At 49.7% G+C, this 116856-nt stretch overlaps 5 protein-coding genes across 6 annotated transcripts; 2 read left to right on the forward strand and 3 right to left on the reverse strand.

Annotated features, from left to right (window-relative positions):
- Positions 1-6254: 6254 nt before the first annotated feature.
- LOC122736058 (SEC14-like protein 3) lies at positions 6255-26369 on the forward strand. The gene is made up of 12 exons (XM_043978056.1): positions 6255-6354; positions 11311-11386; positions 13727-13770; positions 13909-13968; positions 15078-15266; positions 15834-15929; positions 17429-17489; positions 19424-19507; positions 22265-22371; positions 22471-22610; positions 22697-22866; positions 24566-26369. Exons 1-12 carry the CDS (start codon positions 6301-6303, stop codon positions 24685-24687), a joined length of 1203 nt encoding a protein of 400 aa, XP_043833991.1. The 5' UTR covers positions 6255-6300; the 3' UTR covers positions 24688-26369.
- A 10911-nt stretch (positions 26370-37280) lies between these two features.
- LOC122744332 (zona pellucida sperm-binding protein 3-like) lies at positions 37281-49322 on the reverse strand. Its single transcript, XM_043989787.1, has 10 exons — positions 49302-49322; positions 48026-48418; positions 45874-45989; positions 45269-45360; positions 44305-44500; positions 42082-42190; positions 39416-39507; positions 38342-38439; positions 38053-38166; positions 37281-37459 (listed from the first exon to the last, which is right to left on the reverse strand). The coding sequence occupies exons 1-10, from the start codon at positions 49320-49322 to the stop codon at positions 37281-37283; spliced, it is 1410 nt and encodes a 469-aa protein (XP_043845722.1).
- Positions 49323-56217: 6895 nt separating this feature from the next.
- Positions 56218-61549, reverse strand: MTFP1 (mitochondrial fission process 1). The gene is made up of 4 exons (XM_043979382.1): positions 61310-61549; positions 59345-59472; positions 58785-59017; positions 56218-56985 (listed from the first exon to the last, which is right to left on the reverse strand). Exons 1-4 carry the CDS (start codon positions 61371-61373, stop codon positions 56913-56915), a joined length of 498 nt encoding a protein of 165 aa, XP_043835317.1. The 5' UTR covers positions 61374-61549; the 3' UTR covers positions 56218-56912.
- Positions 61550-63685: 2136 nt separating this feature from the next.
- On the reverse strand, positions 63686-89946 carry SEC14L2 (SEC14 like lipid binding 2). 2 transcript variants are annotated; one of them, XM_043980129.1, is made up of 12 exons: positions 89770-89946; positions 85244-85319; positions 81104-81147; positions 79392-79451; positions 78953-79141; positions 77853-77948; positions 77145-77205; positions 75394-75477; positions 73197-73303; positions 72954-73093; positions 71254-71423; positions 63686-65699 (listed from the first exon to the last, which is right to left on the reverse strand). In XM_043980129.1, the coding sequence occupies exons 1-12, from the start codon at positions 89821-89823 to the stop codon at positions 65557-65559; spliced, it is 1224 nt and encodes a 407-aa protein (XP_043836064.1). In that variant the 5' UTR covers positions 89824-89946; the 3' UTR covers positions 63686-65556. The 2 variants fall into 2 exon arrangements, with proteins under 2 accessions (XP_043836064.1, XP_043836072.1); XM_043980137.1 differs by lacking the exon at positions 81104-81147 and having other exon boundaries at positions 89770-89926.
- An 18860-nt stretch (positions 89947-108806) lies between these two features.
- RNF215 (ring finger protein 215) lies at positions 108807-116242 on the forward strand. Its single transcript, XM_043979622.1, has 9 exons — positions 108807-109206; positions 111492-111620; positions 111824-111895; positions 112008-112093; positions 112394-112553; positions 114308-114424; positions 114513-114647; positions 115329-115431; positions 115704-116242. The coding sequence occupies exons 1-9, from the start codon at positions 108955-108957 to the stop codon at positions 115724-115726; spliced, it is 1077 nt and encodes a 358-aa protein (XP_043835557.1). The 5' UTR covers positions 108807-108954; the 3' UTR covers positions 115727-116242.
- Positions 116243-116856: the final 614 nt, after the last annotated feature.

Raw genomic sequence — 116856 nt, forward strand, 5'->3', positions numbered from 1 at the left:
TTGTGTAACTAATATTTGGCGGAAAACAGTCAAGCCTCTAGATAGAAGCGTGGGGCTCTCTTTTGCCATTAAGGGAGAGTGACAACCCAAAAATCACGTCTCCCAGGCTAATGATATTTAAGGGGCTCATAGGCGTCATTCTAGTCTGGTGCCCCATCCCTGAGAAGAGAAGCATCCAGCTCTAGCATCTCGCCCTAATTTCCTATCCCCCTCCAAGCAGGAATCAAGGTCTCCCTTTGTGAGAGGAGGGCAAGTTTCAGAGATATTCATGCCTCCCCTGGAACCTCATTTGGACAACCCATGTAGACATAAACATAATCGACGTGAGCAGCACACACCTTGCATGTGTTTAACATGAGCCCTTATTGTGTCTTTTTAAATTCACACAAGGGAAGGCTTAAGGTCTAATATGAGACACCTGGGAGCGAGGGTGGGGGATGGGAGCATAGGGGGGAGGTCATGGAGGAGGGGAGGATACAATCTGGGTGGGGGAGGAGCAAAATCTGAGGTACAATCTAACTTCAGGCCATGACTAGGGATAGGAAGGAACCCAGTAATGGTTCTATGGAGAGGCTGCCCTTGACCTAGGCACACCAGTTTCACCAGCTCTCCATCAGTCCCCACCAACTGCCAACTACCTGCCACCTACAGAGCAGGCAAAGCAGCCTAGTTGAAATAAAGCACCCTGATGGAGAGACAGGAGATGTGCACGCCAGGGGGTCAAACCACTGCCATCATCTTGACCACCATCTCCCCTCAGATGCCAGTGGAGACAGCCTGGGTTTAGACCTTAGAATCTTGGGGGGAGCCATGTTTCCAACCCAGAGCCTAATGCCCCTGGGAAGTACCTGCCCCTGTGCAGACACAACCTGGCAATGACTCCTACAGCCAGTCATCGTATTTTAGCAGTAGAAATGGGCATGAAAGAAGAAGCAGGACCATCTGCTTTGCCCCTGCCCCACCGAGGACCAGGGGACCTCCCCCTCTGATTTGCAGCTGTCTCCCCCATTCAAATGTGAGCTCCTGAAAGGCAGAAGGGCCTGTCTTAATTTCCTACATGTATTCCCAGCACTTACCACAATGCTTTCCCTATAGTAAAACGCTTAATAAATGTTTATTAATTTCTTCTCCTAGTAGGCTGGGGTCCCATCACCTTCCCAAGGCTCCATTACACTGGTGCCTGTCATGGGTTCTAGAGGGAGGGGGCAGGTTTTCGCTCATGTCAGATGGGCCTCCCATCTCTACTGGCAAAGGTAGGAAGATACCAGGGATTGGCCAGTGAGGCCCTAGAACATGGCATGGAAATTTCCAGAAAAGGACAAGGGCATGGAACCCTAACAATACCAAGAAAACAGAAGAAGCAATCTGCCACCAGGGAGCTTGATGGGCCTCAGGAAGACCCAAGAAATCAGATGGCTGGTAAGGAGGGCCAGCTGGAGCCCCCCACACACCTCTCTTGCTCTGGGGACCCCTAAGCTTCTCCTAAAACAGCTGGGATTATGTAAGCATCGTTGGTTGCTACATCCCACTGTTGACTTATGCTGACCTGGGCGGGAGTAAGGCCCAGTCACGGTAAGCTGGTGGCCAAGGTAGAGGAGGATTTTGTCAAGGACTTTGGTCTAGTCTTTGCCAACTCTCTTAGTAACAGCCCCAAAACAAGGCCACACAGTTTGGGCCAGATGAGGGCCGCCCCATCCCCTGTTGGTAATATGTAGCCATAGTGCCTAAGTGCTGAATCAACAAAAAGTGAACAAACACTTCAAGCAGGGCGGGGACTGATTGGATTGTGAGGGCTGGGGCTCGTGAATGTACAGGGATTCCGTGTCTTTATAAAACTCGATTGGAGAAAATGGAATTTCAAGAGGGACCCAGTTCTTTCAACTCGGCGCCTGTGGCATTTTCAGCTTTCTGTGCTAGGATACAAGGGGAGGAGGAGGCAGGGAGCAAGGAGCCAGGAGTGATGGCCATGTGCCAGGCAACATGCTAACACTTTGCAAAGAAAGGGAAATTTAATAGGATGGAGATAGAGCCAAGTTCAAGGGTCTAGTGGGGTTCTGGGTCTAGCTCTGCTTCAAACTTGCTGTGTGCCCTGGAGCAAGTCATTGGCCCTGCTTGTTGGTCCTTTGTTTTTTCATCTGCAAATTGAGGACTGGACTAGGAGGTATCTACAATTCCTTCTGGCAGGGGCAGTCCAAGTTCTAGGTTCTAAGCCTCCTCCCAACTCTGCCACCCCCTGTTCTAAGGGTCCTCCCAATTCTAACATTTCCTGTTTTAGGGTCCTCCCAGCTCTGACATTCCCTGTTCTAAGCCCCATCCCAGCCCTGACACCCCCTGTTCTAAGGCCCATTCCATCCCTGACATTCCCTGTTCTAAGTCCCATCCCAGCCCTGACATTCCCTGTTCTAACCCCCATCCCAGCCCTGATGTTCCATGTACTCTCATAATCCTGTTTACACTAATGCCTCAGTTTCCTAATTTTGAGGCTTGTCCCAGAGAATGCTGACACTGTCCCTGCTCTGGTCCTTGTCTACCCTTCTAGCTTTATTACCCTCAGTTCCCCATTAGGAGCCCTTCGAACTGGTCAGTGTAGTCTCTTCACAATCCCCCAGACATACCTTGTGCTTTCCTGCCTCCACATCTTTGTTCTCATTGGTTCACACCAACCCCCCACATGGATGCCCTCCCTGCTGCCTCCCCATTACACCTACATCTCCTCCTGTTAAAATTGAGCCCATCCTGCAGGGCTCAGGTAAAGAAGTCACTTCCTCTGAGAAGCCTTCCCTGTCCACTCCAGCCAAATGTGAGCTTTCCATCCTCAGAACTCCCTTTTTTATACTATTTATGAGCTCTTATCCCATCTGCCTTAATGTAACTGTTTGTGTCCCTCTGTTATCTCTTCTATCAGATTCAGCTTCTGGACACCTCCTGGTGTCCTTCATGATGCCTTGTACAAAGGGGGTGGGGGAGGGCAGCAGTGTGTGGTAGTGGAAAGAATGCTGGAATTAGAGTGTCTGGGTTTAGGGGCAGCTAGGTGGAATGGTGCATAGAGCACCCGCCCTGGAATCAGGAGGACCTAAATTCAAATCTCACCTCAGTCATTTACTAGCTGTATGACCCTGGGCAAGTCACTTGACCCTGATTGCTTATTTTTTTAAAAGAGTAACTAGGTTTAATCCTGACTTTGCCATTTACTTCTTGCGTGACTGTAGGCAAATCACATAACCTCTCCAAAGCCTCAATTTTCTCATTTGTGAAATAAGGCAGGTGGACTAAATGACTTTCTAAAGTCTCTCTTGGATCTAAATCTACGAACCTCATGATCCCAGAGGGTGCTTAGGAATTAGTCTCTGAGTCATTAGAATCACCTCCACAGGGGGCTGTGGAGCTTCTCCTGGGAGCCCACCCCATCCTGGGGCAGCCCCTTCAGCTTTGCCGCAGCTCTCCTTGTTAGGAAGCTTTTCCTGCCCCAAACTTTCACCCATGGCTCCTGGGTCTGTCCTCTGATGACAAGGAGCCTCTGGCTAGTGAAAAAGGCTCCTTCTGATTCTTCTTCATGCCAAATATCCCCAGTTCTTTCTATCTTTATGTGACACGGTTTCCAGTTTCCCAACCAAAGGGGGTAATTCTTCTGTGGAACCTGTCTGACTGAAAGAGAGAGATGGAAGAAATCTTGGCTCTTGATTCCTGAGTGCTCTTGTGGGATTGAAAAAAAATGCACTTGGGTGGGGTTGAGGATCATTCAAGAAGAGATGGGGCACATAGTAAGCATTTAACAAGCAAGGTATAGCTCATGTTAGTATCCCCACTGCCTCCCAATAGAATGTAAGCTCCTTGAGTGCTGGGCAGCTTTGCATTTGTCTTTGTAGCCTAATGCCATGCTTCAGACAAAGTAGCTGGATGACCTCTTATTGGAGATGTTATAGGGAGGATTCTTGATCAGATGTGAGTTGGACTAGGTGCCCTCCCAGGTCTCTTCTAAGTCTGAGATCCTTTGATTCTAGAATCATTTAGTACAACCCTCCCTGCTGCCCCCACTCCATTTTACCCAGAAGTTATTTACCCAAGGTCATACAATTAGTAGGAGGGAAAACTAGGACTCAAACCCAAGTGTTTTGATTCCCTTCACCCCAACTTCTTATCCCCAACCCAAAGTATTTTGCCTCTTCCCCGCTCAGAGAAGTCCCCCTCACTTCTCCTAGTCCTGGGAGGCCCCGATGACCCCAGCTACCTCACCTTTCTCACCCTGCCCCCACCCAACAACCACCCCTGGCTTCTTGGCTTCTCCCCAGGTAACTTGGGGCCTTTAATTAAAGGGATTAGGGAGAGGAAAAGAGACTGGTGAGAAAACAGTTGGGGATTAGAGGAGGGTTGGAGGGGGAAAGAAGGAACCCAATATATTGGCTAAGCTCCGGCTTCACAAGGAAGTGAGTGGGAAGGAGGAAGGATGGAATGTGACTTGGGGGAGGGGTGCCAAGGGGCTTGGAGGAGACCAGGCCAGCGAGCCAGGGACCCTGAAGCCTTTGAGAGCAGCAAGCCACGGTGCTAGAATTAAGGCTGTTTGTGGGCCAGGGCAGGTTGGGGCCCAGAATACAGTAGTATAAGACAGGAAAGGACAGGGAAGGAGAAGAGAGGACAGGATAGGATGCTATCCAATAGCATATAATACACGATATGATACAGGGAGATACAATATAACCCAATATGACTCGCTCACCAAGCATCTGCTGTTTGCTATGTGTCAGACATTGTGCTGAGAGCTGGCAGTCTATGGCGCCTCCTTCATGCCTTTATTAAGCTTGGTGGTGGCCTCTGTTCTCAGGGAGCTTTCACAGTCTAGGAAGGGGATCGTCACCTGCCCAGGCAGCTCGCATTCACGCTCACACTGAGCACGGGCTCAGAGGGACAAAACAAAGTGCTCTGGGAATCCTTCTGAGGCAGTCACCGCATCTCCTCTGTCTGGGGAATAGAGGGACTTTGGGGGGGGGTCTGGTATCTGGACAAGTCTATCATTTCATCCATAAAGGGACTTCCCAAGTATGGAAATTACCATCACAGAATTCACCTGCTCTAGTTAATTGTCTTGAGAGTTACCTAAGGCACTGAGAGGTTACATGACATACCCAGGATCACCTGCCAGCAGGTGTCTGAAGTGGGACTTGAACCCAAGGCTGGTTGATCCAGTACACCATGCACTGCTCTAAAGGATAGCATAGGGAAGTGGAATGGGAGAGCTGGGAGGGGCCTAAGGATAGGGGATTTCAGGGCTGGGAGGGCCCTTAGAACTGGAGATGTCAGAGCTGGGAGGGCCCTTAGAACTGGGGATGTCAGAGCCGGGAGGAGCCTTAGAACTGGGGATGTCAGAGCTGGGAGGACCCTTAGGACAGGAGATGTCAGAACTGAGGGAGGGAGGAGCCTTAGAAGATCACGTTTCATGTGGGATGTTACAATAAGAAGGGGCCATATGTATAACTCAGAATATAGAAAATCTGAGCTTGAAGCCCAGGGTCCTGAGAAGATAGTACACAGCATGTTAGAACCAACACAAACCTTAGAAACAACTTACTGGAACCCTGCCATATAGATAAGAGGTCACTGAGGCCCACGGATGGGGAGGGACTTGTCCAAGGTCACACTGAGCCAGAGCCAGGCCTGGGCACCAGGCAGGTCTCCAGATAACCAGGGCCAGTGGGTAGGAGTAGCAATCACTGAGGTCCCTGACCCCTGGGTGAGGCTATTTTCCCCTAAAAAGCTGGCCAGGGTCTCTCTGAACCTCAGCCCGGCTGTCTCCTTTCCAAACTATTCCGTAAATCAGTAAATCTCCTTTTGTTAAGTGGCAGTGTCTCGTTTCACTTCAGCCCTGCACCTAAATGATTTCAAGGGCCCTAAGTCAGACCTGGCCCAGAACGGGCCCAGCACTGTTCCCCTTGGGCTCAGAAGACAAACTTCAGCCAGCCCAGCCTCATTGGGATTCCCTGTTCCCAGTGCAACATTCCACCCTGAAGATGGACATCCTCAGCCCTCCTGTCCCATCCAGCTGGGCCAGGGCCTTGAACCCAAGATCCCTGACTCACATTTGTCTGAGGGCCCAGCCAGGGGGGTGGCAGGGAGCTGGGGGAGAGGGGAGGAGGATGCACACTTAATCTCAATTATGTAAGATGTGGCGGGGGCGCTGAGCCAAGGAGGGGGCCGGGCTTGGAGGCCGGCCCAGAAGAGCTGGCAAAAAGCTGGGCTGCCCTGAGTTGGCCCACGTCGGGCCTGGGATCCTCCTGGAAGGCTCAGGAGAAGAGACAGCCAGTCACCATGAGCGGGCGAGTTGGGGACCTGAGCCCCAAGCAGGCAGAGGCTCTGGCTAAGGTGAGAGAGATCCTTCTCCCTACTCAGGGGCCCTGGTCACGTCCCCAGGACAGCTGCCTGAGTGGGGTTATGGGAGATCCCAGGTAACCCTGGGGGAGAGGGGTGAGGGGAATAGCCCAGGCCTATGGAGAGAAGACCAGGCTTTGAGTCCCTATGGCTCTGTGACCCCTCTTAGGGCCTCAGGTTTCTCATCTATGAGATGGGGATAATAACCCCTGATGCCTACTACAATTCAGAACTGGAATGGACGCCTAACCCATTTGCCCAGCCAGGGGATTCTGCCTAAGGTCTGCTATGACTAGGATTCAGCATCTTTCCTTTGTGAATGTGAAGGGGTCCATCCATAGTCAGTCAGTAAGCATTTATTGAGCACCTGCTGTGTTCCAGGGACTCTGCTAGGTACAAAGAGGCAAAAGACAGTCCCTGCCCTCAAGGAGCTGATGCTCTAATGGGAGAGAAGGTGGAAGCACCAGGCTCTGGGCAGGATGAAAAGGGAATAATGAACAGAGGGGAGACACCAGAATTAGGAGGGGTTCGGAAAGGCTTCCTGTAGACGGTGAGATTTCAGCTTCACCATACAGCTGCCAAAGAGGTCCGGAACACAAAAAAGGTGAAGAACCCCTGATCTGGTCCAGCTCCCTCATTGGACAGGTCAGGAAACCGAGGCCCAGAGAGAGGAAGGGGCTTTGCCAAAGGTAGAGAGCTCAGGAGAAACAGAAAAGGGTTTGAGCCAGCTCATTCAGACTCCCTACCCAGACCCCCAAGCCAGTGTTCTTTCCACACACACACCCAGGGGTCTTTCTGCCAAGGAAGAGGACAGGATTTCCCAGCGCCACATTCCAAGTCAACTGAGAGAGTCTGAAATGGGTCCTTGGTGAATGCATCCAGACCCATAACTAGGAGGGGCCAACAGAGCTTTGACAAGGCTGGAAACTACAAGGGTGCCAGCAACAGTATCCTGGGGTGTGCTTCCTCCCCATCCTCTCCTGCCCTGGCATGGGCTAGTGGCCATGCTTCACTCCAATCAGAAGCCATCCTTCCTCCTCCAATGTCCCCTAGTCCCTCACTGGCACCCTCTAGCTGCCATCCCTAGCCACAGTCCTTCAGGAGAATAGAACTGTACCACCCCCCTCCCCTGGATGAGCCCCTCTCTGATGCCTACCCTACACACACACACACACACACACACACACACACACACACACACACACACACGCACACACCGCTGCTTGGTGGTCCCAGGATTAAAAATCAATTTTGATGGCTCTGGAAGACAAAAAAACAAACCGAAGGAATGGTTTATGACAGCAGTAGTGTAGCAGAGGGGGTGGAAGGACCGGCCTTGGAGTCAGGAAGATCTGGGTTCAAATCCTTCCTCTTCCTGGCAGATACCTGTTGTGGAACCATGGACAAATTATGAGTCTCCTCAATGCCCTAAACTAGTCCAAGGCCTTGGAACCATTGCTTCATTTCCCTGGATCCCTCTCTTTGTCCATCACATGAGGAGGTTGGACTCCATAGTCTTTGAGGTCACTACCCGCTTTCAATCCAGGACCCTAACTTCCTTAGTGGAAGGACTCCCCACACTGGGAGCTCCCCACACCAGTAAAATCACACGCCCAGAACAACAATAGAAATGTCTATGGTACTTTACAGGTCTTGCAGATGGTGTCTCATTTGGCTTTCGTAATCTTCCTAAGAGGCAAGGGGTTCAAGCATTCCTGCATTCCAAGGCAGTTAGAATGTGTTGGGACCTCAAAGACCATTGACTTAATAATCATCCTAGGTTGTGCCTAAAGAAACTGAAGCCTAGAAAGAACTGCCCCATTTTCCAGATTAGTCAACTGGTGCTCAGAGAGATTAAATAATTTACCTGGGAAGTGTCAGAAGTGGGACTTGATCCCAGGCCTTCCAGATGTGAAGCCATTACTCCCTCCACTATACCAGTGGTCTCCAAGCTTTTTTTGATAGCTCACTTCTAGTAATATATATATCCCTCAATATATGTATGTATACTTCTTCCAAAGTTGTACTTATGTACTCCATTTTCTTTTCTTTTTTTTGCTATTGGGGATTTTTGGGATTTTTTGCAGGGCAATGAGGGTTAAATGACTTGCCCAAGTGTCAAGTGTCTGAGGCCAGATTTGAATTCAGGTCCTCCTGAATCCAGAAGAAGTGCTTTATCCACTATAGCGCCACCTAGCTGCCCCTCGTGTACTCCTAAAATAATAATTAGTAACATAATAAGTTACAAAAATAGAAATGAAGAAGAATGAGATAAAGATGGAATAATATTTTGGAAATATTTTACTCATTAATGGTACAAAACTCCTTTTTGTTCTCCTCCAAAACATTGTCATTAGTAACAATGTTTTTAGCTATGGCACTGTAATTGAATATGGCTTTGATATTGTAAAATATTGGTTTAATACTTTTATTAAATGAGAGAATACTTGTAAAGCATTTAGCTTAGTGACTGGCACACAGTAGGCACTTAATGAATACTTGTTCCCTTCCCTCACTTTGGAATCAGTGATTCCAAGGTCATTTGGTTCTAAATTCAGTTTCTTCCAATATCTGGGGGGAGGGGGTTTGTTTTGTTTTTTTGTTTTGTTGTTTTTTAGTGAGGCAATTGGGATTAAGTGACTTGCCCAGGGTCACACAGCTAGTGAGTGTTAAGTGTCTGAGGCCGGATTTGAACTCAGGTACTCCTGACTCCAGGGCCGGTGCTCTATCCACTGCACCACCTAGCTGCTCCCCAATATCTGGTTTTAATGATTGTCATGGTTGATAAGGATATTTCTCAAAGCTATGTCAGTCAATTAATAAACATTTATTAAGCAACTACTATGTGCCAGGTAAGTGGTCCAAATGGAAGAATCGTATCATTGGCCAGGCTTGCTAAACCATGATACTCATTTTTTCAGTTCCTATCTACCAATCATGTAAAGGTTTTTGATGAAATTTACCAAGTCCATTTCCTTCTTTCCTGATGTCAATCGGCTGATGCTTACAAATTAATGGGAAGAGGTGGGTACAGGGCTCTAGTCTCAGCACCTGGCAAGGTTGAAGTATGGGGATTAAAACTGTCTAACCTACAATAAAAGAGACTGAGGCAGAGCTCTGAACCAATAGCACTTTTCGGGGGTGGGGGGCAGGGCAATGAGGGTTAAGTGACTTGCCCAAGGTCACACAGCTAGTAAGTATCAAGTGTCTGAGGCCAGACTTGAACTCAGGTCTTCCTGAATCCAGGGCCGGTGCTTTGTCCTCTGCACCACCTAGCTGCCCCCTCAATAACTTTATTAAAGGGATCATTGTCCCCTCTAATGAAGTGGTGCTCAGATCTTCCTCACCATCTTGGATACCCCCTTCTCCCAGGGCCTTATCTTTATAACGTTTGATACCAGATGTAACACCTTATCATTCTAAAGAGGTTTCACAAAGTATAGAATCCTATTGGTTGGTAGATCTTGCTTGAAAGGCAAAAAAAATGATGCTTCAGCTAGAAATGGTATGTCAGTGGGGGAGGGGGAACATAGAGGCATCTCCACCAACTACGTGGTCACAAGATGGTCACTTGCTCGTGTGGGACAAGAGAGAGTGGTCTGCAGGTACCAAAATAAGTTGGAAGACTCTCTATGTAATTGAATTACCTCCGCCACACTGGGCTTGGGCCACCAGGACAAGGAGAAACAAGGTGGAGGGCCTCTAGTTAGCTTCCTATGATGAAGCAAGTGATCTTACAACCCTGTAGTTCAATGGGAGTCACAGCTCTGGATCCTAATATACAGAATGTATTATCACTACCCCTATGGAACCTTATCAAACTGATCAATACTGATTGGAATAGAGGAGGGGTCCAAAGGAATTCTTTCTCACAGAGGCTGAGGGGTCTCTTGGACTCCAGAGTTCTAAGTTGAAGCAAGTTGAGCTGATTGGGTGTCCCCACTAAATCCATTCTCAGTATGGTGACCCCCCCAGCACCAAGGGTCACCAGGCTGCCTAAAGCGGGGTAGAAAGCCCAAAGTCAGAAATGGGCCAGGTCCAGGTTCCCATACGAACAGCTCAATACTGGGCTAGACCTATGGATATCCCATGCACTTCCAGCTTGGGCCAGAGAGAGACCTAGTCTTTTTCTTTCTTTCTTTCTTTCTTTTTTTTTGGAGACCTAGTCTTTAAAATAAAAATCATCACTTAATTGGAAAGCGTTGCTTTTTTCATATTTCCAACAAATTCAGTGGGTTTGAAACCCACTGAAATTCCTCATCTGAGAGATTTTTTAACAGGTTAGAAAATTCTGTTTCCAAGTTGTTTACACATGCTGATGTGACACAGTTTGTAGGAGACTCACCTGCACAGCTTTCAGTAACCCAGAAAGGAAAGGGAGGTAAGTCTACTGGAGAAGAGTGTGATCGACAGAGCAGCAACAGCTGCAGAGAGGTCAAGAAGGATTATGAATGAGAAATGCCCATTGGATTTGGCAATTAAGAGACCACTGGTCCCTTTGGAGAAGGCAGTTTCAGTTGGGTTAGGAGGCAGAAAAACTGGGAACTTGGGACATATGTCATCCACTCCATCGTGCCTGACCTTCCAACGCTACTCACTGTTTCCCACTGGGGAAGAGGACACAGATTGGATGGGGATCAGGAGGTGGGGGTGGTAGTGTTTGCCAGAAGAAACTGAGACTTCAAAGCCATGTCTATTAACCCTGTACTTGCAGCCAAGACCCTTCGGCCTCTGCCTTTGCAGAATGAAGTCCAGGAGTCGGGTCAGGGGTCCATCCAGAACCCCTGCCTCACCTCTTGTGACTGTCACTTCTCAGCCCCGGGGGTCCAGCATATGGGACTCTGAGTCCATCCCAGCCAATGGAAGTGACATGGAAGGGCTGATGCCTCAGGATTGGATGTGACTGGCCCCAAGTGGGGCCACGCCTGACCCACCTATCTCTCTCCACAGTTCCGGGAGAACATTCAGGACATACTGCCTAATGTCCCCAACCCTGACGAGTATTTCTTCCTGCGCTGGCTCCGAGGTGAGGAGGGAAGTTAAGGGAGCAGCAGGATCATAATATGTCCACCAGGGGGTGCTGTGGTGTCAGGTTAGCAACACGGACATTTGGGCAGCATTAAAGTATCTCCCCACGTGACCCCAGACCCATCTTATTGACGATGACAACAATCATGTGGATGAGGATGGCGATGAAAGGGGCCAAGGCAGACATGTTAATTGTAAATGTGAATGATCCTTCCCTCATCACCCCAGACATTTTTCTAGCTTATTCCAAACAACAGGATCATAGATTTAGAGACAGAAGAGGCCTTAGAGATCATGTCAATCAATCCTCTCATTTTTCAGATGGGGAAACTTTGGCACAACTCAGAGAAAGTGTCTTGCCCCAGATCACATAGGCAGAATTCGAACACAGGGCTTCTGATTATGTATATCCACTGCCTTTAGAACTGCACCCTCTTTTCAGGGAGTTTTTCAGGGTGAAGACATGAAGAAAGACATCCGGGTGGAAGCAAACTCTATGGCCCCTACTGTCCATTCATGCATATCTAGGGGGTGGGAGGGAGAGGTGATGTCTTGCCCTTATAGATGCCCTGGAAAGAAGTCCTTGATGTGGAGTCAGAGGACCTGAGTTCAAAAACTGGCATTTGCTGATCTGACAGGCTAGATAATAATCTACATAAAGCATGTCCAGGGACAATTTAGGGGAGCAGAAATCCCAGTGCTGAAATTGGAGTCAAGAGAGCCCTGGGTTTGAATCCCAACTTACCAGCCATGTGGCCCTGGGTAAGTCACTGTACTTCTCTGATACTTAATTTTCCCATCTGTCAAAGGGGGGGAGCAAATTCTTGCACCCCGATTTCAGAGTTATGAAGAGGATTCTTACCCTTAAAATGGCCTAGAAATGCCTGCTGTAATGGCCAAAATGCTTTGTAAATTGTAAAGTACTCCATGATGCTAGTCTTTTAGGATAGGAAAACAAGAATGAGGAATTGGGGATTTCATTAGCACACAGGACTTCCTGGTGGAGATATTCCCTCTCTCAGTGGATCTTCTCTGTATCTCCTAGTCTTAGAGGAATGTCTAAGAGGCTGTGACTTGTCCAGGGTCACACAGCCTGTATAGAATCAAGTCTGCCCAGGCCTGAGACTGGCTCTCTACCCACTGCACAACACCATCTCTGCTCCCTACCGCGATGACGACTGTTTTCTTCTCTTTCCCTAATCATTCTTTTTTTTCCACATAAAAGTATTTTATTATTTTCTAGTTACATGTAGAGACAGTTTGCAACATTTGTTTTTATAAGATTTCTAGTTTCAACTTTTCTCCCTCCCTCTCCTCCCTCCCCCCTCCTCAAGACAGCTAGCAATCTGATATAGGTTATATATGTACAATCACATTAAATATATTTCTGCATTAGTCATGCTGTGCAAGAAGAATCAGAGCGGGGCAGCTAGGTGATGCAGTGGATAAACCACCGGCCCTGGAGTCAGGAGGACCTGAGTTCAAACCCGACCTCAGACACTTAACACTTACTAGCTGTGTGACCCTGGGCAAGTCACTTAACCCCAATTGCCTCACCAAAAAAAAAAAAAAAAGAAGAATCAGAGCAAAAAGGAAAAACTTCAAAATAGAAAAACAAAAAAAAATAGAGATAGTATATTTCAATTTACATCTAGATTCCATAGTTCTTTTTTTTCTGGATTTGGAGAGTATTTTCCATCATGAGTCCTTTGGAACTATCTTGGACCATTGTATTGCTGAGAAGGGTCAAGTCTGTCACAGTTGATCAACACACAATGTTGTTGATACCGTGTACGATGTCCTCCTGGTTTTGCTCATCTCACTCAGCATCAATTCATGTAAGTCCTTCCAGGTTTCTCTGAAATCTGCCTGCTCATCGTTTCTTACAGCACAATAGTATTCCATTACATTCACATACCACAACTTGTTCGGCCATTTCCAAATTGATGGGCATCCCCTCAATTTCCAATTCCTTGCCACCACAAAAAGAACAGCTATAAATATTTTTGTACATGTGGGTCCTTTTCCCTTTTTTATGATCTCTTTGGGAAAAATACCTAATAGTGGTATTACTGGGTCAAAGGGTATACACAGCTTTATAGTCCTTTGGGCATAGTTCCAAATTGCTCTCCAGAATGGTTGGATCCGTTCACAGTTCCACCAACAATGCACTAGTGTTCCAATTTTTCCACTTCTCCAACATTTATTATTTTCCTTTTTTGTCATATTAGTCAATCTGATAGGTGTGAGGTGGTACCTCAGAGTAATTTTAACTTGCATTTCTCTAATCAATAGTGATTCCTTAATCATTCTTGTCTTTACATATTCACCCCATCAGCTCGAAACTTTGACTTGCAGAAGTCAGAAGCCATGGTCCGCAAGGTGAGTCTCCCCATCTCCACCAGTTGGCTCATGCCCCTACTCCTGCCCATGCCCATACAATTCTTGGCATCTTAGTCTTTCCCAAGCTCCTCTAAACCTGGCCTGGCCTCACAGACCCTGCCTGTTGTCTCTGTCTAGTATATGGAGTTCCGGAAGAACATGGACATTGATCACATCCTCGATTGGCAACCCCCAGAGGTAAGCATCAAGCAATACCGCCCAAGCAGCCCTTGAATCCCAGGGTGCCTACTGAAGGAGGGGGCAGAGCCATGGAAGCAGGCAAAATGTATTCATGCATTCACTCATTCACTCCACAAATATTTGTTAATCAATTAAAAATAATGATATGCTTTATGTTATTGCACATATATGAACTATATCAGACTGCTTTCTGTCTCAGGGCAGGAGAGGGAGGGAGGGTTAGAATTGGGAACTCAAAACTTTTTATGTCAAAAAATTATTTTAATATATAATTGGGGGGGCGGCTAGGTGGTGCAGTGGATAAAGCACCGGCCCTGGATTCAGGAGTACCTGAGTTCAAATCCGGCCTCAGACACTTGACACTTACTAGCTGTGTGATCCTGGGCAAGTCACTTAACCCCCATTGCCCCGCAAATATATATATATATATATATATATATATATATATATATATATATATATATATATATAATTGGGGAATATGTATACACATGAATATACATATACATACATATACACATAGACATATATATGAGTTAAAAGCATGCTGGGCTCAAAGGCAGAAGACCCGGGTTCAAATTCTAACACTCTTATCATAGGCAAGGTTCTGCATCTCTCTGGGTCTCTGTCCCCAGCTGTGAAATGGGGATGGTGGTGTTGGCACTAGTTACACTGTCGAGCAAATCCCTTTGGGCCCTGTAGGAGGCTGGAGAAATGTGAGCTGCTATTATGGAGCACCCTCTGTATACATGGCTGAGTTGTGTGATCTGTATCCTTGGGGAGAACACCTGCATGGAGGAGAACACAGACCACCAGACACCCTACGGCCCCTAATCTGTACCACACACCACGGGGCCCTTAGAGATTGTTGAGTCCAGCCCCCTCGTTTTACAGAGGAGGAAACTGAGGCCCAGAGAAGTATCATAGCTTTAGAGTCAGAAGGGACTCTGGAGATCGATTCCCATCCTCTCCTTTTACTGAAACACAGAGAAGGGGAGTGATTTGGCCAGGGTCACAAATCGAGGCCAAGATTAGGTGCTCCAAGGCCCAGGTGCTGAGCTCCACCACCTCTGATCTGGGGCCCTGCCCACCCGGTATCTACCCAGGTGATCCAGCAGTACATGCCAGGGGGCCTCTGCGGCTACGATCGGGATGGCTGCCCCATCTGGTACGACATCATTGGTCCCCTTGACCCCAAGGGGCTCCTCTTCTCAGTGACCAAGCAGGACTTTCTCAAGGCCAAGATGCGGGACTGTGAGCGCATCCTACGTGAGTGTGACCTGCAGACTGAGAAGGTGAGGCCAGAGGCTAGGGGTGGGACCCAGAAGGAGCAGCAACTTCATTGGGAAATGAGAGGGAATGTGAGGGCCAGAAGTCATATGTGTGTGTGTGTGTATGTATACTTATATATATATATATATATATATATATATATACACACACACACATGTACACACACACACACACATATATATATATTTCTTCATCCTATTTCTTCATCCATAAAGTGAAGGGTTAAATGGTCTTTAAAGTTCCTCCCAGCCCTGACATTCCCTGTTCTGAGGCCCCTCCCAGCTCTGACATCCCCTGTTCTAAGGCCCCTCCCAGCTCTGACATCCCCTGTTCTGAGGCCCCTCCCAGCTCTGACATCCCCTGTTCTAAGGTCCTTCCTTGCTCTGACATTTCCTGTTCTAAGGCTCCTCCCAGCTCTGACATTCTCCATTCTAAAGGCCCTCCCAACAGCTGCCCCTCTCCTGTGCCTCCGAGGGCTGCTACCTCTCTGCCTCCCCTCCCCACCCGACCCCGCCGGGTGCAAAGCCTCCTAGGAGCTGCTCAGCAGATCCTCCCTCCTCTCCCCGCAGCTTGGGAAGAAAATCGAGACCATCGTGATGATCTTTGATTGTGAGGGGCTGGGGCTGAAGCACTTTTGGAAGCCCTTGGTGGAAACCTACCAGGAGGTGGGTAAGGCTGCCCAGGCAGTGCCAGGGTGTCCCGCTAAGTCAGCAGCCATCCCCAACAACTATGTGGTCCCTGGGAGCTATGCCGTTTCAAGAGCAGAGTATGATCCATGGTAGAGTCAAAAATCTCTTGTTTTTTTTTTTTTTAATGGAGAGATAATTTGGTCAGGTAGGAGAGCTGGGCTTGGATTGAGAATCTGGGGTCAAATCCTGCCTCTGACACCTTCTGCCTTGTAACTTTGGAGAAGCTGCTTCATCTTCCTGGGCTTGTGTTCTCATCTATAAAATGGGATTAAGAGAATGAATAGGGCAGCTAGGTGGCACGGTGGATAAAGCACCAGCCCTGGATTCAGAGAGAGAGAGAGAGAGAGAGAGAGAGAGAATGGATAGAGATGACCTCATAGCTAGAAAGACCTGAGTTCAAGTCCTGATTTGTACCCACCTAATACTGTGACCTTGAATAACTCATTTCACTTTTCAGTGTAAATTCCCAAAGATTATCTGTTACTGAGAAAGTGAGCCTGAGATCAGAAGGAAGCATAAAAGTCATGGAGTCAGTCCAAACCCACCCTTTTTTGCACAGGAGGAAACTGAGGTTAAGTGAATTGCCCACAGCCACACAATTACAAGTATCTGAGGAACCATGGAAGTTTAACTCCAATCTAGTGTGCCCTGTCCACTGCATCATGGTGCTGACCTACCAGTAAAATCACAAGACCAATCCTTATCTTTATCCATAAAATGAGGTTGAAAGACAGAATCACCATAGATGGGAAATTGGCCTTGAGTCAGGAAGACCTGGACTAAAATCAAGTCACTTAACCTCTAATTATCATTGCATTCCTACCCCTCTCTCCCCTCCAGACTTAAACATTGCCTGTCATAGAAATTTTGTTTGGTAACACAGCTAGGGGGCACCATAGTGCAAAGTCTTGGACCTGGAGTTGGGAAGATTTGAATTCAAATCTTGCCTCAGACACTTACTAGCTGTGTGACCCTGAACAAGTCATTTAACCTATATCTGCCTCAGTTTCCTCGTCTGTAAAGTGGGAATAATAACGATAGCACCTACTACCTCCCAGGGTTGTTGTGAGAATTAAATGAGATAATAAATTGTAAAGTACTTACCACAATGCCTGGCACATAGTAGGTACTATAGAAATGCTAGCTATTATTCTTAGTAGGAACAGAATTTGAGTCTAGGTCCCCTGATCTTAAATCTAGCACTCTTTGCCTTTTATCGGTGTCTCACAAGGCTGAGAGATTTCACCCACATAGTCTGGGACAGAGAGCTGTCCCTGGGCTGTACCCAAGGAGGGCTGGGTATGGGGAAAGGGAAGCCTCCAAGATATGGAAGGATTTGCCTTCCAAGATGCCCTGATTCTGGCTTTCAGGAACTTCTGAGCTGGGAGGGATGGAGTGAAAGGGACCAGGTATGACCAGGAGCCCAGGGAAGGGGGCTGTACAGAGTCTAAGGGGCACCTACCTTGACTCCACAGTTTTTCAGTCTTCTGGAAGAAAACTACCCGGAGAGGCTGAAGTTCATGCTCATTATAAAGGGTAAGTCTGACCACACCCTACCTTCAGAAGCCAAGAGCCATTCCATGTGCCTGTGGCACAGGACTGGGGCTGCCACCAGCCATTCCCACGTATCTGTCCTGAGCTGAGGACCACTACTACTGCCCCTGGAGACATTGGCAAGAATCATTTCAGTTTTGTCTTTCTAGCCCCAGTGCCTAGCCCAAGCCATGGTATATAATAGATACTTAATAATACTTGTGGATTGATATGGTTCATGGACCTCAGGCAAGCCAGTTACCAACTTTCTCCATGGCTGACCTGGGAGCTACAGGATCTGGGTTCAAGTCTAAGTCCCATCCCTTCCTAGCCAGGTGACTTTGGGTAAGTCACTTTTGCCACAGAGCCTCTGTTTCCTCCTCTGAAAAACACTAAAAGCCAAGCCTGCCCTGCCTTGATTCCGTTATTCAGAGTGGTCCAAGAGAACAGAACTGGGAACAAGGAGTGGGAGATACAAAGAGGCAGACCCAGGCTCTATGTCAGGGGAAAGTTGCAGACAGTGAGAGCTGTGACAAAGTAGGAGGGGATGCCCTGAGAGTGGTGAGCTCCTCATCCTCAGAGGTCTTCAAGCCAAGGATGGCTGACCACTTGTCACTGGGAATGTTAATAGTCAGGCATTCCTTTCATTGATCGATTGGATCCAAAAAAATGAACCCTTCCATCTCTCAAATTCTGTGCTTCTGTTATTCATTTCAATTAAGCACCCACTTTGTGCCAGGCATTGGAGTAACTTTGACAAAAATCAGCCAGTTCCTGCCCTCAAGACACTTAAAATTTATTGAGGGAAACACCAATAAAAGCAGCAACAAAATAGAAACAAAGTGATTTCATCGGGGGAGGTACCAGGACCTGGGGAAATGGGTGTGTGTGTGGTGGGGTGGGGATCAGGAAGGACCTCAGGGGTTGTAAGATATTAAAGAAGGGAAAAGTCACTCAGGTATCTTAGGGAGGGCTTCATGGCAAACGTGGCACTTGAACTAGGCCTTGAAAGAAGGGGTCTATATCAACAAATAGAAATATGGGAAGAGTCTATTACAGAATGGCTTGGACAAAGGTCCAGACAGATGAAAGAGATCAGGACCAGAACAGTGGGGACAGAGAAGTCCAGTACCTGAAGGTGGCTAGTATAGCAGCAGCAGTAGCAGCAACAGCATAGTAGAAGTAGCATTTATATAGGACTTTCAAATTTGCAAAGTCCTTTACAAATATCATCTCATTTAGGATGCAGCTAGGTGGCTCAGTGGATAAAGCACAGACCCTGGATTCAGGAGGAGCTGAGTTCAAATTTGGCCTCAAATACTTGACACTTACTAGCTGTGTGACCCTGGGCAAGTCACTTAATCCTCATTGCCCACCCCCAAAAATGTCATCTCATTTTTATCCCCACAACAACCCTGAGGCATAATCAGGTGCTATTATTGTCAACATTTTAAAGATAAAGAAATTGAGGCAGACAGTGGTTAAGTGTCTTGCCCAGAGTCACACAGCTAGCAGGTGTCAGAGGTGGAGTATGAACCCATGTCTTTGTGACTCCCCATCCAGTGCTTGCCACACCATGTCAGTCTACCTAAGAATCAATATCATTCTGTTTAGCACTACCCTGTATATTTCTCCTATTGCTTTCCATTTGTTAGTTCCATCGCACACAACCACAACACCTAGTCCAAGACTGGCTTCAGTAAAGACCACTCACTATTCTTCTACTAAACTGTAAACTCCATGAGGGCAGGGATGGTGTCTTACTCAAACTCTATCTCCTCCAAGGTTCAACCCAGGGTTCCAAAACACAATTGGTTTTTAATTGCTTTTGATTGACAGGAGCTGTCCAGGCTTGCCATTGTCCTACCAGCATAGAGCTCTGTTCAGGCTGTAGATGCAGAACTTCTCACCCAGTCTCTTCACATTTCTCTTTCTAGCCACCAAACTGTTCCCTGTGGGCTACAATCTCATGAAACCCTTCCTGAGTGAAGACACTCGCAGGAAGATTGTTGTACTAGGAAGTAAGTAGCTCAACCTTCCACCAGGCTGGACCCTCTTCCTCCTCCTTCTCCTCCATTTCCTTTTTTCTTCATTCTCTTCCTTTCTCTCTTTATTCTCCTCCTTCTCTTCCTTCTCCTCCTCCTCCAAGTTCTGTTACTACTGGGCCTGCCCAAGAACTGAACTCAGAATTACTTTCTCCAAAGCTTTGGGCACCATGAGGGGCAGGCATGTCTCAAAGCAAATCTCCAGAAGGGACTTCTGGGGGCAGAGCCAAGATGGCGAAGAGAAGCTAGGAACTTGTCTGAGCTTTCCTGTATTTCCCTCAAAAACAACATTAAATCAAGCTTCTAAACAGAATCTGGAACTACAGAACCTACAAAGAGAGACACAATCCTGCTACTTGAGATAATTTAGAAGACTTCAGGAAAGGTCTGTCTCACCTGGGTGAAAGGGGAGGGCGGCTCAGCACTACTCGTCTCAGCTGGCAGCTCCCCTCAGCAAAGCTTGGCTCAGTGGGCACCTGGACACTGCTGCAACTCGGCAGCTGAGAGCAGTAGGAAGCTTGCAACAGTGAACCCTGTGGCCCAGGAGTAGACTTCAACTTTATAAGTTCAAAGCAAATCTCCATCATCTTGGGCCCTTTGTAAGCCCACAAGCCAAGCTGGAGATGCCGAATTCCCTTAAAAAATTAGGTTATAGTTAACCTATAAAGAACCAACCAAGGGGCAGCTAGATGGTGCAGTGGATAGAGCACTGGTCCTGGAGTCAGGAGTACCTGAGTTCAAATCCAGCCTCAGACACTTAACTAGCTGTGTGACCCTGGGCAAGTCACTTAACCCCAATTGCCTCACTTTAAAAAAAAAAAAAAGAACCAACCAAGGGGAATCGAGGTGGTTCAGTAGATAAAGCACCAGCCCTGGATTCAGGAGGACCTGAGTTCAAATCCAGCCTCAGATACTTGACACTTACTAGCTGTGTGACCCTGGGCAAGTCACTTAACCCTCATTTCCCTGCCCTCCCCCCAAAAAAAGAACCAGCCAAGAGTTAGACCGAAGCAGCACCAGACAGGTCAAAATGAACCTTCAGAAATACCCTATGAAGTATAGTAACCCTAGAGAAAGACCCAACGGAGTATGGTGACTGAGCTTGCTGAGTGGAGTGAATGACCCTGCAGAAAAACCCAGCAAAGCATCCTAAACCCAAAGTAGTCCCTGTCCTAGCATCCCAGAATTTCAGATGGCAAGGGGCCCCAGAGACAATTGAGTCCAAACTATATATAGAAAAGAATCCCTTCCAATGGTACTTGAGCCTTTGTTGAAAGACCCCTCCCCCTCCATGAGGGGGAATATCACGCAAGGAAGCCTGATCCGATTCTGGATAGCTCTCATTGTTAGGAAGTTTGTCCTGACAGCAGGTCTAAATTTCTCCCAGGGTAACTTCCACCCATGGCTCCTTGTCTCCTGGGGCCAAGAAGGACAAAGTTCATGTTCCTCCACCTGACAACCCGTCACTGACCTGAAGTTGGCTCTCACATTCCTTGAGGTTGTCTTTTGTACAAGCATTCCCAGTTCTTTCAGCCCACCCTCATACGCCATGGCCTCAAGGCCCTCCCCCATCCTGGCTGTCTGGCTTGATCCTATCCAGTTTGTCAATGACACTCCTAAATTTTGGAACCCAAAACTGAACCTAGCACTACAGATGGGCTCTGCCCAGCATAGAGTACAGAAGGACCATCCCTTTCCTAGTCTTAGACTCTGAACCTTTCTTCATGAAGCCTAAGACATCCTTAGCTTTTGTGGCTGTCATGTTGTGCTGTTAATTCATGTGGAGCCTGTGGTCCTCTGAAACCCCCAGATCTTTTTCATCTGTCTAGCCATTCGTCTCTCCTCTTGTTCTTGCAAAAATGATTTTTGGAACCCCTTTATCGCTTTTAAATTTCACTTTAGTAGCCAAAGCAGACATAAAGTCAACGGATAGAGTGTAGTTAATAATATCCAACAGGACAAAGTTAATCCCATGGAACTAATGGACAAAGTATAGTGAACCTAGAGAGACTGTCAACTCTTCATTCTTTACCTTTGACTTTCCCCTATTGTAACTAAGTGCCTGTCTCTTCCTCCCACCCCTCTAGTGATCTGACCTGGTTTCTTTTGGTTGCTAAGCAGCTACACAATGCGTCTGGGCTCAAATAGTCTCCAACTGCTTCCAAAAACAAACTGGGCTGAGGATGAAGGGGGGAGGAGAAATATTCACAGGATCCTATGATCCAGACCTTGGAGCTTCTCTAATCCACCCTTCTCATTCCAAAAAGGTTAAGTAACACACAGCTGGTCACACAGCTGGCAAGGGATGGATCCACTTATCCAGGGATGAGTTTTCTAAAAGTTAAATAACTTGGCTGCTCCTGGCTGGGATGTTTGCTTGTGAACATGTCACAGGATATTGGGAGCCTGCTTCTTCCTCCATCCATCACAAGGTTGCTATGCAGAGAATGCCATACAAATGTGATATACCCTGATTGCTACTTCTGCAGATATGGCCCAATCCCTCCCTGGTAGGAGAGAGGGACAGAGATATACAGCAGAGCATAGAAAGCCACCTGACCTAGCATAGTGAACTTCTGAGCTGACCAACAGGGCGGTCAGCTTGTGGAGTGATCAGACAGGATGGAAAACCTACTCAGATACTCCACAGAGTGGGTAACCTACAGAGCTAACAGAATACAGCTTCTCACTCACACCTGCTAACCCACTGTCCCTCTCCTCCCCCTCCCTCAGCTAACTGGAAGGAAGGTTTGCTGAAACTCATCAGCCCTGAGGAATTGCCTGTACAATTTGGGGGAACGTTGACAGATCCTGATGGGAACCCCAAGTGTGTAACCAAGGTATAACGCCTGGGCCAGACTGGGGCAGGAAGGAAGAGAGAAGGGGAGGGGAAAATGGAGGAGGGTAGCACCCTTGCTCACCCTGGCCTCTGCTTCCAGATCAACTACGGAGGTGAGATTCCTAAATCTATGTATGTGCGGGACCAGGTAAAGACCCAGTATGAGCACTCAGTACAGATCAGCAGGGGCTCCTCTCATCAGGTGGAGTATGAGATCCTCTTCCCCGGCTGCGTTCTCAGGTAAGGGACCTGCCTCTCCCAGCCCAGGGCTCTTGGCACACTGACACAGACTTGGGAGTCTAACGAAGCCCTTGCCTCCATGACAGGTGGCAGTTCATGTCAGATGGGGCAGATGTGGGCTTTGGGGTCTTCCTAAAGACCAAGATGGGGGAGCGGCAGAGAGCTGGAGAGATGACAGAAGTGCTTGCCAGCCAAAGATACAATGCACACATGGTCCCCGAAGATGGGAGCCTCACCTGCACTGAGCCTGGCGTCTGTAAGTCTGTTTTTCTACCTCCTTCCTCCACCTTCTCAGGATCTGTGTGTGTCTGTGTGTCTGTCTCTGTCTCTCTGTTCCTGTCTCTCTCTCTCTGTCTCTATTTCTCTGACTCTGTCTCTGTGTCTCTGTCTCTCTGTTCCTGTCTCTGTCTCTGTTTCTCTGACTCTGTCTCTGTGTCTCTGTCTTTGTCTCTTTGTCCCTATCTCTGTCTCTCTCTCTCTGTCTCTGTTTCTCTGACTCTGTGTCTGTGTCTGTGTCTGTGTCTGTCTCTGTCTCTCTGTTCCTGTCTCTCTCTCTCTGTCTGTTTCTCTGACTCTGTGTCTGTGTCTGTCTCTGTCTCTGTCTCTCTGTTCCTGTCTCTCTCTCTGTGTTTCTCTGACTGTCTCTGTGTCTCTGTGTCTGTCTCTGTCTCTCTGTTCCTGTCTCTCTCTCTCTGTCTCTGTTTCTCTGACTCTGTCTCTGTGTCTCTGTCTTTGTCTCTTTGTCCCTATCTCTGTCTCTCTCTGTCTGTCTCTGTCTCTCTGTTCCTGTCTCTCTGTCTCTGTTTCTCTGACTCTGTCCCTATCTCTGTCTCTGTCTGTCTCTGTCTCTCTGTTTCTGTCTCTCTCTCTCTGTCTCTGTTTCTCTGACTCTGTCTCTGTGTCTCTGTCTGTCTTTGTCTCTTTGTCCCTATCTCTGTCTCTCTCTGTGTCTCTGTCTCTCTCTCTCCCTCATACATACACACACCCTTACTCCAAAGCTCCATTTATCCACCTCCCCATACAGATCACTATGGCAGCAGAAGGTTTGTCCATCACCATTCTCTAAGGGGACAGAATCCCTGCACTCAACAGGGCAGTCTGGTGTAGTGATTTGGAATCAGAGAAATTGGGTTCAAATCCTAGCTCTGTTATTTACTCCCTGTGTGGCCTTGAGAAGTCATTGACTTCTCTGGGACTCAGTTTTCTCCTCTACATTTTGAGGGGAGTTGAACAAGGTGACCCATAGCATCTCCAATTCTAAGTGCCATGATCCTCTGACCCTGCTCTTTGCCTTTGAGTTAACAGTATCAGTTAATGTTTTTTGTGTTCTAAAGTTTACACGGTCATTATCTCATTCCACCCTTCCAATAACTCTGTGAAGGGAGTCTTTTCCATTTTACAGAGAAGGAAACAGGCTCAGAGAGGAGAGATGACTTACCACAGTCACAAAGCTAAGAAGTGAGAGGCACGGGGGCAGCTAGGTGGCACAGTGGCTAAAGCGTCAGCCCTGGATTCAGGAGGACCTGAGTTCAAATTTGACCTCAGACACTTGACACTTACTAGCTGTGTGACCCTGGGCAAGTCACTTAACCCTCATTGCCCTGAAAAAAAAAGAAGTGAGAGGCAGGACGCCAACTAAATGTCCTTTCCGATACATCTCCTTTGTAGGTGTTCATACTACCACACAGGCTGCCAAGTGCCAAGACAATGACACAGGCTCAGGCACTGTGGTCTCTCCCCAGTGGGGCAGCTTAAGGAGGTGCCAGGTGGGAATCAGTGTTGGGTGACAGACTCAGGAAGGAGGGAAGTTCCCAAGGAGAAGACAACACAGGTAGGAAGAAGTTAGTCCAGTTGAGACCAAGAAACTTAGTCACAAGGAAAACCCAACTCTCTAAGCTCAGGAGAATGTAACTGCCTTTACCGGCCCACTTATCTCTCTATCTCTGTCCCCATAGATGTCCTGAGGTTTGACAATACCTACAGCTTTGTTCATACCAAGAAGGTCAGCTTCACCGTGGAGGTGCTGCTCCCAGACGAGGGAATGCAGAAATATGACAAGGAGTACACACCGATCTAGCCATCGGAATATAACGGGTTGGGGGGCAGGAGGGTCAGTCAAGACAAGGGAAATGAGTGGATAGGAATGGATGATTCACAGTTCCCCCCTATTATTCACCTCTATAAGTTAACTAAACTCTGTTGGGGTCAGGGGGGCGGTCTATCAGTTAATTATACTCTCAATTACCTTTTGGTTAATTATAAACAGTCACTGCCCATGTAGGTTCACTGGGTAGCCATGTGGGTTCACTAGTCTGGGAAGTGGAGTGCTCCCTCAGTATTCAGTAAACTATGCTCTCAGTTTCCCCATAGACTCTCAGTTATCTCTAGAGGTTAATAACACCATTGGGTAGCTTACTAGGTAAACCATAATCTGTCAATTATCTCTATAGACTTTCTTAGCTGGGTCTACAAGGTAACTATATCCTTTGTGATACATTCAATCAATTTTCTCTTTGGACTCTATTCATTAGTTCTGTAGATTAATATCCCTTTGTTGGGCAGCTCTAGAATTAATTATACTTAGTTTCGGGGAAAGGGGGAGGTGGGCTCTATAAGTTAACCTGGCAAGGTCAGTTTCCCTCAGTGAGTTGTCCTCTGCCAATTTCCCTTGGTCAATTCCTCTCTGTGATTCCCTTGGACAATTCTCTTTTGTCAGTTCCCCCTCAGTTTTATTGGATATCTCTAGAGGTTAATAACAGTTGTCAGTTACCTCTGTAGGTTAACGACTAACTTGGCAACTTGGTTGGTTAACTACATTCCTGGGTTGCCACAATGTGGGTTATCTCTATTATGCTGGGTGTATCTACTCTGTGGGATGGTCTCTGTAGGTTAATGGCACTAGACAGACCAAATGCCCACTCTCCAGGATTCTTCTCCACCTTTGAAAGTCCTCTCCACCAGACCTTAATTTTTCAGGTTTCCTTTGGACTTAAATGGCTTCCCCTATACTTAGTATACTCTGTCCTTCCCTCCACCGAAGCCTTCCCTGAGTGGGTGGAGGGAGTTCTCTGTAGGGAAAGGGAGTAGAGAGGAGGGGGATCTTGTGATGAAAGTTAATGCTCGTGACAGCCCCATGGAAAACCATCCTGGATAGCTTAGCACACTAGCCCAGCATAAATTAAACTGATGAAATAATGTTGTGAATTGCTTATACAGTGGTGGGGAAAAAAAATTCCTGGGCAGCCCAGTCTTAATTATCCCCCCTCCCCTTGCCTGCCAGTCTCTACCCCCACCCTCTAGTGACTTAGCAATACTAAGAGAGGTCAATGGCAGGGGGCTGTAGAAACATCAGGTTCATAGATCATTTGAGCTGGTAGGAACTTTAGACAGAGTATGTGGAGGGAGGGGCAGAGGTAGAACATGGAATGTCAGAGGTGGGAGGAGTCCTTAGAAAATAGATTTGGAGCTTAGAGAACTCTCGTCCAACTCCCCTATTTTATAGAGGAGGCCAGGAGAGAGGAAGGGATTTGCTCAAGGTCCCAAGACCCCTTTCTCTAGATACAAACAGTGAGGGTTAGCTGCACAGGGAAGCAGCAGAGGGGGGCTATAGATGTATTTAAAGGATTTTGGCAATAAAGTGAAGCAAGTGTAAGAAGGAAGGGGGTGAAAGAAGAGGGGAGGAGGGAAGGAAAATGAGGGGAGGAAGCCTGAGCCCATGGGCTGATGAGCCCTTCCAGCAGGGGTGTGGACCAATAAAGTACCCTGTGTATGAGAAAAGATCTGTGGCTAGTTCCTTTCGGGGGCCCCTCCTCGATTTCACACTTTCCTCTGAGCCATTTGGGAGATGGCTTTCCCCAAATTCTGTGGGGAACAAAGGCCCTATCACTTCCCTCAGTAACCCACTCCAAAAGTGAGGAGGATGGGGTGGGATATGTCTATTTTTCTGACTCTCCTAGGCCAAGAAGTCACAAAACTCTGTATATAGAGCTGGAAGGACCCTTGGTTGGAGGACATCTCATCCAACCCTCTCATTTCATAGATAAGAAAAATGGGGCCACAGAGAGAAAGGGAAACACAAGGAATGAGCGACAGGATTCAAACCCAGATCCTTTGACTCCACACTCAGTGCTCCTTCCAATATGACCCATTGTTTCCCCAAGTCACAGAATCTTAGGGCCAAGAGGAATTTGAGCTTCCATTGGCTGATTGCAAAGGAAGAAACCAAGGCCCATTATAACCATCATAACAGCTCACACTTGTCTAGTGTTTCACATGGATCGTTTCATTTGAACTTCACAACCAGCCTCGGAAGCTGGTGCTGTTCCCATCGCTGTTTTACAGATGAGCAAACTGAGGCTCAGGGGGAGGCTATTTTGTAGATGAGAAAGTTGAAGCTCAGAGAGGTCAAGTGATTTGCCCAGAGTCACCCAGCTAGTGAGTGTTAGAGGTGGAATTTGAACCCAGGTCTCCGCAGCATCAAGTCTAATGCTCTATCCTCTGGTGTGAAGATGGTCTGTACAAAGGTAAGAGAGGGCAGAATGTAAGGGGACAACTAGTAGTGCAGCGGGAACGGAATGGAGAGCAGAGGAAGGGGAGCCCCCAGGAAGATGGGGCACCAGGTGAAGGAGCCGCAGGGAGCTGGCTTGCACTCTCTCTCGGCTTCAGCTGCTTCTCTGGGCACAGCAGCAGAGCAGCCTGCCCAAGGTCACCAGCATGCCTGGTGCGATGATCAGCACCATGGCAAAGCTGCCCGGGATTGAGTCAGGGATGTATGGCATCCGGAGGAGGGAGGAGCGAGAGTACAACTGGCTGATCGAGGCCCAGAGAGAGAGCCAGCCACCTGGGCTTGGCTGCTTGCTCCTGCTAGCCCCTCCCCACCCATCCCCAGCATGCTTAACCTTCTGCACCACCCAGGGTCTAGCTAGGAGCACCTGTGCTCCCCTTTCACCTAGGAACTCCAGTGGAGAAGGAAGGGACAGTCACTTTGATGACTCATGTGTTCTTAAGTCATGCCCACTTAACAGATGAGAAAGCTGAGGTTCAGAGAGGAAATTCAGAGAATTTCCAGCTAGTCAGCCACCGAATAGAGATTGATTTCATACAAGGGTGGGCAACAGAGCAGAACCAAGAGAACATTATGCACAGAGACAGTTATATTGTTTGATGAAGAACTTTGAAAGACTTAACTGTTCTCAACAATACAATGATCCAAGACAATCCTAAAGGACTATTGATGAAACATACTATCCATCTCCAAAGAAAGAACTGATATTGATGGAACACAGACTGAAGCAGGCTATTTTTCACTTTTATTTTTTTTTATTCAAGCTTTCTTGTACAAAATGACTACTATGGTAATGTTTTACATAATCATACATGTATAACCCATATCTGCTTACCAACTCAGGGAGGGGCAAAGGGAGGGAGGGAAGAAGGGATAAAAATTGGAACTCAAAACTATAAATAAAAATGTTTATTATTTTAAAAAATAGAGGGGCAGCTAGGTGGCACAGTGGATAGAACACTGGACCTTGAATCAGGAAGACTCATTTCCAAGTGCCTCAGGCACTTACTACCTATGTGACCCTGGGCAAGTCACTTAACCATGTTTACCTCAGTTTTCTCATCTGTAAAATGAGCTGGAGAAGGAAATGGCAAGTCACTCCAGTATCTTTACCAAGAAAATCCCAAACGAGATCATGGAGAGTTGGACGCTACCAAAATGAATTAATAGAGTATTCACGGGGGCAGCTAGATAGCACAGTGGTTAAAGCACTGGCCCTGGATTCAGGAGTACCTGAGTTCAAATCCAGCCTCAGACACTTGACACTTACTAGCTGTGTGACCCTGGGCAAGTCACTTAACCCCCATTGCCCCACAAAAATAAACAAAAAAAAAATAGAGTATTCACATACAACCTCTCACTTGAGATTTATAGGCTTCCTTTAGGGTAGATAGTACAAGTCATTTTATCCCCATTTTTACAGATGAGTACCTGAATATTCAGAGGGGTTATGGTTTATTCAACAGGCTGTATCTTGTAAGTTAGCAAGACAAGATTTGAACACAGGTCCCCTGCTTTAGTCCGCCAACCCCCTTCTTTTACAGAGGAGGAAAATATAAAGGCCCAAGAGGAAAAGTCACTGAGCTGGGATTCAATCTCAGGTCATCCAACCCCAAGATGATTCCCAGTGTCCCATGCTTCTCCATTCGTCTCTCTGGAATCTCTCTGATGAGAGACAGATGGTCTCACAGCAATGACACAGAGTTTCCAAGACCATCCTGGAGGGACCAGCTAAGTCTGAGACATATGGGAGACAGAAGGGACCACATCTGAGCTGGAATAAATTTCAGACTGTAGACTGTCAGAGTGGAGAAGGACATCACCCATCCTCCAGTCCAGCCCCCTCATCTGACCAAAACGGAAAATGAAGGCCACAAAGTAGTGACTTGCCTAGGATAACAAGTGTCCAGCTAAAATCAAACTGGGGGTGGGATGGGGGGGGCAGCTAGGTGGCACAGTGGATAAAGCACTGGCCCTGGATTCAGGAGGACCTGAGTTTAAATTCGGACTCAGACACTTGACACTTGCTAGCTGTGTGACCCTGGGCAAGTCACTTAACCCTCATTGCCCCGCAAAACAACAAAACAAACAAATAAAAAAATCAAACCCAGGGAAACAATTTTTATAGCCAGTGTTGCTGATAAAGGCCTCATTTATAAAATATATAGGGAACTAAATCAAATTTGTAAGAATGCAAGTCTTTCCCCAATTGAGAAATGGTAGAAGAATATTAACAGGCAGTTTTCAGATGAGGAAATCAAAGCTATTGCCATATGAAAAATGCTCTAAATTATTATTGATTAGAGAAATGCAAATTAAAACAACTCTGATCGACTAATATGACAAAAAAGGAAAATAATAAATGTTGGAGAAGCTGTGGAAAAATTGGAACACTAATGCGGGACCAGGAGCAAAAGCGTCAGAAGACAGGCTGAACAGGAGGCAGCAGAGAGCACAGAATCGGTCAGCACAGGTTGGAGAAAGTGAAGATTAAGAGGAGTTAGAAGAAAGTGGCTGAGTGCCCTGAGGCGAGAGGCTGCTAAGGCCCTTATTGTATTAAAAAAAGTTCGAGGGGGCAGCTAGGTGGCGCAATGGATAGAGCACCGGACCAGGAGTCAGGAGTACCTGAGTTCAAATCCGGCCTCAGACACTCAACACTTACTAGCTGAGTGACCCTGGGCAAGTCACTTAACCCCAATTGCCTCACTAAAAAAAAAAAAAAAGTTCAAGGCCCAGCAGGTGGGAAAGAGAAGCAGTGGAAAGAGACCGCAGGAAAGCAGTCAGGTTGTACATTTTATTTCCCTGTATTCTTAATTTTTAATAGTATCTCATAAATAAACTCTGCTTTGATTATTTGGTTAAGAGGCTTCTTAATATTTTGCTTATCAATTTGGGAGTGGAGCAGTGTGGTGAAACTTTATAAACGGCCCATATTAAATTAAACTCAGATAGCCAAACAGTCAGAGGTCCCCAGATTAGTCCTCCAGTCAGATTAGCACCCAAATTTAGGCCCAGTCAATTCAAAATATTTTGACATTTGAATGGTGACTGCGGCGGGACATACCGCCCAATTATAATTTTTCATATACTTAGCATTTTTCATGAGTCCAATTATATAATTTTTCAAGGTTAGATATAGTTATTAATAATTATTTTTTTTACAGGGTGTAGGTTAAAATCTGGGTTCTGCCAGTGACTTCCCATTGTCTATCCTCCCTGGGGTGACCAGTTTACTCATTTGGAAAATTAGAGGGTTGGACGAAGTGACCACCCAGCTCTAAGTGCATGGTACCTGCAAGGGCCTGGTTGTAGGAAAGTCTCAGACTAGATGGCTCTTGAGGTCCCTTTCCGCTCTGATATTTTATCACTCAATGTCTTCCAGCACTTGCAGGGTGCCTGGCAAACAGTTGTTACTTAATAAGTGCATACTTTCTCACCCTCTCATAACAATGGCTGGCATTTCTTAAAGCTCTCGATTTAACATCTATATGTATTATCTCATTTGAGCCTCACAACATAGCCCTTACCTTGTAAAGGGCAGGCAAGCTTCATTTCGTAGGTGGGAAACTGAGGCAGAAGGGTATGATGGAAAGAGCAATACAAGATCTATGTCTGAGTCCCAACTCAGCCACATGCTGTTTATTCAACGTTGGGCAAATCATTTCCCCAAACTGAGCCTCAGTTTCCTCATCTGTAAAATGAGAAGATTGCATTAGGCAGTCTCTGAAGTGCCTTCCAGTTCTAGACCTTTGAGGCTCCAAAGATGAAGTGACTTGCCCAGGGTCACCAAGCTAATAAGGCTCCGAGGCAGGATTCAAACTTGGGTCTTCCTGATTAAACTTCTAGCCATCTCAAGCAGGGCAGAACCCAAGTCAGACAGGCTGGGGCATTTACAAGGCATAATATGTAGAATGTTGGGCTCTGTAGTCAGAAAGACTCAAACATTTTCTAGCTGGGTGATGTTGGGCCAAGTGACTTGACCTTGCTGGGCCTCAATATCTTCTTTTTTTTGTGGGGCAATGGGGGTTAAGTGACTTGCCCAGTGTCACGCAGCTAGTAAGTGTCAAGTTTCTGAGGCCAGATTTGAACTCAGGTACTCCTGAATCCAGGGCCGGTGCTTTTTTTTGCCTTTTTTTTTTGCCTCAATATCTTCATCTGTGAAATGACCATAGTAATGCTAGCGTCTACTTCACAGGGAGGTAGAATTTGGTAAGCATTGCTGCACTATACAAGTATTAGCTAATATTGTGATGAGGTGAATAAGGAAGATCCTTGAGCCACTCAGTGATGTCTTCAGAGTTCTTCCTCTCTATAACTGCTTCTCAAAGAGCCGGCAAGTCTGCCTGGGTGATGCAGCAAAGCATCCTGAGGGAAGAGGCAGCATGTGCCAAACTATTAGCACCCTTTTGACCAGCATCTCCCTTCAGAACTGGATGGAGAGTCCAGGATCCTGAGCCCAAGAGCCTTGGGAATGGCCTCAAGCCTGCTTCCAGCCCAGTCCCCACCCCCCACTCAGCCCAGCAATCACTGAGGGAAGAGATAAATGTAGAGAGGGAGCTGCCACCCACAGGCAGAGAAGTGCAGGAGCCTGGGAGTGGCAACAGCTCCCAGACTATGCATCTTACTTCCAGCCCAGCCCTCATTGTTTCCATCTAGGAAAACAGCTCCTGTGGAAGGGGGCCTTCACCAACTGCCTCTCAGAGGCCAGTCAAGGCAGCCTGGCTGCACCAGCAGGGCACCCTGCACGAGATAAGGCGAACTGAACCATCATCGCCATCTCTCCTCAGACTGTGATGGAAGCAGCCCAGGCCCCCAAACCCAAGAGCCTTGGGAATAGACAGGCTTCCAGCCCAGTGCCCTCAGCCACCATCCTGGGAAACAATTCCTGGGGAGAGATAGCCTGGACCTGCTCCCGCAGGGGCTGCAACCATAGCTGCTGAAGACCCAGGACAGAAATGTTTTGCAACAAGAGTCATTGGTGCAGGGGCAGCTAGGTGGCGCAGTAGATAAAGCACCAGCCCTGGATTCAGGAGGACCTGAGTTCAAATTCGACCTCAGACACTTGACACTTACTAGCTGTGTGACCACTTAACCCCCATTGCCCCTCAAAAAAAAAAAAAAGTCTTCGAAGCTGTCAAGCAGCTCAGCATCAGAATTGCTATGATTTTATCAGTACAGATGACAGCAAGGAGGAGGCATCACCATCTGCTTTGCTGCTGCCCCCTCAGGACCACGGGCCCTTCCCCATCTACTTGTGGCTGAAACCTTCCATAGTATTGTCTCCCCCATTAGAAGGTGAGTGCATGGAGAGGAAGGACCATTTGTCTTTTCTGTTTGCATCCCTAACCCTCAGCACAATGCTTTGCGCATAGCAAAGCACTTAATAAAGGCTTCACTCATCCACTCTACCTGTCCAGAGTGTAACCCTTCCACATCCTCTAATCCCATGTGATTCTTAGTTCTTACTTCTAATGAAGCCTCCATTGGGGATCTGACCAAGGTCCTGAAAGCTTTCCTCTCTGGTTTTCCATGGGTGCCATAGCCAACACTTGGGCTAGTCATCATTTATCCACTTACTATGTATCAGACACTATGTATCAAAGACAATGATTAAACTATCCCTGCCCTAAATCAGGTAACATTTTCCCCCTGGGGAAAAAAAAGAGTATGCAAAATATTTTTTGGGAGGGAGGGAACAAGATGAAGGACTGAAATCAGAAAAGACTTCATGTAGAATGTGATGCTTGACCTGAGCCTTGAAGGAAGTTATGGATTCTAAGAGGGGGAGATGGAAAGGAAAGGAATTCTGGGTATTGGGGGAGGAGAAAGTCAAGAGGAGAGGAGAGTATGAGCCATGCAAAGGTACAGAGATGAGAGAATGTCACGTGTGGGGAACAGTAAGGCCAGTTTGTTTAGTCTATGGAATACAAAAAGGGGAGCAATAGATCTCAAGTCTGGAACAAAAATTAGGTTGGCCTCAGGCTTTAGGGGCATCTGAAACCTTAGCAGAAAATTTTACATTTGATCCTACAAACAAGAGGGAGACACTGGAGTTTAATGACTATAATGAGGGTTTAATGAGTTTAATGAGGGTTGACCTGGTCAGGTGTGTGCTCCAGGAAGAAATCACTTTGACAACTGAGTAGAGGATGGACTGAAGAGAGGAGGGAGAGAGATCTGAGGCAAGGATACCACTAATGAGCCTGCTTCAATAGTCAAGATGAGAAGGGATGAGGACCTGACCCAAGACTGTTGCTGTGGGAACAGAGAGGAAGGCATGGATATGAGAAATATTGGCAAGAGGGAAATGGCAAGAGTTGAGAGCAGATTGGATACATGGGTCGAGAGAGTGAAAAATGGAAGAGAACACGGAGCTGGTGATCCTAGGAGGTTGGGCAGAACACTGATGCCCTTGATGATAGTAGAGAAGTTGGAAAGATGGGGAGGTTGGTGACTTCTGTTTTAGTCACAGTGAATTTGAGATGGCATCTGATCAGCCAGTCAAAATGTCTGATGTAGGCTTAGAGACTGGGACTGGATAGAAGGGGTGCCCCAAAAGTCTTAGTGTAGTTTGAAGCTATTAAAGCTGTATTTGTGGTTAGGGGCGGGATATAGGTGAAGATCCAGCAAAGGAGGCTGAGAAGGGAGGGTCAGATGTGGAGGAGGAGATTCTAGAGAACAGGGTTTCAAAAATACCGAGAAGGGGCAGCTAGGTGGTGCAGTGGATAGAGAACCAGCCCTGGAGTCAGGAGGACCAGAGTTCAAATCCGGCCTCAGATACTTGACACTTACTAGCTGTGTGACCCTGGGCAAGTCACTTAACCCCAATTGCCTCACCCCCCCCCAAAAAAAAAAACCACTGAGAAAAGAGTATCCAGGAGCTCAGAAGGCAGGTTTGGAAAAGGGTTTTTTTGTTGTGGTTTTTTTTTTTTTGTGAGGCAGTTGGGGTTAAGTGACTTGCCCAGGGTCATACAGCTAGTAAGTGTTAAGTGTCTGAGGTCAGATTTGAACTCAGGTCCTCCTGAATCCAGGGCCAGTGCTCTATCCACTCCGCCACCTAGCTGCCCCCGGAAAAGGTTTAAAAACTAAAAAGAAAAGACACAGAACAGGCAGATTTTTCTAGGCTTGAGGGATGGTAGTGTTGAGCCGCTAGGGGACACCATAGTACATAGAGTGCCAGACCTAGAGTCAGGAAGATCTGAGTTCAAATCCAGTCTCAGACATTTACTAGCTGTGTGACCCTGGGCAGGCCACTTGACCCCCGTGTACCTCAGTTTCCTCATCTGTAAAATTAGCTGGAGAAGGAAATGGCAAACCACTCTAGTATCTTTGCCAAGGAAAACCCAAATGAGATCACAGAGAATCAGACAAAACTGAAAACAACTGAAGAACAATAAAGTGTCTAGTGAAAATTCTGGGGATCAGGTAGACATGGGTCCTATTATCTCCAGGATCAAATAAAATCCCCTATTTTGTTTTTTTCCCCTTCTTTTTTTTAAGTTTTGAGTTCCAAATTCTATCCCTCCCTCCTTCCTTCCCTCCCCTCCCTGAGGCAGAAAGCAATCAGATATAGGTTGTACGTGTGCAATTATGAAAAGCATTACCATATTAGTCATTTTGTATAAGAAAACTGGAATAAAAGGGAAAAATGAAAGAAAGTGACAAATAGCACACTTCAGTCTATGTTCAATCAATATCAGTTCTTTCTTTGGAGGTGGATAGATAGTATGTTTCATCAATAGTCCTTTGGGATTCTCTTGGATTATTGTATTGCTGAGAATAGTCAAGTCATTAACAGTTCTCCATCAAACAATATTGCTCTCTCTGTGCACAACATTTTCTTGGTTCTGCTCACTTCACTATACATCAGTTCATACAAGTCTTTCCAGGCCTTTCTGAAATCATCCTGCTTGTCATTTCCTATAGCGCAATAATATTCCATCACCATCATATAGCACAGTTTGTTTAGCCATTCCCCAATTGATGGGCATTCCTTTGATTTCCAATTCTTAGTCACCACAAAAATAACTGCTATAATATTTTTGCACAAATAGGTCTTTCTCTTCTTGGGGATGTCTTTGGGATATCAACCTAGCAGTGGTATTGTTGGATCAAGAGGTAAGCACAGTTCCCTAGCCCTTTGGGCATCGTTCCAAGTTGTTCTCCAGAATGGTTGGATCTTTTCACAACTCCACCAACAATGGATTAGTGTCCCAGCTTTCCCACATCCCTCCAACATCCAATATTTTCCTTGGTATATTTGCCACTCTGATAGGTGTGAGGTGATACCTCAGAATTGTTTTAATTGGTATTTCTCTGATCAGTAGTGATCTAAAGCATTTTTATATGACTATAGATAGCTGTGATTTCTTTGTCTGAAAACTGCCTGTTCATATCCTTTGACCATTTCTCCATTGGAGAATCTATTTGGCTTTTAAAGCCCTTTACAGTCTCACCCCTTGCTATCCTTCCAGTCATCTTATATACAACTCTCAATACATTTTATGACCCAGTGACACTGGCCTCCTGGCTCCTCCTCTGGGAATTTTCCACTCTGTCCTCCAGGCCTGGAATTCTCTCCCTCCTCATCTCCACCTCCTGGCTCCCCTGGCTTCCTACCTTCTTCAAGAAGTCTTTCCTTAATGCTAGTGCCTTTCCTGTGCTGATTACCTCCCAATTATGTTAATAACCTGTTTATAGGAAGTTGTTTGTGTGTCATCTCCCCCATGAGCTCCTCGAGGACAGCGACTGACTTTTGCCTTTCTTTGTATCCCCAGAGCTTAGCACAGTACCTAGCACATAGTAGCACCGTAATGAGTGTTTGTTGACTGACAATGAATGTTGCATAGATTGGTCACAGGCCCCTAGACCTGAAGCTGGAAGGAACCTCAGAGGCATTCTAGTCCCAATCTCTCATTCTGTAGATGAGGAAACTGAGGCCCAGAGAGGTTAAAAAATGGCTTGTAAAACATTGCACCGATAGGAAGTAGCAGAGCAAGGATTTGAACTCAGGTCTTCTGGCTTGAGAGTCGCCATTATTTCTCCTGTACCATTGACCAGCTCAATTCCCTTTCTATTCATAGGCATCCAGGGTTATCTGTTAAGTGCCTGGAGAGGAAGGACTCATGTTTCTCATATGAGTAGCCTGCTTTTAACCCACCATGAACAGAGGAAGAGAATGGTATAGGGACCGCAGTGTTTTCTGTCATAACAATAGGAATAATAATATTTGTGTATGAAGAGTGCATTGAGCAAGACATCTAAGTCTGCTTCTGAAGGGCCTTCTAGAGTCCTGGGCACAAAACCTGGGTTAAGGCATCAGGTACCCTGGGGACCACGTTCAGGGGGCAGTAGTAGAGCTTCGAGGGGCCTTAAAAGGCCACCTGAATCAGTCCTCTCCTCAGATGGGACCCCAGATTTAAAGCCAGAAAGGACCTGAGGATCTCGAGTTACAGGTGAGGAAAGAGAGGCACATCTAAGGGTGAAGCATTGATCCAGCATCATCCAATGAGCTAAAAGTCAGTGATGATCCTGAGCCCTGGTAAGACTGGGGAAGATGATGCCTTAACCTACATCCCAGTAGAGATTTTGATGAGGGGCCACCTGCCATGTAGCTGCTTTTCCTGTTCCGAGCACAACAGGGTGAGCCAATGTGGTAGAGAGACCCGAGGTCAAAAAGCCCCAGGGACCAATCCTACCTCGGAGCCTCAGATACTTCCCATCTGTGTCATCTTGGACAGCTTACTCCCGCCTCCCCCGACCCTGGACCTCAGTTTCCTTGTCTCTAAAATGGACGCAATGGGGCAGCTAGGTGGAGTGGTGGATAAAGCACCGGCCCTGGATTCAGGAGTTCCTGAGTTCAAATCCGGCCTCAGACACTTGACACTTACTAGCTGTGTGACCCTGGGCAAGTCACTTAACCCCCATTGCCCCGCAAAAAAAATTACTTAATTACTTAATTAATTAATTAAAATGGACGCAATGACCTCCAAGGTCCCTCCTGGGTCTAGAGCTATGATCCTAGAAAGTCCCTGTCCCCCATCCCAGGCATGGAGAAGACAGGGAGCTGGGCATACCATTCTAAGTCTTTATTAAGAAGTTCCCCATTAGGCATTCTGGGGGATAGAGGATACAGAGCTCCCTGTGGGGGAGACAGAGCGGGCCCAGGTCTGAGACCCCGGCTGAATGCTGGTGTGGACGCAGAAGGCTGTGGCCAGGATGGTGAGCAGCATTACCTCCAGAAGCAGAGAGCCCAGGATCAGGGGCAGGAGGTCCAGGGGACCTCCTGCAAGGAGGAAGGTAGGGAGAAAAAGCAGAAATGAGACACAGGCCGACCCCCAAGGGTCAGAAATGGGGCTAGGGAAACTTATGCCTCTTTGTTTAATTATAACTCCAGGGAGGGGGGCATTTTACAGATAGGAAAGTGAGGCCCAAGGGAAGGTCATGCAGGCTGTCACTTTCTACTCTAGACATACAGACAGCCACAGTTAGGGTTTTAACTGAAGCAGGAGCCCCGAGCAGAGCAGGGGGCACCTCTGCACTTAGAGCATAACTCATCAGACACTGGACTGGGAAACAAGAAAACCTTGGTTCAAATCCTGTGTCAGACAACTATATAGGGGCAAGTCACTGCCCCTCTCTATAACTCGGTCTCCTCGTCTATAAAATGAGGACTGGATGCCATGATGCCTCAGGTCCCTTCTAACCCCAGGTCTGGTAACCTATGACCCCCTCTAGTCCTCCGGTTCTTTTAAAATGAGGGGGTTGGACTCTGTGGCCTCTGGGGTCCCTTCCGGCTCATCTTAGAGCCAGGATTCTAAGCAGATAGATGGCCCAGATTTTCCACAAGGGTTCACAACCATCACCCCAATCATTTACCTTTGTTATGCTTGTCTTTGAGGGGCAGAAGAGGAGCTGAGACTGGGGAGGAGTCTTCCTTTATAACCAAGGGATTGACTTGTACACCAGAAACTTCAGGTGGCTCCCCAGACCCTGAAAGGCAGAGGTCATGCCCCCTTCCCATCATTCTCAGCTCCCAATGGGCAGCCCCTCCCCCACCTCAGTGCATCTGCCCCCTCCCCTCCCAGCTGGTTGCTACCTCCCTCCTCCCTTCCCTCTAACCCCCAGCTTTCCCTGCCCACAAGGCCAAGGGGTGGCCAGCTCCTACCTGCCAGATCCCTCCTATGTAGGTGCTGGTTGGGCAGGCAGCGGCTCTCACAGCAATGGCATACACTGCTCATCAAGGGATCATCCAGAAGTACCCACCTGTGGACATTGGAAGTGAGGGACAGAAGAGGCGGCCTGGGCTGGGCATCAGGATACCCAGATTCTGCTCCCTGCCCTGCCGCTACCATTGTGTTCTGCCTTCCATGGCCATCCCCCACCCCCTGAAACCCACCCAACTGAAATAGACCAGGCAGTGATTGACATCAAAGACTCCACACTCTTGTCACCCCCAAAGAGCAAGGCTATGATTCACCTACAGCACACATCTGACTAGGTCACTCCCCTGCTCATGAAACTTTCATAGCTCCCTATTGCCTCAAAGACACAGCTTGCCCCTTGGGAATATCACTCCTCTTCCTGAGCAATCGCTGGGCAGAAGTCACCTGGCAGATACCTGCACAGGTGCCATCAGAGTCCCTTCCTCCACCATGAGCTCTCCAGAGCCCCTGGAACCGCCAAATGACTCAACAGCCAAAACAGGCCTGGTTTTACCCATGCAGATGACACTTCTCTAGGAACCCTAAGCACCCTAAGAATCATGGGTGCCTCTCTCAGGATCACAGAGCTGGAAAGGAACTCAGAGACCATGAAGTCCAACCCCCCTCATTTGATAGCTGAGGAGGGGCAGCTAGGTGGCGAAGTGGATAAAGCACTGGCCCTGGATTCAGGAGTACCTGAGTTCAAATCTGGCCTCAGACACTTGACACTTACTAGCTGTGTGACCCTGAGCAAGTCACTTAACCCCCATGGCCCCGCCCAAAAAAAAAAAAGTGATTTGAGACAGCTAAGGAAACAGAGGCCCAGAATTTGTCCAGGGTCACATGACTGCCAACTGTCTGAGGCAGGATTTGAACCCAAGTCTTCCCACAACCAAGACCAGAGCCCTATCTGCTAAGTCACCTGACTTGCAGCTGAGAATCCCATCTCTCCAGTAAGGCTGTATTTGCCCAAAGCAGGGGCCACTTGGCCCCATGGTATCTAATCTGGGGCCCACCCCACCCCCAGTGACACTTACTCATTTGTTTCTCTGTGGAAGGAACAGGCTTTCTTCATGTTGTCAGAGGGGACTTTGGGGTCCCACACTAGCAAGTGGCAATGAAGGTAGACCTACAGGGCAGGAGGCAGGCTTGAGGTGGGAGGAGGGATGGGCACAGCAGGGCCCTGACAGCTCAGAGAGTCCTCAGTTCCAGCTGTGCCTGGCACCACATACTGCAAAAAGCCCAAGTCTGCAAGTTCAGTCCTGTTACCAGTGGGGAGGGGGCTCCTTAAGGCATCCATAGAGAGACTTGTGGAGGGGAAAGTTTTGTGAACTCGGGTTGGGGAAAAGATCACATCTTTATTGTCACTTAGCTCCAAGTATAATTTTTTTTTTTTGCGGGGCAATGGGGGTTAAGTGACTTGCCTAGGGTCACACAGCTAGTAAGTGTCAAGTGTCTGAGGCCGGATTTGAACTCAGGTACTCCTGAATCCAGGGCCGGTGCTTTAATCCACTGCGCCACCTAGCCGTCCCCTCCAAGTATAATTTAACATTGCCTTCAAATATTTAAAAACCTCATTCTTGAGACACTGGGTCAAAGATTGGGTAAAAGCCAGGGCTTCAGACTGAATTCAGGCCTCTAAATTTGGATGAAATGATCCAGAAGGAAAGAAGAGAAACTGAGAGAATAATATACAACTACAACAAGGTCAATGAAAGGATTCTTAAAAGGGAGCCAATTCTGAGTAACTGGAAAAAATAACAAGTATGGGCCATGATGACAAAAAAAATAAAGCACGTTTTCTTCTCAGAAGAGAGGTGGGGAACAACTAGAATAGAATGGTGCATACAGCATTTTTATGCTTTTTTGTCTCCTCCCTACCCCCACCTAAGTTCAGTGCCTGGCATATAGTAGGTATTTAATGAATGATTGTGTAGAGGTAAATAGCTAGTTGGCACAGTAGATAGATTCTGGGTCTGGAGTTAGGAAGACAGTTAAAATCCATCCTTGGCCACTTACTTAGCTACATGAACCTGGGCAAGTCACTTAACCTCTGTTTGTCTCCTCAGTGGTAAAAGAGGATAATGGGGATGTAAAAATAAAAAAGGCAAAAATAAAACAATTTATCATGGTCAGATTATAGACTCATTGTATGAAAAAAATCAGTGAGTCCTGAGCAACAGTTTCAGGAATTTTATATATGTTCTGGTTACATAAGCAGTTATGGTACAATGGAATTTCTTTTTTTTTAATTGAATAGAATTTTATTTTTCAAAATATATATAAAAACAGATTTTAACATCAATTTTTTAATAAAACTGTGTTCCAACTTCTCTTCCTCCTCCATTCCCACCACCCACCCACTAGAATTCAAGCATTTCAAAATAAGTTATACATGAGTAGTCATGAAAAACATTCCCACATTAGCTAGGTTGTGAGAGAAAACAGTCAAAAAAACCCCAAAACTTCAGATTGAGGAATTGTCAAAGAGGAGGAAAAAAAATGTGTTTCCATCTGTTTTCAGATACTATCAGTTCTTTCTCTGTAGATGGGTTGCCATTTTCATAAGTCCTTCAAGGTTATATTGGATCATTGCCTTGCTGAAAATAACCACATGCTTCCCAGCAGATCATCTTACACTATTGCTGTTATTTTGTATACAGTACATTTCACTCTGCTTCAGTTCATGTAGGTCTTTCCAGGTTTTTCTGATAGTATCCTGTTAATCATAACCTGTATATAGTACCTTAAACTTGACAGAGAATTTTCTTCATAATAGCCCAGCAAGGTAGGTACCATATGTTTTGCCATTATAATCAATCATCATAACTATTTCCCTCCATCCTATTCCCTTCCCATGATATTTACTCTATTTTCTCTCTTCTTCTAACCTATTCCTCCTCAAAAGTGTTTTACTTCTAACTGTCCCTTACCCAGCTCAGCACTCCCTTTTTTTCACCCTTCCTTCCTTATCCTCTTCCCCTCCTACTTTCCTATAGGGTTAAATAGATTACTCCTCCAATTGGGTATGAATGTTATTCCCTCCATGAGCCCAATCTGAAGAGATTAAGGTCTTTGAGCTAATTCTGTGTTCTAAATTTTCTTCCTCCCTCCCTCCCTCCCTTTCTCCCTCCTCAACTCTCCCTATGAAATCAAGCAATTCAATACGTCATACCTGTGCAGTAATGTAGAACATCTTCACCTTCCTCAAAAGTGTTTTGCTTTTTACTGCTCTCTCCCCCAATCTGCCCTTCCCTCCTTCCCCTCTCCCCGACCCCCCTTATCTCCTTCCCCTCCCTCAGGGCAGAAATATATTACTATACCTACTTGAGTATGTATGTTAGTCCTTCTTTTGAGCCAATCCTGATGATATTAAGGTTCACTCTCTCCTCAATTCCTTCTCCCTCTTCCCTTCCCCTCCATAAGCTTTTTTCTTGTTTTCTTCATGTGAACTACCTCTCCCCAGACCATCTTTTAAGAAAAAGACTATTCAGGTTCCTTGCATACCTAGGGAAGGAAAGCTCAAGAAAGTATCCAATTCCAGACCAAGAAGAATACTCATGGGCAGCTAGGTGGCACAGTGGATAAAGCACCAGCCCTGGATTCAGGAGGACCCGAGTTCAAATTTGACCTCAGACACTTGACACTCTGGGCAAGTCACTTAACCCTCATTATCCTGAAAAAAAAAAAAAAGAATACTTACATCAGAGTCTAGTTCAGTGAATTGGAAAGCCTGCAAGGAGAGCAGCAGAGTTTCTGGGGCAGATCGGGGCAGGAATCGGGAGCTAGCTTCCCAGCCATCCACAAAACACCTAAGTGAAAGAAGCCAGAGAAAAAAGGGCATCTTGTCAGTGATGAGCCCATCGAGTCCTTTACAGAGAAGGCAGCAAGCCCCAGGAGAGGCAGGGAGAACAAGAATCATCCCATTTTAAAGGTGAGGAAAAGAAAAACAGAGTGGGTAAGTGACTTTCCTAAGGTCACACAGCAGAGTTGGACCTGAACCCAAGTCTGAACCAAGGCTGACGGCACCATTAGGATTCATGGGAGGGAGGGGGGCAGCTAGGTGGCACAGTGGATAAAGCACTGGCCCTGGATTCAGCTGGGAAAGAGCCCAAAGTTCAAATCAGACCTCAGACACTTGACACTGTGTGACCCTGGGCAAGTCATTTAACCCTCATTGTCCCACAAAAACAAACAAACAAATACAGAGGATTCATGGAGGGAAGACCACCTACTTCAGTCACACAATGCTGCCCCAGACACATATACTGTCTCCTAGTTGTAGAAAAGGCCAAGGCTCCCTCCAGATAGGAGGGTTATTCAAAAGTACCAGACCTCCCTTCCCTCCCCTGCCCACCCAAGCTGTCACATAAGACCCTCTGGCCACAAGAATATATGGACATGGGCAGCTAGGGGGCACAGTGGATAAAGCACCGGCCCTGGATTCAGGAGGACTTGAATTCAATCCAGCCTTAGACAATTGACACTTACTAGCTATGTGACCCTAGGCAAGTCACTTAACCATCATTGCCCTGTCCTAAATAAATAAATAAATACACACACACACACACACACACACACACACACACACACACACACACACACATAAAACAAGCTCTCCTGCTACCAGCCCAACACCAGGTTCTCTATCACTGGCCTGTCTAGGAAGAAATAGATCTGATCAGGAATCAGGAGAAACTGGTCTAAATTCAGACTCTGCTACCAACTGGCTGTGTGACTTTGCCCAAGTTAAATCCCTTCTGAGTCTCAGTTTCCCCTGGTGTAAAATAAGGGGGTGAGGATAAGTGATCTCTAAGGTCCCTCCCATCTTTGACATTCTAGGGAAATCAATCTTTAGGGTGCAGATGCTCCTAGACCCTCTAACCAACCTTTCTACCCAGGTTGATCAGACCTAGACATGTCCCACTAGAGTTTTTAGGGCATCTGTACCTTTGATCCCAAACTATAGATAGCCCACTCAAGTATGTCTCCCTACATGTCAATAGCCTCCCTGGGGCCACTCTCTTGGTTGGTATTATGGGCAATAGCCCCTCCCCCAAATTTCTACCTCATGTTCCAGGAAGTTAGGCTTGGTACTATGGTAGGAGACTTTCTGTGTTGGCTTTGTGACTGACATTTTCTTAGAACAGTGAGTCACATCAGCTTGTAAAAACTACAAAATCCAGCTAAGACATCAATTATGACCCTGGGACTACCTGGTTAGTTCCTACTCTGTCCGCAAAATTCCAGCTTGAGATAATCAGCTTTATCCCTGGTGTTTGCTGATCATCTTATTATTCTACCTTGTGGTAAAAACTGAAAGCTTCTAACAGAGGACGGCAGTTTTTAAAGGACCACCCTTTCCAGGAGGAAACCATGAAGAACGGCTGTGTATCTGCTAAGCACTCCATCTCCGTCTGCTAAGCACTTCACTTCTGGGGTGTGAGTTTAAAAGGCAAGGAGAGAATAGAAATAGGATCTTTTCTGCCTCTTTCGCTCACTTGAAACACACACACTGACAAGTTCGTTAGCATGGTCCTTGATGATCTGCCCGGTTTTCTGTAACAGCACTTGCTTGACGGGGTTCTCAGCCTCAGAGGTGGCCTTGGGTTTTTGGTGAGTTCTATACGGAATATAGACTAAGCTTAGATCTAAGACTGTTTGTATTTCTACTTTCCTATCTCTCTAATCAACATCACCTTGTAATTCCCAAACAATAAAAGCTCTAACTAAAGATCAGAGGCTTCTTTCACTTACTGGTCTAGGAGATAAATAAGGGAAAGGTTAAAGGGGAGTTTAATGCTCTTGTATCCCATTTTAAATCTCACAACCTGATGTAGATCTTCATCTTCTATCAACAAATCTTTGAATATTTTTATATCAGTACTTTCCTCCCATGCCCAAATATAGCCCACCCTGACAGTACCCATGGTTGTCAATAATGTTGTAATGCAGGCTGGGCTGGCTCAGAGCTGGTCCAGGGTAGGCCACACAGGTATCCACATATAGCTGCAGGGGCTGCTGGGAGTCACTGGCTACTGAGAACTCTACCTGGAGCCCAGAGCCCAGGGAGACAGTGGTGGAGTTAGCAGTGACCTTGGCAGTGGGTGTGCCCAAGTCTCCTGAGAGAGAGAGAGAGAGAGAGAGAGAGAGAGAGAGAGAGAGAGAGAGAGAGAGAGAGAGATTTATCTATTACTTCAATTGGTGATAAACTACCTCAATTGTATTCAGAGGCAGGTTGAAGGAAAGCAGAAGTAACTCTGACTCTCCCCCTCATTTGCTGGATGACCTTGGACACAGGAAATTTCTCTGGGCCTCTGATTCCCCTATCTGCATAATGAGAGTCCTGATGCCCCTTTCCTTTCTGACCTTCCTCTGTTCTAAGGCCCTTTCTAACTCTCACTTTGGCTGCTAGATGACTTAGCAGACAGAGTGTTGGACTTGAAATCCAGAAGGCCTAAGTTAAAATCTTTCCATAGACAATGTCAAGCTATATGACTCTAGGAAAGTCAGTTCTTCTCTCTCAACATCAGTTTCCTCAGTTGTAAAATGGGAATAATAATAGGACCTACCTCCCAGAATTCTTGTGAGAATCATGTGAGTTAATATGCAAAGTGCTTTATATAAGGCTTAAAGGGCTATATGGATGTTAACTATTAATATAATTGTGATCAGCACTTTCTTCTACCAACATACTCTGTTCTAAGGTCCCTTCTCTTGTGTGACATACACACAAGCCTGGGGAAGCAGTAGGAACTCAACCACCTGCCTATTCCCCACCTCCCTCCAGGGCAACTTTGAAAAGGATAGAAAAGGAAGCCTAACTCTGCATGCTACCTCCAGATTTGGACCAGGGTAACCCTTCCCTTCCACTCCCAGTTAGGACTCACCAGGCCAGAGCCTCACTGAGAAGTCCAGGTGCCCTATGCCAGACAAGGATCCAGTCACAGAAGAGACCTGGGAAGGAGCTGGGGCCTCTAGCCTTGTAAGGTAAGCAGAGAGTTAAAGCTAGAAAAAGGGAAGTAGAGGTTGTTAAAGTAACTGGACTTTATTCCTCCTTACAAACTAAAGTCAGTTATAGAGATCATAGCTGAGGGTTAGGATTCCCTTAGGTCACTATGATTGTGTTAAAAACAGCCTGGGTTTGGGCAAATCTATTCTTCTCTCTAAATCTATTTCCTATTCTATGGACTTTAATATATTTCTTTCAGACCTAGACAAATCTAACTAAAATAAAATAAAATAAGGGGTAAAAGGTTGGACCAGGAGCTCTCAATCCCCAAATTCTTAAATCTGTAGTTCCAGAAGGGTTCAGTGCTGGGATGTAACAGGAAAACAGAAGCAGTATCTGAAGCTCAGACTCTGCTCCCCATCCCCAGGCTCCTAACTAGCCACCTCCCAGAAGGGGCTTGAAGGGTATATGTATCTAATCTACTTCTTGTACTCTAGCTCAGCTTACCCTGCCCGACCACCCCTGGAAGTCATAATGACCTACCCAGCGTAGGTACAATTCACTTGATGACTGAAGGCTCCAAGGTAGGGCTGTGCTGAGAGTTGGGGTGGGGGGCTGTAAACCAGGTCAGCAAAGAACTCTACCATTGCCCCAGCAGTCTGGAAGAGACAGGCAGGTCTCATACTCCACAATTCCTTCAGTCCTGGAGCCTACCCAAGAACCTCCTAGAAAATTCTTTAGTTGTGGAGCCTCCATCAGAGCTTTTCCCCAATGCCGCATTCCTCTGCCTAGAATAGCTACCTATTCTTCCAGCTCTCAAAATCCTCCCAATCTTTCAAGGTCCACTTGAAGTCCTGATTCTTCCATTACAGGATGGTAAAAATTATATCACTTGGGGGTCAGGAGAGTCGAATACTCATTCTAACTCCAATGCGACATCACCATGTGACCCTTTGGACCTCCACCACATCCCTCCTCTCATTCCTCATCATCTAGAGGTTCTCAAACACCAGGTCTAGCAGGCCTGGTGGGCCCCTCCCACCCCCAGCTGGGAAAGAGCCCAGAGTTCAATGTCCAGCCAGAGGACCACCTTAGACAGGCACCAGAAAGGTCACCAGGCGCAGGACATCCTGCATGCATCTTACACTCAGTGGGTCCGGAACATTTCTCATCTATCACCACAAGCCTTCCCACCAGGGTCCTCCATTTCCATCGAGGACGCCTCCACCCTCCTAGTCATCCAGGCTCTCTTGCCTCAACATAGTCTTCGACTCCCCCTCATTATGACTCACTCCCATTTCCGACCAATCGGCAAATTGTCCATTTCCGTCTCTACAACTTCTCCTCTCTCTGTGCTCGCAAAGCCTCCATCCTACTCCAGGCCACTCATCACCCCCTGCACCCCACCTGGACCACTGTCACTGCCTCCTAATTGGTCTCCCTCCCTGCAGGCTCTTTCTTCTCCAATCGCTCTTTCATAAAAATGAATAACCCCAAGTCCCAAGTCTAATCAAGATACTCCTCAAAAAAAAAAAAGTGTGTGTGTGTGTGTGTGTGTGTATATAAACTATTTTTATACATAGACATATAATACATAATAATAAATATATAAAATATAGTATATTCTACATAATTATATATATATATAAAATAAAATAATGTATTCAGTGGTTTCCTGTTGCCTCTAGAATAAAATACCCATTTTTCAGCCTGGCATTTAGAGTCTTTCACCCTCTGGCCCTCACCTGGACACATTTTATATTACACCCCAAACAGCACTTATCACAGTGCTTAGAACACAGTAGGCCCTTAATAACTGCTTGTTTCTTTCCTTCATACCTAACATGCCTCCTTGCTGTCTCCTACATGCAACATTCCATTTCTCACCTCTATGAATGGTACATCCTCTCTTTACCACCATGCCTTGGAAGCTTTACTTTCACTCATTCAAGGCTCAACCTAAAAGCTACCTCCTCCATAAAGTTTCCCTGATCTTCCTAGATAATATTCTCTCTTCTTGATCTATATACATACTGTTGGGGCGGCTAGGTGGCGCAGTGGATAAAGCACCAGCCCTAGATTCAGGAGGACCTGAGTTCAAATCAGACCTCAGACACTTGACACTTACTAGCTGTGTGACCCTGGGCAAGTCACTTAACCCCCATTGCCCCACCAAAAAATAAAAAATAAAAAAATAATAAAGTTATATACATACTGTTTTTCCTCCTACTAGCTGTGTGACCCTGGATAAGTCACTTCATCCTGTTTGTCTCAGTTTCCTCATCTGTAAGATGAGCTGGAGAAGGACATGGCAAACCACTCCAGTATCTCTGTCCCCATTAGGGGTTTTCTTGGCAGAGAGATGGACACGACAAACGACTTCAAGGTTGAACTCAGGTCTTGCTGATGCCCCGGATCCAAGGAAACCAAAGTAATTTCCAGCTATCTAGGACATTCTGAGTGTCTACTGTAGCCCATATTGGTTTCACCTTTCTCTGGAATCCTGTCGCCCTCAACTATATTGGTACCAAACCACTAAGATTTGGGGAGTCTGTAGACCCAGTGGATGAGGTTCTGGGTAGGGGAGGGTCACCAGCAAGGCCCATTTTGGGGTAGAGTGCAGGTTGTTTGGCTGCCTCGATGCCCCCTAAACCCTACCACCCAACAGGTCATCTGTCAATCAGCCCCCGCTCACCAGCTGGGAGAAACCACAGGCTTTCAGGGGGCCAGCAAAGACAACATAGCCAGGCACGGTGATGCCTCGGGAAGGGCCACAGCTGCCCAGACGCAGGTACCGGCCATCCGTCGAGGGCGACTCCTTCACCGCCAAGAGGATGTCTGTGCTATTACACTCCTGCAGGAGGGCATCATCCACCAGGAGGCTGGCACTGACTTGGGAAAAACAAAGACCAGCCTTTGGAATCTCTGCTGCCCTGGAAGGTCTCCCAGAGTTCAAGCAGTAGGATGGGAAGACAATGACCCTTGGAGCAGTGAATGAGGAGGCAAAGTGACATCTTCTGTCTGACCCAGCCCAAGAAGGGTCAGTCCTTCCCACAAGTCCAAAGGTGCCACCCCCACAGGCCTGGTGCTTGTTTCATCACAGATGGGACTCATAGGGTGCAATGGAACCTTGCCCACCTGCTCTAAAGATGAAATTCCTGCCTCCTCCCAAAGAGAGGGGACACTAGTTTCTTCCTCTTGCCCCTTTTCTGTATGGTAGCCCCTTTTGGAGGTCTGGGGAAGCCTTTGGATTCCTGCTCAGAATCACATTTTTAAATAATTCAGTTAGAGATTAGTGGAGAAAAAAAAAGATTCCAATTTTCTCCCATCCAAATTCACAAACTCCCTGAAATCCATGGAGCCTGGTCTGGAGAGCCCATCTGTTCCCCAGTGATTGGGTTGGGCCATGTGACCTCTATGTTATTCTATGGTGTCCCATCTGTGTTTTCTTAAAATTAATTAAGCTACTACTGTGTTTCTGAAGTAATTGCTATCGCACCAGTTTGGGCAGTGAACATATTTTAATTTATTAATATTATATATACCAGTAAAGGACTGACAGCATATCTCCCTAACTTCTGATGGTCTCAGGCCATGAGAATGGGGGGTGGGGAGTGGGTGAAGCCAGGAGCCCATGCCAAGAGTGAGTTCCTGGCGTGGCCAAGGGTTTTATCCTCTTTTGATAGAGGCAGGTCATTATACATTGATCAAAGCTAATTGGTTAGCATCATTCAATTCCATTGGTTGACATGACTTGAGGGTGGTCTACATTAAAATGAACTCTACAGGGGCAGCTAGGTGGCTCAGTGGATAAAGCACTGTCCCTGGATTCAGGAGAACCCGAGTTCAAATCCAGCCTTAGACACTTGACACTTACTATCCTGGGCAAGTCACTTAACTACCCCCAAAAAATAGTAAAAAAAAAAAAAAATGAACTCTACAGATTATATCAGGGAAAGACCCTCACTCACATTGCTCAAGGCAAAGTCCATTATCTAGGTGTGGTCTGATCTCATCAGTCCTTCAATGAGCTTAAAAAAAAAAGTCTATCTCCATTTCTGTTGTTCCCTTGGGTTTGTCCTGGACTCTCTGGACTGGGGGAAGAAAGCACTGAGAAACTGATCCCTGGGTCCCCTAAGGAATCTATTATTTTTTGTTTTGTTTTGCAGGGCAATGAGGGTTAAGTGACTTGCCCAAGGCTACAGACCTAGTAAGTGTCAAGTGTCTGAGGCTGGATTTGAACTCAGGTCCTCCTGAATCCAGGGCTGGTGCTTTATCCACTGCACCACCTAGCTGCCCCCTGGAATCTATTATTAATCATTATTTTCTCACACATCTTTCCAAGAATCCCACCCCTGCCCCCAACAAGCAAGAATGCCTCTGTCTCTGCACTCCAAGCTCTCCAAGGCAGGGGGACCCTCCTCAGGCACACCAGCACCCCAGATCCACATTACTGAATGACTTTGGGCCGAGCTGCAGAGACTTTCAGCTGAACCTGCAAGGTTCAGTTAGGCCCTTTACCCTCCCAGCTCCAGCATCCTTCCTTCCAAGTTCTAAGGGCTCTCTCATATGAGAGACTCTCTGTTGTATGTTTTAAGTTAGTTCCCTTCCAACTTAAGAACTCCCTTATGGCATAAAGGTCCCCCCAGTCTTGACAGTTTATCGTGTGACAGGCTGCATCCCGAGGCTTGGATTCTAAGGGCCTGGCAGCTCAGAAAGTCTCCACCTCACCACTGTTTGCTGAGCTTTTCTCCGGGTAAAGGAAGGGGGAAATAAGGAAGAGACTGAGAAGAGAAGAGCTTCCCCTCCCCTCCTTCATCATTAGGGCCTGGGCCAGCCCCTCCTCAGTACAGAGAAGCACCCCTCCCCCCAAGCCCAAATGAAGACCCTCAGTGCCCATGGGCTGCTCTTGGGCTTCCCCAGTCACCTGGAGGGTGAAGAAGAGACAAACGCAGGCCATTTGGGGGAGAACCAAGGAGATCCACTCACCCTCCAACCTAAGGCACCAGCAAAAAGCCATCAGGAGGTGCCCCTAGGCCTTGCTTTCAGCCCCAGAGACAAACATGGTAGCATTATAGCTCCCTAGCCCCAGCCAGACTTTATAGCCTGCTGACCCTCCCCGCCCCCAACAAGGCCCAGGTGTGGGTCATTCCCACCCGTGAGGAAGGGCCGCTTCCAATCTCCCCACACCTGCTACTACCCCTGCCAGAAGTGAGGCCGGGGAAGGGCAGGAAGCAAAAGTGGAAGGAGCTAGGATTCAATTACTGGGTTCCTTCCAGTTCCATTTCATCCAATAATTCATGGCGTGACCTTGGGTGAGTGATTTCCCTTAGTGTAGGGCTCAGTTTTCTCATCTGTAAAATAGGAATTAACCCCTGCTTGTCTCCTTATCAAGGCAGTCCTAAGGGTCAGAGGACATAGAGAATCTGAAAGGGTTTGTCAGGCATAATGGATAACATAAATCTAAGTAATTAATATAGAACACCCCTTTTGTGAGAGCCCTTAGAAGAGGGAATGTCAGGGCTGGGAGGGTTCTTAGAGCAAGGAATGTCAGAACTAGGAAAGGCCTCAAAACAGGGCATGTCAGGGCCGGCATGATGATAATGTTCAGTTATATCTGACTCTATGACCCCATTGGGGGTTTTCTTGGCAAAGTGACTTTCTTCTCCAACTTGTTTTACAGATGAGGACAATGAGGCAAACAAGGTGAAGTGACTTATTCAGGGTCACACAACTAGGAAGTGTCTGAAGTCAGATTTGAACTCAGGGAGATGCATCTTCCTGATTCTAAGCCCAGTGCTCTATCCATTGCACCACCCAGCCACCCTTGTGATCTGCTATTTTGTAACTTTAAAGTAGTTTTGGCAAGTGTCACTCCTCTTTTCCCCACCCTTCAAAATGATGGGGTTGGATTATCCAATCGAACTCTTAAAATCTCTTTGAGCTCTGCCTGTCTATATTCTCTCCCTATAACATGTGAGGGGCCGAGGGCCCAGCAGCTGAAAGGTAACCAGTAGCCCTCCCTGGCTCCCGGCCAGCCATGGGTCACGGTCCCCTCTCTAGAAGTTTCTGGGCTCCTCAAAGCTCTTAACAGGAGAAACTTTCTTGGGTTTTGGGGGGGGGGGGCTTGTTTGGTTGGGTTTTTTTGGTTTTTGGTTTTGTGGGGCAATGGGGGTTAAGTGACTTGCCCAGGGTCACACAGCTAGTAAGTGTCAAGTGTCTGAGGTCTGATTTGAACTCAGGTCCTCCTGAATCCAGGGCTGGTGCTTTATCCACTGCGCCACCTAGCTGCCCCCATAGGAGAACCTTTCTTAAATTGTCCTCATGGGAAGGCAGAACCAACATGGCAGAGAAAAGTCAGTGAGCTCTCCCCAAAACCCCTCTAAGCCGCTTTAAAAAATACCATCAGGGGGCAGCTAGGTGGCGCAGTGGATAAAGCACCGGCCTTGGATTCAGGAGGACCTGAGTTCAAATCAGACCTCAGACACTTGACACTTAACTAGCTGTGTGACCCTGGGTAAGTCACTTAACCCTCATTGCCCTACAAAAAAACAACAACAACAACAAAATACCATCAGACAATTCCTGGAGCGGCAGAACCCACAAAAGGACAGGGTGAAATAATTTTCCAGTCAAAAACAATTGAGGAGGTCATGGGGAACAGTCTGTCATAATGGGGTGAGAGTAGAATGGAGGCCCCAGCAAACCAGGAGCAGACCTTGGGAACCACTGAATCTACAGCAGCAGGGGCTGCTTCCGGAGCTCTCAGTCCGGGAAGGGGATCGAACAACTCGTCAGAAAGAGATTTGAGGGGTCTCTGTGCTGGCCCTGGGGCAGGACTCTGTGGCTTTGCCCATACTCAGATCCAGCTTGCAGTACTGGAAGGCAGTCTCAGGACAAGGAGGAGCACTAGCACATCAGAGCTTGCAGCTGTAGTGAAGTGGGGACCCACCTCACAGTTCCAGGGCAGAGAAGAGTGCTTGTGGTTGCTCACAGACCAGAGAAGAGGCCAGAAGAGTAGTATAACACACCTCTCCTTAAATCATACTCCCTTGGAAGAACCAAAAATTTACAGGTCCCTAGAAGTATCTCTGAAAATAGCTGCGCAAAACCCGGGTCAGTATGCCCTCCAGAGTCCTACTTTAACAGAGTTAAAAGTCAAGAAATAGGCTGGGGAGATGAGCAAACAACACAAAAAAAAATTCTGGGGCAGCTAAGTGGTGCAGTGGATAAAACACCAGCCCTGGATTCAGGAGGTCCTGAGTTCAAATTCAGCCTCAGACACTTGACACTAGCTGTGTGACCTTGGGCAAGTCACTTAACCCTCATTGCCCCACAAAAAAAAAAAAATTCTAACCATAGAAATTTACTATAGTGACAAGACCAAACCACACCCTCGGAAGAAGATAACAAAGTCAAAGCTCCTACATGAAAAATATGAATTGGGGGCAGCTAGGTGGCGCAGTAGATAGAGCACCGGCCCTGGAGTCAGGAGGATCTGAGTTCAAATCCGGTCTCAGACACTTAACACTTACTAGCTGTGTGACCCTGGGCAAGTCACTTAACCCCAATTGCCTCACTAAAAAAAAAAAAAAATATGAATTGGTTTCAGGCCATGGAAGGGCTCTAAAAAGGACTTTGAAAATCAAGTATGAGAGGCAAAGGAAAAATTTGGAAGAGAAAGAGTGATGCAAGAAAATCATGAAAAAAGAGTCAACAGTTTGGTAAAGGAGACACCAAAAAATACAGAACAAAATAATACCTTAAAAAACAGACTAGGCCAAATGGTAAAAGAGGTAGAAAAAGTCAATGAGAAGAATGCTTTGAAAAACAGAATTGGTCACATAGGAAAAGAGGCACAAAAAAGTCACTGAAGAAAAAACTCCTTTAAAAAATAGAATTGCTGAGGCAGCTAGGTGGCACAGTGGATAAAGCACCGGCCCTGGAGTCAGGAGTACCTGAGTTCAAATCTGATCTCAGACACTTAACACTTACTAGCTGTGTGACCCTGGGCAAGTCACTTAACCCCAATTGCCTCACTAAAAAAAAAAAAATCGAATTGCCAAAAAAAAAAAAAATGGTAGACTTGCTGGGGCTGCTAGGTAGCGCAATGGATAGAGCACTGGCTTTGGAGTCAGGAGGACCTGAGTTCAAATTTGACCTCAGACACTTGACACTTACTAGCTGTATGACCCTGGCCAAGTCAATTAACCCCAATTGCCTCATTTTTAAAAAAAAAATAGAATTGCCCAAATGGAAAAGGAGATACAAAAGCACACTGAGGAAAATAATTCCTTAAAAATTAGAATTGAGCAAATGGAAGCTAATGATTTTATGAGAGACCAAGAAACAATAAAACAAAACCAAAAGAATGAGAAAATATATAATATGAAATATATCACTGGAAAAACAACTGACCCGGAAAATAGATCTAGGAGATAGTTTTTAAATTATTAGACTATCATGATCAAAAAAGGTATCATTTTTCAAGAAATTATCAGAATTTAGTACCAAAGATACAAATCATTACAAAATATAAAATAGATACTTTTGATTATTACAATGTAACCAAGATTATAAAGAAAACAGGAAACTGTGCATAGTGTGCTTCATCATTAGTCCTTTGGGATTGTCTTGGATCATCATATTGCTGAGAATAGTTAAGTCATTCATAGTTCATCAAACAATATTGCTGTCACTATTCACAATGTTCTGGTTCTGCTCACTTCACTATCCATCAGTTCATATAAGTCTTTCCAGGCCTTTCTGAAATCATTCTACTTGTTATTTCTTTTCTTTTCTTTTTTTTTGCAGGGCAATGGGGGTTAAGTGACTTGCCCAGGGTCACACAGCTAGTAAGTGTCAAGTGTCTGAGGTCGGATTTGAACTCAAGTACTCCTGAATCCAGGGCAGGTGCTTTATCCACTGTGCCACCTAGCTGCCCCCTGCTTGTTATTTCTTATAACACAATAATATTCCATTATAATCATATACCACAGCTTGTTCAACCATTCCCCAATTGGTGAGCATTCCTTTGATTTCCAATTCTTAGCCACCACAAAAAGAGCTGCTATAAATAGGTCTTTTTCTCTTTTTCTGGATGTCCTTGGGGTATAAACCTAACAGTGGTATTGCTGGATCAAATGGTATACACAAAGGGTTTGATAGCCCTTTGGGCATAGTTCCAAATTGTTCTCCAGAATGGTTGGATCTGTTCACAACTCCAACAGTGGATTAACATTCCAGTTTTTCCACATTCCCTCCAAAATCCAACATTTTCCATTTTTGCTACTCTGATAGAGTGAGTTGATACCTCAGAGTTACTTTAATTTGCATTTTTCTGATCAATAGTGATTTATAGCATTTTTTTCATATGACTATAGATAGCTTTGATTTCTTTGTCTGAAAACTTCCTGTTCATATCCTTTGACCATTTATCAATTGGGGAATGACTTGTATTTTTATTAATTTGACTCCATTGTCCATATATTTGAAAAATGAGACCTTTATCAGTGATAATTGTTACAAAAATTCTTTCCCAGTTTTCTGCTTTCTTTATAATTTTGGTTGCATTGGTTTTATGTGTGCAAAAGCCTTTTAATTTTATATAATCAAAATGATCTATTTTATATTTTGTAATGTTCTCTATATCTTCTTTGGTCTTAAATTCTTCCCCTGTCCATAAATCTGACAAATAAACTATTCCATGCTCTATTAATATGTATAAATCATGTACCCATTTTGACCTTATTTTAGTATACAATGTGAGGTTTTAGTCTATACCTAGTTTCTTCCATACTGTTTTCCAGTTTTCCCAGCAGTTTTTGTCAAATGAGTTTTTGTTCCAAAAGCTTAGATCTTTGGGTTTATCATATACTAGATTACTATATTCATTTACTATAGTGTAATTTGTATTTATTCTATTCCACTTATCCACCTCTCTATTTCTTAGCCAGTACCATATTGTTTTGGTAATTACTACTTTATAATACAGTTTGAGATATGGTACTTCTAGAGCACCTTCTTTCTCATTTTTATTGATTCCTTGACATTCTCAAGCTTTTTATTCTTCCAGATGGATTGTTATTTTTTTCTAGCTCTATATAATATTTTGAGTTTGATTTAGGTAGGATTGTCATTTTTATTATATTGGCTCTGCCTACTCATGAGCAATTAATATTTTTCCAAGTGTTTAGATCTGACTGTGTAAAAAGTGTTTTATAGTTGTGTTCATATAGTTCCTGGGCCAAACTCATCTTTAGTCAGAAGCCCCTGCAGTCAGAGGATACCCCACAACATCTGGGGTGTCCCACCCAAACCATGGCACTTCCCTGGCTGGCCTTGGCTGAGCCTGCAGGGCTTCATCCCCACTGGGTTTGGACCCAGATCCATTTGGTGTTCAGGTGAAGCCAGTGGATCCCTTCTCAGAACAATGGTCTTAATTTACAATAAAATTTAAAAAAATATTTATAATAAAATTTTAAAACTTGCAAGATTACAAAAAAAGCAATTGTCCTGAAATTGTCAAAATAGTAAAAAAAAAAGTTCATGAATGGCAAGTTAAGAATCTGTGTCTAGTCAGATTCTAAGCTCCCTCTCCTCTGAGACATTCCACATTTTAACATTTCTGTCTCTGACATTCCTTGTTCCAAAGGCCTTCCCAGCTGGCATTCCATATTCAAATATCTTGCCCAGCACATATAATGGTGAACTTTCAGGCATCCATGGGTGGGGTATTTCTGGGAAGGACTTCTCCAATGGCCCTCAGATATCTGTTCTGTCCTCATACACACAGGCCCAGTCCTTAGTGGGGTGGGTAAGAAGGGAGAGGGCTGGAGAAAGCTGCTGCACCCGCCCACTCTCCAGAACAGAAAAAACAAATTGTGCTGGACTCAATTTGTATTTATTGAGCACCTAGAGAAGTCCCAGCCACCCAGAGTCCAGTGGGGCCACTTGGCAGGCCCACCTCTGGGCAGCCTTCACCAGGACAGAGACAGGGTAGGAAGGAGTCTTCTTGGCTCTGCACAATTGGGTCACAGTATCCTGGGATTCCCTCCCTCCCAGCTTCCATTGAGACCTCCAACCACTCTGGCTGGTATTGCACTCTCCCATAATTCTCCCTGAGCACTTCAGACACATCGTTTTCCCTCTCTGAGCCTGTTTCATCATCCATCAAACAGACTCAAAGTACTGGCACCAAGTCCCTCTCAGAGGCATTGGGAGGGAAGCACTTTGTAAAAGTCACAATGGGCAGGGTGAGGGTAGGGGGTGGGATGCTTCCTACACAGTGTTGGTTGGGGGTGGGAGTGAGGGAAACCATAACCCAGCAGCCCCAGGAGCTGGCTCCTCCACTAACTTCACAGTATAACCCAGGGGAACGGTCCTTCCTCCACTATGACCATCAGCTTCCTCCTCTATCAAATAAGGGGTGGACAGGATGATCTCTGGGGTCCACTGAGATCGAATGTTCTATGATTTCAGGTACACAGGTCCCCACTTTGGAGATTTCCAGGAAGCATCCTTTGGGCAGATGGGATGTCAGTTGGCATGCAGGAAGAGCTGGCCCAAGACAGGGCTCTGCATCAAGCAGAGCTGGGCTTCTCCTGAGAAGGGTAGATTTTACGGAGGCTGGAGTCCATCAAGAAATCCACAGACCTGTGAAGAGACACAGAGGCAGTGGTTAGAACAGTCAGGAAGAGGCTCCAGAGGCCCTCCAGGACAGGGAGAATGGCATTTGAGAGTTGGAAGGGACCTCAGTGGTTGTCTGGCCAGCCTCCTTAGAGGTTACTTTTGGCAGAGGAAAAAATCCAATCCATTTTACAGAGGAGAAAACTGAGGCTCAGAGAGGTTAGATGACTTGCCCAGAGTCACACAGCCAGTATCTGAAGCAGAATTTGGACCTGAACTTGGGTCCTCTTGATAGTGTACAGAATATCTGGACCTGAGTTCAAATCTCACCTCAGACAGTTAACTAGCTACGTGACCCTGGGCAAGCCACTTCACTCTACTTGCCTCAATTTCCTCCTCTGTAAAATGAGCTGGAGAAGGAAATGGCAAACGGCTCCAGTATCCTTGCCAAGAAAATCCCAAATGGTGTCACACAAAGAGTTGGACGTGATTGAAAAATGACCGAACATACCACCTAGCCACCTCCTTCCAAGAGGTAGCCTGTTCCACTTGAGGGCAGCACAAATCGTTAGGAAATGTTTTCCCGAAGCCAAGCCTAAATTGGCTTCTTTACAACATGTACTCACGGTTCCTCGTTCTGCCCTTTGGGGCCAAGCAGAGTAAGGCTAATCCTTCTTGCATGTGACAGTCCCTCCCATCTCCTCGTTGTCTTCTCCAGGTTAACAGGACCAACTCCTTCAGCCAAGCCTCTTTATCACTCCTGCCCCTCTCCAGACTTTTTATCTTGAGCCACAGTGCCCAGAAATAAACCCAACTCTCCCTGGCCAAGGCACCAGACTACTGCCTTCCTCTTCCAGGAAGCTCTGCCCCTCTCAATAAGCCAAAAAACCAACCACTTGGCTCAGTTAGAGAGCTTGAAATGGACCAAGAAAAGAACCCAACCTTCTTCAGAACTGTCATTTATGAATCTTCAACCCCCCTATCTGCTGGTTTCTTCCGGAGTGCCTTCAAACATGCCCGGGTCTCCCTCAGCCCTAATCAGCACCAGACTTCCAACCCCTCTCACCATCAACCCCTATCTCTCCTCCCTTTCTCAGACAGATACCCAGCCTCCACTGCCTCTCCCCTTTACTTCTCAACCTTTGCAGTCTGGCTTACAAAGCTCACGACTCGTGGGAAATTGTCCTCTCCAAATAGATCTCTTCATTGGCAAATCTGAGGGTCTTTCCTCAGTTGTTATCCTCAGCCTCTCTGCTGCAGCTGACACCGATGACCACCCACACCCTTCCTTCTTCCAAACATGCCTATTTCTGTCTTAAAGGTACCACCCTCCCTCTGGATCCCCAGGCTTGTGGCCTCAGTATCATCCTGGACTCTGCTTTCCCTTATCCCACTTACCCAGCCAGTCTGCAAAATCCCACCTCCAGAACATCTCTCACACCCATGCCTCCTCTCCACTCATGCCCTTGCCTACATTATTGCAACAGCCTCCTGGTCTCCCTGCCTCCTCTGCCTCTACTCTGGTCCATCAGCTGCACTGCTCCCAATTTTCCTTAGTCAGAGATCTATCTGTCCATGTGACTCCCCTGTTCAATCAACTTCAGCGGCTCCCTAGAACCCTCCTCCTCCAATTGCCTCCTCCCAGGAGCCTCCTTCTGCCAGGGCAGCCCCTGCTCTCACTGGGGAGGTCCATCCACTGGGGGACCGGCCACTCTCTTCTTAGCCGTGGTTCTGACGCTCAGCACTCAATACATGGCAAGCAAATCCCCAAAGGTGGTGGATGGAAGCCCAGAAGTGCCACCCTCTGGTGAGGGACCCGGGAGCACCTGTCGATGGGGTGAATGATGACGGGAATGGCCATCAGCCCCAGTGCCGTGGTCGTCCACTTGCGGGCGGCCAGGGGCCAGCTGGTGGCCCTGCTGAGGACGTAGAGAGAAGCGGCGCACAGACGGTTGATGGTGAAGCCCGGGATGGCCACAGAGGCCAGCGCTTGCCAGACGAATGTGTCCACCACGGCCACCGCCATCTTGGTGGTCCTGCCCGACTCTGGACTCAGGGACTGTAGGAAGAACCGAACAGGAGAGACCAAGCTGCCGACGCATCTCGAGGAGCGACACGTCTACTAAGGGGGGGTAGGGGGCGCGCCTTTAAAGGGGAGGAGCAGAATCACTTTAAGAGGGATGCTCCCAGGGGAGGGAGCGGGAGCCTGGGGTGCAGGACAATCCAAGCTTTCTCTACATCCTTAGGGAAAAGGTAGAGAGGCCATACCATTGAGGACGGCGGGGGGGGGGGGGGAGGGGGGGAAGAGTATCCACAGGACTGTACCACATCTGAGGACGGGGGTGGGATGGGTTGTACCACAATCGAGAAAACTCCCAATACGCACAGCTCCAGCCTTCTTGCCCTTGTCCACAGCATCCGCTACCACGTAGGAGCTGGCCACCCCGTAACTCAGCCACACCGCGGAAGTGGGCACAATAGCTCTGAAGGCCTCTCCCACTTCATTGGCATAACCTGGAAGGAAGGAGGGGCTTCGTTCACTCTTTTCAATCATGTCCGACTCTCAATGACCCCATTTGGGGTTTTTCTTGGCAGAGATCCTGAAGTGGTTTGCCATTTCCTTCTCCAGCTTATTTTGCAGATGGGGAAACTGAGGCCAACAGGGTGAAGTGACTTTTCCTGGGCCACAGAGCTAGTAACTGAGGCAGGATTTGAACTCCGGAAGAGGAGTCTTTCTGACTCCAGGATCTGTGCTCTATCCATTGCCCTCAGAGCAGGGGCAGAAATGGGCAAAAGACCGAGGAGAGAAGGGAGAAAGGATTAAGGACAGAATGAGGCCAAAAGTCATAGAGGGATCCTGGCATGGCAAGAAGTGGTAAAAAGGGGCAGCTAGATGGTGCAGTGGAGAAAGCACCCGCCCCGGATTCAGGAGGACCAGAGTTCAAATCCCACCTCAGATACTTGACACTAGCTGTGTGACCCTGGGCAAGTCACTTAACCCTCACTGCCCTTCCAAAAAAGTGGCGAAAAGATTGGGAGAGACATCTGTCTGTCCTTTGGCCTCTGGGGTACAAAGACTCCCCCCTCCCTTCCATCTGTAGTTTGGGGCTCCCAGGTGCTCTGGGCAAACCTCTTTTTGTATCATGGACCCCTTAGATGGACTGCGGAAGCTTATGGACCCCTTCTCAGAATGTTTTTAAATGCATAAAATAAAATACATAGGATTACAAAGGAAGCCAGTTATTTTGAAATACAGTTGTTAAAAAAAAATTCAAAACCCAAACCCCAAACAAACTCATAACCCCAAGTTAAGAACCCCCTGCTCTAGCCTGTGCCTAGCATGTGGGGGGTGGGGGGGAAGGAAGAGAAAGTCCCTTCTCTCTTTCCTCCCTCCTGCCCTAAGGCCCTCCCAAAGAGACAGGTCTTTGGGGCCAAACCCAGACCCCCATATTCTACCACTAACTCAGGTTGAGACACAGGACAAGTGGAGAAAGTGATGGGGATGGTCATTTTGTTTCTATGATGGGGAGGGGGGGGCAGAGATATCTCGGTTACCCAGCCAAGCCTGTGCCTGACCCAGACCTTGAGCCTATATTCCCTGCAATAGGAAGGCCCTGACCAGTCCCCCCCCCCCTCACCTCCCCTAGGCAGGGCCCCTGAGCTTGAGTTCCCTGCCCAACTGTGCCAAGCTGGGAGTGGGATGGAGGGGGCATTTAGGAAGGAAAGGGCCGGTGAACTTAGTCCCCACCGCATCCCAGCTTGGACTCAGAGGGTTGTCTCCGGAGGGACCCCACAATTTAGAAATGAGCGAGGCATAAGGAAGTACACAGAAATGTAAGAACTGGAAAGGATTACAGACCCTGGAATGTCAGAGCTGGGAGAGACCTTGGAACACGGGATGTCAGACCCAAGAGGACAACGTCAGAACTGTTAAGACCTTAGGACACACAACCTTAGAACTGAAGAGACCTTAGGACACAGAGCGTTAGAACTGCAGAGACCTTAAGACTCAGAACAGCAGAACTAGAAGGGACTTTAGAACAGGGAATGTCTGCGGGGAGGCAGACCTCCGGCTGTCCAAGAGCAAATGCCAGCGGTGGAGGAATGTCAGCCTTTAGAGGTCATCTAGAAGCAGAGTGAAGGATAGTGACTAGCCCAAGGTCACTCGGAATCGAGGCTGGTCCCAGTCCCGTGTTCCCTGCGCTCCTGGGGCCCCAGGCCCGACACCCAGGCTCAGCGCCCTGCCCACCCCGTGGGCGCGATCGCCAGGGGGCCGGCAGGCGGAGCGCCCCTTCGATCCCTCCCACGACCCCCGCCTGGCCCCGGGCTGGCCCCGGCGGCGCGCGCTCACCCAGGTAGCGCACCCACGTGTCGCGGTAGAGGTCGGGCTGGGCATCTTGGCAAGAGTCTGGCATGGTGCGCGCCGGGATCGGGCGGCCACTGTACCCGGCACTGCCACCGGCCCTGAAGGACGTTCTCTCCGGCCTGGCCGGGGAGCGTCTGCAAATTAAGCGCCAGCCGCACGCGCGCGCAAACACATACACACAGATGCACACACTTGGGAGTCCAGACGCGTGGAAGGAGGAGGAGGAGGAGGATGGGGAGCCGAGGCCCCGCCCCGCCCCGCCCCCGGGACTGTCTGAACGCAGAGCCTGCCGCCACTCCCCCTGCTCTTTCTGGTCTTCTGGCCTTGAGCCTTGGACTTTGGAGTCCCTCTCCTTTTTTTTTTTTTTTTTTTTTTTTTAGTGAGGCAATTGGGGTTGAGTGACTTGCCCAGGGTCACACAGCTAGTAAGTGTTAAGTGTCTGAGGCCGGATTTGAACTCAGGTACTCCTGACTCCAGGGCCAGTGCTCTATCCACTGCGCCACCTAGCCGCCCCTGTCCCTCTCCTTATGTACAACTCAGGAAACTTGGGCCCAGAGAGGAATCATGGTGGGCTGGAGAGGATAAAAGATTTAAAGATGGAAGCGACGGACTACAAGCCATGGCGGCCAAACCCCTTGTTTTACAGATGAGGAAACTGAGGCCCACGAAGGTAAAGGGACTGTGCCCAAGGCAACATCTGAACCCTGACTCCACATCCAGCCTTCCATCTATTATTGTTCCATGCTGGTAAAGGGACTTGCCCAAGGGCACACGGCTAGGAAATTGTGAAGTCAGCAGAGCCAGAAGGGACCCTAGAGATGCTCATTCTAAAGATTGGGAAACCGAGGCCCGGGAAAGTGAGCGGAATTTGGAGTCAGGAAAACTAGCTTCAAATCCTGGCTCAGGTAATGTGACCCTTGGACAAGTCACTGAATTTCTCTGAGCCTCAGTTTCCCAAAATGGAAGGGAGTGGGTGGATCGAGGACCAACCAAGGTCCCTTCCAGCTCTAAATATGGGGGTATTATGCATGACTTGCCCAAAGTTACCCAGGTTGCCACAGAGGCCGGATTTGAACTCAAGTCCTGTGATTCCGCGCCCTCTGTATCCCTTTAGCTCAGCATAGCGCCCTGCCCTGTCCGTAGTGAGAGCTTATTGTCTTATTTTGATTTCCACTCGTCTACACCGCCTTTACCTCCTGGACGTTGGGGAACTGGGGGCGGAGGTAGGGCAGCCTCGGACACCGGAGAACAGGGAGACTACCAAAGCCAGGTGTGAGGGCCTCAAGGGGGCAGGGACCCTGGGGGGCTAGATCACTGTAAAATGGCGTGGTGGCCCATTGGAAATGAAAGGGCTTAGAGATGGGGCGGGAGAAGGATTCCCAGGCGGGGTTGGGGGTGGGGTGCTGAGGGGGGAACCCAGCCCGGAGGAATTCTAGGAAACCGCAAGCCTTGGGGTACCTGGATGGTACCTGAGGCCTTTCCTGACCTCCCCCGCCCTATTTAGATGTGTGCACACTGCCTGCCCCGCCCCCTCCCCCCCCCCACACCCTCCGCCTCCTCCTGGGCACGCACGGGTTTCATTTTTCAGCCTCTGTAGCCCCAGTGCCTGGGACCGTGCCTAGCACACAGTAGGCACTTAATAAAAGGCTGTCGATTGACACAAAGCCTGGGAGAGAACCGGGATTATGGTGGGGTTTGGAAGGCTTGGGGCTCGGACTAAACCCGTCCCATGAGGCTGGGGGTGGGGGCAAACCAGGGGAGAAACATAAAAAACAACCCGGTTCGTGGGAGGGTCCTTGGGACCTGGAGGATTCAAAGGAACTTCGTGGGAGAGGGGCTCAGGAGGACTCTGAGCTAGGGGGCCAAAGGCTTCCCCTGAGAGCTCAAGGGCTGCGGGCGGGGGGCCTCGGCGAAACTTCGGGACGTCAGTAGGAGGGGGTTCCCGCACCCCCAAAATGGAATTCGGAGACAGTCCCTAGAGCCACGTGGCTTCCTCCAGCTTGATCCCCCCTCTCCCCACCCTCGCCCCCAGCTTCCCGAAGAGCCGGCACTGGGACCGCACGTCCCTAGACCCTCCCAGACCACGTGGGGCCGCCTCCGTGACACAGCCGGGCTCACGTGTTCCGGGGACAGAACTTCCGCCCGCACCTGGAAGCCTACATTTTATGCCCTCGGTAAAGATGGTGGGAGCACACGCCCACCAGCCCATCCAATGGCAGGAGCCCCAGTGCGCAGGCGCCTCTGTTCATTTGGCGCAGAACCAGAGATTTTGGTCGGAGAATCTGTTTGGAGCTCTCTGGCGCCCCCCAGAGATAGATAGTGAGGACAACACGGCAGAGAAAAAAAGCTGGAGAGCCAGAATCACATAGATTTCTTTATTCGTTGGTTAATTTTCCTAACAGAGCATTTGTAAACCGAGACACCCTCCGACCCAGGGTCCCCCAATTCTGAGGGCAGCCAGCTCTGGGAGCATCTAGTTCACCCCATACCTGAGCAAGAGTCCCCTCTACAACATCCCTGACCAAGTGGGTATCCTGCCTGCACTTGAACATTTCCAGTGACGGGGAGCTCACTACACAAGCAGCCCCGTTCTCCAGAGAATAACGCAATCTCCACAGCTGGAAACGTTCCAAGGGCACCTAGGTATCCTCTCTAAGAAATCCCTGACGAGCGGCCATTCAGCCTCCTTTTGAACATTTCCACTGATGGGGAGCTCACTACCTACCCAGGTCACCCATTCCACTTCTGAACAACTCATATTTTTAGAAAGTTGTTTGCTTTTTGCCCTTAAACCAACTGAGTAAGTCTGCCTCCCTCCCACTTCCTACCCACTACTCCTGGTTCTGCCCACTAGAGCCAAGTGCTCAGAGTATGGAGGGTAACACAGGATGTCATCTCTGGACCCCCCCTCTCCCATGAAAGACATACAGTGGGCCCTGTTCCCCACTCCCGAGCTCCTAAGGCTCTTGGTCATGCTGGTTGACCCTCCTGGTACCCCCATCAGCAGTTTGGACCTGACTAAAGGAAAATGGATTTCTTTGAAGTGAGGGGACAATCCTTGCTGCATTCTCAGGGGGCTCAGCCTGGCCCAGGATACTTCAGCATCAAGTGACCAATGGCTACATTTGCCAGGGCTTTCCCCAGCCCCAAGCCATGCACCTGCCAGCCACTATGTCCCTCCATTAGTCAAGAACCAACAGGAGGGTGGAAAGAGTCCCGAACAGAGGTTGGAAGTCTAGTCTTGGCTTTGCTGCTGACTTAGTAGGATGCGACCCTGATCTAGTTCCTCCACCTTTCCGGGTCTGTTTCCTGCTCCTTAAAGTGGAAGGGTTGATGGAGTGGCTTTTTATGGCCTCCATACTCTGAGCTTTCCTTTTCTTTGTGCCAATCTTGGGGCTGGGTTAGAGTTGGCCAGTTTATCTTACTTGGACCTTACTAGACTATAAACTCCCCGAGGGCAGGGACAATGTTTTATCTGAGCTTTGCATCTCCTTTACCTCCCACAGAATGGAGGAGGCAGTGCTGGGCAGGGGCCCAAGCCTTGGATATAGGTAGTTCTCAGTATTAATTATCAGTATTCATTAGAGATTAAGCCACCCCGGCCACAGGAGCCCCTGAAATCTCTTAAAGTCAGGAATAGCCTGGGGGCCCCTGTGCCTGGCCTCTTGTGTCTAGGAGGACCCCTCCCCCTTCTGACCTAAACTGGGGCCAAAGCAGCCCCATGCCTGGCCCAGCTACGCCTCTGAGCCCCCCTGATATCAGCTACCTCTATTCTCTCTCTAGAAGTGTGTTTCTTGGGGCCCAGGCTCACAGCCCAGAGCCAGAGTCCTGACGTCTAATGCCAGCCATCTCCCCCCACCCTTTCCCCTCAGCAGTATCTGGCTCCCTCTCCCCCAGGCTGGGGCAGCTGGCCCAGGACAGAAACTAAGGTTGGCACAAGTCAGAGGATGGTCAGATCCCACCAGCGCCCAGCACCCATGGGACCCCGAGTTAAGTTGGAGGGTGGAGAGAGAAAAGGGACTTCTCCTGGGCTGCCCTGCCTCTATCCACCTCCCAAGTTAACCCCCTCTCACCCCATCTTCAGGCTGATCCAACTGTACCCCAGAAGTGAGGCAGGGGTGCACACTGTCCCAGCCTCTGACCCAGATCCCTAATAGCGAGCTGCAGGGGGTGGGGTCGTGTGGCGGGGTAAGCAGGCCTGGGCAGGGGCTGGGCCAGGGTGGCGGCGGCCCTCACTGCTGAGAAGGTGCCAGCCCCTTCTCTCCCAGCTGCTGTAGCGTCTCCTCGGAGGCCTTGTCTGGGAGCAGCACCTCCACTGTGAAGCTGACCTTCTTGGCATGGATGAAACTGTAGGTATTGTCAAACCTCAAGACATCTGCAAGGAGACAGACACAGAGAGGAAGGCTGTCAGGGGCAGTCTGCCCAAGATACAGGCACAGGTCAGATTAGAGGCCTGTGGAAGGTGGGGGCCGTTTTGTCTTCTTTGGAGCTCAAGAGTCCAAGAAGGCATGTCACCAACAAGGGCGAGAGCCCCTGCTCTGGGACACCCCTTACCATGGGGTTTAATGCTCCATAAGTGATTAATACGTGCTTTTTCATTCATCCCCAAGCAGTGATTCCCCAGCCTCCACCTCCATCCCTTCAGCCCCATTGTCCCCCTTGGTCCCTAGGGCACAGAATCAAAGGAGCTGGGGATCCTGGAGTTAGGGCTGGATGGGACCCTGAAGGTCATAGAATCTGACAGATGAGGAAAATGAGTCTGCGAGGCCCTAAGTGACACAGCTAAATGCCAGTGGCAGGATTTGCATTCAGGTCTTCCTGCCTCCCAGCTCATCCCTCTATCCACTTCACAAAGACCACAGAATATCTGGGCAGGCAGGGAATTCCAGGGCACCTGGTCTAGCTCCTACCTGAACAATAACTGCTTTATAGCATGCCCAATGAGGGGGGCTTCCTCCTGACTGGACTTAAAGAATTCGTGTAAGGGGGAGCTGACCACCTCCTGAAATAGACCATTTCTTCTTGGTTTTTTGGTGTGGTTTTTTTGGTGAGGCAATTGGGGTTAAGTGACTTGCCCAGGGTCACACAGCTAGTAAGTAAGTGTTAAATGTCTGAGGCTGGATTTGAACTCAGGTCCTCCTGAATCCAGGGCCGGTGCTCTATCCACTGCGCCACCCAGCTGCCCCAATAGACCATTTCTAAGGGAAGGAGGGAGGCAGGGAGGGAGGGAGGGAAGGCAGGAAGGAGAGAAGGAGGAAGGAAGGAAGGAAGGAAGGAAGGAAGGAAGGAAGGAAGGAAGGAAGGAAGGAAGGAAGGAAGGAAGGAAGGAAGGAAGGAAGGAAGGAAGGAAGGAAGGAAGGAAGGACGGGGGAGGGAAGGAGAGAGGAAGGAAGGCAACAAGCATTTTTAAGCACCTACTATATGCTAAGACTTTTTATCAATATCATTTCATTTCATTCTCATCCTCACAACAAACCCTTGGCAGTAGGTGCTTTTAGCATCCCCATTTCACAGGTGAGAAAACGAGGCAGACAGAAGTCACTTGCCCAGGGTCACTCCGCTAGTGCATCTGCTGGTACAGTCTGAGGCTGGCCATGGAGTCCAGCCTTCCTGTCCTCTGTCCCCTCTCGAAGCCCACTCCAGGGCAGCTCTGATCTTAGGAAGTGATTGCTGCCATCAAGTTAAAACCTGCTTCTTCCTAAGTTGCATCCGTCCCCCGCCCAGGGCCAGAGAGAACAAATGCACCTCCCCTTCCCCTGTGACGGCCCTTCTCTCTCATTCCTCTTAAATCTTCCCTGACCCAGGCCCAACAGCTCAGTTTCCTAACCTGTGCCCTCCCCCGCTGTCTGGTCTGCCTAGTCCTTCTTCCCCGCCTCTGAGATCTCCTCAGATCCAGGGACAGCGGCTTGGCTTCCTCCAACAAGTCTCTCGGCCTCTTGTCTCTGGGCACTTTCACTGGCCACCCCCAAGCCTGGAATGCTATTCTTTTTCATCTCTGCTTCCCTGACTTCATCCAAGTGCAGCTAGAACCTCCCACCATGCTCGTGCCAACCCTTGGCCAATCATCACCACTAAATCCTTGTCTCTGGCTTATTTGCCCATTGGTGTCTTCGGGACATTGGGAGCTCCTTGAGAACAGGGACTGTCTTTGGCCTTTCTTTGTATCCCTAGCCCTTAGCACAGTGACCAGCACACAGTAGGTGCTTCATAAATGCTTGTTGCCTGGAGTCACACTCGAGAAGCAGGAAAATGAGGTCACATAACCAGGAAGCCTCAGAGCTCGACTGGAACCCAGACCTCCTGGGCCCAAGTCTAGCATTCACTCCACTCTACCACATGTCCTCTTCTACTATTAATAATCAACCAACAAGGGGGCAGCTAGGGGGCGCTGCAGTGGATAGAGCACCGGCCCTGGATTCAGGAGGACCTGAGTTCAAATCTGGCCTCAGACACTTGACACTTACTAGCTGTGTGACCCTGCTAGAAATGGAGGGGCCTAAGGCAGCCATACAAGACTAACAGGGCTACCAGAAAGTGCATCAAATGGTGACACCTTAGAGGCTTTGGAGGTTTGCAAGGCATTGTTTGTACATTCTGTCTCTGGAGCCTCCTAACAGTGACCACCCTCACATTATAGACGGCTCAGAGTAGGGGAACTGACTCACCCATGATCATATGGCCAGGAAGGATGAAAAGGCAGGGTTTGAACTCAAGGTCTCCTGGCTGCAAGTACAAAGCTATTTACACTAGCCTTCATCAGGCTGCCCCTCCTCTATTGGCAAGACCACAATGGAGAGCTAGGATACACAAGGGCACTGGGATGAATGAACTGAAGTGGAGCAGGTGATGGAGCGAAGTGGAATGGATGAATGAAGTGAATGAATAAAGTGGAATGGATGAATGAAGTGGAGTGGAGTAGATGAACAAATGAAGTAGAATAGATGAATGAGTGAAGTAGAGTAGATGAATGAGTGAAGTAGAGTGAATGAATGAGTATGGGAGAATGGATGAATGAAGTGGAATGGATGAATGAATGAAGTGGAATGAATGAATGAAGTGGAGTGGATGAATGAGTGAAGTAAAGCAGGTGCCAGAGTGAAGTGGAATGGATGAATGAATGAAGTCAAATAGATGAATGAGTGAAGTGGAGTGAAGGAGTGAGTAAAGGAGAATGGATGAGTGAATGAATAAGTGAGTGAAGTAGAATAGATGGATGAATGAATGAAGATGAGTGAATGAGTCGAGTGGAATAGATGAATTAAGTGAATGAATGAAGTAGAACAAATGAATGAATGAATGGAGTGGATAAATGAAGCTGAGTGAAGGAAGTGAAGTGAGTGAATGAATGAATTGGAGCAGAGGAATAAGTGAAGTAGGAAAATGAATGAATGGAATAGCTGAATAGAGTGAATGACTAAGTGGAGTGAATGAATGATTTCAGTGAGTGAACAAAGTGAGACCGAGAATTCCTTGAGACTCAGGACCAAGCCTCCAGTTTCTTTGTTTCTCCCCACTGTGCCTAGCAAGTCCCTGGGCCATGGCTCCCCTCGGGTGCTCCTGAGTCTCACCATGTCCAGCCCAGCCTGGGAAGGGTTAACAGGCCCAAGTCCAGCCTGGCCGGCCTGGCTCCCCTGCCCCCCTGCTTGGCTGGAGGGAGTGGGGAGGGCTGCAATCTAATCCTCGCTTCCTTCCAGGCACCTGCTGCAGATAAACCTGAGCCCAAGAGGGAACAAGAGCCAGCCCAGCCCTCACCATCCTGCACCTGGGGCGCTGGGGCGTCTGGCCCAGCCTGGGGCTGAGCTTTTGCGGGTGTTTGTGCACCTAGAACTTAGCCCAGTGCCTGGCACAGTGGGTGCTTAATAAATGCTTGTTGACTGAATCCTAGGGGGGCTGCAGACCCCAAGACAGGGTAAGCCCAGCAGTCTGCACCTGTCCTGGAGGGTGAGGGGGCCGGGCCAGGGAAGGGATTAGAGGCTGCTCTCTCCTCTGCCCGAGTGTCATATCCCGGGGCGTGCAGCTTCCTTCCCTCAGTTTCCCTTTTGGAAAGAATCAGAAGCTTTACAAGGTGAGAGTGGAGAGATGCCAATCTTGGAGTCACAAAATCCTGGGTTCAAATCCCTCCTCTTGAAATTTATTAGCTACGGCCCCTCTGTCCACGTCTCTAAGATCAGGGCTTGGGCCACTCAAAGGTCCCGTCCAGCTCTCAACCTCCCAGCCCGAGTCACCTGACCCCTCCAGGCCTCAGTCGGCTCATCTAAAGAACAGAGCTAAGAATAGCACCTCTCCCAGGGTTGTTTCAGGCTCCAGAAAGATAACCAGTCACCAAAGCCAGCCGAGGGCGCTCCGGGAACACGAGTTTAATGATTAACCTGGAAGATTATTGCTCTTCCCTGGCACCACAAGAGGCCAAGTCTGACTGACTCAGAAGAGTCTCTCTATAAGGAGGCTGAATAGCTTGGGGTTTCTGGGCTCCAAGGCCGTCATTCCAGGCCAAACACCGTGATGGTAACAAAAGGGATCTAGGACAAGGGTAGGTGTATGGGGAAGTGAGTGTAGGTATTGGGGGGGGGGAGTGTAGGGATGTATATGTGGGGGGGGGGGTAAGCATGGGTATGGGGTGAGTGTGGGGATGTGGGGGGTGTGTGGGTATGTGTATGTGAGAGGGTGAGTGTGGGTATGGGGTGAGTGTGAATGTGGGTGTGGGTATGTGGGGGTGAGTGTGGGTATGGGGTGGGTGTGAATGTGGGTGTGGGTATGTGGGGGGGTGAGCGTGGGTATGGGGTGGGTGTGAATGTGGGTGTGGGTATGTGGGGGGTAAGTGTGGGTATGGGGTGGGTGTGAATGTGGGTATGGTTATGTGGGGGGTGAGTGTGGGTATGGGGTGGGGGTGAGTGTGGGTATGGGGTGGGTATGAGTGTGGGGGTGGGTACGTGGGGGGTGAGCGTGGGTATGGGGTTGGTGTGGGTATGTGGGGGGTGAGTGTGGGCATGGGGTGGGTGTGAATGTGGGTATGTGGGGGGTGAGTGTGGGCATGGGGTGGGTGTGAGTGTGGGTATGGCGTAGGTGGGCACATGAGTGTGGGTGAAGAGTGTATGGAGGATGGGAGGTGTACACCCGAGGCTCAGGCCTAGAGGCAGTCAGGCTTGAGAAGGGAGCCAGCCTAGGGAGGGCTGAGGAAGCACTGATCACCCGAACACCTGGGCAGTGGGAGTCTTAGGTCCACCCCCTGTCTGGGCTGCCATGGAGACGAGCCTCGGGGGCTCCTCTGTGCTGCTGTCATCATCTCCCCTGGGCCCCATCAGCCCTCCCCCCCTCCCCATGGGCCTGGCCCAGACACTGTCAGAAGGAGAGGGAAGCTAAGGGACATGGAGCTCCCTAATTGGGCTCCTGGGAATTCTCAGAGCTAAGAGGAGCCTCACACCTGCCCAGCAGCCAATCCTCTGAACCTCTGACCATTAGTGGACCTCAGGCCCTGGGCAGGTCTGGCCTTGGGTTCTAGCTACCACGTTCTGGGGCTGGAACCCAGGTGATCTTGACTCCCAGAAGGGCGAGGGGGAGATCTCCTAAACCTTATGATTTAATATTTATAAAATGAGGAACTGGAATAGATAATCTATGCCCCATCCACCCCCTGCCCTGATATTCCCTGTTCTCAGGCCCCTCCCAGCCTTGACATTCCACATTCTAAGGTCCCTCCCAGTTCTGACATCCCCTGTTCTTAGGCCCCTCCCAGCTCTGACATTCCCTGTTCTAAGCCCCTTCCCAGCTCTGACATCCCCTGTTCTTAGGCCCCTTCCCAGCTCTGACATTCCCTGTTCTAAGCCCCCTCCCAGTTCTGACATCCCCTGTTCTAAGGCTCCCTTCATTCTATGCTATGTCCAAGCATCTCCTGGGGGAGGTGTCTTAAGTCAAGACAGAAAAGCACTTACAGATTCCAGGCTCACTGCAGGTGAGTGTTCCATCCTCAGGGACCAGGTGGGCATTGTACCTCTGGTTGGGAAGGACCTCGGTCATCTCGCCTGCTCTCTGCCGTTCACCACTCTTTGTCTTCAGGAACACCCCAAAGCCCACGTCTGCCCCATCTGACATGAACTGCCACCTACAAGGGGACGCAGACCCCAGTCACGAGGGTCCCTCCCCAACTCAGGGCCAACAGCCCTGATCTGGCTTGAGAGACTAGAATCTGGGGCCAAAGCTAAATTAGACGACATTTAATGGCCATAAATGTAAAGTCCTGCACTTTGGTCCAAAATGTCAATTGCACTAGTCAAAAATGAAAGACACGCGGCTGGCGGACAACAGTTTGATGGAAAAAGACCTGACGATTCCAGTGGACCTCAAGTCCCAAAACTCAACTTTGTGACCAGGTCATCCGATACTAAGCTGCACTAAGAGGGGCATTGGCTAGGGTCTCCTCCCCTCTTCCCCCACCCCAAATTATCATTAACTTGTTCTGTATGAGGCATTGTGGCTAGAGGGCTGGCCTTGCAGCCAGCAAGCTCCGGGTTCAAGTCCTGCCTTTTGAGACATGCCAGAGTGTAACCCTGGAGAGTTCTTGAACCTTTCGATGCTCTGACAAACTGGTTAAGACTAGTAAATGAGGGGCAGCTAGGTGGCGCAGTGGATAGAGCACCGGCCCTGGATTCAGGAGGACCTGAGTTCAAATCCGGCCTCAGACACTTAACACTTACTAGCTGTGTGACCCTGGGCAAGTCACTTAACCCCAATTGCCTCACTAAAAAAAAAACAAAAAAACAAAAAAAACAAAAAAAAAGACTATTAAATGACAGAGGAGGCACTGGCCTACCCCTCCACCAATGAGATCACAGGTCTAGCCCCTGTCTTTAATTTGCATATATTTTATATATAATTATATGTGTCCATTCCCTGCCCTCCAATATAATGTAAGGTCCTTGGGGCAGGGACTGTTGTATTTAATTTTTTTTTTCTATCTGTAGCACCTAGCATGTTATGTAGTATAGAGTAGGTGCCTAATAAATGCTTGTAGATTGATTGGTATATCCAGAAAACAAGGCTCTGGTCAGACCCCATGTGGAATACAGTTTTCAGGCCACAGGCCACAGTCTAAGGAAGGACATTGATGGGGAGTAATCAGGGTGGGAAAGGGCTTTGAGATCATGCCACAAGAAGAGGGACTGAGGGAACTGGGAATGCTAGTCAGAGAAAAAAAAAGAATCAGAGCGGGGCATGATCTATCAATAAACACTTATTAAGTGCCTACTGTGTGCTAGGCAGTGCTCGTGGCTGTCTTCAAGTGTTTGAAGGGCTATTATGTGAAAAAGGACTTTGCCAAGCACCCAGTACACAGTAAGTTCTTAAGAAATGCACTGTTACCTGCCTGCCTAGACTTGCTCTGAAGAACCATAGGCAATGGGCAGAAGCTGCAAAAAGACAGATCTGGGCTTGACAGAAGGAAGAACTTCTGAGCTGGAGCTATCCCAAAGGGCTGCCTTGGGAGATAGTGAGCTCCCCGTCACTGAAGGTCTCCAAGCAGAGGCCTATCAGGGCTAGACTAAAGGATGGAGGAGACTTCTTCTTTGAAGAAGTCAGCTCCTGCCCTCCCCTGCAAGGTGAGTAGGGCACCTGAAGGGCCTGGGCCCTCCCTTACCTGAGGACACAACCCGGGAAGAGGATCTCGTACTCCACCTGATGGGAGGAGCCCCTGCTGATCTGGATCGTGTGCTCATACTGCTGCTTTACCTGGTCCCGGATGTAATACTTCTTGGGGATTTCACCCCCGTAGTTGATCTGCAGGGAGCCCAGGGGGTGAGTGGGGGGATGGGAGGGGGAGGAGAAGTGCTGCCCCAGTTCTACCCCGCCCCCTCCCCTCCGGACCCTGGAGGCCCCATACCTTGGATTTGCACTTGGGGTCCCCATCAGGATCAGTCATGGTGCCCCCGTAATCCATGGGCAGCTGGTCTGGGCTGATGTGCTTCAGTAAAACCTCCTTCCAGTTCGCTGGTGGAACAAGGAGACAGCAGGATCACCCAGGGGCAGAGGCACCATTATTTCCAGTGGGTCCTGTATTTAGCTTCTCCATAGATGTCGCCCCCATTCACCTGGGGGCTCTCACAGGCACCGTCTTTTACCCGTCTGGCATGTAATAGGCACTTAATATTAAAATCCAAGATGAAAAAACGAAGGGTTCTCTGAATCTCAAGGTGAAAGAATAACCTGAGCTCAGTGCTGGAAAGGTTGGCTGGCCCTACCCTCGTCACATTAGCCAACCTCCCTGAGGCCTCTGTTTTCTACCCAGCCCCCAAATCACTCACCTCACAGTATCTTAAGGCTATGAGGGGGGGGGGGCAGCTAGGTGGCACAGTGGATAGAGCACCGGCCTTGGAGTCAGGAGGACCTGAGTTCAAATTCGGCCTCAGACATTTAACACTTACTAGCTGTGTGACCCTGGGCAAGTCACTTAACCCCAATTGCCTCACCAAAAAAAAAAAAAAAAAAGACTATGAGAAACCACAGAACCTCAGAAATACAGGCCTCAGAGGTCTTTTGGTCCAGTCCCCTGTTAGATACAGGGATCCTCTTTAGGCTTATTCCCTAGAGGTGGCTCTTGATCAAGCCACAATGCTAGGTGGTGAAGTAGAGAGAAGGCTAGTTAGGGAGACCCTAACCTGTGTGACCCTGGACAATCCATTTCGCTTCTCCCTGCCTTGGTTTCCCCACTTATAAAATGGGAATACCTTACCTAGTTGTGGGGATCCAGTGAGATAATATATGCAAAGTGCTCTGCAGACCTCACAAAGTACCAAAGAATTGTTAGATATTATTGTTTGCCCACATTTGAAGAGCCCTTTCTCTTTGGATTGTAACCATCCTTCATCCAGCCTCTTTCTGACTCAGAAGTGGCCCAGACTCTGTCAGAAACAGCCAAGCTAAGGGGAACACCTTCTGATCTTGGAAGGTTTGAATCTAGGCCTGGCAATGGACCGATTGTGTATCTGTCCCCTAAGGCCCCACAGGGTCACCCGCAGAGGGTGAATTTGGCTGGGGCAGCTCAGGACACCAGCCACAGCAGGCTGGAAAATCCATGATGTCTGGGAGAACAAGGAGGCCTGAGCTCGACCCTGGTCACTGACTAGCTTGGTGAACTTCCTTGACCTTCAGTGTCCTTTTCCTTCCCCTAGAGCTGAAAAGGATCCCAACACATCCCCTTCATCTTCCAGAGGAGGAGCCTGAGGTCCAGAGAGATAGTGATTCATCCAAGGTCACATGGGCCATAAGCATCAAAGACAAGATTTGAACCCAGATCCTCAGACCCCAGAGCCAGTGTTCTCACCTCCTGATTTTACAGAGGGGGAAATGGAGGTCAAGACTCGTCCAAGGTCACATGGGCTCTCTCTCTACTGTATTTTCTCATCTATGTTCATGTTCTCCCCATCCACTCTGAGTAGAATATAAACTCCCTGACAGCATGGACTATCGCTTTTGTCCATACCCAGTGCCAGGTAGACACTGGCGCATAGGAGACTTTAATCAATGCTGCTCAGATTAAATGGGGGTGGGAGGAGCAGTAAGGGGTGGGGACAGGGAGGCTCAAAACACCTGCTCGCCTCACCCTGGCAGGAGGACCAATTCAAGAGAGAAAATTATTCTGCCATGATTTCTTCCCAAGCAAGGCCAGAATCATCAGACATGGAAGGAAACCCAGAAAGAACCAAAGGTTCCCAAGCCCATTTCCTGAAGCCAATTTGGCCCTGGCCAGTTCCAGCTCTGTGCTCTTCAAGGCCAGGCGCTGGTGGTCACTCAGTTACGTCTGACTCTTTATGACCCGGTGGATCAAAATGTCGATGGGGTTTTCTTGGCAAAGATACTAGAGTGGTTTGCTATTTCCTTCACCAATAGATCAAGGCAAACAGAGATTAAGTGACTTGCCCTGGGTCATACAGCTAGTATCTGAGGCCAGATTCAAACTCAGGTCTTTCTCACACCAGGTCCAGGGTTAGGGTTAGGGTTATCCATTGAGCCATCTAGCTGCTTCTTTCAAGGCCAAGAGATGGCAAGAATTGAGGCAGAGGGAAGCAGGGGCTACTCACCCCCCAGAACCATAATCTTCTTCCTCGTGTCCTCACTCAGGAAAGGTTTGATGAGGTTGTAGGCCACAGGGAATATCTTGGGGGCTAGAACAGACAGGGAGAAATCACCAGGCAGCCAGGTCAGGAGTAGGGCACTCACCCACCTGCACACCTGCCTGCCTCCTCCACCCTCTGACCAGTTCCAGGGTTGTCCTCTGAAGCCAGGTAGAAAGCCTTGGCTTTCCCTAGTCCCTGGGCAGTGGGACCTCAGTCAGGCCCCAAACTCCTGTTCTCCTCTCACACCCCTGAAAGCCCAAAGTCAATGCCAAGGCCTCCAGACTGACCTCTCCTGTCCTACCTCTCCCCCCCCCCAGCAGGGGGTGTTCTCTTCCCTCATCATCTCTCCTAGCACCCTATCCTCCCAGTCTACAAGGTCCTGGGGTACAATGACTACCTAACCCATTAAAGAAAACACTTATTTAACCCTACTTAGGCAAAGACACCTCGCAGGAGGGTAGAAAACACCTCAGCTTCTTCATCTGCAAAAAATTAAGGAAGCTGGACTAGGTGACCTCAAGGTCCCTTCCAAACTCTAGACCCAAGAGCCCAGGAAATAAGGCACAGTCCCTGACTTCAATAGGCGACCGCTCCCACATGCCTCCCCTGCATGCTCTCTACATTCCAATCAAACCAGCCCACGGACTGTTCCCTATACACAACATTCCATCTCCCGCCTCCACACCTTTGCACAAGCTGTTTCCTCTTCCCCCCCATTCACTCCCTCCTCACTTCCACCGTCACGGATCAGCTCAAGTGCTGCCTCCTGCAAAAAGCCTTTCCTAGCTCTCCTCTATTACCAGCACCTTTCCCCTCCCTCCCTAATTATTTACTTATCCATGAACTGCATTATTTTCTGCCTAACCCCACTCTCCAACTGTGAGCTCCTTGAGGGGAGAGACTGTATAGCACAGCATCTGGTACACAGCAGGTGCTTAATAAATGCTAGTTTCATTGATGAACTGAGTCATCCCCTTTTATGGAGATTGCTTATAGAATGTAAACTTCTGGAGGGAAGACATTGTTTCATTTTTGTATTTCTACCCCTCTCCCCATAGGACCCAGCACAACATCTGGAATACAGCAGGTGCTTAATAAATGCTTGTTGAGGGGTTGATCTCTCCCCTAGTGTTGAGAGGGCTTATGGAATGTAAGCTCTTTAGGGGCAGAGATGGTTTCATTTCTGTCTGTATCCCCAGCACCTAACACAGTGGGTGCTTAAAGCCCTTTTAAGATTTACAAATGACTTTGTAAACCTTTGAGCCTCACACCCCTTAAATCAGCTGAACCCTGTGAGTTCAAAGTACAAAGATCATCCCCATTTTGCAGAGTAAAAAATTGAGGTTCAGAGAGGGAAAAGAATTTGCCTATGGTTACACAGCTAGAATGTCAGAAGTGGGATTTGAACCCAGACCTTTTCAAGCATGAGTGTTTACAAGCTGAGCATCATCTCCCTCTGTGCCCAGAACAGTGTTCTATATGCTGCAGGCGCTTAATAATCAGTTGCTGAATGAACAAATGAAGCCCTTGGCATCTGGGGACATGAGGATGAGAAGCCCCTTAGTGATCACCCTCATGGTTGTGCTCACCACCCTCTGGTAGCCAAAGTTTAACTCCGGGTCCATCCACTGGGCCTCCTCTTCACTGACCTCTGTACATCAGTCGTGCCCACATCACCTTCCCCTTTGCCTCACCATTCAAAGCCCCCTACTTACCTTTCACAACAAAGAGGCGTCCGAGAGTCTCTGGGTAATTCTCCTCAAACATGCAGAGGAACTGGGGGAGGTGGGTTGGAGGCAGAATGAAGAGACCCGTTACATTCTTAGCCCCTTTCTCTCTGTAGGCAGGGCTGCACCAAGCCCCAGCTCTAGCCCCACCTAGTCTTCCTGACCTTTCTCTGAGCAGCCAGCTGGCAGAGGATGACCCGGCCCCTGCTATACCACCTCCCCAGTCCTGGCCTCCACCTGGACAGTCGGGGCAGAGGCCGAACATCGCCTACAACTAAAGGAAAGAAGGCCGAACAACTCTGGGCCCTGTGAGCCAGTATTGTGGGACAGCCTTGGATCTGTCCAGGGACCCCGGAGCCAGTGAGCCAAGCCAACTCAGCTGCCCAGGCCAAGTGGCCAGCCCCCGCCCATCTCCTTCAACCACAGCTACTTGACTGTAAAAAACAAGCCACGTTTCTATGTCAGAGGCCCGTGTGTAGACTCAGAGACCTTAGACACCATTAGATCTAAGCCCTTCATTTTACAGATGGGGAAACTGAGTCCCAAGGAAGCTAACTGACTCTCGCAGTCATTAGACCCTAGTCTAGAGGGAGCCCTTAGCACTGTGCCTGACATATACTAAGCGCTTAATAAATGCTTATTCCCTGCCCTACTGTCCCCGGCCAAGCCTGAAGCGAGAAGCTCTGGTTCTCTTACCTCCCCATAGAGCTCTACCGCAGGCTTCCAGAGGTGCTTGAGGCCCAGCCCCTCACAGTCATACACCATAGTCAGGGTCTCTATTTTCTTCCCCAGCTGCGGGAGACAAGAGAGGAGGGGCCTGTCTAAAAGACTCAACATAATGCCCCCCAATCCTCCTTCACCCACTTTCTCAGGGGCATGGCAGGGCTGGGAGGGGACCTAGATCAGGGCAAGTCAGACAGGGAGGGGCCTTAGAATATAACATATGAGAGCTGGGAGGGGTCTCAGCCATCATTTAGTCTGGTCCCCTCATTTCCCAGAAAGGGAAGAGGCTTAGTGATAAATCCAGAATCCAGACCCCCGACTCCCAATAGGCAGATTCAATATGAAATCCTTAGCCTGATATCTAAAGCCCTTCCCAAGGTACGTGTTCCTCTCTCTTTAGTCTTCTCACACATTCCCCTGCCCCATGAACTCCAGGTCCAGTGACACTGTTCCTCCAACATGACCTTTCATCTCCCACCTCCAGACCTTTGTACGGGCAGTGCCCCATGCCTGAAATGCTCTAGCCCTTCCCCTCCCAGTTGGACTTTCCCAGCTTCCTTCATGACTCGGCCCCAAGCCCACCTTCTGCAGGCCTTTCCAAACCCCCACCCCAACTGTCTTCCCCTTCAAAATTACCTTCCCTCCATTGTCTGTATCTTGTTTGTACATGGTGACACACAACCTTTCTCCCTCATTAGATTATAAGCTCTTTGAGGACAGGGCCTAAGGTTTTGCCTTTCTTGATATTGAAGCCTGGTACACAGTAAGTGCTTAATAAATGCCTGTCGTGGGGGCAGCTAGGTGGCGCAGTAAATAGAGCACTGGCCTTGGATTCAGGAGGTCCTGAGTTCAAATCCGACCTCAGACACTTGACACTTACTAGCTGTGTGACCCTAGGCAAGTCACTTAACCCCAGTTGCCTCACCAAAAATAAAATAAAATAAAATAAATGCCTGTCACCTGATGGCCCTTCTGCGGCTCCTCATCACCCAGCAAGATGGCAGAGGGGTCCATGCCAGGCTTCCCCTTACAGGGAGGATGTGTGATCCCAAGGGCAGGGCCGTCCTACCCACCTTTTCCGACTGCTGGGCACAGACCAGCCGGAGCATCTCACAGTCTCTCATCTTGGTCCTGAGCAGATCCTGCTTGGAGGCAGAGAGCAGCAGCCCCTTGACGTCCAAGGGCCCAATGACATCATACCAGACAGGACAGCCGTTAAGGTCAAAGCCGCACATCCCACCGGACAAGTACTGCTGGACTACCTGGAGGCAAACACGGGCAGCAGGCCACCCACCCCTCAGAGCCTTGTCCAAGGCCTGGCCATGGGAGCTTAGAGGAAGGAGGGGAGGGCCTGGGATGGAGGCACTCAGCTAGCCCTGCCCCAGGGCAGCCCCGAGGGACTCTGGGTACACCCCATGTCCCTAGTATCCCACCCCTTTGGGGGCTGGCAGAAATGGAATTGGGTGGGCTGTGGGGCTGGTGGGGACCAGGGTGATGCTACTTCATCCTCACCTCTGGGGGCTGCCAACTCATGATATTTTCAATATCCTTTTGTTTCCGGAACTCTACATGCTGTGAAAACACAAACACACACACACACACACACACAGAGGCCAGTGTTCTGAATGTGTTCATTCCACGAGGGCCACAACCCCCAGTGCACTGCAGCGAGCCAACTCAACCGGGAGCTACAAGAACTGGATTCAGATCCTTATTCCACCATATCCTGGCTGTGTGATTGTTGCTCAGTCCTTGCCTTCTCTGGGATCCAGCTTCCCCTCTCCCCCTCTCTCACAGAGAGAAAACTTTGTAAAATGGCAATCACTCTAAAAATGGGAGCATGGAGGGGCAGCTAGGTGGGGCAGTGGATAGAGCACCAGCCCTGGAGTCAGGAGGAGCTGAGTTCAGATCTGACCTCAGACACTTGACACTTACTAGCTGTGTGACCCTGGGCAAGTCACTTAACCTCAATTGCCTCACAAAAAAAAAAGTAAAAAAAAAAAAATGGGACCATGTAACATTAATCTTATCAGGTGGAGAGAGTTCCTCATCTACTCCTTTCCTCTCCTGCAAGACCGAAATTTCTAGTGACCCTGATAATGTCCAGTGTCCTGGGGACTTGTTCTCAATGATAATAAAAATAGTCTAAATGAGCAGCCAGGAGACCAGATTTCCACATAACCAATGGGTAGCCCTCACGCTCCACTGGTATCCACACAATGTCTCTGACTGGCTCCTCTTTCCTCAGTATTCGGGCAGAGAGCAGGAGTTAGGGCCCCAAATTGCTCATGAGAATATTCTGAGAAAATGGGTAAGAGTCATCAGAGAGGAGAAGGTCTGGCTGGGCTACAATCTGCAACAGTAGAGGGTATGCCCACACAGATAATATCACAACCACCAGCACCATAATAATGGCTCCCATTGCTATAGGCCCTCCACTGACTTCCTCCTCCAATGCCACATTGTGGGTTGGAGGGGACCCTGGACCCTCCCAGGTAATGTCAAGGGGACAATTTCCAATCCCAAGAGGGAGCACATTACTTTGGTGACTTTGTTTTGTTTGTTTTTGTTTTTTGCAGGGCAATAGGGGTTAAGTGACTTGCCCAGGGTCACACAGCTAGTGTCAAGTGTCTGGGGCCGAATTTGAACTCAGGTCCTCCTGAATCCAGGGCCAGTGCTTTATCCACTGCGCCACCTAACTGCCCCTGAGCATGTTACTTTGGACCAGAGCACCTGGGAAATCCTAAGTTCAAAACCCTCCCACCCTCAACAAGAGCCACATACCCATGGGCAAGTCCCTTAATCACTTAAGCCTCAGTTTCTCACGTGTAAAATGGAGATAATAACCCAACACTCTCTACCTCACAGAGTTGTCATGAGAAAAGCCCTTTGTAAATCGGCTGCATGAGCGGGCTGAGGTCTGGCTTAGCTAAGGGAGTCTCATTGGCAGGCAGATCACAGGGAGATTAATATGGGGGGTCATAACAACCCTGGAAGAATATCTCCTAAGGAGCCTTCGGGGTCTGGGCTGCTAGAGGGAGTGAAGGGTTGGTTCTGATTCAACTCAGTGAAGGCACTCGCTTCATGCAGGGCACAGACGCCTTCAAGGTTTAACAGAGTGATTTCACCAGAACAATCCTTTGGGGACAGAGTGAAGGGACTCTGGAGGAGAGGAGAAAGGGCGGATTTGAGGGGCTAGCTAAGGAGCTGAAAGGGAGCCTCACCTTTCTCAACATGGCCTCTGACTTCTGCAGGTCGAAGCTTCGAGCTACAAAGAAAAGACAGACTGGGTCATGGGGGGAGGCCACTCTTTCTACCTTCCACACCCTTCCTCTTCCAGCCATCAGCCCCAACCATCCTGGATCATTTGTCTCCTCAGTCCTTAGGAGAAGAAGCACTCAATGGACCTTGGGTTTAGGAGAAGCTAAGATTCTTTCCCTAGAAGGGGTCTTGGAGTCAAGCAAAGAGGCCAAGTTTGGGGAAGTAGACCTCAGTTTCCTCTGTTGTAAAATGAGGAGAGTGACTTGTCCAAGGTCACACAGGTAGTAGTAGTAGTAGTAGTAGTAGTAGTGATTGTCATGATAACTAAAAGAATGAGAGGAAGCCAGGTTTTGTGGGTGGAGGGTCAGCCTGGGCTCTTGATGGTCTCTCAGGTCCCCTGAAGTCTCAAGCCTATGATTTTATCATAATCCCACCCAGGGCACTGGCCTTAAGCTGACCCAGGTCCACCCTGGGGTCAGCAGGGATCAGAACTACAGTTCCAGGTTCAGGAACTTCTGCTGGTCTTTCTCTGTCCCCAAAGCAGGTGAACCCTGAGCTCCTTTATCAGCCAGCCCTCCCCCTGCACCAGGCTTATCTTCCTCCTTGGAGGACTTTGACCCATGGACCTGGGTGTTCAAAGGTGGCCAGGGCCGCCTGGAAGGAGAAGAGGCTAGGCCTGGGGAAGGGGCATCCCCAGGGATGGAAGGGCAACGGAGCCTCGAAAAACCTTGGATCTGTCTCCCAGAGTCCCCTACAAAGCAGGAGAGTCACTGATTTGGCCACACTGGACTTTGCCCCTGTTGTCTCTGCATTATTGACTCTGGCATCAGGGAACATGAATTCAGACAACAGCTCTGTCTTTTCTGTGACCTCGTCCCTGCTCTGTAAAATTAAGAGGTCAGAGAGCATGCCTTGTACAGTCCCTTCCAGATTAGACCCGGGTTCAACATCTCTGAGGCTTCCTGAAGGTCTGTATGTCCTTGGGCAAGTCATTTCCTTTGTAAAATGATGGAATTGGGTGATATGGTCCCAGAGGTCCTTCTAGGTCTGGCTAGGTTCCTACCAGCCTAATTCAGTGTGATCCCCTCAGCTTCAATTTCCTTAATTTTACTTTTTTTTTTTTTTGTAGGGGAGGCAATTGGGATTAAGTGACTTGCCCAGGGTCACACAGCTAGTAAGCATCTGAGGCCAGATTTGAACTCTAGTCCTTGCAACTCCGGGGCCAATGCTCTATCCACTGAACTACCCAGTTGGCCCTAGTTCCTTGTATTTAAAAAAGAAATAAATACTAGAACACCTATACTATCCACCTCCCAGGTTTGGAGAAGGAAGAAATGTACTGAGCAAGCTTCAAGAGCACCTCAGAAACACAAGGGTCATTATTATCCAGAGGCCCCAAGAGACCGAATGTTTCTTAGGCCCTGGAAGTTTTCTTCTGGTGAGTTACATTATCCCCCAAGGAGAGGGAGGGGATGAATGGAACCTTAGGCATGGGAGAGCCTCTGATAATACCCACACCTAGTTCTGGTAAGGAACTCAGGGCCTAGAGTCAGGAAGATTCATCTTCCAGAATTCAAATCTGGTCTCAGACACTTAACTAGCTGTGTTACCCTGGCCAAGTCACTTCACCCTGTTTGCATCAGTTTTCTCATCTGTAAAATGAGCTGGGGAAGGAAAATGGCAAAGCACTCTAGCATCTTTGCCAAGAAAACCCCAAACAGGGTCATGAAGAGTCGGATATGACTGAAAAACGATTGTACAATGAAAACAAGGATGTCAGGGAACCATCTAGTCCAACTATCTCCTTTTACAGAGGAAGAAATGGAGGTCCAGAGCAATCTGCCCAAGTGACTTGCCCAAGGTCACACAGCACCAGAAAGAGGTTTGGAACCCAAGTCCTTTGTCCCTGGAGACCTATCGATCTTTCCATTGCATGCTGTCATCTCTCTAAGGGGGGGAGTGACTTTGCCCCAAGATTATACCACTAACAATGGCAGGAATGGTAATGATTGCTATCTCATCATCATGAAGGAATAAGGAGAGAAAGCCTCAGAGTGAGGGAGGCCTGGGTTCAAGTCTTGCCGCCTCTATGACCCTCAGCAAGTGATGGCCCCTCTGGGAGAGAGAGAGCAGCTAAGACCATGGGCCAGTACAGACATGCTTTGAGGGCAGGATAACAACACTGCCTCATCCAGCCGGCCCTTCGGGTCTGCAAAGTACTTGATGAAAATTATTTGATCCCCACAACAACCCTGGGAGTCAGGGCTTGTGGTTATACCTATTTCATGGATGAAGAAACTGAGAGAGGCTGAGGGAGATTAGGTATCTTGACCAGAGTAAAGGTCTGAGACAGGATTCACATCCAGGTCTCCCGACAATCAGCTTTCTTCCTTGGTGCTGAGAAACTCTAGGATGAAAGTCTGAGGCTTGGGGCAGGAGTGGGGAGCCCAGCAAAGCCAGGGAGAAGAACCCATGGAGACGGGCATCCCCCAGAGCCCTTATCTCTTCAGGGAGCTAAAGTAAACTGTGAGCTACCTTATCTTAGGAAAAAGCTCCTGTTAGCCACTTATCAAGCAGGGTCCAACCTCCAGGGTCTTCTGCCTGACCTTTGTCCTCCCGCCTGGCACCACCCAGGAGCCCAAACTCTCTTCCTGGGGAAGAGAACCTTCAGCTCAGGCCCACAACCAGTGCCAGGGGACTGCCCCAGCTCCCCCTGGCTCCCTGCCACACTATAAAGGCAGCTCCACTTTCTGTCCCAACCCCACGGCCCTCACCACAATCCCTCCAGGGAGGGAGAACCAGCCAGACCCTTCCCCTGAGACACGATAAAAAAGAAACTGCTATTCGAAGCCTCCCTGAAACCACAGGAAAGATGCTGGGCCATTTTCTGGGTGTCTGCCCTGTGGCCCTCACTCAGCTGCCATGATCCTTTAAGTGGGCCTGGGTTTCTCACTTCCCCAGTCTCCTGCTGGCTGCTCAGGCTGCTGCTGCTGGTAGCTCCTTCTCTTTGGACAAGGGGCAGGTGGGAGCCAGAAGCCAGGGGACTAGATACCCCAAGGGTCTGCCCCCTCCCCACGTTCTGGCCTCCAACCTCCTAGATGGCTTCAGCCAAAGCTCAGGGCAGAGGGTGATGAGAACATCACTCCCTCCTCTCCCCTCCCACTTCACCGGGCCAAGCCGGCTAGGGGCAAGCAGCCAACAACTTGCCTCCAAGAGACGGAAGAGACCAAGTCCAAGGGAGGGAGAGAGAGGAGCCGCAGCTAGAGAAGGATGAGGTTGGTGGGGGCCTGCCGCAGCCCTGGGGCTCTCTCAGGACCCTGGGCGGGGCCTCCATCCCCACCCCCACCCCTTGGATCCAGGTCAGGATGGGCTCTCCGGGGCCCAGGGGCACCGACGTTCCTTCCCCACCCCCTTCTCCAACTGTGCCACCAGGAGCATCCCGCCCCCAGAGACCAGGCTCCCAGTTTCTCATCCCCTGCTCTGCCCTTGACTGATGGGGCTGCAGATTCTCCTCCACCCCACCCCTCCAATCCATCTGACAGCAGGGAGGGCATGGCCCCAGCTTCAGTGAGCAGAGCAGGTGAGGGACAAGGGATCCTGCCTCTCTCACTGCCTGTGACTTTGGGCAAATCATTTCCCATCTGAACCTCCCCTTCCTTGTCTGTAAAATGAGGAGTTGGTCTATATTCCCTCTGAGGGTCCTCCAAGTTCTGACATTCTAGGTTCTAAGGTTCCTCTTGGCTCTGGCTTTCCAGAGTCTGGGTTCTAAGGACGCTTCTGACCTTGGCACTCTTAAAGGCCCTTCTAGCTTGGACATTCCAGGTTCTATGGGCACTGATACCCCAGGTTCTAGATTCTAAGGTTCCTCTCAGCTGTGGCATTCCAGAGTCTGGGTTCTAAGGACCCTTCTGGTCCCAGCACTCTAAAGGTCCTTCTAGCTTGGGCGGTTCAGGTTCTAATGTTCTAAGGGATACCCAGAGGATACTGCAGATCCAGATCTCAGAACTCCAGAAGCATTGGGGTTTCCAAGGAATGACATTCCAACGTCAGCCTGATGAGAAGCTCCTGGCCCCCGCCAGCTCTGCTCCCCCACCCCAGCTCACCTCGGAGCCATCGAAGAAGGAAATAGTCGTCCGGGGTCGGTAACAGGGGCAGCACATCCTGGAGGTTCTCCCGAAACTACAGAGAAAGGTAGGACACAGGTAAGGACCTACCTCCTGACCACCAGGCCCCCACGCCCCACCCCACAGGACTGGCCTTTCTCCAGAGCCTCCTAAGATGAGAGCCCTTAGAGATCACAAACTCAGGGATCCATCAACTGTCCGGTTCAACTTCCTACTTCAAGCACCCAGCCCCTGCTTGCATACTTCCAGTGACAGGGAACTCACTAGTCTATGCTCATAATGGTTACAACGTACCCAAAATCTACCTGCCAACAACCTCCCACATTGCTCTTCATCCTACCTTCCACAGGCTAAGCAGCACAAGGTAAACCCCCCTTCCTCAGTACCCTGTGAGCTTAACAAATGTTTGTTGATTGACTTGATGGATCTCTTCCAATATTTGAACCCTACAGTTCCCCTGGTCTTCCCTTCTCCATGCCAACCCTCCCCTGCCCTAGCTTCTTCAATGAGCCCTCTTATGACCGCCCCTTGTCGGGGATGGAGAGCTGGACCTCAGAGTCAGGATGCTTTGGGTCCCACCCCCATCTCTAACATGAGCCAATCCTGGGGCTCCATCTGTGAAATGGGGAGAAGCAGCCCTCCCTCACCCTGCTGTTCTGAGGCTCCAGTGAGATGCGGAGGCAGCCGCTTGGCAGAGCTGCTGGGCAGGAAGCTAGCGCCTCTTTCTCCTCCGCCACATACCATGGAAGAGCCCCAGGTACTTAAGTGACTTCAGTCTGGATATGTCAGGGGCTAGATTTGAACCTGGGGCTTCTGGGCTTTGAGGCTATCCACTATAGCGCACTGCTTCTACCTCTGTAAAAAGGGGGCACTGATAGCCCCTGCCTCAAAGAGCTGCTGACCAACTGTACCAGCACTGGGACCTGCCCCAGGGCTCAAAAACTCCTCTTCCTAAAAATATATTCCAATCCCCCAAGGAGAAGCGGCTCCCAAGGCTTAAAAAAAAAACCAAAAAGAACAAAAAATAAAAACCCAGCTCAAGAAAAAATGTTCAGAGCCACCTGCAGAAAAGTTAAAAACCACAGGCAAGGGCATCCTCAGGAGTCTCTGGTGCTCCCCACCTGAGTCCCAAAGAGCACTCTTCTACTCTTCTGGTCCCCAGGGCCCCCAGCTGGCTCTCACTGAGGGGCCAAATGAACCCCAACTGCCCCAGGTCTGGACCACTTCCTCCTGCTCTAGAGGCCCAGCTGGTGTAGTGGCAGTGTAGGGGTTAACTCACTCACGCCTCCCCAGTTCCCTTAGCACCCTGGCCCACCAAAGGAAGTCACTTCACCTTTCTAGCCCTTGTGTCACCATCTGCAAAATGGAAACAATCATAGCACCTGCTTTGTCGAGAGGATGAAATGAGATAACACTTGGAAGGAACTATGAAAAGCTTAAAGCTCAATAAAATGTCAACTCTTGTTCTTGTTCTTGTTGTTGTTATTGTTAGCACCACCATCACCACCATCTACTCACTCACCCAGTCTGGGCTTGCCCTAGTTTGTCAAACTTTTTTTTTTGGACCAGACTTTTGCTCTCACTAGGATAGGGAACTTCAAAGGAAGAGAAGGAGGGAGGGAGGAAGGGGGGAAGGGAGGGAGGGGGGAAAGGAGGGAGGGAAAGGAGGAAGGGAGGGAGGCAGGGAAGCAAGGAAGGAGGAAATAAGCATTTATCAAGAACCTACTGTATACCTGTACTGCGCTTAGCACTGTACAACTCTAACCTTATTTGGCCCTCACAACAACCCTGGGAGGGAAGTGCTATTATTATCTTCATTGTACACATGAGGAATCTGAGGTAGACAGAGATTAAGTGACTTGTCCAGGGTCACACAGCTAATAAAAAGGTCTGAGGCTGGGGAAGAAACTCTCTTTACAAATGGTACCTGCTCTGCAACTTAAGAGACCAAAAGGCCTGGGACCCAGGGTCCCTTGCCCAGGGTCACCCAAGGGCACTTGAGTCCTGGCCTCTGACCCAAGTCTACCACTCTCCCTGATGTGGCATCCCCCTTCTCAGTTTGCCAATATGCCCATCCTAAAATGGCCTCAAAGAAGTAGACAGACAGATAGGTGTGTGTGTGCATGTGCATGCACACACACACACACACACACACACACACACACACACACGGGACCCAGACACTAGCTGTGGGGGGCTGGGGGTCAGAAGGCCCCTGGCCAAGTCCCAGCTGTCACATTCTCGGGCTGGGTATCCTTGGGTAAGTCACGAAATCTCTGTTAGTCTCAGCCTTTTTGTCTGAAAAAATATGGGGAGCAGAGGGGCCTAATTTTGAGGATCCCCTCCCTGGGGATGGTTCAGAATAAAGGAGGTCAGAGAGCCTGGCCAGCAGCAGGCCCTGAAGGCAGTCTTGGGTCCCTTCTCTTTGAGTGAGGTGGCTGGACCACAACGTGTCATTAGCAGTGAGCTCTCGGCCCCACCCCCCCAGCCCGGGCTCCCTTGGCTTTTCACACATCCTGCTCCAAGAGCCGCCAAGGTGCCAGGCCCACAGCAGGTGCTTGAAGGATGCTTGGTGACTTGACTCTCCAACCATTCTGGCCCATCCCCCACCCCTCACCCTGCCCCCATCCTGGACCGGCACAGACCTCGATGAAGTGATGTTTGGCTCCCTCACCTGCCCTCGTGCCCCCAGACACATCCCACTGGTCATTCACCTTTCAGGGCAGCTACCGAAGGAAGCCAATGGGAGCCGGCCACCTCCACCAGCCACCCCAACCTCCCCCAGGGCCTGAGGCCATTCTGCCCCCTCACCCTCCCCCCCTCGGGGGAGGGCAAAGCCAACTTCCTCAGAGCTCCCAGGCAGGCCTTAATCTTAGGCTAATCCCATCCCCCATGTGACCCTGGCAGGTCAGGGGGATGGCCCAAGGAGGATCTGGCTGGCCCCACCTTCGACCACCCCCTCCTTGGGTGGCATGCAGGGCTGAGTCTCCCCGGGCACTGCCAACCCAGGCCAGAAGGGCCCCAAACCCGAGGGCCAAAGAACCAATCAGCCCCGTCAGAAAGCAGGGCCCCAGGGGACCAAGTAACCAAGAGACAGAAGCCGGCAGGGGCTTATTTTAGGGACCCAAGAATCCCCCAAAAGAAAGTCCCAGCTGGGATAGCAGAACAGGGGACCAGGACGCTGGCTGTGGAAGGCACAGGGGCCCTCCCTCGAGCCCAAAGAGAGGCGGCCTCAGAGGGAACCCGACACACAACATCTTAGATCTGGGAGGGGCCTTAGAACTTCCAATGTCAGCCCAGAGGGTCCGGAGAGCCCAGAGTGGAATGGGATTGACTTTAGCACTAAGGTCAGCGCTCCGGAGGGTCCTTCACCATCTCCTCCTGCCCGGTCAACAAGGAAGGGAGCCAGCTTTCAGCAGGGGCTGGGGGTAGGGGTGGCCCTAGTCCAGGTGAGCTGTCTTCCAACTGGCTCGGACCCCAGGAGCTGAGGGCTGGGCCAGACTGGTCCTCCACCCACTCACTGGCCCAAGGCTTCTCGAACCTGGGCCAGAATGCCGCGGGCAGCACCGAATTCCCTTCTCTCAGCCTACTTCCCTCACTGGGAGGCACAGAGGAAGTTTTCATCTGGTGCTGAGGGTCGCGGGAGCAGAAGCAGAACTCTCCCCCTCCCCTCTGCTCCCCTGGCTCTGAAAGGGCCCCGGCTTCTGGGAGAGCCGCTTCCTCTCTGCCCACACCTTCAAGAAAGGAGAAGCAGCCCGGGTGCCAGGAGATGCCCCTGCCCCTCCGTCCCTGGCGCCTCCTCTTGGTCCCCGCTCCTTCCAGGACGAGATGCCCCTTTCTCTTCTCCCTCGGGAGGTGACCCCCCTCCCAGGAAACCGTGTGAGAAGAACCCTCCCCCGCCTTCTCCGCGACCTCTAGGAAGGAGGGGGAGGGCGGCGAGGCACCTACTCTGCCCAGCCTGAAAGCCTCCTTTGTGCTGGGGAAGGCTTCCTGAACCCCGGGGCGACGCTTTTCTCCAGGGGAGGGAAGGGCAGACGAGGGGGGAGGGGGAGAAGGGAGAAGGAAAGGGGGGAGGAGAGAAGGGAAGAAGGGAGAGGGGGGAACTTCCCAGCCTGCTCTCCCCATCCCATCTCTGCCTGCCCACACACACACACACACACACACACACACGCACGCGTCTGCCCTCCCCATCCCACTTCTGCCTGCCCTCTGCCCCCACCCCGCCCCAGTCGGGCCTCCCCAGCCCAGCCCGGTTTGCCCTCCGCATCCCAGGCCAACCCAAGCCAGGTTGGCCCCTGCATCCCAGGTTACCCTCCCGGCCCAGCTACCGGGCAGCCGTAGCATGCACGGGGGAAGGGACCGCGTCTGCGCCACCCTCACCGTGCTGCCCGCCGCCTGATCGGCTGGGGTGCCGGGCACGGGCAGAGCGCGCAGGTGGGCGGCGCACCATCCGCACTCGCCGGGACCCCCGGGGACTGCCCGGGCCGGCAGCGGAGCCAGCTCACCTTGGCCAGAGCCTCTTCCTGCCTTGGGCTCAGGTCCCCGACCCGGCCGCTCATGGTGCCTCCGGAGCCCGAGCCTGCGGCGCGCTTGGAGGGGTGTCCGGACCCACTCTCCCGCCGCCCCCGGCGGCCCAGTCCCAGCCTTTTTGCCCGGGCCGCGGGGGCCCGGTGCCAAGCACCGCCCCTTAAAGGGGCCGGGCAGCTGCGAGAGGGGGAGGAGGAGGGGGAGGGGGACGGGCCCGGGGGATCGGGGCAGGCCCGGCTCCCCAAACCGTAGGACGTCACGCTGGAAGGAACGTCGGGGATCAGCTAGCGCGGCCCTCTCATCTTGCAGCAGGAAACCCGAGAAGCCCAGAGACGGGCAGCGGCTGGGCGGAAATCACAGAGCAGGGACTGGAGTGGGTCCCGGAGGCCCCCATGCCCCTTCGCCTGGGAGCTGCTGCTGTTGCTGCCTGCTGGCCCAGTCCTAGAGCCCGAGCAACCCTCAGAGGCCATAAGTCCCCCCTCCCCGCCCCCACATTTTACAGAAGAGGAAACTGAGTCCTTCCAACCTCTGCTACCACCAGACTGGGTGACTTGGAGAGAGTCAATTTGCTTCTCCGGCCATAGGTTGCACTTCAGTATAACTGGGAGTGGGGACAGAGGAAGTATAACTTTCTTTCTTTTTTTTTTTTTTTTTGGTGAGGCAATTGGGGTTAAGTGACTTGCCCAGCTAGTAAGTGTTAAGTCACACAGCTAGTAAGTGTTAAGTGTCTGAGGTGGGATTTGAACTCAGGTACTCCTGAATCCAGGGCCGATGCTCTATCCACTGCGCCACCTAGCTGCCCCGGAAGTATAACTTTCATGGGATGCAGTGGGAGGGTGGCTCATTGAATAGCCTGAGCCTGGAATCAGGAAAACCCCTCAGTACAAATCTGGCCTCAGTCACTTACCTAACTGTGTGACCCTAGACAAGTCACTTAACTGCCATTTGCCTCAGTTTCCTCATCTGTAAAATGAGAGAATGGGGGGGGGGCTAGGTGGTACAGTGGATAGAGCACCAGCCCTGGATTCAGGAGGACCTGAGTTCAAATTCGGCCTCAGACACTTGACACTTACTTACTAGCTGTGTGATCCTTGGCAAGTCACTTAACCCCAATTGCCTCACAATAAAAAAAAAAATAGCAACTACCTCACAGGGTTGTTGTAAAGTGGTGGTTGTTCAATCATGGCCGACTCCTTGTGACCCCATTTGGAGTTTTCTCAGCAAAGATACTTCAGTGGTTTGCCATTTCCTCCTCCAGCTCATTTTACAGATGAGAAAACTTGGGCAAACAGGGTGAAATGACTTGCCCAGGGTCACACAGCTAGGTAAGTGACTGAGGCCAGATTTGAATTTAGCACTTTCCACTGCTCCACTTTATTCCCTTGCCCTTCCCTGGATTTAGGAATTAGGTTGGAAACCCGGCCCTACATGTGTTACCTAACCTGGTGATATGGGCCTGGGGTAACTCTCCTTGAGAAGCTAAAGGACAGAAACACCTAAGCTATAAAGCATGGCTGCTGCCTGATGGGGCCGGGGTCAGAGAGAACTCCAGAAGTCAGGACCACCACCCTGGTTCAAGCCTTTCCCATCCCACCCCTCATCAAGTTTTCCCCACCCCCAAAGGGAACTTTCCATAGTCAGGTAGTCACCCCATGGTCCCCTCCCCTTCCACCCTCTAGAAAAGCCTCTGCCTCTCTTCTGTTGGACCGTCCCTTGTCTCCTCCCCTCAAGGTGAGTGAAGTCTTTGACTTCCCTCCTGATCACTTTCTCTAAGTGTCCAAATAAAAGCCTATTTTATTCTGATCCGATTGAGTTGTAATTCTCTAAAGAGTAATGGGGGGGGGGCAGCTAGGTGGCACATCGGATAGAGCGCAGGCCCTGGATTCAGGAGGACCTGAGTTCAAATCCAGCCTCAGACACTTGACACTTACTAGCTGTGTGACCCTGGGCAAGTCACTTAACCCTCCTTGCCCCACAAAAAAAGAAAGAAAGAAAGAAAAAGAAAAAGAACACAAAGAGTAATACCTAAGAACCCCCACCACCTCTGTTGCCCCTGACACTAGGACGGAGTCACTTAACCTCTCTGGGCCTTTACTTCCTCATCTTTAAAATGGGCCTTTAAGGACACTTCCACCTCCAAATTCTATGAGTTCTACCATGGCCCATGGCAGCCTTAGCTTTCCCTACCCTGGGATTTTCCACTTGTTAGATCTTGTCCCTTTTTTTCTTCCCACCCTTGTCCTTAACTCTGCCCTTCACTTCCCTAGCCACTCCCTAGATCCCATAAAACACGGACTGTCTGAGCTGGGAAGGCTGTAGACCATCTAGTCCCACCCTTTATTTTATAAAGGGAAAACTGAGGTACAGGAAAGGGGACTGAGGCTTCCTGGCAAGCCGGTGACAAAAGCTAAGGGGACTTGCCAGCCTCAGTTTCTCCACTAGCTCAGGCCCCACCCCCCAGACTTTGGGCAGGGGAGGGGCGAAGGGTATGAACGTCCCAGTGTTATCAGTAGCATCTGTTTCCTGGACCAGAACCCAGAGCCAGCCTCCCCTCCAACCAGTAGGACAGGAAAGACACTCCCGCCCCACCCCTGCCCTCTTGCGGGCCCTGCCCCGATCCAGGGGCTCTCTGGTGGTGCAGCCAAGGCAAGGCCTCAGGGTGGAATCTCCCGGGGCTCCAGGTCTGCAGGGAGGCATCCAGTGGCCCTGGGCAATGCAGGACCCGATATGCCCCCTCATGGACCCCGCTAACCCATTAAGCCTGTCTCCTCGAGAAGGATGTTGGAAATCCTGGAGCTGGGCTTCTGAGAACAGTGGAATGTCTGTAACACAATGGACCAGAATTGAGGAGAATCAATTAGCGCCGCCCTCTTCATTTTCATAGTAATCATAGCCATTATCGTTTATATTGCACATGAAGGTTTGCAAAATCTCTGTTCTCTCATTGGACCACTTAGCAATCCTGGGAGGTAGCTGCTCATTTTAGCCCCATTTCACAGATGAGGTTGAGGCTGCGTTTACCTGGTGTGCCCAGGGTCACAGAACTAGGAAGTATTTGAGGGAGGATTAGAACTCGGGTCTTCCAGACTTCAAGTCCAACATTCTATCATCTGCCAAAGAGAGGCCCAGATGGAGGAAGGATACCCCCAAGTGACTGAGAGAAGTTTGTAAGCGGCCAGTCCCAAGTCTGAGGCATCGTGGAGAAATGTTAGAGAGGTCAGGAAGATTCAGCCAATTTGGAAGTGGAAAGGACCTGAAGGGGCCTCACTTATGGGAGAGCCCTCTCCTTTTAGAGTCGAGCAGAGATGCTGAGATATGGAGCCACATGCCCTGGTGGCACAGCAAGCATGTCTGAGGCCCTCTGAGCTCTGCCATCCCCTGTTCTCAGGCCCCTCCGAGCCCTGACATCTCCTGTTCTAAGCCCTCTCATTGCTCAGACATTCTCTATTTTAAGTTTTGCCGTTTGTTTTTTTTTAACATGCCCTGTTCTCTGTCTAGGGTTGTGCTAGAACCAACTTAAAGGGCTCTGGAGGGCCTGTTGCTGAGTTGGGGAAATGCTACAAACCTGGGCTCTTTGCCCTGTTTTGTTGATTGCCTAAACAAGGGAGTGCTAATAATGCTATTTCACTGGGAACGTTTTGGGAGTAGTTAAAAACCCTTCCCAAAGCATCCCTGTTCCGTGTCTCCCATCCTTTCTCTGGTGTCTCCCATCCCCCGGTCTGAGTGTCCCCCTTTATCCTTTGTCCACCATCTGGGGCCTAAGCCCCCCCCCCCCCCCCGCCCCCAGGCCAGGCCTGCCATTCTCAATTCCTGGCCTTTGTGAAGCCTCCTCAGCCCTGCCATCTGAGGAGCCCTGGTCTCACTCAGCCTGGCCTCTCATCCTCTCTGCACCTGCCCACTTCCCAGGTGGGGGATCAGAGCCCCAAAGCCCTGGCCGGCAGTGCCAGCAATATCTGTTTTCAGGGCACAATAGGGAGAAACTGAGCAGCTCCCCACCCGCCGCCCCTCCCGTTGGGCCCTGGGCTTTCTAAAGACATAAATCCCCCTTCCCTCCTGGCCCCCCTTCCCAAGGCTGAGCTCAGCTCATGACGTTGCCGCCCTTCCCTTCGTATCATCTTCTCAGTCTAATCCCTTGGCTCTTTCTCACCCGTCTCCAGTTGTCTCTGGGGAAGTCAAATCCCTTTAGAATGAAGTGTCCCAGTTATGGGAAAACTAGGGGGCCAGGGGGCAGGAAGCAGGGGATAAGGGGCGGGGGGCGGCCTGCACCAGCAGGTGTTCCCGGTGGGAGAGCTCAGGGCCAGGATCAGGCTCTCGCTCCCACAAAGGTCAGATCTCAAGGCTCCCGGGTCCTGCCCCCACCCCTGCCTGCCTCATGCTGTTCCCCAACCTACCTACTCTGTGATTCTAGGCTATGCCTCCCCCTCAGAATCTAGAGACCCGGGTTCAAGGCCCGCTTAATTCTGTGACTTAGTAGCTGTGTGGCACTGGGTGTGTTGCTTAACCTCTCTGGGCATCAGCTTCCTCCACTGTAAAATCGGGCTGAAAACACCAGCTGCTTCCTAACTCGGGATGAGGGAATTCCCAGATTCCCTAGATTCCCAGGGGTGCCCAGCCTGGGTTAGAGATGGGTTGTTGTTGAAGCGTTTCAATCATGGCCGACTCTCTGTCAGCCCATTAGGAATTTTCTCAGCAAAGATACTTTGGTGCTTTGCCCTTTCTTTCTCCAGCTCATTTTACAGATGAGGAAACTGAGGCAAACAGGGTGAAGTGACTTGCCCAGGGTCACCCTGCTAGTGTGTGAGGTCGGATTTGAACTCTGGTCTTCCTGACTCCAGGGCCAGCCCTCTATCCACTTCACCACTTAGCTGTTTCCCATTGGGAGGGAGTCCCAATGAACATCTTTGACCTCTACCCCCACCATCCCTCAAGAACACAGGCTACTCCCTAGTTAACACTGTCCTGTCCATGGTGGCCCAGTGGATAGAGCACTGGGTCTGTCTGGAATCAGGAAGACCTGAGTTCAAATCTAGTCTCAGACACTTCCTAGCTGTGTGACCCTGGGCAAGTCACTTCACCTTGCTTGCCTCAGTTTCATCAACTGTAAAATGAACTGAAGAAGGAAATGGCAAACCGTTCCAGTATCTCTGCCAAGAAAACCCTCAGTGGGGTCATGGAGAGTCAGACACAAACAGACTCAACAACAACAACAATAAAATGGGTTTAATAATAGCACCTGCCAGGGCAGCTAAATGACACAGTGGATAAAGCACTGGCCCTGGATTCAGGAGGACCTGAGTTCAAATCTGGCCTCAGACACTTGACACTTACTAGCTGTGTGACCTTGGGCAAGTCACTTAACCCTCATTGCCCCACCCAAAAAAAAAAAAAAAGCACCTGCCTCCCAGGGGCAGGGGTGTCACAGTGGAATCTGAGGTAATATCAGCAAAATGCTTGGCCAGTGCCTGGCACATGGTAGGTGCTATCATTGCTAGCTGCCAGCACTGTCACTCCTTTGATTCCTATCAATGGCCCAGGGCCTGATTAACTTCTCCTGTTCCTTCCTGTTCTCCTGCTTTAAAGGACTCAGCAGTCCCAAAGCTGGTTCCTATGTGTGTCTTACACACCTGACTTCCCGAAGAGCTCACAACATCAGGCAATGTGGTTCAGTGGGAAGAACACTTTGACCAAGTTTGAGGCCAGTTGTAGGACCCTGGATAAGTCACTTCTCCCCGGGACTAGCTTGCCTCTAAGAGGCTGCTCTCAGTTGATGCTATGGTGCTGTCTCCTAGGATGCCAGAGTTGGACAGCACCTCACAGGTCATCGAGTTCACCTTCCTTCAGAAATGTCATCCTCGGGGGCAGCTAGGTGGCACAGTGGATAGAGCACCTGCTCTGGAATCAGGAGTACCTGAGTTCAAATCTGGCCTCAGACACTTAAAACTTACTAGCTGTGTGACCCTGGGCAAGTCACTTAACCTCAATTGCCTGACCAAAAAAAAAAAGAAATAGCCCAGGAAAAACTGGGGCATATACCCAAGGCATCATGTTTGGGGATTCTAGAAGTTATCCACAGCTGGCCAGGGTTCAGGGTAGAAGTATGAGGGTTCAAGGACCATATTTAACCTCCTGCTCCCCAGACAAACAGGGCAGATTCTTTGGATCTGCCCCTCCCTGCCAGGGCTTAATCTAATCTCTTTCCATGCCCAGTAATTCCCTCCCAGAAGCCTCTGGGGGCAATTAACTTGAGATAAAAAGAAATGTCCAACATCTGAGAACTTGGGAGGTCTTGGGATGCAGGCAGGAGAGCAGACATGTAATTGGCACTGCCTGCCTTGCCCCCCTCCAATGCCCCAGGGGCCAGAACAGACCTAGCCCCTTTCCCTCTATTCTAGAGGAAGAATGAGCCAGCCCACCCCAACCCAGATGGCTCAAGACCTGGGAAAGCCTCAATCACACAATCAAATATGATTCATCTTCAACATATGGGGGCAAGGGGTGCAGGACCAGGGACCCTCTCTGTTCTTTAAGGGAAGGAGTCTGCTCATTCAATCCCAGTGATTCTCCTAGGGGCACAGGCTTGGAGCCGGAAGGACCCTTAGAAGCCATGGGGTCTCTCACCTTCATTTTATAGAGTTGCCAACACGCCCATAAGGGTTAAGTCTCAGGGCTGGTAGGGGGCAGGATTCAAACTCCCCGTCTTTCTCATTCTAAGTCTGGCTCTTTATCCTTTGTGCCCCCTGGCGGCCACAATTGGATTTGCAGGTTCCTTGATTCCAGATGCTAACGTGGAAGGACATAGGGAAGAACCCAGAAGGAACAAGGAGAGAAGAGAGTGTGGGTCTTTGGAGAGTGGATGGGACACGGAGACCTTGAAGTAGTCACTTAATTTCCCTCAGACTCAGTTTCTTTTTCTATAATACGACAATAACGCCTCCAGCCGGGATGTCAGGGAAGCTCTGCCAGTCTCTCTTCTCTGTTCTAGGGCCTCTCCCAGCAGTAATTCCTTGTTGTTGTTTGTCCTTTGTTCTCCATGAGGATCGATGATGTCAGCAGGGTGATGTCTTGACTCGCCGTGAGGCAAAGCTGTGCAAAGTCATCAACCTCTCTCCTCTGGAGCCATTCGGGTCCAGTGACAAGATATAGATCAGGGTGACCGGAGAAGGCTCCGGATGCCACGGGAGACCTTGGCCTTTCTAAGCTAAGGTCTTTCCCAGGTCTCAGCTTATCTGAGGCAACACCCATTCAGTGACTATGGCAAGGTAAGAGATGAGGCAAGACTTCTCGAGGCAGAAAAGAAATGATGGGTTTGTTTGGTTTTTTGAGGCTAAAAAAGGTTAATAGTCAATTTTAAAATTGGCTTTCAACAGCTGAAGGGGGGAAAGTGGAAAGAAAAAAGGGAAGGAAGGAAAGAAAAAGAAGGGAAGGAGGGAAAGAAGGAGAAAGGAGGGAGGGAAGGAAAGAAAGAAAACTGAAACTGGAGCCATATTCTTTCTATTTGAGTCTGGCTCTGTCCCCAACTTCCTGGGTGATCTTAGGAACATGTTTCTGCTCTTTAGGCCTCAGCTTCTTTATCAGTAAAATGAAGGAGTCATAGTAGATGTAATGGATTTGTAGTTAGAGGACGTGAGTTCAAATCCAGATTCTGCTACCAGAGTGGCCTTGGCCAAGTCCCTTTACCTCCTTGGCATAAGGGGGGATGGAATAGGTGGCCCCTATGGTCCCTTCAGCTCTCCAGCAAGGCTCCTGTACCATCTCTGAGGCCCCTCCCATCTCTTAATTAATGATATTCAAATTGGGGGGGGGCGAGGCAATCGAGGTTAAGTGACTTGCCCAGGGTCACACAGATAGTAAGTGTCAAGTGTCTGAGACTGGATTAGAATTCAAATCCTCCTGACTCCAGAGCCAGTGCTCTATCCTTTGCGCCACCTAGCTGTCCCAATGATATTCAATTTTTAAAACTATTGTATAAATGTTAAAGCTCTTTCCCATGTTTACATGAGTGGGGGCCTAAGGGTTTGGAGCAGTACACCCACTATGAGGCAAGGTTGACATTGGCAGTTCTGCTAAACTACCTTTCTTTATCTTTCCTGCTGAATCTTTATGACAAATGAAAAGGATATATTTGGGAATCAAGGCAGTGTGTGCAGATCAATAAAAATAAGATGCTTTAGAAACCCAAGCAAAGCTCCTGCCAGTGAGTGAGAGCCCTGTGGGGGGGTGCTGGAGGAGACACAAAGTCTGGGAAGGATGCCATCTGGCCCCAGGGAGCTCAAAGTCTAGGAGGGGAAATAAGACACAAACACAGATAACTGGAACCACCAACAGGTCAGGATAAGGGCATCCGAGAAGAGCAAAGGGCTGCAGGGGGTGGGACTCTCAGAATGAGAAGAGACTTGGTGAAGGAGGGGGGAGCCTGTGGACTCCAGGAGTCTCGGCTGTGGCCAGTCTCAGAGTGCACTGGGTCCACTCTGAGCTAGGCTCGAAGAACTCAATGGAAATGATGGAGAACTCATTCCAAGCTAGAGAAGGATACCCCAAGAAAGGCCCAGAGGTAAAAGGGTCCAGGGAGCCTTTAAGGGATCAAGCTGAGCCATTTGGTGGGACCATAGTATTCAAGGAAGAGAGTCTCTGAGATAAGACCAGGGAAGGAGGTTGAGACAAACCCTGTTGTTATTATTGGTCCTTCGTTCTCAAAAAGGACCATGACATTGGGCTGATGTCATGACTTGCAGGGAATTGGATTTAAGTGAGGGAGGGCTGTGCAAGGTCACCTTATTCTCTCCTCCACAGCCATCTGGGTCCAGTGGCAAGATACACATAAGGATAACTGAAGATGGCCCTGTATGTTTAAGGTAATTGGGGTTAAGTGACTTTCTCAGGGTCACACAGCTAGCAAGTGTCTGAGGTAAGATTTGAACTCAGGTCCTCCTGACTCCAGGGCCAGTGCTCTCTCCACTATGCCACAGCTACTCTTAGGGCAAACCCTAGTAAAGCATGAAAGGCCTTGAATGCCAGGAAGAATCTGAAAGCAATAGGGAGCCACTGTCAATTTTTGAGGGATGGATAATGTGACCTAATCCTTTGCCTTACAATTAGTCATTAATGTGCTTTACAATCCTAAGGACCTTCTGCTAGACCCTGTGGAAGGGAACCTCCCTGACTTCCTTATATGTACACAGTTGTCCTAACCATTGAACTATAAACTCCTTGAGGAGACTTTTTATAGTGCCTGGCACATAGTAAATGCTTTCTTACAAAAATGACCAAAAATGTTAATAGTAATGTTGGGTAATGTTGGAATGGCACACTAATACATTGCCAGTGGACCTGTGAGATGGTGCAGCCATTTTAGAAAGGAATTTGTAATTATGCAAATACAACGACTAAAATACCCATGCCCCCTGAACTAGAGACTCCATTACTGGGCTTATACCCCATGGAAACTATTAAGAAGGCCCCCATGTACTCCAAAGTCTTCATAGTATCCCTTTTTGTGATAGCTAAGAATTAGAAACAAAGTAGATGCCCACTACTGACTGGGAGATGGTGAAACAAATTGCAGTACAGGAATGTAACAGAATATGAATGAGCTATAAGAAATGAGACATGTGATGAATATAGAGGAGAATGGAAAGATCTTTGTGAACTGATGCAGAGTGAAATCAGAAGAGCCAAGGTACAATGTACATAGTGACTTTCATTGTTCTTTAGTTGTTTTCAGTCATGTCCAATCCTTCATGACCCCATTCAGGATTTTCTTGGCAGAGATACTGGAGCGGTTTTCCATTTCCTTCTCCAGGTCATTTTACAAATGAGGAAACTGAGGCAGACAATGTAAAGTGACTTGCCCAGGGTCACACAGCTAGTAAGTGTCTGAGGTCAAATTTGAACTCAGGTCTTCCTGACCCAGGGCCAGCACTCTATCCACACATACCACAATGTAAATGTAAAGAAAGATATACCCAGGGGGCAGCTAGATGGCACAGTGGGTAGAGCACCAGCCCTGGATGCAGAAGGACCTGAGTTCAAATCTGGCCTCAGACACTTGACACTTACTAGCTGTGTGACCCTGGGCAAGTCACTTAACCCTAATTGCCCTGCAAAATAAATAAATAAATGAGTAAGCAAGTAAATAATAAACAAACAAATAAATAAGTGAATAAATAGTAGATCAAGCAGGACTCAAATGAAAAGAGATGAGAAGACACCTTCATCCTACCCCTTCATGGAGGTGGGGGGGGGGTCTCCAGGTGTCATTCAGGGCACAGGTTTTTGGACTTTCTCAACATATCCATCAGTAGTGCTGCCTTTTTTTTCCCTCTAAAAAAATCTTATTTGCCATATGGGATCCTGGCTTTCAGGGAGGCGGAGGGCTACGTGACATACTATGGTGATATAAGAAACAGAAAATAGCAATAAAAACTTATTTTTAAAATGCTTGATTGACTGAAGGAGGAAGGCATCCCTGGAGAGTGGAAAGCTGCAAGTTTTGGAATGGTGGGCTGGAGACCGACTGAGCTGGGAGTGTGTTGGGGTGGGAGGTGGCAGGGTGTCGAGTTCAGCCCCTTCCCACGGCTGCTAGCACACCCACCTTTGGTGTTCTACCAGCTACCCAGCTCTCCCCTGTGGCTCCCAGAAGCTGGGCAGAGGCCACACCCAGCAAAAACCTGCTGGGCAGATGGGCTAAGCCAGGTTGAGGGTAACCAACGGGCCTCAAACCAGTTAGTGAGTTAGGGGGGTGTCTGCCCCAAGTGAGGGAAGACTTTCCCTGGAGGACTGGGCAAATGAGAAGAATTTGTTCCAATGGACCGTGAAAGTGACCAAAGCAGGAGCTCAAGTGTCAGACATCGAAGATGCCAAGGTCACCCACTGCATCCTGGGCCATCTCCCTTCACCTTGGCTTTTCTCTTGCCTTTGGATTTTGATGCCTCTGGAAGAGAAAGGGAGGCTGATGACTTGGAGCGGCCCTGCCTCACTTCAATCCAACTCACCCACAGGGCACAGCATCACCCCATGATGTCATCGATTCTCTTTGAAAACAAATAACAGCAACAACAGAACAGTTCATTGGTTTGCCTGAGTCAAGCTCCTTCCTCTCTGAGCCTCAGTTCCTTCATCTGTAAAAATGGGGGCAATCCTACCTGCCTATCTTAACTCATGGAGTTGTTAAGATCAAATGGGGGGGGGCAGCTAGGTGGCGCAGTGGATAAAGCACCAGCCCTGGATTCAGGAGGACCTGAGTTCAAACCCAGCCTCAGACACTTGACACTTACTAGCTGTGTGACCCTGGGCAAGTCACTTAGCCCCCATTGCCCCGCAAAACAACAACAACAACAACAACAACAACAAAGATCAAATAAAGGAAAAGATGTGCACCAGGCACTGTGCTAAATGCTTTACCCATAGAATCTCATTCAATCCTCACAACTTTGGGAAGTAGGTATTATTTTTATCACTTCAGTTGAGGAAATTGAGGCAGATAAGTGACTTGCTGAGGGTGACACACCTAGGAATCGTCTGAGCCTAGATTTGAAAGAGCTTTGAAACCATAAAGGCTGATATACATTGGAGATGTTATTGTAGGGAAAAGACTCACATATAGAGCAGTCTATGATATAAAAGTGTTTATTGCCTACAAGACCTTAGACAAGTCCTCTGTCCTTTTGGGACTGCAATGTGCTCTGTAAAATGACTATATGATTTTTAAGGCCCCTCCCACCCCTGACATCTCCTGTTCTAAAGCACCTCCCAGCTCCAACATCCCCTGTTCTGAGGCCCATCTCACCTCTGACATCCCCTGTTGGTTTTTTGGTTTTGTTTTTGTTTTTTGTGAGGTTTGTTTTTTTTTTGGTGAGGCAATTGGGGTTAAGTGACTTGCCTAGGGTCAAACAGCTAGCAAGTGTCAAATGTCTGAGGCCACATTTGAACTCAGGTCCTCTTGACTCCAGGGCTGGTGCTCTATCCACTACGCCACCTAGCTGCCCCCGAAATCGCCTGTTTTAAGGTCCCTCCCAGACCTGACATCCCCTGTTCTAAGACCCCTCCCAGATCTCACATCCTCTGTTCTTTTTTAATTTTCACAGGAAAAAGTATGAAAATGTATACTTCTCAATTACTTTTATTTCTTTTCTTTTCAAAAGCAGGGATAGGATACAATCACAATGCTACAAAGACGTGACAAGTTTCCCAAAGTTAAATCCAGAGGCTATCTCTCACAACCTAGCTAATGTGGGGATGTTTTTCATGACTACTCACGTATAACTTGTATTGAATTGCTTGAGTTGTTGGGGGTGGGGGTGGGAAGGGAGAGAGGAAGGGGAGTTGGAACACAAAGTTTTTTAAAAATTGATGTCAAAATTTGTTTTTACATATTTTGGAAAATAAAATTATAAACATATAAATCCAGGGGCTAGGGTTCTTTTTGTTTGTTTGTTTGGTGTTTAAAAGCAAAAAAAAAGGTATCTGATCAAATATTTGTGTAATGATAATGTAAGCTGTGCATTTTATAATTCATTCAAAACCATTTCCAGTAAAATTCATACATGAGGGGCAAAAGGAAAACAGGACAAAACCCCCTAGCATAACATCTCAGTGCTTCTTCAAAGCGCTTTACAAAACATTCTACAGTATTCTCAAAACACAGTTGGAAATGTAGGGAGGCCCAAAACAAGGCAAGAGTAAGGAGCCAAATGCTGGTATTCAAACTAATTTATAAATTCAGATGTGCCTGGCTGGCTCTTCTCTGATCATTGGACCAGTGCACCTCAGGCAAGAGAAATCTTTTTTTTTTTTTTTTTTACAAAAGTATTTTATTATTTTCCAGTTACATGTAAGGATAGTTTTCAACATTTGTTTTCATAGGATTTTTAGTTCCAAAAGGGGGCGCTAGGTGGCGCAGTGGATAAAGCAGCAGCCCGGGATTCAGGAAGACCTGAGTTCAAATGCGACCTCAGACACTTGACACTTACTAGCTGTGTGACCCTGGGCAAATCACTTAACCCTCATTGCCCCCCCACACACACACACACAAAATATGAACTAAAGGAAATAGAAATAAGGATTTTTACTTCCAAATTTTTCTCCCACCCTCTCTTCCCTCCCCTCTCCCCAAGACAGAAAGCAATCTGATATAGATAGGTTATATATATATATGTACAATCACATTAAACATATTTCTGCATTAGTCATATTGTGAAAGAAGAATCAGAGACCAAGGGAAAAACCTCAAAAAATAGGGAAAAAAACAGCCCCAAAGTAGAAGCAGTATGGTTCAATCTGCATTCAGAATCCACAGTTCTTTTTTCTGGATGTGGAGAACATTTTCTATCATAAGTTCTCTGAAATTGCTTTGGATCATTGCACTGCTGAGAAGAGCCAAGTCTATCACAGTTGATCATCACACAATGTTGCTGTTACTGTGTACAATGTTCTCCTGGTTCTGCTCCTCTCTGTCAGCATCAGTTCATGTAAGTCCTTCCAGGTTTCTCTGAAATCCTCCTGCTCACTGGTTGTTGTTTTTCCTGTTTACAATTTTATTTTCCAAAATACATTTAAACCAAATTTTGACATCAATTTTTTTAAAACTTTGTGTTCCAACTTCTCTTCCTCCCTCCCTTCCCACTCCCCACCCCCAAGAACTCAAGCAATTCAATAAAAGTTATACATGAGTAGTCATGGAAAACATCCCCACATTAGCTAGGTTGTGCTGCTCATCGTTTCTTACAGCACAATAGTATTCTATTACATTCATATACCACAACTTGTTTAGCCATTCCCCAATTGATGGGCATTCCCTTGATTTCCAATTCTTTGCTACCACAAAGAGAGCTACTATAAATATTTTTGTACATGTGGGTCCTTTTCCCCCTTCTATGATCTCTTTGGGATACAGACCTAGCACTGGTATTACTGGGTCAGAGGGTATGATGCATAGTTCCATAGCCCTTTGGGCATAGTTCCAAATTGCTCTCCAGAAAGGTTGGATCAGTTCATTACTCCACCAACAATGCATTTGTGTTCCAATTTTTCCACAGCTTCTCCAACATTTCTTATTTTCCTTTTTTGTCATATTAGCCAATCTGATAGGTGTGAGGTGGTACCTCAGAGTTGTTTTAATTTGCATTTCTCTAATCAGTAGTGATTTAGAGCATTTTTTCATACAGCAATAGATAGCTTTGATTTCTTCATCTGAAAACTGCCTGTTCATACCTTTTGACCATTTCAGGCATGAGAAATCTTTATAGAATCTAATGTTTTAAGCAAGTATCAATAATAAACCAATGCATTATTTATAATTATCTCCATTTTCCTACAAAAGATGGCAGAAGACTTGATTATCTTTGTGTGTGTGTGTGTGTGTGTGTGTGTGTGTGTGAGAGAGAGAGAGAGAGAGAGAGAGAGAGAGAGAGAGAGGCAATTGGGGTTAAGTGACTTGCCCAGGTCACACGGCTAGTAATTGTTAAGTGTCTAAGACCAGATTTGAACTCAGGTCCTCCTGAATCCAGGGCCGGTGCTCTATCCACTGCACTACCTAGCTGCCCCATTAGACTTGATTATCAACAGCAGCATTATTTCCTAAAATGTAATTTGGCTACCCCATTTTATGTGTTGTTAAGGATTTTTAAGTTAGGTATAGGGTCATAAAAATTGAGTCGCTGAAGATTACTATGGCTCAGCTTTTATACAGGCTACCCTTTATTTTATTTTTATTGGCATACCTATATATTCATCAGTTGACCACAGGCTCCTTTTACTTTCTGATGGATAAAAGAAAATGCTTATTTGGTGTATATTTAAATTTGCACTAAAATCAATGACATTACAGATGAAAACAATAATGGTATAAATTCCTCTTCTACCTGGCATTTCCTGATTCCTATGTCCATCATCCCCTGTTCTAAGGGCCCTCCCAGCCCTGACATTCCCTGTTCTAAGGCCCCTCCCAACTCTGACATCCCCTGTTCTAAGGGCCCTCCCAGCCCTGACATCCCCTGTTCTAAGGCCCCTCCCAACTCTGACATCCCCTGTTCTAAGGCCCCTCCCAACTCTGACATCCCCTGTTCTAAGGCTGCTCCCCCCCCACCCCCAAGCTCTGACATCCTATCAGAAAACCTGAATGTCAAAAGCAGCAGAAAGAAAAGTCATACCATTTAGTCAATAAGTTTATAATAAATGCCTACTATGTGCCAGACACCACTAAATGCTTATGTGACAACAGCGACAATAACAACAGCTGTCATTTCTGTTGTCGTTTAAAGTCCCCAAAGTTCCTTCTCCGTATTATCTCGTTTGATGCTCGCACCATCTAGCTGAGGCGGGCACTAACATTATCCCCATTTTGCTGATTGTCCCCATGCTCTAAGGAAAAATTTGAACTCTGATCCCTCAGACCCCAAGTCTGGCACTCTATCCATTATACCAGCAAGCTGGTATCTGGCTTTGAATACTGCCTTAGCAGATACTTCCTGGCTGTGTGAGCCTGGGCAAGTTCCTTAACCTCTCTGGGCCTCCATTTCCTTGCTGTAAAAACAGGGGATTAGATTAGATGGCCTCTAAAAGCCCTTCTAGCTGTATACCTATGACCCTGTGAGTAGTCAGGCAAGGCTTCCTGGAGGAGGCAGACACTTAATCCAGGCCTTAAGAAGGGGGTAAATCAGAAACTGCTCCACTTCACGAGTGAGTGTAACAGTTTCCACAGCCTGTTGGTAGGTCGTCTCTTGATCCCTACAACAGCCACATGGGAGAGGGAGTACAAGAATCATTAGCCCCATTTTTCCAAATGCTTCTGAAGAACTGATGCTCTGGGTGAGAGACAAAGCCTGAGCAAATGTGTAGTGGTAGGAAATGACTCAGCACTCACCAGGGTATACACTGGGAAGCCTAGTTTGGTATGGGCGTTAAGCAGATGCCAGAGAGACCTTGCAGCAGGCACCAGGCGTCAACTCGGAATCAGTTGGGGGAGCTTAGCCATCTACATCTCTGTTCTGATTAGAGGCCAGCCCCACTGGGCCCCCATTTCCCATGAGCTCCCGTGTCCTCTGCAGGGATCCAGGGCGGGCCTGAACAATCCACTTCCTTCTCCATCACCTAGGAGCCTTAGCGAGAAGGAAAGCACAGAGCTTCTGTTATTTGTCAGGCTCTGGAGACAGATATCAGGGCCCCTGGCTCGGGATCCCAGCATGGAATCCCCAAGATCGAAGGCTGGGCAACACCTCCAGAGGCACAGTGGGGCCCCTGTGGGCTGGGTGGGGGTGGGGGAAGCAGGTTCACCACTGATCTGCCAGGATTCCTCAGGGTGATCCCCAGAATTGTCTCAGAGCTTCCACACTCCCCGAGAAGGCTCCTGTTCTCCATGGACACCAGCAAATGGGTTCCCAGAACCAGGGAAGCCTGCCCCTCCCCGGCCCAATCTCCTCAGAGGAGAAACACCCTCTCCCCAACTTAGTCTTAGATTTAAGCTGACTTCATGTATTTAGGGGGCCAAGAGAGGGGTCTTTCATTCAACCACAAGTCAAAAATTCACTCATTATATTCATACACACACACACACACACACACACACACACACACACACGCAAGATGGCCCAGTCTGAGTATCAACTTTGTATAGTGCTATGGTGGGCACCCTGGGGCTGGCAAAGAGAGGGCAGACACAGCTGCTTTCTTAGGCATCAGCTCTGCCTCCAGCATCTCTCATCTCTCCATTTCTTTCTTTCCCTCTGTCTCTGTTCTCAGTTTCCTCTCTCTCTTCTTCCTCCTCCTCTTCTTCTTCCCCTCTCTCCTCCTCTTCCTCCTTATACTCTCTCCTCCTTTTTATTCTTTCTGTCTCTCTGTTTCTCTCTCCCTCCCTCTCCCTCCATCTCTTCCTTTCTCTCTCCATCTTTCTCCTCTTTCTCCATCTCTCTCCCTCTCCTCTCTCTCCCTCCCTCCATCCATATGTTCCTCCTTCTCCCTCCTTTCCTTCCTTCCTCCCTTCCTCTCTCTCCCTCCCTCCCTTCAGTTTATTTTCTTTCCCAGCCTGGCTTTTTCTTTGCTCCTTCTGCCTTCCCACATCCTTCCGTGTTTCTACCAGTCTCCAGCTCCTCATTTCTCCCGGTTCTCTTTCCCCTCTGGGCTCTGTCCCTGCCTCTCTTTCCCCTTTCCCTCTGTCTCCTCCCCTCCCTCTCCCCATCTCTATCTCTCTGCCTCTGCCTGTCTTCTCTCTCCCATCTGTTTCACTCAGGGTGACCTTGGGCAAGTCCTGTCACTTCTCTGAGCCTTTTCCTCATGTGCAAAACAGATAGCCACACCTGTGGTAACCCCCTCACAAAGCCATAGGATTCAATCAACAAATAGTTATTAAATTCCTACTGTGGGGCAGCTAGGTGGCGCAGTGGATAGAGCACTGGCCCTGGAGTCAGGAGGACCTGAGTTCAAATCCAGCCTCAGACACTTAACACTTGCTAACTGTGTGACCCTGGGCAAGTCACTTAACCCCTATTGCCTCACTAAAAAAAAAAAAATTCCTACTGTGTGGCAAGGACTATGCACTTGCTGGGGATACACAGACTAAAGTGGACAGTGAAAAGGGCTGTAGCTAGAATCAGAGGATCTGGGTTCAAGTGCTGCCTACTTCTAATATGTAATCCCTGTATGATTTTAAAATAGTCACTTAATCTCATTGGACCTCAGTTTTTGTTTTTGTTTTTTGGTAGGGCAATGAGGGTTAAGTGACCTGCCCAGGGTCACACAGCTAGTAAGTGTCAAGTGTCTGTGGCTGGATTTTAACTCAGGTCCTCCTGAATTCCCAGCCAGTGTTTTATCCACTGTGCCACCTAGCTGCCCCCTGGTTTTCTTTTTTCTTTGTATTCCCAGAACCTAGAACGGTGCCTGGCACACAGTACAGCTTAAATAAATCCTTCCTGATTAATGATGGCCTTTGAGTTGAGCTTTGAAGAAAGCCAGGGGTACTGGAGGCAGCGAGGAGGGAGGGTAGCATTCCAGGGCCAGTGAGATAGTCTGTTGATCACTTTGCAGACCTTCGAGAGCCTGTAGGATGCTACCATTCAGAGCCGGCTGGATGGTCTATCAGGACATAGGCCAAGGTGAGCCTTCCTTCCCCCAGGCCTGGACTTCCTCACTCAGATTCCAGAGTCATTGGTCCTTCCCTGTTAATCACCTTAGGAGTCTCCTGGACGCTTTGAGCTCAGAACCAATCAATTACCAAGGCCTGGGAATTCTACCCCTTCCCCAAACCCCCTCCTCCCCCATTCCCAGAGCCACCACTGCTTCCAATCCCCACTTACTATCCTCCTGGGCTTCTGCCAATGTTCTCTCCTCCCTCCAATCTTACCCCATGGCCAAAATCTTCCTTTTGTGCAGACCCTAGACCCAGTCCTATCTCTCCTTAGCTCAAAAAACCTTCAATGGCTCCCTCCTACCCTATGAGTAAAGTTTAGACCCCTTTGCCTGGCATTTCCGGCCTTTTGCAATCAGGTTGGCCCTACCTCAGCCTTAATAAACACTTAATAAATTCTTCCTGATTGACTCTTCAGCCCGATGTCACATGCTTCCTCTCCATGCACTCACCATGCCAGTCAAACAGGTCCACTATCTTTCCCCAAAATACACCCTGTCCTCCCTCCTATGCCCGTGCCTTTAGTCACGTGTCCCCAATGCCTGGAATGTTTTCTCCTCCCCCTCTTTACCTGTTGAAGTCCTACCCATCTCTTAAAGAGTAATCCAAACGTCCCAGGAAGTCTGTCTCTGCCTGTCTCATTGTCTGTCTGTCTGTCTGTCTGTCTGTCTGTCTGTCTGTCTGTCTCTCTCTCTCTCTCCCCCTCCCTCCCTCCCTCCCTCTCTCCTCCTTTCTCTGCGTTTCCATTTCTCTCTCCGGCAGGTTCTCCTTATCGCTGGCTCTCGGTCTGGGTTTCCCCGGCCCGGCCCCTCCTCCGGCCCCTCCTCCGGCCCCTCCTCCCGGCCCCCTGGCCCGCCCCCTGGCCCGCCCCCTCTCTACGCAACCTGCAGAGGGCGTCCCCGGGCCGGGCCGGCGGCCGGCCGGTGTTTGTGTCGCTGTCCGGGCGGGCGGGTCCCTAGCCAGGCGTCCGGGGCTTCTTCCAGGTGCCCCCCTCGCGCGCTGCGCCCCGTGCGCTCTCCCCGGCCGCGCCGCCGCGTTCCGTGAGCCCATGGCCGGCCCCGCGCTCCTGCGGCCCGGGCCGCCGCCGCCGCCGCCGCTGCTGCTGCTGGCCGCGCTGCTGCCCCTGGGCCTGGGCCTGGGCCTGGGCAGCCCCGGGTGCGGGGCGCGGGTGGACGTGCGGCTGCGGCGGCCGCAGGCCAGCTACACCCTGCAGGGTGCCCTGCTGGGCGGGCCCCCGCGGATCGCGCCGCCGGGAGCCGGAGCCGGAGCCGGAGCCGGACTGCAGGGCCGCCTGGTGCTGGTGAGCGAGCTGGGCACCCGGGCCCCGGGCCCCTCCTGGGCCACCCGCCCCTGCCACCTGGGGACCCGAAGCCTTGGGGGCAGGGAGGGACGGTGGGGGGCCGGACCCCGCACGACCCCCGTGCTCTTCCCCCCCGCCACACACTGGTGGCCGACTCTAGTCCAGCCCAGGGAACCACGACCCCCTCCCCCAATCTGGGAACCCATCTGGCTGTCACCTTGAAGTCTTGGGTGCAGGAGGGACGGTAGGGGGCTGGACCTCCGCACGAACCCCGTGCTCTTACACACACACACACACACACACACACACACACTGGTGGCTGACTCTAGTCCAGCCCAGGGAACCACAACACCCCCCCCCCAGTCACCGCAAAACCTTGGGGACAAGGAGAGATGATGGGTTGGGATTCCCTATGACCCCCCCCTTCCTTTCCAAACTGGGGGCTGACCCCAACCCAGGGAGCCACTGACCCCTAACAGGACCCATCCTGTTCTCAACTTGGGAACCTCCAACCAAAGCCAGCGGAGGGGGGAGGCAGACTATCCCCACCTGCCCCCAGGCTCAGCTGGTCCCACTACTAGAAGCCTGACCCAGGGAGCCATGACCTCTCCCTCCCCACTCCCCCTCCCCCACAAAGCCTTGCTCCACCCCCCCCCTCACTGGAGTTCCTCTATCCTAGGCCCCCACCTGAGGTCTAGGGCCCTAGACCTATTCTAAAGGCAGCTCAAAGGGTCATGACCCCCCACCCCACTCTTATTGGTCACCTTCCCCAGCCTGGCATCACCCTTCTCAGCTTCAGGTCCCCATCCACATTTCTCAAGCCCAAAGGGCTATGATCTCCCTAGACCAATTCTCCCCAGCTGGGACCAGACCTAACCAAGCCGTGACCCTCCCAAACCAACCTCCCACCCCTCTCCCCCAGAATCTGTCCCAAGCCTGGCTTGGAACCCTCTATCCTAAGCCCCAGGGGTCCCAGACTTTTCTAAACCATTCACTCTCCCCAAACCTTGGCTAGGAACCCTGACCTGAGCCTAGGCCAGGGAGAGATCCCCACCCCCAGCCAAACATCTTTCCACCACACTCAGAGCTGGCTCAGTTCAGGGCACTGCCAAGCCCCTGCCCCTGGCATCTGCTCATAAACTGCATCCTGTGACTGATACCTTACAGCTAAGACCTGCTTAAATCCTAAACCCCAGCCCCTCTTTACCTTAGAGCCACAGGCCAGACAAGCAGTTACCCTAAGTTCCAGCATCTGCCCACCCAACCCCCATTACTGGACCCATGTTCCCTGGACCCCACAGCATCCCAGAGCTGGAAGGGAATTTACAATGCCATCCAGTCTAACCACCCCCTTTCACAGATCAGAAAACAGAGGCCCCAGGGGCACAAGGGAAGTCAGGGGCAGGCTTTGAACCCAGGCCTACTACTAACCTAGTGTTCATTTTACTATACCCTGCCCCAGGCCCCAAACTTCTGCCAACCTAGACCCAGGTGCCCCTGCCCTGTACCATTGGCTTGGCCTGGGATACTTCCTTTCACACCCCAGACCCTGGTACTGAAGGGCTGACCTTGAACCCCTGGCGTCTCTTCCAGACTCAGACACTGAGGACCCTGGCCAGACCCTGGCCAGACCCCGGCCCTCCCCGGACCCCAAACCTGACCTTCAGACCTCTGGCCCTGGGTACCCAGACCCTAAGCAAACTGGATACTCTCAGACTCTAGAACTTGCTCTAGGTCCTAGGACCCTCCTCCCTGTCTCTGCCCCCAAAGCCCACACAGTCCAGATTTGGGCCCCAAAGGCCTCTCCTAGAGGGAGAATGTGCTGACTCTAGTGACTGCAGGCCTGGCTTGGGATCCTCCCTCTGCTTCCCCCAAACCCTGTGAGGCCAAGTGTGGGCCTCCAAGATCCCCTCTAGGCCTAAATGTATGAGCCCTGATTTTGAAATCAGTTCCCAGGGCAGCTAGGGGGCGCTATAGTGAATAGAGCCCCGGCCCTGGAGTCAGGAGTCAAATCCGGCCTCAGGCACTTAACATTTACTAGCTGTGTGACCCTGGGCAAGTCACTTGACCCCAATTGCCTCACTAAAAAAACAAAACCAAACCAAACCCAAAATATATAGAAAACTAAATCAAATTTATAAGAATACAAGTCATTCATGAAAGCAGTACCCCATGCCCCTGCCCACCCCACCCCCATCAGGACTCCAGACAGAAGTCTCTGACCCCCCAGGTCACTGCCAGCCCCTCCCCAGCCTCTCACCTCCTCACAGTCCTCCTCGCCCTAGGTGGGGGATGGGGAGCTCCAGCTCCAGGCTGGAGATGACTGGATTGGAGTGGTCCCTGTGGGTGAGGAGCAGGCGGAGGCCCAGGGAGCCAGCCCTGAGGAGTCCTTCACCTCCGCTGTGGTCAACAAGGTGACTGTCGATGACGGGAGGGTGGGCCAGAGAGGATCCTGGGAGAATGGACTGGGGAGAGATCCCTCCGGTGCTGTCAGGGAGGACTTCTCAGGGGAGGAGGCCTAAGGCTCCAAGGGGGACAGGAGGGAAGATCCCTGGGGATCTCCGGGACACCAGGGGTCTGACTGTGCCCACGTCTCCATCTCTGTCCCGCCCCGCAGATGAAGCGCGCTCTGGTCCTGGGTGCCTCTGCCTTGCTCATCCTGGCCCTGAACCAGAATGCTGTCCGAGAGGTAGGCAGGCTCAGGGTGGGCCGGGCCAGGCCAGGGCAGGGGTGAGGCCGGGAGGCTGCCTGGGAGAGCCCCAGCCTGCCCACTGACCCCTCTGTTCCCACTCACCGAGAAGCTGGATGTGTCCCAAGTCCTTTCCAAGCCGGTCATTGTGGTCCAGATGTCCGACAATGTCACTAAACTCCTGAGCGCTTTGCTGGGGTGAGTGGGGACCCAGAATCCGGAGCCAGGACATGTGAGTCCACAGTCCCAACACGCGGGCCTTGCCCCGCTGTCTTGGGGCCTTTCTCTCACTAGAGACCCTGGTCTCCTCATCTGTAAAATGGGCCCAGGGAAAGGGAAGGGGGCCAGTTGTTCAGTGAACGAAGGAACAGTGTGTGGTGGGAAGAGCCCTTCAGAGATAGGCCTGGCAAGTCTGGCTCTGCCACTCACTGGACCACCCAGCCAGGGCCCCGGGACAGGGTCAGAATGCCAGTCTTGTCTGTGTCTTTCCCCTGGCAGGGGCCTGCAGGCCACGGCCAAGATCACCTCTCAGGCCATGCTGCTGGAGAACGTGGGCCTGACACTGACCCTCTGGTCCACCTGTGGCCTGTCTCGGGGTGGCCTCTACGGGGAGTGGCAAGGAGTGATCTGCCCCGGAGAAAGTGGCTCCAGGGTCCAGGTTTGTGTGGGCTTGGGCAATTGGTCCGGGGCCCAGTGGGGGCCTGTGGGGCCAGTCTCACCAGGGCCAAGCCACATCCTCCATGAAGCCTTCTCCATCTCCCTGGGGGAGAGCACACTGGTTACCCCTTTTCTGAGCACTCACCGTCATGTATATTATAGTTACTATGCTTTGTGTCTTAGCTCCTCTTCAAGAGGGGAAGCTCCCTGAGGGCAAGGATTATATCTCCTAGAAACTTGATACCAGCCCTCTCTGTATGCCCTGCAGCACACAGTGGGGGTGTAAGAAATGTCCAGATGGACGATGGATGGATGGGTGGAACACTCCTTGCCCTCCAGAACCTCATACTCTAAGGGGGCAGGGGCATAAGCTGGCATAACCGCCTGTACCCATAACACCAGATGTTACTTACCAGGTGAAGAATCAAGGTGATAGGTACTGTGGTAGACTAGCTATGGATCCTGCACAAGATGCTTGAACCACTCAGCCTCAGTGAGGATATGCCCATCACCTGCCCCTTGGGCCACCCACATCACCAAGACTCTTTTAAGAATGTTTGAAAATGTGCTTTGCCCACCTTAAAGCCCTCCAGAGGTGTGGCTTGTTCTGAGGATTTCAGCTGGGCCATCGGGGATGGTGGCTTCTTGAACCAGATGGCTCCCTCTGGGGGAGGGCTTCCCATGAAAGGGGCCAGACTGGGGGGGGGGGAGACTGGAAAGGTAGATTGGAGCCAGACTGGGGTGGGGGGGAGGACGGCAACCCTGAATGGTCGGCTGAGGAGTTTGGTCATTGATAAATGTCTGGGACAGGAATGGGTCCTAGGGAGCCACAAGAGACTTCAGAGCAAGAGGGATGATGTGGGAGTTAGAGCAATCACTGGTGGTATGCGCTGCATGGACAGGGCAAAGGGAGAGGCCAGAGACAGGGAAACTTTCTGTCACAGAAGTGCTCCAGGAGGGAGGGCTGAGAGGCTGAATGAAGGTGGAAACCAGAGGGCAGGAGAATGGGGATCCTTAGGGATGCCGAGGGTATGAAGAGCGTCAGCCAGGCAGCAAGACAATGCGTGAGGACTTTCCTCCTGGGCTCTCTGGGCAGCTGAGGGGCACAGCAGGAGACAGCAGCCTGGGAGTCAGGGGCTCTAGGCTTGGCTGTGCCCAGTGACGTTGGGCAAGTCACCTTTCCTAGGGCCAGCTTCAGGCTCCTCTGAAATGAGGGCATTGGTTTGGTTGGAGACATGGCAGGGAGGGGTCACCCGGCATATGTGGAGGGTTGGGTTTGTGTAACTTATTTGTTACAGGGATGGGGAGGTCCATGGGCAGAGGGTGGGGGAGCTGGGGGGGTGTAATTCTGTACCTGGAAAGGATTGTTATGGCAAACAGAGGGCAAAGGTAAAAAGAAAATGTAGTTAGGAAACTACATACAACCCAACTGAGGTAGGCAACCCCTCCCAGCTGCCATCCCCTGTTCTAAGCTCCTTCCTAGCCCTGGCATCCCCTGTTCTAAGGCCTTTCCCGGTTCTGACATCCCCTGTTCTCATGCCCCTCCCAGCCCTGACATCCCCTGTTCTCAGGCCCCTCCCAGCCCTGACATCCCCGGTTCTAGAGCCCCTCCCATCTGACATCCCCGGTTCTAGAGCCCCTCCCATCTGGCATCCCGTTCTTAGGGCCCTCCCAGCTCTGTGGGGTCTCAGGCTTCCGCAGCCTAGCTCCCTGGGTGCCAGGCTGAGCCTCCTGACCCCAGCATTCCTCCTCCAGAAGTACCTGCAGAAGCTGTGGAATACCATCCTGCTGGTGGCCTTGCTCCTGTGCATGGGGCTCATCATTCAAGCCCGGAGGCAGGCCCAGCAGGGCCCACCTGAGCCTGACCCCCAGGTGAGAGCCCCCGCAGCCCTCTCCCCCTCCTGCAGCCCCTCCCCTTCCTTCAACCTCTCCCTGATGTACTGGTGCCTCCTCTCCCCAGCTGGACCTCAAGCACATCCTGCAGGCACTATCAGCCCTAAAAACCCGGCGCTACCACCCGGGCCGCCAGCACCGGGCCAATGTGCCCGACATCCAGACCTGCGCCATCTGCCTGGACCAGTTCCACAGAAACCAGGTGAGGGCCAGGAGAGGGCAGGGCTGGGGGCCCAGAAATCTTTGTGCATCCGAAGGTTTTACTGGCTCACATGTGTACACGCGCGCACACACACGGGCACTGAAGAGTCGGGGCTCCCACCCTAAGGCCACACCACCACGCATGAGCCCCTCTCTGGGCCGGCTTCCTCCATTGTCAAATGGGACAGCGGCCCCAGACATGCCGGCCTCCCAGAGGAAGGATCTGATGAGCTAATGGGAGGGACCAACTCTTTTAAAACTGAGACACCCTGTGCAGGCATTAGGAAGTTATGGGAGCTGGAGTTCAAATCCAGCCTTGGCTGTGTGGCCCTGGGCAAGTCACTTCACAGGCCTGCCTTAGTTTCCTCAACATTAAAATGGGGATAACAACAGCACCTACCTCCAAGGGTGGTTGTGAGAACTTGTCAATCACTTAGCACAGTGCCTGTCACATAGTAGGTGCTATAGAAATGCTGTTATCATCATAATCTCAAAACACCAGCCAGAAGGCTCGGAGGCAGTGGCTCATAGGGTTAGCGCTGGGCACCACTTGTCCCAGGTTCTCATTCTCTAGGGGGGAGCGGGGACTCACCCAAGGCCACTCAGGGTTTTCTCCTCCTGGGGCCTGGGCTGGGGCTGCAGCCTTTCATCCTCTGTCCTTCCCCTCTTCCCTCTCATCCAGTGCCTGAGGGTCCTGCCCTGTCTCCATGAATTCCACCGGGAGTGCATAGACCCCTGGCTTCTCCTTCAACAGACCTGCCCCCTCTGCAAACACAACATCTTGGGTAACTGACATCCCCATGCTCCCACCCCCAGGGGCCCAGCAGCCTCTGCTCCCCAGGCCACCCGTGGCCTGGTCCCCAGTGAAACCACCTCCTGGGACATATGAGCCACTTTTCAGGGGGAAAGAAGGAGGAACCCCCCCCCTCCCAAGGAAGCCAAGAAGGGAATGAGGCAGGCATCGGGGGAGGTGACTCCTACCCACCCACTCCTTCTTTGGTCCCGGGGCTATCGACTGTCAGGCTTCCTGATACCTGCTCTCCTCTTGTCCCCGCAGGGAGCTCTTGGGCAGAGAGCTAGCTCCAGTCTGGCCCTGGGGGCCTGAGGGGGCTGAGAACTCCATCTTAGAAGCACCCTGGCTCCCCGGGCCCCTGTGGTGGTCTCAAGGAACACCGTGCCTTGTGCCTTGCCTCCCGCCTCCCTCCAGGAGCAGAATGCCTGTCCTGCCTCTCCCCTCTCCATGGAAGGGAGGCCTCTGGGCTGAGCCCAAGGTGCAGCAGGTGGCTGTGTGGGGGCACCCTGGGCCTCGCTCCCAGCCTCTGCAGGAGCCTGAGCTCACGTGAGGGGGTCAGGTCCCACCTAGGGGGGCCAGGCCCTCCATCAAGGCTAGGCCAGCCTGATGTGGGATGCCACCCAGGCAGAGACTAGACCATCAGTGACTGTGACCGCCAGGGAGCCGTGTCTGCGCTCCTCCTTGGGGCTTAATTTCATACTAATTTATTAGGCTTAATAATGCCTGGAAGGGGTTGAGGGGAGGGCCCAGCCTGCTGGGCACATCTGTGTACAGTGTGTGACATTAAATCAGAGACACTTGCAGCCATGTCCTATGTCTCCATCCTGGGCGGCCCTGAGCCCTCTTGCCCCAGGCAGACCTCCGTCCCGCCCTGGTCAGCCAGCTCTCCTGATGGGGCCATGTAGCCGGGAACCTGGAAGGGACTGCTAAGGCACAGGGCCCCAGCTCCTCGGTTTTAGAGGAGGCTGAACTTGCTGTGAACGTGCTGATTCACACCCCCTCGTTGGGCCCGGGGGCCCAGAACCTGCCTGAGGGAGAAGGGAGGGCTGTGGGGGAACCCAGGCAGCAGCTGGAGTCGGCCTGAAGGAGCCATGTGTGTCCGTGGGCTCCAGTGGGAGACAGGGGCAGTGCTGACCTCCGGTATGGCTAAGTTGGTCCAGAGGCCAGGAACTGTTCCATGGGACCCCAGCCCCTCCCTCTCTGTGCCTCAGTCTGGTTCTCTATAAAGTGGGGCTGGGTGATCTCAGAGGTCTCGGTCAGCTCTAAACCCCAAAGAGGCACCTGCTGGGGAGCTGGTGGTGGGAGGAGGGTGGGGTGGAGCCTTGAGGTCCTAGGCTAAGGGTCATGGGTCCCTCTCCAGTACCAGGGGAGGCCCTTCTCCAGCCCTGTGGTGAAAGTCCAGGCACAGCGTCTGCTC

Source organism: Dromiciops gliroides, chromosome 1, assembly GCF_019393635.1.
Source record: "Dromiciops gliroides isolate mDroGli1 chromosome 1, mDroGli1.pri, whole genome shotgun sequence".
NCBI lineage: Eukaryota > Metazoa > Chordata > Mammalia > Microbiotheria > Microbiotheriidae > Dromiciops > Dromiciops gliroides.

Coding starts and splice junctions, on each gene's coding strand:
- RNF215 (XM_043979622.1), top strand. CDS start 108,955: ATGGCCGGCCCCGCGCTCCTGCGGCCCGGGCCGCCGCCGCCGCCGCCG. Junction 111,896..112,007: donor ACCAGAATGCTGTCCGAGAG/GTAGGCAGGCTC, acceptor CTCACCGAGAAG/CTGGATGTGTCCCAAGTCCT. Junction 112,094..112,393: donor CTCCTGAGCGCTTTGCTGGG/GTGAGTGGGGAC, acceptor TTCCCCTGGCAG/GGGCCTGCAGGCCACGGCCA.
- LOC122744332 (XM_043989787.1), bottom strand. CDS start 49,322: ATGGACTTTGCCTTGAGCAAT. Junction 38,440..39,415: donor TTCCACAGAGAAACAAATGA/GTAAGTGTCACT, acceptor CAATGTCCACAG/GTGGGTACTTCTGGATGATC. Junction 38,167..38,341: donor ACATAGGAGGGATCTGGCAG/GTAGGAGCTGGC, acceptor TCTGCCTTTCAG/GGTCTGGGGAGCCACCTGAA.
- MTFP1 (XM_043979382.1), bottom strand. CDS start 61,373: ATGCCAGACTCTTGCCAAGATGCCCAGCCCGACCTCTACCGCGACACG. Junction 59,018..59,344: donor AGGGCAAGAAGGCTGGAGCT/GTGCGTATTGGG, acceptor TTCTTCCTACAG/TCCCTGAGTCCAGAGTCGGG. Junction 56,986..58,784: donor ATCATTCACCCCATCGACAG/GTGCTCCCGGGT, acceptor GTCTCTTCACAG/GTCTGTGGATTTCTTGATGG.
- LOC122736058 (XM_043978056.1), top strand. CDS start 6,301: ATGAGCGGGCGAGTTGGGGACCTGAGCCCCAAGCAGGCAGAGGCTCTG. Junction 11,387..13,726: donor CTTCCTGCGCTGGCTCCGAG/GTGAGGAGGGAA, acceptor TCACCCCATCAG/CTCGAAACTTTGACTTGCAG. Junction 22,611..22,696: donor TTCCCCGGCTGCGTTCTCAG/GTAAGGGACCTG, acceptor CCTCCATGACAG/GTGGCAGTTCATGTCAGATG.
- SEC14L2 (XM_043980129.1), bottom strand. CDS start 89,823: ATGAGCGGCCGGGTCGGGGACCTGAGCCCAAGGCAGGAAGAGGCTCTG. Junction 79,452..81,103: donor CAGAGGCCATGTTGAGAAAG/GTGAGGCTCCCT, acceptor GTGTTTTCACAG/CATGTAGAGTTCCGGAAACA. Junction 73,304..75,393: donor GAAGATTATGGTTCTGGGGG/GTGAGTAGCCCC, acceptor TTGTTCCACCAG/CGAACTGGAAGGAGGTTTTA.